Source organism: Chiloscyllium plagiosum, unplaced genomic scaffold (assembly GCF_037043375.1).
Source record: "Chiloscyllium plagiosum isolate Xiang-an unplaced genomic scaffold, Cpla_swu_hap1 HiC_scaffold_3, whole genome shotgun sequence".
Taxonomy (NCBI): domain Eukaryota; kingdom Metazoa; phylum Chordata; class Chondrichthyes; order Orectolobiformes; family Hemiscylliidae; genus Chiloscyllium; species Chiloscyllium plagiosum.
The window spans coordinates 94,106,740-94,250,918 of NW_028270141.1; the positions used below are offsets into that span (position 1 = coordinate 94,106,740).

General features: G+C 41.1%; 1 long non-coding RNA gene across 1 annotated transcript; it reads right to left on the bottom strand.

Moving 5' to 3' along the window:
• Nucleotides 1-429: 429 nt before the first annotated feature.
• Nucleotides 430-103,887, bottom strand: LOC148150624 (uncharacterized). The gene is made up of 3 exons (XR_015751868.1): nt 103,822-103,887; nt 7,877-8,028; nt 430-1,752 (listed from the first exon to the last, which is right to left on the bottom strand). It is a non-coding gene; the product is annotated as an uncharacterized LOC148150624 (long non-coding RNA).
• Nucleotides 103,888-144,179: the final 40,292 nt, after the last annotated feature.

The following is a 144,179-nucleotide window of genomic DNA, read 5'->3' on the forward strand; positions in this document are numbered from 1 at the left end:
ATGTGTTGGACTATCAAATAAAATGTTTTCAGAGACAGTTTAGTAATTCAGTAGTAATTATTTTAATCATTCCTGGCAAAGGATGGTTTCTAATGAGCTCTTGCCTGCTGTGGATTCCAGGGAGAATGAATTCTCTTTGTGTTGACAAAGAGGCCCAACACACTGGAGAAAATAAAATGGCTGGACAAATCATTCATCTATGCAAATATCAGTGGCGAATGGTCAAATGCATTTATTACTAACCTCATTATCGTAAACAAGACAAAAATCATGACTGGCTGTCATTGACATGTTGGCAAGCGTGATTTGTGTGCCCCTTACTGATATTCTAAGGATTGGAAAAGGCATTCCAACAGGGATTTGTTTATAAAAGTAAATTTCGCAGAGACAGATACTTGAGACAAATTTGATTGACAAATATTATTCATTTTTGGAAATACCATTGTATATTTAATTAAAGAACAGACTAAAATGAAAAGTAATAGTCTTTACTACTAAACAAGCATACTTATTCATAAATATTTTGTAGCAGTTCTTTATTACAACATTGAACATTCACAGATCACAATCAGCAATAAGAAATTGCAAGCATATGTCTGGATTAAATAATAGATACTGTTTTAATGAAACATTAAATTTGCTCACTGGAAGCCAAAAATATAACCCATAGATATTTTGATAATATGCTTTTGAATTTAAAAGACATTAATATAGAGGGTTGTGCAAGGGAATTTGTTTCATTTCTCAGGATCTCAATTACAATAGTTGCACACACAAACAGTGACACCACAATATTGCTCCACCAGTACACTTAGTTAATGTATTTTCTTCTTTCACCTTAGAATATTGATGTGATCTCTACAGACGTTGCATAAACTGAGTAGGATGTCACATTCCAGATTATGTGATTGTTTTTAGGCAGAAAGGGCTTGGATAAAGGCTATAGGCTCATCGATTGACCTTCACTTCATAGACAATATATATGCAGGTTCTTAACTTTCTATTGTGTTTTGATGTGACTGAATAGGCCAATTGTTGACTAGTTGGTCTTTGTTTATGTACAGCAAGATATCCCATGAATTAGTGGGATTTTAAGTGCAGGATTTGCTTCCTGTTATTTCCTCCCTTACCACTGCTCTGCCTCATCATTAATATATTTGGGATCATTGCAGGCTGATGGATAAATTATGGTCATTTTGAATGATTGGCCTCCCACTCATCAGTGTCAATGTTGTTGCACTTCAAACAAAGTCCAAAGTGTCTTTGGAACATTTTCCTTGGTGTCCCCACCTCCCCTCCCCCAACCCCTACACAGCCCTGAGAATGCAAACCATTTGAGAACGGAGAAAACAGGACCGAGCAGGGGATATGCATTTCAGCCTTACAGATACAGTTTCCTGTCTATCTTAATTGGATTTGGAGGAGTTTTGGCTGAATACTGATAGATATTGCTTTAAAAAGGTTGATAGTATTTGTTCAAAGGTCCTTCTGTTGAATCTCGAGGTTATGGAAAGGTATTGCTGGCAGAATATCTATTGTGCTCTTATTTGTCACTGATACACAGTCCGGGGTATACCAGCACTTTTGAAAAGGCCTTTATTGTCAAATACTTGCTGCCATATTTGTAGAAGGTTGAGTTGGTGCGGCTGATCCTGCCAAAGTAAGGGAAGTGCTCAGCATATTCCAAAGTTGCATCTTCAGCTTTTATGGGAGGTGGAGGATTTCACTGACCAGCTCTGGTTGATACATGACCTGGAAAAATATTAATTATTATGATTACATTTCAAAAAAACAAAGCATTGTTCCACAAGTTAGAAAAAGACACTAGTCTGAGACAGTAATTAATTAAGCTGGAAATTAGTTCGCCTGGACACTAGCTTCCTAGGTTGTAAATATTAAGCAATTTGATGGTTTGTCCTTGTATTGATAAATAATTCACTGTCATTTATGTGATATTTAATGGATGGCAGGAAGAGCCAAAAGAAACATGGCAACATGTCTGAAACTCACCAAAGCCTGGAACTTCAACAGCAAGATCTCATTAACATTTTATTTTCCTATTTCCTGCCTAGCAACCAAACAGATGCTAACATTCTTTGAAAATGGTGGCTGTTGGGTTCAGGAGCAGGGCTTTCAGAGTCAGGGCTCCATGACACTTTAGTTAAGTGAGGGAACTCTTCTGTCCCCATGGAAATTCAATGTTGCACAATCAATGAGATGCATTTTAAATGTCAGTGTTATAGTGTAAGAAATCTGAAACTGTTTCTGGAGATGGGATGGTTGGCAATACTGGAAGGTGGAGTTAAAGACAATTAAAAAGAAAGAGTCTTCTTTTCCTGTTTTTAAAATGTGTTACCTTCCTTGAGTGGGACTTTAAATTAGAAAATAATAAAACATGAAAATTGTCAAATAAAAATAACCAAGTGTAATAATAATAGCAAGAACCAAAAAGGTTTCTGATAGATAGCAACTTGTACCATGATAGCAAAGCATCTTAGAATGATATGAAAGTATGATCTTGCTATAAATTGAAGATATTAATGTTGCAAACAGTGCATCAGTTGGCATGTGGTGTAAGTGATACATTAGTTGTTGTAATGCAAGAATTCATTCTGTATTAACAGCTTTCTTTTATGTATTAATGACTTGTTTTGGGACAGAATCAAAAATAACATCTGGTAAGATTCTGTCAATCATTAGCAAGCTAATTTAACTATGAGTTACATTTGACATTGGTGTAATGGTAAACACATGGTTCATGCCAATGTTAACAGATGTTGGTTCTCGATGCTGATTCTTATATTGTGTATTAAGTCCAATGAGACACTATAACAAGGGTAAATAGCTCAACAAATTAATATTGGTAATTGCTCTGATAAAATAAGTCTGCAAAAGTTGTAACTGGTGCTAATATGCAAACCTCTAATACCTATTTCATGTTCCGATAACCCAAGTTCAGTGGTATTTGAACTTGAAGGAAAAAATTAAATGACTAAAAGTTCAGTTAACTGGCACATGAGGGAGAGAGTTACAATCTTTTTTAATGTATTATAAGTGAAAAGAAATTAGTGGCCACTACTTCTGAAAGGACTTATAGGACACAAAATGTTGATATTATTTTAAGTTTGTTAGTGATCTGAAATGGGATTGGAGTTTTTACAAAAACCTAGTTATTGTCAAAGCTATTCCTTTACCTCCTCCTTCACGTATAAAATACCATGGTGGTAATGACAGGCACTCTACATGCTCTCCTTTCTTTGTCATTTTACAGACCCATGCCTAGAGGGCTGGTAAAATATAATCTGAAGTATCCAAAGAAAATGAACTCATCCGGATGCATTATTTGACATAAAATCAGTTATTGTTGTACAAGGTTGTATGTATCTGAAAGGACTAATGCTGACGAAAGCATGAAGTACCACTTAATGTCAGAGGAACAATTTGTTTAAGATAGAACAGTGTCTCCTTGTTAGACTACCAGGTGGTTTTCTGCTACCACACTGGGCCAAAGCAGGCCCTTTTGAACCCTACAAAAAAGTAGGGGGGTGGGGGCATTATGGTGATAAATCAGATGGATTTCGCACCATGAGCTGTGATGAGGGTTCCACTTACAACTAACAGCACTTCAAATCGCATTGATCAATTAAGGAGAGCATTAAGGTTTGTTGAAGACAAGCATAATTGGAAAATATTTAATAACCTATTTTGAAGTCATGGCGTCCTACAGCATGGAGACAGGCCCTTCAGCCCAAACTGGTCCATGCTGACTAAAATGTCCATTCACGCTAACCCCATTTTCATGCACTTGGACCATATCCTTCTAATACTTCCCTATTCATGTATTTGTCCGAATGCCTTTTAACTGTTGTTAATGTACCCACCTCAACCATTTCAGCTTGCAGCTCATTCCATATGCATACCACCCTCTGTGTAAAAAGTTGCCCCTCAGGTTCCCTTTTATTCTTTCTCCTCTAATCTTAAACCTTAAACCTTTAGTCCTTGATTATCCAACCCGGGAAAACACTCTTGAGTGCATTCACTCTATCCATGTCTCTCATGGTCTTATACACCTCTATAAGATCCCCCAGTCTCCTACGCTCTAAAGAAAAAAGTCCTACCTTGTCCAACCTCTCCCTATAACTCAGACCCTTGAGTCCTGGCAACATCCTTGTAAATTTATTCTGCAGTTTCCAGTTTAATAGCATCCTTCCTATAGCAAGGTGACCAAAGCTGAACACAATATTCCAAGTGCGGCCTCATCAACATCCTGTACAACTGCAAATAACTTCCCAACTTCTAGACTCACTGCTCTGTTTGATGAAGGCCAGTGTGCCAAAAGTCTTCTTCACTGCCTTGTCTACCAGTGACTCCACTTTCAGAGAACCGAGAAGCTGAACTCCAAGGTCTCTCTGTTCCACTATACTCCTTAGGACACTACCATTCACCATGAAAGTCCGACCTTGATTTGACTTTCCAAAACTCAAAATCTCACACTTGTCTATGTTAAACTCGATTTGCCATTTCTTGGTCCACTTCCCCAGCTGATCAAGGTCCTGCTGCAATTTCTGATAACCTTCCTCACTGTCCACGATACTGCCTGTTTTAGTGTCATTTGCAAACTTACTGTCATGCCTTATACATTATTGTCCAAATTATTGATATAAATAGCAAACAGCAATAGGTCCAGCATGATCAGTGAGGTACATCACTAGTCACAGGCCTCCAGTTCGACAAGCATCGTTCCACTATTACCCTCTGTTTCCTATCATCAAGCCCATTGTGCATCCAATTTGCTATCTCCCCCCTGGAGAGACCCCCATATGGTCTAACCATCCAGAGCAGCCTACCATGTGGAACTTTATCAAAGCTCTTACTGAAATTCATATAGACTACATGCATCGGCCTGCCTTCATCAACCTTCCTGGTCACTTCATCGAAGAACTCTAACAAATTTGTGAGGCATGATCTCCCATGCACAAAGTCATGCTCACTACTCCTAATCAAACCCCGTCTTTCCAAAAGCAGGTACATCTTATCCCTCAGAATCCTTTCAAGTAACTTACCTATCCCAGATGTTACACTTACTGGTCTTTAATTCCCATGGTTTACTTTGCAGCCCTTCCTTGAATAATGGCACAACATCCGCTACTCTCCAGTCTTCTGGGACCTCACCTGTGGCTCATGATGATCCAAAAATATCAGCCAGGGCCCTCACAATTTCTTCTCTTAGCTTCTTGCAGGGTTCTTGGATATATCTGGTCAGGACCAAGAGATCTATCCACCTTCATTCATTCTAATATGTCCAACACCTCCTCTACTGTGACATGGACTGTACCCAAGACGTGACCACTGCCTTCCCCAAGATCCCAAGTCTTCATGTCTTTCTCCACAGTAAACACAGAGGAGAAATATTCATTGAGGATCTTGTCCATCTCCTGCACACGTTCCACACGCACATTCCACTTTGATCCGTGAGGGGTCCTATTTTCTGTCTAGTTATTATTTTTTCTTTAAAATACTTAAAGAACCTCTTTGGATTCACCCTAATCTTCTCAGCTAAGGGTATCCTGTGGCCCCTTTTCACCCTCCCAATTTCCTTCTTCAGTAAGCTCCTATATCCCCTACATACCTCCAGGGATTCCCTAGATCCCAGTTGCCTGTACCTGATCCATGCTTCCTTTTTTCTAGTCAAAGCATCAATATCTCTTATCATCCAGGGTTCCCTACTCCTGCCAAACTTGCCCATTACTTCATAGGAATATTTAGACCTTGAACTCTAGCTATCTGTTTTAAAGACCTCCAAATTGCCAGAGGTCCTTTTGCCTGCAAACAAACTACTCCAATCAACCCCTGCAAGCTTCTGTCTAATTCCATTAAAATTCACCTTGCCCCAAGTGAATGATATATAGAAATTGATCAATAAGATGTCTCAAAAGAGACTCATTGGAAAAGTATAGCAAAGGAAAAGTAGCAGCACAAAAATCATTAGGCGAAATGAACATTCACAGTTTGGAGCTAGATTTCAAGGATCTCTGGACCAGAATCAGAAAATTGGGACCCAATGTTTTTGGGTACAAATTAATCTTAAATCCAAAACAATTGCATAAGTCTTCATTCATAAATATTGATTACTTTAGGATATATTTGTTGTTTTTAAGAAGAAGAACAAAGAAGAAAAAATATTAAGGCCTTAACCTGACTAGTAACAGCTCCGGCATAACACTGTTATAACTTTGGCACTGTGCCCAAGAACAATCAGTGAGAGGATGAATACCTTTATTCTAGAATCATAGAATCTGAAGAGGAAAACATTCTGTTCTATTACGACCTTCATTTTATGGTACCTTGCAATTCTTCCTGAAAAAATTAAGCTCTTCACAATTCTCTGCATTATCTTTAATCTACCATTTGTCCACCCATTCCACCCACCTACCTATCTCCTTTACAAGTTCTACCATCTACCGCAATTTCCAAACAACTTCCAAACCCCAACATCTATAGCCTATAAGAAAAAGGGCAACAGATGCATGCGAAAACCACTACAGGTAGTTCTTCTATAATCCGATGGATGTGTTCTTGCACAAACACCTGGTTCAGAAAAATTGCGCTTTAGAAACAGCGGTTAAAATATTATTGATGTTGAGGGGTCCTATTTTCTCTCTAGTTATTCTTTTTCCTTTAATATATTTAAAGAACCTATTTGGATTTACCCTAACCTTCTCAGCCATTTTTTAAAAAATGCTTGCACTTTAGCGACAGGGTCCTCAATTTGTCAATCGCGTTATAGTGAGTTCACATTAACGAAACAGATGTTGTAGCAGAACGACCTGTGTCTGTAAATGCCCCTTCAAACCTCCAGCATTCTGATTTGAACTATATTGATGTTTCTTCATTTTTGCTGAGTCAAAATCCTGGAAATCCGTTCCTAACAACATAACCCCTTTCCAACAATGGGTGTCCCTAACTCTAAGGACTACAGCAGTTCAAGAAGATTATCACTACGTTGTCCAAGACAATTAGAGATGAATAACAAACACTTGCATGATTAGTAATACATTCAACCTATCCTCTTTACACTTAACAATGCTGCCAAGTTTCATACCATCTGTAAATTTTGAAATTGTGCCCTGTACACTAAAGTTAGGTCATTAATATATATAAGGAAGAGCAGGGGTCTTCATAGTGAGAAGCACACTATGAAACTTCCTCCTGCCTAAATATCATTTCCATTCATTTCTAATCGGCTTTCTGTCACTCAGAAAATTTTAAATTCATGTCGCTACTCCCATTTTTATTCTACTTTTCCTCACGAGTCTGTTGTGCAGCACTCAAATTTTTTTTCAAAGTCCATCAGTAACCATAGCATTTCCCTCATCAATTCTCTCTATTACTTCACCAAACAAATCAAGCAAGTTAGTTAAGCACAATTTGCCCTTAACAAATCCAAGCTGGCTTTCCTTAACTAACTTGCATTTTCACAAATGGCTGTTAATTTTGTCCCAAATAATTGTTTCTAAAGGGGGTTTTGAGAAGATTTGTAGCTCAGGTTGAGGCTCTGGATGTAGGTTTGTTTGCTGGACTAGTTGATGTTCATGTATCCTGGTGGCTAGTTTTCTGCCTGTTTGTCCAATGTCTTGTTTGTGACAATTCTTGCATGGTATTTTGTAAATATTAGTTTGGTTTAGTCTGGAGGTTTGAAGGGGTATTTGCACACACAGGTCATTTTGCTACAATATATGTTTCGTTAACATGAACTCATTATAATGAGATTGTAACAAACACTACATTAGACAAACAGGCAGAAAACTAGCCACCAGGATACATAAACATCAACTAGCCACAAAGCAACATGACCCTCTCTCACTAGTATACTTACATACACATAAGGAAGGACACCACTTCGACTGGGACAACACATCCATCCTAGGACAAGCCAAACAGAGACACGCACGAGAATTCCTAGAAGCATGGCATGCCAACTGAAACTCTATTGACAAACACATTGATTTGGACCGCATTTACCACCCCCTGAGAAAAAGAACAGGAAATGACATCACCATAGGAAATGACATTACCAGAGGAAATGACATCACCAACACAAAAAAGCCAAACATAAATAGAAAGTGGGACACATCAGCAGTGCTTTGTCCTAGTATGGTGACGAAATGTCTGAACATGAACCTTCCAGCTCAGTGAGCAAATCTACATCCAGAATTGTTTCTAAAATTTGCCCCACCACTCTGGTTAAAGTATTGGGTCTGTAGTTGCTTATACTCTTTTTCTGAACAAGAGTATTGAATTTGCAAATCTCCATCCTCTAGCATGAACTCTCTAAATAAGGAAGTTTGGAAATTTATGGCTGGTGTCACAGCAATTTTCACCCTTACATCCTTCAGTATCCTTGGATGGATTTCATTCAGTCCTGGTGATGGATCAATCCTAAGGACAACTGATCTATATAATACCCCATCTTTATCAATTTTTAGGCCAAGTGTCTCAACTATCAGCGGTTTCATTGGACAGCATCTTCCAAGAAAGCACTTGTAGAATCAAAGAAAAGTTACAACACACAAAGAGGCCATTCTGTCTATTATGCTTGTGCTACCTCACTGTAGGAGCATTCCTCCAGTGCCAATTCCTTGTTTTTTTTTAACCACTGCAGCCTACAATATTTTTCATTTCTGCTGATGATCAAATTCTCTTTGAAAGCCTTGACTGACCCTACCTCCACCATACCCTCAGGCAAGACATTTTTGATCCTGAACACTCAATGCATGAAAAGATTTTCCTCACTTTGCCATTTCTCCCTTTGCCAATTACCTTAAATCACTGCCCACTTGTTCTTGAATCCGTCACCAAAGGAAAGTGTTTCTCCCTATCTATTCTGCCCAAACCCAGCATGATTCGAATACTTGTATCAAATCTCCACTTTTCTCTAAAAAGAACCATACCATCTTCTCCAACCTTTCTGCATAATTGAAGTTCCCAGTTCCAGAATCAAATCTTGTGAATCTCTTTTGCCCCTTCTTTAAGCCTTCACATCCCTCATAAAGAGTAACGTCCTCAACTTGATACAAAACTCCAGTTGAGGCCAAACCAGTATTTTATACAAGTCTATCATAATATCCTGGCATTTCAACTCTATACTACTATTGATACTTACGCTACATAAGCTATTCTCTCAATTTGTCTAGCTATATTCAATGATTTATGCACATATACATCTTTGGAATATGTCCCTCTTTGGAAGTTTACTTCATATTTTTAAAGATCTCAACTCGAGGCAATATTGGACAAGTCATATTCCAAAAATTAAACTTGGCTTGGCAGATAATATATTTACTTTTTGCTGTTATTTAATGTGATAGTTAGTCACTGGAACATTCTCACAAGCCTGTAGGTGTTCTTCAATGACAGAACATAAGTTTATCAATGAAATTGAAAAAAATCCATATATATGAGAGTTAGAAAGATCTTAACACCAACAACAAAAGAAAGTTTCAACATTTTTCCCATCATTATCCTCTTATGATTGTCAATTCCAGTGAAATTTGTTCCTATCATAACTTTTAGTGGTTACTCAACTGACTCCTCAGAGGTTCTTTTCCATAGCCTGTACAGACAATTTTAATGATTCCTTTCTGAATCTGCTGGCATGAACATTTCTCAATTCTGATGGTCAAACCTTTCTCAGTTTTAAAACCCGAAAATGTTTTCTCCCTTCTGAATTGAACACCTGAACTGAGATCATATTCTATTCTGAGGTTAAAACTAAACAAATGGCATTCTAGTCTGTAATAAACTCAGCAGTACAAACATCCCATCCATTAGTGTAACAGAATTTCTTCCACTTTTCCACAGCCATGTGCTTTCTTAGAATTGATGCATTTAGATCACTGTTCCAAACAAAAAATCTTTGCAGTACTGACCCACATGTATCTTCCTCTTTTTAAAGTCCAAATTGCAAAATATAGTAAATATCATATATGTTAATTGTAATAATGTTTCTCTACGTTTTTCCTACCAACATGAACCACTTCACACTTGAATTAAATTTTATCTGCCACATGCCTGTTCACTCCACTAAGCTATCTTTATTTTTCTGCAATTCTATAATCTGATCTACATGGTACACAATATTTCCATGTTTAGCATCATCCACAGATTTTGAAATTGTGTCATATAAAGATCTAGGTCATTAATTACAGCAGTAAGAATAGGGATCCTAACACCAATCCATAGGGAACTACACTAATAAGCAAGTATTTACCACTACATCTTGTTTCCTGGCACCAAGTCAATTTCATATCAATTTTCTAGCTTTATTCCATGAGCCATATTTATTTCTACAGGACGTCGCATGGCACTTTGTCAAATGCCTTATGGGAGTCAAATACACAACATCAACAGGATTACCCTGACCGCTTTGTTACCTCATTGAAAAACTCCACCATGTGAGTTAAATATGATTTCACTCCACAAATCCATGCGGAATTTCCTTAATTAACCCACATTTTCCCAAGTGACCTTTAATTTTATCCTGAATTATCATTTCTAAGATTTCTTCACCACTAATGTTCAACTTTCGGGCTTAGTGGTTGCTGAACTTATGTTTACACCTTTTTTTGATCAAGTGAGTAATATTTTCAATAAAATAGGAAGCACTGGAAAACTCCAGCATTTGTAAGGAGAGAAATAGTTCCACTTTGAGTCAATTCTGAGTCTTCATCAGAACTGAAGAAAACAGAAAGTGGTGTTGTTACTGAACCAGACACCCAGAATAATGGTCTGGTGGCATGTTTCCAAACCCCATCATGCCATTAATAAAACTGAAATTAAAAACTAGTCGAAGAATGACCAATCAAACATTGTTGAATGTCTTAAAAATTTTCAGGTTCACGAAAGTCCTCCAGAAATAGAAAATCTGACGTCCTCACCTGGCCTGACCTTCATGCGACTCCAGGCTTATATTAACATGGCCAAATGTTAAGCCATTGTGTTTATGTGGTTAGTCTAGTTCAGTTTCTGGTCTACAATATCCACAGAATATCAATAGTGGGAGATTCAGTGATGAGAATGCCTTTGAAAGTCAAACGGCAATTGTTAGATTGTCTCTTATTGTTTGGCATGAATGTTGTTTGCACAATTGGCAGCTCAAGCCTGCATACAGTCCAGGTCTTGCTGTGTTTTGTTGTGGACTGTTTCGGTATCTGAGGAGTCACAAATGGTGCTGAACATTATGCAATCATCGATGACCATCCCCACTTCTGACCATATGATGGTGGGAAGGTAATTGAGGAAGCAGCTGAAGATGGTTGGGCGTAGACACTACCTTGAGGAAATCGTGGAGTCATGTCCTGGAACTGCGATGTCTGATTGCAACAACCACAACCATCTTCTGTTATGCCAGGGGTATGACTCCAATAGCGAAGAGCTTTCCCCCTGATTTCAATTGACACTAGTTTTGCCCCTGTATGCCTTGGTTATTTCTTCTTGTCTGTCTGACAGTCTCTCATTCAATCGAGCCCCTATACACGTTTAAGCTGCAAGCTGGTCACATCTATGAATATGCTATTTACAAAGTTCTCAACCAGTACACTGCATAGACAGCAGCTGGTTCTCAAGCTCTGGGTTACAGTTGATAACATTTCTGGATATATAATTATGCATGACATGGAAAATGTCCCAGAGTTAGCTAATAGATACTCCAGGATGTCTGTTAAAAAAAAAGTATTACTTAAAAGATGAAGACTGATGCCAAAATCTTGTAGTTACATCGTTAGCAGCCAAGGTCTCCTCAAAGTTTGTTGATTTTTACAGCGTGGTAATATAAGTATTGGTCAGTTACAATGCACCAGGTGTAATAATTGTATCAAAGTGCCAAAATGGTATACATTTATCGCGAGCAAATCTGTAACATTTCTACAATTTTTATCTGTTCTTTGCTGCTCAGCAGATGCAATAAGATTGCCTTAACTATTCAGCAACAAATTTTCATTAACTTCTTTGCACTAATTAGTACATACAGTATCTCTCGCAAACTGCAGCCACAAATATTTAACTTTAGCAGTCAGATTTTTAAGTTCCTAGCTTCTCTTGAGCAACTAGAATCCCGATCCAAATCAAAAAGGACGCAGGATGTCCAAGTGCTAGAGACGTCCTATTCATGACTAAAACCTCTGTTTGTAGAATGCCTGTAGTGAAGAATGATGTTTGTTTTATTCACATACAATAAATAAATACCATTTCAAAAACTTCAAGGCTGAAGAAGCATTTGAGGCAGTTTCATCAATAATTTTAATGGATTACAATCCATCGATTACTGTTACCGTTTTACGAGGAATACATACCCTTACAGAAAAGAAAGCCTTACCTATCAGAAATCCCTGCCCAGAATTATGTTTGAAACAGGAATATCCTGTCCATCATTATAAATGCATAGTTTGAGATACCTCACTGCTGATGAGCATCAAATTTCAGAAAAAAACAGGTGATCTTTGTTCATTGCAAGTTAAGTACAAACAGCAATTGACCTTCACTCTAAGTGACCTCTTAGCTCACCCGAGTACAATGAAGATTGAACTCTCCTTTAACATTTCACCACGCAGTCTGTCATGACTATCAAAAGAAGCAGTGTCTCTGAAATACATAAGGGTCTGTGGGAAAACTTGACTGAGTAAAAATCCAATGAATAAAACCAGTCTCCTCTAGCCGATATCACAATGAAGTTTTAGGATTTTTTTACTTCTGTGCCCATAACTACTCCCACACTGCCTTGGTCCTTGCATTCTTTATACTTATTTTTGCCAACAGCGCTTTTCGTAATCTTTGTGGGAAAAAGGTTATTCTGAGAAAGGTGTGACATTTTAGAGAAATGTACATAATATCTGCTATTAAATAAACTAAATATTCAATATGATATAAAGAGTTCAGTTTGTTGTTCATTTGAATCTTGCTTTTTCCTTCAAACCCTGATTTAGTTTTGCTCAATTGGAGTGGAATTTGCTTTAAAGGCAGTGCTCTTTAATACAGTAATATTGAGGCATCTCTTGTCAGAATACTACAGTACATCCTCAAGAACACAGGCATTTTTTTTCTTTAATTTCTCCAAATTCAAGCTCTACCTTAAAAATAATACTTTGGAAGATGAACATAATCAAATACAATGTTGCATGAATCTATGAACAATTTACTTAATCAAGCATTCTGCACTATTACCTTGTATCCCCAGTCCATTCATTAATACAGATACTTCACACACATCAGTAAAATTACTTGTCTTCCAAATTAGTCCCAGTGAGTCATGGCATGACTAGTTTACTGTCCTGTAATATTTACAAGGTCAGTAAATAGAAGATTGTCAAGAAAGGATATGATAACTCCTCCCTCTTCTCATGAATCTTCTTAGATGCTCATTTACATATAAATGCTGATGAACTATTTTACTTACTGGCAATTTGGTTTGTTTTTAAAATATGGTTGTCCTTTGTTTTTTGGTTTTCGCTGAAAAGAGAGATATACTGTTGAAACTTCTTCCCTTGCAATCATCAGAACAAAAACAAGAATGCCAAAGTTCAAACAATTCACAACTTATGCTACAAGAGAAAAAGGTGTTCATTAGCTGGCAAGTCAACTCTGATTGGTCAAGGCAAAGCCATAGAAAAAGCAAAATGGGAAAGAAATACAATTATGACAGAATTCCAGAGCACTGAGATATGCCCTTTAGCCAGCCACAGCCACCAAATGTGCATGCCTCCAATCTGCCTCCAGGGCTGGTTGACTGTATTTCACTCCTACCTCTCTGAAGAGAAAACGTGTGTATACAGGGCACCTTGCCTGTCCATCATTTAGGACTTTAGCATAATTTTGGCCCAGTCAGTTAGTAAAAGGATGGAAAACTGCAGTAGTAGCTAATTGAATGTTCTCCATCTTAGCAATGGAAGAGTTAGAGTTTTTCCCATCTAATGCTGGATGTGAGGGTATAAGAGACAGTGAAGAGTGGTTTAAGAAGATGATTTGTCGTAGATAAATGAAGCCACACATTATGTTGCATTCCAGGATGATGCTAGAACCACGTACATTTTTCCGAGATAAGAACAAAACCTGATTGTATTTTTTTTCTTATGATCCAAAAAGATCTGACATTGAATGGTTAAACCAAGAGTCCAACATAAGCTTTCAAGTTTGAATTCCTAACACTTAAAAAAGTACATTTGAGTGATTCACTGTGTGAATGACCAGGGTGAGAGTAATGGTTTTACTGGGATTAGGACATCAAAGGTACAGGTGAAGGTGCTGTTGAGCCAATCAGGCACTGCTGAATTGTTTGAAGAAAGGATTAGAAGTGTGATAGTTGGAGTTTTGAAAGTGCAGTTGGAATTTGAATTGGAAAGTTGTGTTTTTTAGCATTGGATATCAAAGGAGCTACAGTTAGGACACAGAATGTAGAACAATACAGCAGAGGAATGGGCCCTTTGGCCCATGATATTGTGCTGAACATAATACCAAAGTAAGTTACTCTTCTGCCTGTCCATGGTCCATCTCCCTCCACTCCTTGTATTTTCATGTGCTTACCCAAAAGTCCCTTAAATGCCCCCTACATATCTGCCTCCAACTCCAGCACATTCCAGACTCCTACAACTTTGTATGTAAAAATCTTATCCGTCCATTTCCTTTGAACTTTCCCCCTTTCACCTTAAATGCATGCTCTCTCATATTAGACATTTCATCTCTGGGAAAAACATTCTGACTGTCAACCCTGTCTATGCACCTCATAATTTTATAGACTTCCATTAAGTGTCCCCGAGCCTCCACCACTCCACAGATATCAACTCGAGTTTGACTAGTGTCTCTTTATAGGCCATACCCTCTAATCCAAGCAGCATCCTGGTAAACCTCTTCTGCACACTCTCCAAAGTCTCCATATCCTTCCTGTAATATGGAGACCACAATTGAATGCAATACTGTAGGTGTGGTCTAACCAAAGTCTTATAAAGCTGCAACATGACATCCTGACTCTTGTATTAAATTCCCCAACCAATAAAGACAAGCATGCCATATGCTTTCTTTACCACCACCCTATCTAATTGGTGTGGCCACTTTCAGGGAGCCAAGGACTTGAACCCAAGATCTCTGTGTACATCAATGCTGTTCAAGATCCTGCCATTAACACTTGATCTCCCAAAGTGCAGCACCTCACAATTACAGGGGGATGGAAAAGAGATACTGAGGGGAAGTGATAGGTAGTGTTCAACTACCAATGTTTACCCTTCCACTTCTTGACACTCCTACTCTGCATGCTCTGCAGTTTTAGCACATCTACATGGCACAAATTCTGCAGTTTTAGCGGATCTGGACACGAGCTGCTCCGATTGCTCACATGCTTTTGGCTAGTTGGCTCTGGGTTTTGGAACTTATGAAGGTCCCACCTAAGATTCCTCTCCTGCACCTACACTTGATGTGAGACAGCAATGGTGAGAAGTAGAAGCACTTTGAACTGAGTCTCCTTATCCAAATCACCTTTCACCATTATCCCTCTCATGGCCCATCCCGGTCATCTTATTAATAATGAGCTGGAGCTGCAGATCAGTTGGATGATGAAGGGATTTCGTGCAACCTATTTAAGCTTCATTTACAGCACACCTGACATTGGTAAAGGCCTGTTTGAATTCACCTTTGATGCTTCTTGCAGGTGACCACTCTTTTTATGGATAAAGACATTACTGCAGAGGCCTGTGACAACATGTTGCTGTGCTTCAGATAGATTTCTCCAAGCTCTGTAAATGTGCAAAATACAGCTGGAAAGTCTGTTAGTGCGTCACATGCTCTTTGCTACCATTCCAGAACATCCTCCATTGATGGCCCCTAAGGGACAGCATCTGTGAGTAACTGGGCAGTCTTGAAATGTCCTACAATTGTGATGTCTGAGTCACCAAATAAAAAGCCAACCAAAGGATGAGGATTTGAGGTGGTGCATAGTCTGTATGAGTTGAACAGCATCCCCTGTGTGAGTCACTTCCTTTGATGAGTCACTACCATCCTCTCCTACCACTCTTCTAAAGAAATGAAGATGTGAATTAGAATTGTTAAGGTAAGAATTTTTTAAATAATCAATGTGCAGGTGATAATATTTTTATCTGATGCTTAAGTCAGGTTGACATGAGTGAGTTTGACGATTTGACAGTCTGATCTTTAATTTTGACATCAGGTTGCTGAGAGATCCTCATCTCGATGGCCAAACATGACAGGACTCAATTAATAATCACCACCTCCTCCCCCTGCAGCTTGTCAGTTGCAAGATTGCCGAAGAGTCATCTCAAGGAGAGAAAGAAGACACCTATAAGTGATAATAATGGCATGTGTTGATTGATGAGTTTCAAACATTGCTTGAGATGACTAAGATGGAGAAGATGTGAATTAGAATTGTTAAGGTAAGAAGTTTGAAGACAAAAGCGAGTACCAATGCTGCATGGACATGTGAAAATGTGAGAAAATAAATACAGTACAACCTCAATTATCTGAACACCAATTATCCGAAGAAGATCTCAAGATCCCATAAAAATGGCATTAGGCAACTCAGCATTCAGTTATCAGTTAAATGGCATTATGGCGTGCATTGCCGGACCACCAAGGCATGTTCAATAACCAGCAAACAAATTACCATTTGTTTACGATAAGATCAGTTATCCGAATGATTAGTTATCCGAACAAAATACTCCCTGCCTGTCTCGATCGGATAATCAAGGTTGTACTATAAACAGGGAGGGAGGTGTATGGCTGACTCAGCCATCAGGATGAGTGATAGGATTGAAAAAGTGGAGCGAGAGACTTGGTGTGATAATGTACTCACCTTTCCTGCTTAAGTCACTAAAACAATTTCAACATTGGAAGTAGGAACTTGACAGTTCTGTTGCTGATCTCCTCTGTTACCTCCAGCTATGCCTCCCTAGTTTTACTGACAGGCCTTTTCTTCCAATCAGTAAGGAACAGTATCCCTGTGAGCTCTTATAACCCCAGGAGGAATGTGCTGAACCAGATACAGCTCTTGAGTGTGTGCATTCCAGTCTATTTGCATCTCCATGTTTCAATTCTAAGCTTTGGCAGACAGAGTGAGTCTAGAATGGCTGGATAGTCAGATCATTCTAATGACCCAAGTGTAAGCACTTTGTAAACTAGATACTGGTAGTAAAGATTTCCTGAATCTTAATCGTCCAGTTTTAAGGCAAGGCAGAGCATACATAGAAGAAGCAATTGCAGTATTTCACTGTTGTTATTTTGTACAGGCTTTTATTGTGATCTATGTTAGGTTTCTATAGAATGCATTTCAAATCACCTACAATTTGTAAAAACCGAAAAGAACTGCAGATGCTGTAAATCAGAAACAAAAACAGAAGTTGCTGGTAAGCTTAGCAAGTCTGGTGGCATCTGTGAAGAGAAATCAACATTAACATTTCAGAGGAAGGGTCTCCGGACCTGAAACATTAACTTTGATTTTTCTTTACAGATGCTGCCAGACCGGCTAAGCTTTTCCAGCAACTTGTGTTTTTGTTCCTACAATTTGTGTTTGGTTAACTAAACAAACCAGAAACCAGTATGCTTGGCTACTTTTTGATTTCATTTTGGATCCTGCATTGAGCTTTATTCAGAGAACCCAGACTCAAAGTCTCTAGAGAAAATGCTGTAGTCATATAGAGCATTTCAAGTCACTCACATTATCAGTTTTGATAATGGAAGTCAACATTTCAAATAGCCTGTCAATTTTATATTGTCTCATACGTACAGCATCTAATGAAGTTGGAATTAAAACAAAATATACATATTCAATGCAGTTTGTTAATGCCATCTAGAAAATTTTTCATAAACTTACCATATACTACATTGCATAAGTTTAATAGTTCCCTGCAAATAAATATATGCAAGTGTTTATTGTTCATGTTACACTCATTAAATGACCTAACCAGATGTAATATCAACACATTTTTAAGTGATGGTCAGACATGACCTGCCTTTAAATTTGGTAAGTGGAAATGTTTGTGCGAAGAGGTTCTCGTCCAGGTTACCTACAACCTACATTTGATTATTCCTCACTTTTCCATGCTGTATGGAAATGAGTGGTGTGTAAAATCAGCTGGGCCATGAAACAGTAAACTGGTTGAATGTGACTTCATTGGGATAGGTTGAAATTATATCCAACATCTCTGCTAATCCACAACCCAAAATACATTTCACATACAAGTAGAGCACAAAGTGAGCATAATCATTTCCTGCCTTTTTTTTCTCTGGGGCATCAGCCTTGCATCAGTGGGAGCATTCTTCTCTTTAAGTCAGAAGGTTATGGATTCAAAGCATATTCCTGAGCTTTAGGAAAATGATTTAGATTAACAATATGGTACAACACTGTTGGAATTGCCTCATTTTGGATGAGACATTAAACTGACACTCCACCTTCTCGGTCAATACAGAATATTGTCATGTCGTGCTATTGCCCTTATATGGAGGTATTATAGGATTGTAGACTCAAAGACTCATAGACATTTCCAGCATAGATGAAGACCATCATGTTTGTATCAGCTCATAAAGATCTGATTACTCTAATACAATTTCCAGCTTTTGGCTCATAGCCCAGGAGGTTATGGCAACACGAGTAACTATCCAAATACTGGATAAAGGTTTTTGGTTCAACCACGTTTTAAGGCAATGAGTTCCAGACTCCCACCACCCTCTGGGTGAAAGAAAATTAACCTCAAGACTCTTGTTAACCTTCTACCACTTACCTTAAATTATGCTACTTGGTTATTGGCACCTCTACTAATGGAAGAAGTGCCTCTATATCCATCCTATTTATGTCCCTCAAAATCTTATTCACCTCTGTCAGGTGCCCACTCGGCCTACGGGTCCAAGGAAAATAATCCTGCTATCCAACATTTCCTTTCAGTTCAGATCCTACAGTCCAGACTGCAACCTGGTAAATCTCCTGAGCACCCTCACTAGGGCAATCACATACTTTCCATAATGCAGTGTCCAGAACTGCATTCAGTATTCCAACTGTGGTATAATAAGCTTCTTGTACAGATTCCAGTGTAATGTCCTTGCCTTTATTAGGTGTCAGAGTACAACAGAAAGATTGCCACATATCTTATTAACTACCTTAGCTACTTGCCCTAGTAGCTTCAGGGATCTGTGGATATGTACACCAAGGTCCCTCTGATATTCAGTGCTTTCCAGGGCCTAACCATTCATTGTGAGATCCCATGCCTTGTGGGCCATCTCCAAGTGCCACACCCAGGAGCATGTTAGAATACTCCTCATCCACAAACATTCATTCCCTCCACCACCAATGATTAGTAGCAGCAGTATCTACCATCTAAAAGATGAATTGCAGAAATTCACTAAAGTTCCTCAGATAGCATCTTCCAAACCCACAGTCACTACTTTCAAGAAGGACAAGGGCTGCAGATACATGGAAACACCACCATCAGCATGTTCCCCTCCAAGCCACTTACCATCCTGGTAAATATATAATTGTTCCTTTGGAATTCTGGTCTCCTTCCTATCGGAAGGATGTTGTGAAACTTGAAAGTGTTCAGAAAAGTTTAAAAGGATGTTACCAGGGTTGGAGGATTTGAGCTGTAGGGAGAGGCTGAATAGGCTGGGGCTGTTTTCTCTGGGGCATCGGAGGCTGAGGGGGTGACCTTATAGAGGTTTATAAAATCATGAGGGGCATGGATAGGGTAAATAGACAAAGTCTTTTCCCTGGGGTGGGGGAGTCCAGAACTGGAAGACATAGGTTTAGGCTGAGAAGGGAAAGATATAAAAGAGACCTAAGGGGCAATTTTTTCATGGAGAGGGTGGTGCGTATATGGCGTGAGCGTATATGGTGGAGGCTGGTACAATTGCAACATTTAAAAGGCATCTGGATGGGTTTAGAGGGATATGGACCAAGTGCTGGCAAATGTGACTAGATTAGGTTGGGATATCTCGTCCGCATGGACGAGTTGGGCCAAAGGGTCTGATACTGTGCTGTATATCTCTATGACTCTATGAGTCTACTATTGGGTCAAAATTATGGAACTTCCAATCTAATGTATTGTGGGTCCACCTTTAGCACATGGACTGTAGTAGTTCAAGAAGGCAGTTCAGTACCACCTTTCAAGCGTAACTAGGGATGGGAAATAAATGCTGGCCCAACCAGCAATGACCACACTCCATACTCCATGAAAAAAACTTACACTTTTCCAGGTTGAATTTTAATGTGCAACTTTGCCTTGGATTCCATGGGCTCTCACTTTCTTCGCTAGTCTGCCATATTGAATCTTATTAAAAGACTTGTTAAAATCTATATAGACCACTGCATTACCATTATTAACACTCCTGCTTAACTTTCCAAAGAAATTGTCAAATACAACTTTCCATTAACAAATCCATGCTAACTATTAATCCATATCTCTCCAAGTGGAGGTATGTTCTCTTCTTCAGAGCTCTTTCTAATAACATCTCCACCACTGAGGTTTGACTTACTTGTCTATAATTTCCATCCTACTGTTTTTATCAATAGGACAACATTAGAAATCCTTCAGTTGTCTGGCAGCTCGCCTGTGAGGAGAAAGGATTTAAAATTTACTGCCAGAGCCCTGATATCTCTTCCTTTGCCTTCCTCAATCGTCTGGGATAATTCTCATTCAGGCCTGTGGGCTTATCTACCTTTAAGGCTGCTAAACCTATCTCTTCTCTTTCTTTGTTAATTGTTTCTGATATTTCACAGGCCTTGATCTGTCATCATTTTCCATTATGAAGACCAATGTGAAGTGTTCGTTGAGGACTGTGCTCACATCTTCCATGTACCACATTATCTCTATGGTCCTTAATTGGTCCTACTCTTTCCATAATTATTCTCTTCTTCTTTATAAATTTTAAAAACACCTTTGGGTTTTCCTTTATTCTACTTGCCAAAGCTTTCTCATGCATTGTTTTTTGCTTTCTAATTTCATTTTTAAACTACCCCAAGCACTTGTGATATTCGTTTAGAGTCTGTATCATATTGAGCCCTTGGTATCTGCCATAAGATTTTTTTTTTAAGTTAATCCTAACATTTATATCCTTTGAGAACTTGGACCGACATGCATATATCCTTTACCTTAAGTACAAGTTCAAAGGCTGCATTGAACCTTCTTATTAATACCTTTTATTCAATAAAGTCATTGAATTAATGGAACTTAACCTGGCTGTAAGTTTGCTCGATGAACTGGAAGGTTTCCTGAGCTCAAAGCTGAAAACGAGCCTTCCAGCTCAGTGAGCAAACTTACATCCAGAACCTCAACCTGAGCTACAAACCTTCTCAAAACCTAACCTCTTAATGTGCAGTGTATGAGATTAGGCATCAGCTTTAATATTGGAAACTGGCTCTCCAATGGCAGCTACCAATATACCTGTGGTATCAGCCAGGTCTGAGGTAACGAGGGTCCAACTGCATTGTTTTATCAGTTGTCGAAGTCATGAGTTACCAACACCACTAGATCCTTTGCTACCCAGGAATGAGCACAGGCCTGCTATCTGGCTGTCCTCCCAAAGCCAGCAGGCTTGGCATTTCTTCCATGGCCAACTGAGGAGATGTGACAGCAGTGTGCTCACCAACAAGTGCTCCCAACTTGAATGTAACTAATGTGCCAACCGCGGTGCAAGTGGCTGAGCTGGTGGGCATTCAGAAGGCTTCTTCGAAGGCACCTGCAAAGTTGCTTCCTTTCAGCTTTCTATCTGGTGGAAGAAGGCATCTTTCATAGGGTGGTCCTCTTGACCACAGCCACTGTGACCGTCCCTCATATTCAGACAACATACAAAAGAGTATATACATGTCCAAGGAGTAGAAGTTGTGACATGTTGAGGTTAAATGCACAGTGAGTGCAATGACTGACTAGCACAGCAATGAATAATACAACTCAACTGGGTTGTCAAGATATAAATATTTCCATAAGACCAGATCCAGTCTTTGCTAGCAAGGGCCAAGATGCTGTCTTCATAGGGGTGAGAAGTCATATATTCCACTATAGGATCAAAAGGGTCAGGATGGGTAAAGGGCCATTTTCACCTGGAATGAGAGAAAGGAAGGGATGGAGTGAGATGAAAGTGGGTGGCACTGTCATGAGTCCTGATGTAAATGCGCAAAGTCAAGTCACACAACACCAGGTTATAGTCAAACAGGTTTATTTAAAATCACAAGCTTCCAGAGCACTGTTCCTTCGTCAGGTGAGTCCTCACTTGATGAAGGAGCAGTACTCCAAAAGCTTGTATTTTAAATAAATCTGTTGGACTATAATGTGGTGTTGTGTGACTCCTGACTTTGTCCACCCCAGTCCAACACTAGCACCTCCACATCACATTGTAAATGGGTTAAGTAGTAAATGTGTCAAATGAGGGAGTGTGCAGGGTCAGCAGTGTAGGGTTTTGGGGCAAGTAGGAGTGAATAAAGGAAGATGGTGCATGCAATAGTGAGAGTGGTAGACCACTAGCCTTGGTGGGAAGTAGGTATACTGGCGGAGAGAGAGTCAGTGTGAGGTAACAGAGAGAAGATGGTGGCAGTAACCTTAGCAGAGCAGAGAAACTCATTCATCTTCTTCTGGCACTGCTGAGCATTACTCTAGTCTATGAGCACTACACTGACCAGTCGGACCAGGCTGGCAGGGTCCAGTGGTGTCATCTTCACGAGCAGTGCTATGGAAAGGTGGCTGGCCTCTTCAATGCCATTCTATCCACCAGGATCTCCAGATATCTGTCCACAAAGTGAGGTGCACATTTAGAATTGCCATGTTCAGAAAGGATGTGTAGATCTGCTCAGAGCAGCTCTGGGATATGAACGGATAATGGGGCTCACATCAGCATTTTATGAAGGGCACCACCAACAAGGAAGCCAGATATTTGTTGGAATATCCCAGCAGTACTTCTAGCTCGGCCGATTGGGAAAATGTGTCCAACATCAGACAAAAGGGCCCCATGGGAGCAACAGATAATTAATAAAATGTGTTTGGGATGATTGTGCAAAAAGATCCCACAAGGCCTCATGCAAAGAAACCCTCTATGAAACTCAACAAAAATGACACCTTGCCAAAATATCAAGAGATTCATTCCCCTGCTCCAACTGGTTACATATGGGGAATTTCCAAATGGTTTCATAGCTATTTAGTAGTGGTCCCTTCATTCATGAGAATCTTGCTCATTTCAGATCCTGATACTGAGTTGATTTTGAAAATTTAGTTCCATGCTTTACGAGGAATTGAAGCTTTGTGCCTGGTTTAACAGAGTTGCATAAACGTCCTCTGGATCTAACCTGCATTAGATTGTGGCCCTTAGTTTTATTCAAATTAGGGAATCACCTCCATATAGTTGCTGCACGTAAAATGTTTTACCCCATTTCAGCAATGTTCATCAGTCTTTTTATTTCCAGTTGATGTTTCAGTTCAGCCAGGTCTCTGCTATTTCAATTGTTTTTACCTTCCATGCATTCATATAGCTGATTTCCCCATTAGACATCCCTCTCCAGGGGTTTGAGTTTGCAGTGCTGTATTTTCCATACATCAGTTTAAATGGATGGCATATCATGTACAACAGTTCCTGGTTTCTCAAACAGTACTCCTTTTCAGTACCTTTTCTCATTACACCTAGTCAGGATGTTTCAAATTCCACAGGCTGGTCTTCTAGAATTGTAACATTCAATCTTTGCTTCTATGAGTGATGATACAAGTCAATTGATTCTTCCCACTGTTTTACCTCCAACAGACCACACTCTGGCTTATTCCTGCAACAATATCCCTTTTAACTCAGCAAGCCATGAACCCAAATAACAACCTCCACCCCAGGAGAACTAGCTGGATGTGAGGCACTTTGGGTGTGGCTGTTACCACACCAAGCACATTTGGACATGATTATCTCATTTAGTGTTACATCAATATTCAAAGTTAAAAATCACAGAACACCAGGTTATAGTCCAACAGGTTTAATTGGAAGCACACTAGCTTTCGGAGCGACGCTCCTTCATCAGGTGATTGTGGAGGGCTCGATCGTAACATAGCAAAAATTTGCAGTGTGATGTAACTGAAATTATACATTGAAAAATTGATTGTCTGTTAAGCCTTTCATCTGTTAGAATACAGTGATAGTTTCACTTCTTTCATGTGTAAATCACAAAACACTTTTTTTAAAAAGTTGCATTCTCGGGTTAGCTGTTAACAATGGTGATAGCTAGACAATATATTAAAGGTGTTAGCCCCCTGTGTTCTCTGTCTATGACCCGATGTTTAGATTGATTCTAATCTAAAAAGTGAGATAACCGAGTTTTACATAAATTCATGCAGTTTTTGAGCTCAGAGTTCTACATGAATGTATGCAGTTTTTGAGCAAAGTGCAATGTAACTCTGCAAGTACAAATTCACCACACAAAATATATGTGTGCATATGGGTCTTTGTCTGTCTGTGTGTGTGTGTGTCTGTCTGGGGTGGGGGTTGTGAGTGTGAGAAAGTGTGTGTGTATGTGTGTAGTGAGTGCAGAGTGTCTTAAGTCTGTGAGGGGGTGCATGTGTGGGAGTGTGTGTGTCTGTCAGGGTGTGTGTGGGTGTCTGTGTGCGCGTCTGTGTGTACCTGTGTCCATGTGTATGTGAGAGTGTGTAGGAATATCCGTGTGTGTGTGTGTATGTGTGTAGTGCAATGGTGATCACCTGTAATGTGACATGAACCCAAGGTCCCGGTTGAGGCCCTCCCTATGGGTACCGAACTTAACTATCAGCCTCTGCTCGGCCATTTTTCTCTGCTGCCTGTCCCGAAGTCCACCTTGGAGGATGGTCACCTGAAGGTCCGAGGCTGAATACACACACGGATATTCCTACACCCACACACTCTCACATACACACGGACACAGGTACACACAGACGCGCACACAGACACCCACACACACCCTTATAGACACACACACTCCTACACATGCACCCCCTCACAGACTTAAGGCACTCTGCACTCACTACACACACACACACACACACACACACACACACACACACACACACACACACACACACACACACACTTTCTCATACGGACAGACACACACACACAGACAAAGACCCACATGCACACATATATTTTGTGTGGTGAATTTGTACTTGCAGAGTTACATTGCACTTTGCTCAAAAACTGCATACATTCATGTTGAACTCTGAGCTCAAAAACTGCATGAATTTATGTAAAACTCGGTTATCTCACTTTTTAGATTAGAATCAATCTAAACATCAGGTCATAGACAGAGAACACAGGGGCCTAATACCTTCAACATATTGTCTAGCTATCACCATTGTTAACAGCTAACCTGAGAATGCAACTTTAAAAAAAGGGTTTTGTGATTTACACATGAAAGAAGTGAAACTATCACTGTATTCTAACAGATGAAAGGCTTAACAGACAATCAATTTTTCAATGTATAATTTCAGTTACATCACACTGCAAATTTTTGCTATAAATTCTGTGTTACGATCGAGCCCTCCACAATCACCTGATGAAGGAGCGTCGCTCCGAAAGCTAGTGTGCTTCCAATTAAACCTGTTGGACTATAACCTGGTGTTCTGTGATTTTTAACTTTGTACACCCCAGTCCAACACCGGCATCTCCAAATCATCAATATTTAAAACTTGCTTCCCAGGGTTTTGATTATAACAGTAACATATAGTTTTTTTTCGCTTTTGCTTTATTTTTTTTGTCTCTTTGTTTTTCACAATGCATTCATTTGTGAAGATTTCTGCTTATATGACAGATTTTCCTTACTGCAGTGTTAATGGTCCCTTCCATTTATGATAGACTTACCCAGACAAATATCCAGGAGGGAAACCTCAAAGAAATCTCTGGTATTACTGATGATTGACTGACAAATTGTTCCTATGCACGCATTCAGTTCGGATTATGAACTTCTCCTATATCAGCATCATTATGTCTGTTGCCATCCCCATCCCACTTCTGTTGCTGTCAGTCTTCCTCAACTTACAAATCCAGCTGTTTCATGCCTTTGTCCAGAGAAATATCCAATACATAAAACATATGACTCTAATGCAGGACATTCTTCTCAACTAGTGCTTAGAAATGCAACAAGATCTGGATAATATCCAGGCTTGGGCTGACAAATGGCAAGTAACATTCACGTCACACAAATGCCAGGCTATGATCATCACCAATAAGAGATATCTAACCACCACCACCCCTTGTCATTCAATGGTGTTACATCACAGAATTCCCCACTGTCAAAATCCTGGGGTTCATCATTGACCAGAGGTTCAACTGGACTCACCAGATAAACACAGTAGCTGCAGGAAACCTCAAAGGCTAGGAATGCTGCAGTGAGTAACTCACCTCTGACTCCCCAAAGCCTGTCCATTACCTACAATGTCAGGAGTGAGATAGAATACTCCCCACTTGCCTGATTGAGTGCAACTCCAACAACTTAGGTGGCACGGTGGCTCAGTGGTTAGCCTCACAGAAACAGGGACCCGGATTTGATTCCCGCTTCGGGCGATTCTCTGTGTGGAGTTTGCACATTCTCCCTGTATCTACGTGGGTTTCCTCCAGGTGCTCTGGTTTCCTCCCACAATTCAAAGATGTGCAGGTCAGGCGAACTGGTCATGCCAAATTGCCCACAGTGTTAGGTGCATTACTTAGCGGTAAATATTGGGTAGGGGAATGGGTCTGGATGGGTTTCTCTTTGGAGCGTCGGTGTGGATTTGTTCTGCTAAAAGGCCTGTTTCCACACTGAAGGAAATCTAATCTAATCTAAACTTGCTTGACACCATCCAGGATAAAGCAGGCCTTCTTGATTGGCACTATATCCACAAGTATCCATTCCCTCCACCGCCAATGTTCAGTAGCAGCAGTGTGTACCAACTGCAAGATGCACTGCAGAAATTCATTAAAGATCCTCGGACAGCACCTTCCAAATCCATGACCACTTCCATCTGGAAGAACAGCTACATGGGAGCACCACCACCTTCAAGTTCCCCTCCAAGTCACTTGGCATTTTGACTTGAAAATATATTGCCGTTCCTTCACTGTCAATGGGTCAAAATCCTGAAATTTCCTCCCTAATGGCATTGTGGGTCAACCAACAGCAGGCGGACTGCAGCAGTTCAAGAAGGCAACACACCACCACCTTCTCAAGGGCAACTCGGGATGGGCAATAAATGCTGGCACAGCCAACATGCCCACATCCCACAAATGAATACATTTTAAAAAAAAGAATTAGAATTCATTTTGGTCTTGGTTTCCTCAGCTCTTGACCTTGGTATACACAACAGTGAGAATACAAAAATGGATAACCTTTGTGCGGTAGTGATGACAAATTCTTGAACGGAATCAGAAAAATGAAGATAATTACATGAGAATTAAGCATCATGGCAGCTTCCAAGGGGATTAAAATTTGAATGAAGAATTAATGCTTTGGAATTCACTAATCAAATGTGTTAAGATATGTAATTTCATCCGTGAATTGGATGCCCAGAGTTTGGAGAATTCCCTGTTTGCAAGCCTAGCTTTTAAAAATGTCTCATAGAATGTCAAAGTTTTGGTACATATGTCATGGGTGGGGTGGCCCAGAGTTGGTGAGCAGGATACCAGGTGCATTCCAGAGGGGTTGGGCTCTGGCACTGTGTCCAAACATTGTTTTAAAAAACGATTAAAATATAAAGCCTCACCACTCACCTCTCCACACGCTCCATCCATGACAACCAATGCCAGCTCATGCTCTTTAATCACTGCTTAAACCTTTATGACCTTCAAGCCAACCTATGGCCTCCTTAGACCCTATGTCAAATTAGTGCCAACCCATGTCAAAGAATTCCCCTCCCAAACCATCACCTTTACCATTCCAACTCATCCAGTATTCACTGTGGGTAAATTTCAGCACCTACACAGAGATGAGATAAAAATAAAGTTCTAAGTAGGTATCACAGAATTTACTATAATGAGAAACATTCTCATTCATAAAAGCCTAATTACTACATTCAACAATGCCTTAATTATGTAATGCATTTCCTCAAGAAACATTTCATTGAAGTTCATAATTCTTCTAACAGAAGCATTCGAATTCAGAGGCCCACTCAAAGGAATTTACAACCACTGGCAGCTGGCAATCAAACTGTAAAATGCAGGCAGCCCACTGTTATAATGGATGCGCGAGGAATCATCATGTAGCAGTAGTTCAGTAATGGAAACCCTCAGGGTTAGGTCAGCATACAGAGTGAAATAGCAAGCAATGTTTTTTTTTAACCACAGCACAGTTTTTTTCAAAGCTTTAGAAAGCAGGACATTTAAATGCCTTGACAGCTTGAGAGTTCCTTTTGACACTTTTGACAAGTCCTCTTGACAGTTTCAGCAAACTTTTTATACTTGTGAATGTAGTCACCAATAATAAAGGAAATAATTTACAATGGACGCTTTGATGATGACACGTATGTGTGGACAGATCAGGTGCACACAAGTTTAGTGCTACTGCCAATTGGATAGCCATTAGTAGAGCAATTGGCATTGAAAAGATTAGTCACAGGCTTTTCGACTCATATAATTGTTTTCCATCCTTTGGACTGAATATCAATTTCTGATACAGCTCCTTCAATAGGTAAAGATCACTTTTAAGAATGGCAGGTCTTACTTTGGACGCAATGAAAGCATCTTTCCATCATTTGAACAAACTGGTCTGTGTTTAATGCTGTTCTTCCTCTTCCGAGGCTAAGTTATTTGTTGTTGAGCAAAGACCTGAGTGCCTGGAAACTCCAAACTAGGATGTGCTAAGCAATGCTTTCCTTCTGAAATTTTCCAAAAGCTGATCAAAAACAAAAACAATTGAAGCAGCACTTACTAAGAGGTTTTCAATGCAAAGGTAGTTGTTTGAACATAGAATCAGGTATCCATGTTACACCTCGCACCCATCTTTATCAATACTGCTGCATTTAGGAAATGTCTTTTTAAAATAGGGGATTCATCAATAGAAAGTAAGAGGAAGATTGAGTAAAATGCAATGTTTGAAATCACATAGCTGCTCAATTTCTTTTCTAACTGCAAGCAAGAACATTCTATCAGTCATATGGGTCACTAATGGCACAAAATCTTACATCCTCAAGAAAGGGCAGAGACATAGTGGAACATATCTGACCTATTTCCTGCACCCTATTTATTCAAAGTACGCTGAAACACCAGTGGATAAAATGTAGCCTCTGGTTTAAAATTAAGCCTGGATTGATGAGATTAAAGTCGCATCACTCTGCTGCTCATTGTGAAATAACTGTCACAGATCCTGCTGGGACTACACCCACAATACCCATCATCCCCAATTGCAAGCTAATTAAATGGTTAAGACAAAGCAGAATGGTGATTGGTGTGGGAAATGGCAATGCATCAAGATGCTATTTTAAGATCTGGCCAAAACAAAGCGAACTCTACACTGCAGTTAGATGGGGTCTTGTGATGCAATAGTAGTATCCCTAACCCTAGGGCAAAATTTTCTGAATTTAAGACCCACCTGAATCAGAAGTTGTTGTAAAATCTCTGAACAGGTTGATGAAAAATAGTTACACTGCAGTTGGCTGCACAGTACCTGATGGTGACTCTGCATGACTGATGCAGTACAGTGAATCCCTCAGTTCACATAGACATGTTAAAGAGTATTGTGATGTTCAACTATAACAGAACATGGGTGATGGGAGGCTATCAGTAAGGAATCAGTCAGAGTAGTCATGTTTTAATAAATCAGAAACCCTGGTAATAACTAAGGAGATTATTTACACTCTGGATATGTGAAGTCTTGTCCATTGTGCGAATGGACAATTGTAAGAACCCAATATCATTAAACTAGCACAATGAAAAACAATTAAGGCAATAGATCTAATCGTGTATCACCTTTCCTGAGAAAAGTGTAATCTCTGCGCTTAATGTGCTATGGCAATGAAATTGGACACCACAGGTATTGTCACATATAAAAAAATCACAAATAACTCAATTTTAATAGATATTTGTAAAGTTAGCATTAGTACGAGCTGAAATTGTTTTTATATATTATTGCACTGTGAAAGGCAACATAAAAGGGCTGTTTAAAAAAACACTATTGTATGCAGGCTCATGTATACTGGCAGTCTTGGTATTAATATCATTCTTTTGAACATCCAGCAAGGAGAATTAATGAATTCACAACATGTGGCACATTGTTTTTGTGGCTGAATTAGTAACCTGTGTGGCCCCATTCCTGATGCAACAGATAACTTCAACTCTTTCCAGCTCAATGCAATTGCTGGAAGCCCCCTGGAGTCAATTTGGCACCTTGCTACTTCTGAATAGCCTTGTGTTAATCACCCTTCACAAAACCTGGCTATTTTATAGCTTTTCAACATCAAAAAATTTAATTGTTTTGTCTGCCAATGTGTGATGCTGACGATCCATGCCATGGAAGCAATAACGCTTTGGGTATCAAACGCAGCTGATGTAACTCTTGTTGTTTGGTTAACCTACTTCAGAGATGAGAATCTGTTATATTAAAAAGAAATCACTTGGTTCAGCCTCAGTGCAGAATGCACTCTTGATTGACTGCAAGTGAAGCTGTCAGCCTCAACAGTCATCACTGTCGAGAGCTCATGTCATCTGTCAGTGTCTGTTCCGCTTACTGTACCACCGGCACGGTGTGGGCTGTTGCTTCCCAAATGATATCTCACTGCCAAAATCATGTTACTCTCTCATCACTCATCTCACAGCTGTCAAAACTGGCAGTCATTGATTATTTCTGTTTTTTTAATGTTTCCAGTTCAGGAAGGGCAGTATCTACTTTTACTCTTTAATACCCCAGGATAGTTATATTACTTTTTGCTCTGTTGATACACATGTACATGAACTGTATGAAAGTCAAAGTCGATCCATTTTCTCACACAAAATCATATCTTCAATTTGACAGCTGCAATCGTACAGCAGTAAAGACTTCTTCTATCTGAAAATAAGTAAATCGCATAAAAGTGACGGTGCAGTGAGCTCCTACACATGTATTGTAATACATTTCTAATATGTAGTACTAAAAATTGTTGTGTAGATATGCCATAACATATGTCAGATGCACTTTATGAAAAATAAAATATGAATCGAATTGGGAGATGAGGTACATCAATTGGAATAACGAAATACATTGAAGTCTAAGAACTGAACATAGGCATAATTAGAGAAAAAAAATGAAGTACAAATGTGAGCTGAAGGCTAGGAGAATAATATCAAGTAGCCAAGTGGGCATATGGGACATAAGCAAGCAAACTGAGGAAAACACAAAATGAAATGTGAGCTAAATACAAACAGATGAAAATGAAATTCAAGTTGAACTGTAAACCAAATAGGCAAGCCGAAAATGAAGTGTACATCTAAATATGAGATTCATACAGATTCTAAATATGAGATTCATACAGGCACATAGAGAATGAAACAAGGGTCAAAATAAAAAAAAACTCGCATGCTGAGGATATAATGCTACAAAGGATGTTTTTGTCCATCTGGCAAGATCATTTCCGTCACTACAGTTCAAACAACCAGGGTTAGGAAAATACTGTCATTTTCATGCTCTGTAAGTCAAAGATGTTCCTGTGCTTGGTTGATCATTAGTGTGATTCACTTTGTCTTCAATTTTGTTTGTAATAGTTAAATAATCCTAATCGTTCATTTCCTACTCTGAAAGGTGAGATATCATAATGTGCTTTACCTGCCCACACACAAAGGCTAGTAAAGGCAAATATTATTGTAAATTTTCAAGATTTAAAAAAAAGTGGCTGGAATTTGTATTACTGCTCCTTTAATTCAGAAAATAGCTTTAATATTCAGTATTATTGCCTTAACATGTGTTTTTAAGGTGACACACTTTGATATAGTTCCTCTGATACTGTGCAGGACAATGAGCAGCAAGACTCCACCACCAACTTCTGTCCTTTGCAATTTCTTTTGGTCTAGCCCAGATGGTATCCCACTCTTGAAGATTTTCCTTACATGAATTTTATCAGATGTTCTTTGGCGAGCTCCATCTTCGATTACAATCTGGTGGTGTTATTCTATTGCCGCTCCAGTGGGGTTTAGAAGGTAAAATAAGGGTTCCTATAGTCTCAGTCGTTGTTGTCATGACATCTGAATATGTTGGAATACTCCCTACTTGCCTGGATAATTGCAGCTCCAACAATACTTGAGAAGCTTGGCACCATGCAGAACAAAAGCAGTCTGTTTGAATGGCAACACATCCATGAACTTTCATTCTCTTCCCCAATGAAGTGTGTACAATCTACAAGATGCACCGCAGAATTCATCAAAGCTCTTTAGACAGCATCATCAGGACCCATGTCCACTGCCATCTAGAAGAACAATTGTTGGATTAGTAGGGAATCTAATATTTAATAATTGACTTAATTTAGTTATCATCACTTTATCAAAATTTGTTAATTGATAAATTTAATATATTATTCTGCTTAAGTGTAACCAATGCATATTTGGTCCTGTAAAATCATGTGATTGTTTAGCTTCATGTAACAAAGAAATGTACCATGAGATTATAAACAGCAAAAAGGCAACCTAATGTTTCAACTTATAATTGCAAGGGTGACAGAGCTCTATTTAGATTAAAATCGAGGCTTCCAAGTTTGAATCAGACAGAGATAGTGTGCTCTGGGCTGGTTAGCCCTTATTAAGGAATCATAAGCACACCTTGCCCTTGTATTGGTGTGTTCAGAGGCCCGATGTGGCCTCCTCTATATTGGGGACCCGATGTGGCCTCCTCTATATTGGGGAGACAGGCCGCCTATGCGGAATGGTTCAGAGAACACCTCTGGGACACCCGGACCAACCAACCCAACCACCCCGTGGCTCAACATTTCAACTCCCCCTCCTACTCCACCAAGGACATGCAGGTCCTTGGACTCCTCCATTGCCAGACCATAGCAATACGACGGTTGGAGGAAGAGCGCCTCATCTTCCGCCTAGGAATCCTCCAACCACAAGGGATGAACTCAGATTTCTCCAGTTTCCTAATTTCCCCTCCCCCCACCTTGTCTCAGTCAAATCCCTCGAACTCAGCACCACCTTCCTAACCTGCAATCTTCTTCCTGACCTCTCCGCCCCCACCCCACTCCGGCCTATCACCCTCACCTTGACCTCATTCCACCTATCGCATTTCCACTGCCCCTCCCCCAAGTCCCTCCTCCCTACCTTTTATCTTAGCCTGCTGGACACACTTTCCTCATTCCTGAAGAAGGGCTTATGCCTGAAACGTCGATTCTCCTGTTCCTTGGATGCTGCCTGACCTGCTGCGCTTTTCCAGCAACACATTTTCAGCTCTGATCTCCAGCATCTGCAGTCCTCACTTTCTCCTTGGTGTGTTCAAAGTACAGTGTAATAATTGACTGATTTTTTTAAAGTCACTTCTGAGATGTGGGCTTCGTTGTTTGTGCCAACATTTATTGCCTGTCTCAAGTGTAACCTTTGTGCTGGAGTAAACTTATAACAATGTGTTTAGGTTTGTAATTGTGTAAACATTTAGACTTTAAAACAGCTTGTAGCAGTTAGTATTTTCTGTACAAGCCTGGAGTCCATAAAGTCATACAAAAGAGCCTGTTTCTATATTGTAAGATCATGTCTATGCTGACCAACAAACATCAAACTTCAGTAATCTTATTTATCTGCACTTGGTCCATAGCCTACAAAGCCCTGTATTAAACAAAATTGAACTCCAAGCCAAAATAGGACATTTCAGGACAGATGAGTAGAAGTTTACTCAAAGAGTTGGATCACAACGAATATCTTAACAGAGAACAGAGTCAGAAGGGTTCAGAGAGAGATTTCCAGAGTTCCCTGGCTGAAGTGGTTGAAGACACAGCTACCAATGGATGAACAACAAAGATCATACAAGGCCAGTGCTGTAAGAAGCCAGAAAACTTGTAGACCTGTAGAAGGTGACAGAGACCATGAAAATATTTGAAAACAAGAATTTTTATTTAGAAACAACTTTAAGATTTATCTGCAAGTACAACGGGTGACTACTAATACTAGTTAAAAAAATTTCATCAGATGAAGGAGAATAAAAGTTGGTATTAATCACGAAAGTTAATAGAAAAAGAAGACACCTCAATTTTCTTAATTTTCAGTATCAACCTCCATCCTTCTATGGGTACTGGCTATTCATTGCTATTGTAAGGGAACAATGAACAGAATATGTGACTGAGAGGAAAAATAAAATTTCGATTGGAGTATCTATATGTAAAACAAAAGAGTGATCTCGGAATTCAAGGTTCAAGTTGAGGCAGCTCATTCTCGGAGAACAAAAGTTTCTATTTTTGATTACTTTTAAGCTCAGTAGAATACAAGCAAAGCATATTATGATTAGATGCAAAGTAGAGTTCCTTCTGCACCATCTCAAGCAGCCCCAGTTTGGCAATGAAACACTCTTAAACCTTGGAGTCAGAAAAGTAACCCGAGAGCATATCTACATGCTGCTGCACTATCCATCCTTATTGCAAGACAAATAAAACAACTGTAAATTTCTATTATTGGTATGACCCCCTAAGTGAGTTTTGTTGGCAACAGCATATTAGAGTTCTTTTGTTGATTTTATTCTTACAATTGGGAAGGAACTGGTCAAAGCAATGACTTATTTGGATGTCAAAAAAATCAGCTGTCATTTTACCAATGTGAGTTGCATTCAAACTTAGTCCTGTGTACCTGTCAGCCTGAAAGAGAGAGAGAGAGAGATCTCCAAAAATAATAAGGCTTGTCGAAATGTTTAAACATTATAAGCTTGGTATACTAAACTGATCAAGACAAGTTTGGATTAGAGTGGAGCAGGTCAGGCAGCATCCAAGGAGTAAGAAAATCAACATTTCAGGCAAAAGCCCTTCATCAGGACTGAAGGCAGGGAGCCTCCAGGATGGAGAGATAAATGGGATGGGGGTGGGGCTGGGGAGAAGATAGCAAAGAGTACAAAGGGGATGGGGGTGGGAATGAAAGTGATAGGTCAGACAGGAGGGTGGGGGAAGGTAGCAAAGAGTACAATGGGTGGATGGAGGTAGGGATGGAGGTGATAGGTCAGAGAGGAGGGTGGAGCAGATAGGTAGGAAGGAAGCTTGGCAGGTAGGACAGGTCATGAGGATGGTGCTGAGCTGGGAGGTTGGAACTGGGGTAAGGTGGTGAGGGGAAATGAAGTCAGTACATGGTTGAAGAGCTTCAGGGCAGAGGAGATGACCTGGGGGTTGCAGTGAGAGAGAGGCTCACTGAGATTCTTGTGGAGAGAGGAGGAGAACTTCTTCAAGGTAGGCATCCTTGCAAGAGGAATCACAGTAAGGTTAACATCAACTAGGCAAAGGTGAGGACTGCAGATGCTGGAAATCAGCGTCTGGATTAGAGTGGTGCTGGAAAAGCACAGCAGGTCAGGCAGCATCCGAGAAGTAGGAAAATCGACGTTTCAGGCAAAAGCCGATCAGACCCTGATCAAGACAAATTACAGTACACTTAACATTTCACTGAAATCAGCAGTAAGGTGATAAAATACAAGAGCACATGTAGTCCACTCAGCCAATTAAGTCCGTACCACCATTCAATGAGGTCACGGCTGATCTGGATGCTCAACTGCACAGTCATGTCTTATCCCCAAAACCCTAGATTCCCTTACTAAATCAAAATAGGTCTATCTCAGTCTTGAATATTTTTTATGTCTCTGCCTCACCCTGCGGTAAAGAATTCCAAAGATTCATCCTCATCTTTGTCTTATGGATCATTATTATGGATTATGTCCTCTGGTCCCACATGAGAAAACAGCCTTTCAGTATCTACCCTATCAAACCCAGTAAGAATTTCATATGTTTCAATAAGTTTGACTCCTATCTTCCCACATTCAGTGCATAAGGTCAACCTACTTAACCTCTCTTCAATGAGAATGCCTCCCAGAAGCAGCATAGTGAACCTTTTCTGGACTGCCTCCAATGCAAGTATATCTTTCTTAGATAAGGGGAACATAATATTCCATGTATATTCTGACTAGTCTCTTGTGAAGCTTTAGAAAGATGTTCCTATGTTTATATGCCAACCCCTTTGAAATAAAGGCTAATAGTCCATTTGCCTTCCCTATTACCAGTGATCTTGAATGCTAGATTCTTGAAATTCATGTACAAGGACCCATAAATGCTTGTGCTGCAGCTGTCTATAGATTTTCCTCACTTAAATCTTCAATTCCTCTATTTTCCTACAAAAGTGCATAACCTCACATTTTCCCACATCCTATTCCATCTTCCAAGATTTTGTTCACTCACTTAACCTTCCTCTATCCCTTATGTCCCTCCATCCTCATGACTTGTCTTCCCATCTATTTTTATAATTTACAAACTTGGTGATAGTATCTTCACTTCCCTCATCTAAATCATTAATATCAATATTGTATAAATAATTGTGGTCCCAGCAGTGATCCCTGTGACACTCTACTGGTTACAGATTGCCATCCTGAAAATACTCCTTTATTCACCACTGTCAATCATCTATCAGTTAGCTAATTTTCAATCCAAGCTAATACACTACTGTCCCAACACCTGGATGTTGCCAAGGTTGGAGGATTTAAGATATAGGGAGAGGCTGAATAGGCTACGGCTGTTTTCCCTGAAGCATCAGAGGCTGAGGGGTGACATTATAGAGGTTTATAAAATCATGAAGAACATGGATAGGGTAAATAGACAAGGTATTTTCCCTGGGGTGGGAAAGTCAAGAACTGAGGGCATAGATTTAGCATGATGGGGGAAAGATTTCAAAGGGACCTAAGGGGCAACCTTTTCACCCAGAGGGTGGTGCATGTATGGAAAGAGCTGCCAGAGGAACTGGTGGAGGCTGGTACAAATACATCATTTAAAAGGCACCTAGCAGGGGATATGAATAGGAAGGGTTTAGAGAGTTATGGACCAGGTGCTAGCAAATGGGACTAAACTAACTTAGGTATCTGGTCGGCATGGATGATTTAGACTGAAGAGTTTGGTTCCATGCTGTTCATCTGTATGAATCTATTAAGTAACCTTTTCTGTAGTACCTTATTAAACGCCTTCTGGAAATCCAAATATATTGTATCTGCTGGTTCTCCTCTATCTATCTTGAGTGTATCTCTTCAAAACACTCTAATAAACTGAACAGACATGACTTCCCCTCATGAAGCCATGCTGAGTCTGCCTGATTACATTTTACATTTCTAAATGCTCTGCTATTACATCCTTTATAATAGTCTAGCATTTTCCAATGAAAGATGTTAAGCAAACTGGCCTAAAATCGCCAGTCATTTTTTTTATCTCCCTACCTTTTGGAATATGGGTGTGAAATTGGCAATTTCCCAATCCACTGGAACTTTCCAAAAATCTAAGAATTCTTGGAAGTCTACTATCTACTACCTCAGCAACTACTCCCTTTAAAATTGTAGAATGCAACCCATTTGGTACAGGGGACTTAGCGGTCATAACCCCACTTGTTTCCCTAGTACTTTTTTTTCAGATGACAGCTATTACTTTTATCTCTTCCCCCTTGAACTCCTTGCTATTAGCTTTACCTTTAAGATGTCAAAGATAACAAACTGTATTCAAGGAAAAACAAACAGTTTGGAAGGATCTGATTTAATGAAACTTAGCTAATTAAGCAAAAATTGAGACATGAGCTCAAAGATATCAATATTTTAAACCTGAGTACATGAGCTTCCTTCTTTCTTTAACAAAGAGGCAAAGAATATTTCAAACTCCTCCTATCTTAGTAAAACACATAAAATGACTGTAATAAACTTAATGATGAGGATGGACTCATGGATAATTGGAAATTTAAGGAACTAGTCAGGGCATAGCAGGAGGTGCCATCAGTCAACGTTCATTGTACTAAGAATCAATTAGAGATTAATCATACTTCCATTAAACAAATTAACAATAAGTCCTCCGCCAATCAGAATGTAAATGTGTAATTAAACACATTGTGTGTTGTGGCTTGGAAAATGTTAATAGGCAGCAGCTTTCAGTGACCAAAAGACTCAAGAAGTTTGAAGTTATCCTGCTTCTAGTTGGTAGTAGAAGGCCCACAAGGTATTGGGGAGTGTCAGGAGTCAAGTGTTGATTTGCACCCTCAGCTGAATGAGAAATTAACAGCCATAGTATTCCATGCTTTAATAAAGATTATTTCTAATTTAGGTAAAGTTTTCTGAATGACTGTCTCTTGTTGCCTTATTGATTAAAGTCTCAAATTAACAAATGAATGATGGGATTTGAGTTTAAATTATAAAACCGCTAAAATCCACACAGGGCAGCAGATCCATGTGAATATCACCACCTGGGAAGTTTCCCTTCAAGTCACCCACCATCCTGACTTGAAAATATATTGTATTGTCATTCCTTCAGTATTGCCGGGTTAAGATACTAAATTCCTTCTCTAACTGCATTACAAGTCTGTCTACACCAAATTACCCTCAGTGTTTCAAGAAAGCACCTCATCAACCAGTCAAGTAGGCAACTAGGGATGGGAATAAATGCTGGCCCATGTGTGAATAAAGGCTACAGGGGTCTTTCAGTAGTCCACATAGCACTTCTTTTTTAGTAAAGGAATCTGCAGTTTAATGACAACAATTGAATTCTTATTGAATGAGAGAGTGGTGGAGGAGACTGCAGTGGTGATATGGCATACTCATGCTTCAATCTCATTCTTATTTAATACGGAAAGACTACTTGCTTCAGAGATGATGTATTGAACTAAAACATTACCCTGATATGAGGTTAACAAACACAGGGACAGCTATGTGATTGAATACCAAAACTACTCAGAGTCCAAGTTACTGTAGCAATATGCACTTATATATGCATGTTTAATATGGAGTTATGGCTAGTGGTGGTAAATAGAACATAGAACATAGAACATAGAAGAATACAGCGCAGTACAGGCCCTTGGGCCCTCGATGTTGCGCCGATCCAAGCCCACCTAAACTACACTAACCCACTATCCTCCATATACCTATCCAATGCCCTCTTAAATGCCCATAAAGAGGGAGAGTCCACCACTGTTACTGGCAGGGCATTCCATGAACTAACGACTCGCTGAGTGAAGAACCTACCCCTAACATCAGTCCTATATCTACCCCCAACTTGCTTTCTACCACATGGATGGCCATGAATTTCTCTTGCATTTACTGCCTGACATTAGCATAAGTTGCAAGGATTTGCAGAATGATAATTAACCTATTTGAAAGGTTATGTTGGAATATCTAAATTCAGATGCCTGTCCCTTGTTCCCATCCAGAAAATGCCCCTTTATCCCATCTTTGTTTTCTGTCCATACAAATACATTAACTGCAATGGCCTGTAATGCCATCTTATTAAATAGCCTAATCAAATGTCTTTTGAAATCTAAATATATTGCATCTACTGCTTTTGCTTTACTTATTCTACTTGCTACCTCCTCAAAGAACTCTAGTAAGTTTGATAGGCATGGTTTCCCCTTCATAAGCCCATGTTAACTCTACTTGACCATAATATTGCTAGTATTTCTAAATACTCTGCTATTATAGCCTTTATAATAGACTCTGGCATTTCCCAATAACATTAAAATTTCTTGGATCCTTCCTTGCTATCACAAGGCTCATAGGCACTATGAGTCAATCCACAATGCATCTGCTGATGCGAGATTCCAGCATCCGCAGTAATTTGCTTTTATACATCTGCTGATGTATATTTAGCAGTTTCTTGTAGGGAAAGCAACTACAAAATAGTGAGTAAGCCTGTTCCTTTATGTTCCAGGATCCCCCATAGTCCAGGGAATTGATGGCAAGCATGTGGACTCCTTGTCATAATGCCATGGTCATCTTTGACCAATGTTCAGTAAGATTAGGGAGGGTGGTAAAAAAAGGAGGGGGGGTGGCATTGCTAATTAGAAATGGTATAACGGCTGCAGAAAGGCAGTTCGAGGGGGATCTGCCTTTGGAGGTAGTATGGGCTGAAATCAGAAATAAAAAAGGAGCAGTCACCTTGTTGGGTGTTTACTATAGGACCCCCAATAGCAGCAGAGATATGGAGAAACAGATTGGGAAACAGATTTTGGAAAGGTGCAGAAGCCACATGGTAGTAGTCATGGGCGACTTCAACTTCCCAAATATTGATTGGAAGCTCTTTAGATCAAGCAGATTGGATGGGGCGGTGTTTGTGCAGTGTGTCCAGGAAGCTTTTCTAACTCAGTATGTAGATTGTCCGACCAGAGGGGAGGCCATATTGGATTTGGTACTTGGTAACGAACCGGGTCAAGTGATGGGCTTGTTATTGGGTGAGCATTTTGGTGATGATGACCACAATTCTGTGACTTTCACCTTGGTTATGGAGAGAGATAGGTGCATGCAACAGGGTAGGTTTTACAATTGGGGGAAGGGTAAATACAATGCTGCAGGACAGGATCTGAGGAACATAATTTGGGAGCATAGGCTGTCAGGGAAGGATGTCGTTGAAATGTGGAACTTTTTCAAGGAACAGATACGACGTGTCCTTGATATGTATGTACCTGTCAGGCAGGAAAGAGATGGTCATGTGAGGGAACCTTGGTTGACGAGGGAGGTTGAATGTCTGGTAAAGAGGAAGAAGGAGGCTTACATAAGGTTGAGGAAACAAGGTTCAGACAGAGCGTTGGAGGGATACAGGATAGCCAGGAGGGAGCTGAAGAAAGGGATTAGGAGAGCTAAGAGAGGGCATGAAAAATCTTTGGCGGGAAGGATCAAGGATAACCCCAAAGCCTTTTATGGTATGTGAAAAACATGAGAATGACGAGAACGAGGGTAGGTCCGATCAAGGACAGTAGTGGGAGACTGTGTATTGAGTCGGAAGAGATAGGAGAGGTCTTGAATGAGTACTTTTCTTCAGTATTTACAAATGAGAGGGACCGTATTGTTGAAGAGGAGAGTATGAAACGGACTGGTAAGCTAGAGGAGATACTTGTTAGGAAGGAAGATGTGTTGGGCATTTTGAAAAACTTGAGGATAGACAAGTCCCCCAGGCCTGACGGGATATATCCTAGGATTATGTGGGAAGCAAGAGAGGAAATTGCAGAGCCGTTGGCAATGACCTTTTCGTCTTCACTGTCAACGGGGGTGGTACCAGGGGACTGGAGAGTGGCGAATGTTGTGCCCCTGTTCAAAAAAGGGAAGAGGGATAACCCCGGGAATTACAGGCCAGTTAGTCTTACTTCGGTGGTAGGCAAAGTAATGGAAAGGGTACTGAGGGATAGGATTTATGAGTATCTGGAAAGACACTGCTTGATTAGGGACAGCCAGCATGGATTTGTGAGGGGTAGGTCTTGCCTTACAAGTCTTATTGAATTCTTTGAGGAGGTGACCAAGCATGTGGATGAGGGTAGAGCAGTGGATGTAGTGTACATGGATTTTAGTAAGGCATTTGATAAGATTCCCCATGGTAGGCTTATGTGGAAAGTCAGGAGGCATGGGATAGTGGGAAATTTGGCCAGTTGGGCAGAGAACTGGCTAACCGGTCGAAGTCAGAGAGTGGTGGTAGATGGTAAATATTCAGCCTGGAGCCCAGTTACAAGTGGAGTTCCGCAGGGATCAGTTCTGGGTCCTCTGCTGTTTGTAATTTTTATTAATGACTTGGAAGAGGGAGTCGAAGGGTGGGCCAGTAAATTTGCAGACGATACGAAGATTGGTGGAGTTGTGGATAGTGAGGAGGGCTGTTGTCGGCTGCAAAGGGACTTAGATATGATGCAGAGCTGGGCTGAGGAGTGGCAGATGGAGTTCAACCCTGTCAAGTGTGAGATTGTCCATTTTGGAAGGACAAATAAGAATGCGGAATACAGGGTTAACAGTAGGGTTCTTAGTAAGTAGGAGGAGCAGAGGGATCTTGGGGTCTATGTTCATAGCTCTTTGAAAGTTGCCACTCAGGTGGATAGAGCTTGTAAGAAGGCCTATGCTGTATTAGCGTTCATTAGCAGAGGGATTGAATTCAAGAGTTGTGAGGTGATGTTGCAGCTGTATAGGACCTTGGTAAGGTCACATTTGGAGTACTGTGTGCAGTTCTGTCGCCTCATTTTAGGAAAGATGTGGAAGCTTTGGAGAGGGTGCAGAGGAGATTTACCAGGATGTTGCCTGGAATGGAGAATAGGTCATACCAGGATAGGTTGAGAGTGCTAGGCCTTTTCTCATTGGAACGGCGAAGGATGAGGGGTGACTTGATACAGGTTTATAAGATGATTAGGGAAATAGATAGAGTAGACAGTCAGAGACTTTTTCCCCGGTACAACAGAGTGTTACAAGGGGACATAAATTTAAGGTGAAGGGTGGAAGGTATAGGGGGGGATGTCAGGGGTAGGTTCTTTACCCAGAGAGTGGTGGGGGCATGGAATGCGCTGCCTGTGGGAGTGGTAGAGTCAGAATCATTGGTGACCTTTAAGGGGCAATTGGACAGGTACATGGATAGGTGCTTAAGCTAGGACAAATGTTCGGCACAACATCGTGGTCGAAGGGCCTGTTCTGTGCTGTATTGTTCTATGTTCTATATTTCAGGCAGTCCAGTGACAGCATATTAACAGCTTAGTATTCCCTGGCTTCATTCTCCAATGGGCCAAAGGGTGTGCGGAGATCACTCTGTTGGTTTTCATTGACAATTAGAATTTTTTAATGGATTGTTCAAAACAGAATTGGACAAAAGCCAGAGTTCAGTTCCAACCTCAATATTTTATGAAAACTACAGGATAAATTCCAGTGAGGCAATGGGTAAAATAGTATTTGTGCTTAGGTAGCACTTTTCATAATCGCACAATGTTGCCAAGTTCTTTATAACCAATTTTTTTTTTGAAGTGTAGACATTATTGTAATGTCAACTAGGAGGAAATGAGGACTGCAGATGATGAAGATCAGAGTCGAGAGTGTGGAGCTGGAAAAGCACAGAAAGTCAGGCAGCATCTGAGGAGCAGGAGAATCAACATTTCTGGCAAGAGCCCTTCATCAGGAATGAGGCTTGTGAGCCGAGGGGGTGGAGGGATAAATGAGAGGGTGGGGTGGGGCTGGGGGGAAGGTAGCTGAGAGTGCGATAGGTAGATAGAGGTGGAGGTAATGGTGATAGGTTAGAGAGGAGGGTGGAGCGAATAGGTGGGAAGGAAGATGGACAGGTAGGACAGGTCATGAGGGCGATTCAGAGTTGGAAGGTTGGAACTGGGATAAGGTGGGTGGAGGGGAAATGAGGAAATTGGTGAAATCCACATTTATGCTGTGTGTTTGGAGGGTCCCAAGGCAGAAAGTGAAGTGTTCTTCCTCCAGGTGTCGGGTGTTTAGGGTGTGATGATGGAGAAGGCCCAGGACCTGCATATCCTTGCCAGAGTTGGCGGGGTCGGGTGGGGAGGGGGAGTTGGGCCTCCTCCATTGCCACACCCTAACAACTCGATGCCCTGGACGAAGAACGCCACATCGTCTGCCTTGGGACCCTCCAACCACACGGCATGTATGTGGCTTTTGCCAGTTTCTTCATTTCCCTTCCTCCCACCTTATCCCGGTTCCAACCTTCCAACTCGGCACTGCCCTCATGACCTGTCCTACCTGTCTATCTTCCTTCCCACCTATCCACTCCACCCTCCTCTCTGACCTATCACAATTACCCCCACCGCCATCTACCTATCGCACTCTCGGCTACCTGCCTCCCCAGCCCCACTCCCTCTCATTTATCTCTCCACCCCCTTGGCTCACAAGTCTCATTCCTAAGGAAAGGCTGTTGCCTGAAACGTCTATCCTCCTGCTCCTCGGATGCTGCCTGACCTGCTGTGCTTTTCCAGCAACACACTCTCGACTATTGTAATGTCAGTAATGTAGCATAACTTTGCAAAAAGCACGGTGCTGCAAACACTGAGGGATAAATATTGGCATAAACTCCCAGCTCTTCTTCAAAATAATGCCATACGATTCTTTATATCTCAGTGAGAAATCAAACGGAGACACCATCGGACATCTCCTCTGAGTGACTGCAATGCTGACAATGAAGCACTTCGTCTGTATTGTACAAGAGGGCAGAAGCTTCTACACTTTCAAAATTTTGTGGTGTTGGACCATTTGTTGATCCCGACCCATAAGATTTCACTACTGAGCATAATTAAGGGCTCACTAACCTTTTATTTGTCAAGATTGTCTCGCGCTGTAGATAGGCTAAAGCTGCAGCCATAGGGACCTTTCTCTCTGTGAAATAAAAGTCAGTGAGTGGACCCAGTCTGCCTCAATCCAATCTTTACATGCTTCCACTGAACTACTCCCAAAGCTACCTTCATACAATCAAGAAAATTACACCCAAAGTATCATCCTGAATTGTTTGCATTCCAATCTTTGGACTTGAAGCCATAACCTTCTGAGTCAAAGGCAAGAAGAAACCAGGAAATGAAGGTAATGATCTGAAATCATCTTGTCTACCTTAATATGGAACTCCAGCTCATCAGCACCAAATTTGCCAAGTTTTGCTGTAATTTACTGATTATTTTTCCTCACTGCTGAAAACAACTTCAAAGACAGTTCAATTATTAGTTGAATACAGAAGTGCTTGTGGCTTTGTTACTCTTGATCACTGTCCTCTCCACCAGGACCAGAAGCTTCTAAAAATGTTGCTAACTCCTCTCTCATGTATCTCCCACTGCCTTTACTGCACCATTGGCAGCCACAGTGATGTGCCTGTATTGTTCGCAAGACAAAGCTTTTCACTGTACCTTGGTTTCCATTTCCATTCCATTCTATTCCCCTCCATTCCATTCCCCTCCCCTCCCCACCCCAGGTCAATGCTACGATCTTATAGTCTCTGAAATTCCCTCTTTATTCATTGTTCCCTCTCTGACAGATTTTAGGACCTTTTCTAATCTTTATTCTTTTGACTAAGTTTTCAGTTGCCCCTTTTAGTGATGTTATCAATTTTTGTTCTCAGCCAGTCCTTGTCATAAGCCAAAGGACTGCAAGAATGTAATTGTTTCAGTATGGTCTGTGGGTGGTATTACAGTCATAAAATGACTGAATGTTGGCCAAATCCATTTACTACACTTTAAATATCTATGGCTGATTTACAACTGTAAGCAATGACCACAGATAAGATAAAATGGTTGAAGTTTTTTCAGTTCTTAATACTGTATAAAAAAAGGCTGATGCAGTATTCATGCCGTGAGATGCAAGTTTTATAGTTATGAAATCAATCTTTTACTTCAAGAATATGCTGAAGATATACATATGCACCTGTATATGATCTCTCGATCTTCATATCTCCACAATTAACCTTGTCCCACCATTGCACACTTACAAGTATTATCCCCTGCTACCCAAACTCAGGGTGATGAATCAAACTCCCTTACATTGAGGATATGTCAGTCACCATGTGATAAGCCCTGAAAATGTGTTGCTGGAACAGCGCAGCAGGTCAGTCAGCATCCAAGGAACAGGAGAATCGACGTGTCAGGCATAAGCCCTTCTTCAGGAATGAGGAAAGTGTGTCCAGCAGGCTAAGATAAAAGGTAGGGAGGAGGGACTTGGGGGAGGGGCGTTGGAAATGCGATAGGTGGAATGAGGTCAAGGTGAGGGTGATAGGTCAGACTGGGGTGGGGACGGAGAGGTCAGGAAGAAGATTGCAGGTTAGGAAGGCGGTGCTGAGTTCGATGGATTTGACTGAGACAAGGTGGGGGGAGGGGAAATGAGGAAACTGGTGAAATCCGAGTTCATCCCTTGTGGTTGGAGGGTTCCTAGGCGGAAGATGAGGCGCTCTTCCTCCAACCGTCGTGTTGTTGTGGTCTGGTGATGGAGGAATCCAAAGACCTGCATATCCTTGGTGGAGTGGGAGGGGGAGTTGAAGTGTTGAGCCACAGGGTGGTTGGGTTGGTTGGTCCGGGTGTCCCAGAGGTGTTCTCTGAAACGCACCGCAAGTAGGCGGCTTGTCTCCCCAATATAGAGGAGGCCACATCGGGTGCAGAGGATGCAATAGATGATGTGTGTGGAGGTGCAGGTGAATTTGTGGCGGATATGGAAGTTTCCTTTGGGGCCTTGGAGGGAGGTGAGGGGGGAGGTGTGGACGCAAGTCTTGCACCTCCTGCGGTTGCAGGGAAAGGTGCCGGGAGTGGAGGTTGGGTTGGTGGGGGGGGGTGGATCTGACGAGGGAGTCACGGAGGGAGTGGTCTTTACGGAATGCTGATAGGGGAGGGGAGGGAAATATATCCTTGGTGGTGGGGTCTGTTTTGAGGTGGCGGAAATGACGGCGGATGATACGCTGTACATGGAGATTGGTGGGGTGGTAGGTGAGGACCAGTGGGGTTCTGTCCTGGTGGCGGTTGGAGGGGCGTGGCTCAAGGGCGGAGGAACGGGAAGTGGAAGAGATGCGGTGGAGGGCATCGTCGACCACGTCGGGGGGGAAATTGCGGTCCTTGAAGAAGGAGGCCATCTGGGTTGTACGTTTTTGGAACTGGTCCTCCTGGGAGCAGATGTGGCGGAGACGAACGAATTGGGAGAATGGGATGGCGTTTTTACAGGGGGCAGGGTGGGAGGAGGTGTAGTCCAGGTAGCTGTGGGAGTCGGTCGGTTTGTAGTAGATGTCCGTGTTGATTCGATCGCTTGAGATAGAAATAGAAAGGTCGAGGAAGGGGAGGGAGGAATCTGAGACTGTCCAGGTGAATTTGAGGTCAGGGTGGAAGGTGTTGGTGAAGTGGATGAACTGTTCAACCTCCTCGTGGGAGCACGAGGCGGCGCCGATACAGTCATCGATGTAGCGGAGGAAAAGGTGGGGGGGGGTGGGGCCAGTGTAATTGCGGAAGATGGACTGTTCCACATATCCTATGAAGATGCAGGCATAGCTGGGGCCCATGCAGGTGCCCATGGCTACTCCTTTCGTTTGGAGAAAGTGGGAGGATTGGAAAGAGACATTGTTCAGGGTGAGGACCAGTTCAGTCAGTCGAAGGAGGGTGTCAGTGGAAGGGTACTGGTTGGTACAGCAGGAAAGGAAGAAGCGGAGGGCTTTGAGTCCTTCGTGATGGGGGATGGAGGTGTACAGGAACTGGATGTCCATGGTGAAGATAAGGCGTTGGGGACCGGGGAAGCGAAAATCATGGAGGAGGTGGAGGGCATGGGTGGTGTCCCGAACATAGGTGGGGAGTTCTTGGACTAAGGGGGACAGGACCGTGTCGAGGTATGCAGAGATGAGTTCGGTGGGGCAGGAGCAGGCTGAGACAATGGGTCGGCCAGGGCAGTCAGGTTTGTGGATTTTGGGCAGGAGGTAGAAGCGGGCGGTGTGGGGTTGTGGGACTTTGAGGTTGGAGGCAGTGGATGGGAGATCCCCCGAGGTGATGAGGTTATGGATGGTCTGGGAGATGATGGTTTGGTGGTGGGGGGTGGGGTCATGGTCAAGGGGGCAGTAGGAGGAGGTATCTGCGAGCTGGCGTTTGGCCTCAGCAGTGTAAAGGTTGGTGCGCCAAACTAGTACCGCGCCTCCCTTGTCTGCTGGTTTGATAGTGAGGTTGGGGTTGCAACGGAGGGAGTGGAGGGCTGCGCGTTCCGAGGGTGAGAGGTTGGAGTGGGTGAGAGGGGTGGGGGAGTTCAGGTGGCGGATAATATCGCGGCGGCAGTTGGCTATGAAGAGGTTGAGGGCAGGTAGGAGGCCAGCACGGGGTGTCCAGGTGGATGGGGTATGTTGGAGGCGTGAGATAACCATGTGATAACCCAAGCTTGACGATTCAACTCTCGCATCATACTTCCAGGCCAGAATTTTGCTATTCCTCACTTGTGGATATTTCTGCTTTCATGCATTGGGACTTTCAATGGTTGCAATTCATTATGGATTCTCTACACCAGATCACCAACCAGGATTTCAACAGAAGACAATCAAGTAACCTCTACATTAGGAAATGATAAATTTGTTAAAGATTTAATTTTAGTCGATGTGAATAGGGTTTTGAATTAAATATGTTAGGAAAAACTAGGAGTACAAAACATAAGAGCATAGGATGAAATAAAGACTTGCAGGGAGGCAATGGCCTTGTGGTATCATCACTAGACTATTAATCCAGAGACCCTGGTAATATCCTGAATACTTGGGTTCAAATCCTGCTATGGCAGACGGTGGATACTAAATTTAGTAAAATCTGGAACCAATAGTCTAATGATGAATAGATGCTCTTTTCACAAAAGCATCGCATGTTTAGACCAGCCATAGAAGCAGATGTAAACAATTCAACCAATCAAGTTTGCTTCATGATTCAATGAGATCATTGCTGATCTGATAATCCTCTACACCATTTCCTACCTTTTCCCCCAACCCTTGATTACCTTAAAGATTAAGAATCTATCTACTTTAGTCTTAAATATACTTAACTACCCAACCTCTACAACCTTCCACAGTAAATAAATCCACAGATTTACTGCCCTCTAAGACAAGAATTTCAACCTGATCTCAATGGCAACTGGGTGATCCCTTATTCTGAGATTATACCGTATGCCCTAGACTCTTCTACCAGGGAAAACAACCTCTCAGCATCTACCCTGTCAAGTCCCCCAGGAATATTAAGTTTCATTAAGGTCTCCTCTCACTCTTATATAACCCATTGAGCATAGGCCCAACCTGCTCATAAGTAAACCCCTTTCTCTCTGGAATCAGTCTCATGAACCTTCTCTGGTTTTTCGCCAATGCCAATACATCTCTCCTTAGATAAAATGCCCCAAACTGTTACAGTGTTCTAGCTGTGGTATGTTTAATGCCTTATATAGTTTTAGCACGATCTCCCTATTTTTATTCCCTTAGAAATAAAGGAAAATGCTCCATTCACTTTCCCTACTACCTGCTGAACTCGGATGTAAATCTTTTTGACTCATGAATGGGAACTCCAGTCCATTTGTCCTGTAGCTTGCTACACTATTTCTCCCTTAACATAATATTCAGCTCCTCTCCTTTTCCTGCCAAAATTCATAACATCACATTTTTCCACAATATGTTTTATCTGCCAAGAATTTTATTCATGCATGTAACCTGTCTCCTTCCGCAGTTTAGATCAAAGTAGTGCTGGAAAAGCACAGCAAGTCAAGCAGCATCCAAGGAGCAGGAAAATTGATGTTTCGGGCAACAGCCCTTCATCCTGCTGAAGGGCTTTTGCCCGAAACACCAATTTTCCTGCTCCTCAGATGCTGCCTGACCTACTGTGCTTTTCCAGCACTACTCTGATCTAAACTCTGGTTTCCAGCATCGGCAGTCCTCACTTTTGCCTAGCTCCTTCCGCAGACTATTTGTGACACTCTCACCACTTGCCTTCCAACCTTTCTGGTTCTCATCCACAACCTTTGCAATAGATAGACAGCATGACACTTCTATCATTCAAGTCATTAATGTAGATGAAAATAATTGTGGGTCTAGCACTGACCATTGCAGAACTCCAGTAATTAAAGTTTTCCATTCTGAAAATGACCCCCTTATTCCAAACTGTCTGTTTTCTATTACTTAGCCATTCCTCTATGCATGTTAATATAATGCCCAAACACCATGCTTCTTATTAAATAGCATTACATAGTCTTTTGGAAATCCAATTATATAATCATCTACCTAGCTTGCTCGGTACCTCCTCAAAGAATTCTAATAAATTTGTCAGGCATGATTTCCCCTTCATGGAGCCATGCTGATTCTGCTTCACTTTATTATGCTTTGCTAATGCGTTCCTTGTAATAATCTGTAATATCTTCCTAATGACAGATATTAAGCCAACTGGCCTACAGTTAACTTTGTTTGTCTCCCCTCCTTTTTGAAAAGGAACGATAAGTTGCTGTTTTACCAATCCTTTGGAACTTTTCCAGATTCTGAGAATCCTTGCAAGTCATGTTGGTGGATAGACTTTGAGGAGTAAGGTCAGTACTAACTGCAGGATTCCTAGCCACTGATACACTCTTCTAGCCACATTATTTATATAGCTAGTCCAATTCTGTTTCTAGTCAACAGTAACTCCTATGATGTTGATAGTGAGGTCTTCAGTGATGGTAATGTCATTGAATGTCATGGGGCAATAGTTAGATTCTCTCTTGTAGATTGTCTTTGCCTGGCATTGTGTAGAGCAAATATTAATTACGACTTGCAGGGAGGCAATTGCCTCATGGTATCATCACTAGACTATTAATCCAGAGACTCTGGTAATGTTCTGGGTACTTAGGTTCAAATCTTTTTATGATAGATGGTGGGTATTAAATTCAGTAATGTCTGGAATCAAGAGTCTAATAACGACCCTTATTAAGTGTTGGAAAACCCAACTGGTTCACTAATGTCCTTTAGGGATTATCTCGTCTGGCGTACCTGTGATTGCAGACTGTGATTGACTTTTAACTGCCTTCTGGGCAATTAAGGATGGGCAATAAATGCTGATCCAGCCAGTGACGCCTACATCCTGTAAATGAATTTTTTAACAAAAGTCTATCATTCTGAGCTTGTGTGTTGTTTAATTCTTGTTGTATTTGGACACATATTCCTTCAGAAGGCATTGGTGCTGAATATTGTGTAATCATCAGCATCCCCATTTTTGATCTTAAAGGACTACAGTTTTCCATTGGCTTTTTTTAGATTTAGATTACTTACAGTGTGGAAATGGACCCTTCGGCCCAACAAGTCCACACCGACCCTCCGAAGAGCAACCCACCCAGACCCATTTCCCTACGTTTTTACCCCTGCACCTAACACTACAGGCAATTTATCATGGCCAATTCACCTAACCTGCACATTTTTGGACTTGGGAGAAAACCGGAGCACCCGGAGGAAACCCACGCAGACACGGGGAGAATGTGCAAACTCCATACAGACGGTTGCCTGAGGTTGAACCCAGGTCTCTGGCGCTGTGAGGCAGCAGTGCTAACCACTGTGCCACCATGCCGCCCATAATTAATGAAACTACCCAGACTCATTTCCCTCTGACTAATGCACCTAACACTTAGCAATTTAGTATGGCCAATTCACCTGACCTGCACATCTTTGGATTATGGGCAGGGTTTGGCAGGGGGGCAGACATGGGAAGAATGTGCAAACTCCACATCACCTTGGACAGGCAAAATCCGAGGACAGGCAAAATCGACGTTTCGGGCAAAAGCCCTTCATCAGGAATAAAGGCAGAGAGCCTGAAGCGTGGAGAGATAAGCTAGAGGAGGGTGGGGGTGGGGAGAGACTAGCATAGAGTACAATAGGTCAGTGGGGGAGGAGATGAAGGTGATAGGTCAGGGAGGAGAGGGTGGAGGGGATAGGTGGAAAAGGAGCTGGGCAGGTCGGACAAGTCCGGACAAGACAAGGGGACAGTGTTGAGCTGCAGGTTAGAAACTAGGATGAGGTGGGGGAAGGGGAAATGAGGAAGCTGTTGAAGTCCACATTGATGCCCAGGGGTTGAAGTGTTCCGAGGCGGAAGATGAGGCGTTCTTCCTCCAGGCGTCTGGTGGTGAGGGAGCGGCGGTGGAGGAGGCCAGCACCTCCATATCCTCAGCAGAGTGGGAGGGTGAGTTGAAATGTTGGGCCACGGGGCGGTTTGGTTGATTGGTGCGGGTGTCTCGGAGATGTTCCCTAAAGCGCTCTGCTAGGAGGCGCCCAGTCTCCCCGATGTAGAGGAGACCGCATCGGGAGCAACGGATACAATAAATGATATTAGTGGATGTGCAGGTAAAACTTTGATGGATGTGGAAGGCTCCTTTAGGGCCTTGGATGGAGGTGAGGGAGGAGGTGTGGGCACAGGTTTTACAGTTCCTGCGATGGCAGAGGAAAGTGCCAGGATGGAAGGGTGGATCGTAGGGGGGCGTGGACCTGACCAGGTAGTCACGGAGGGAACGGTCTTTGCGGAAGGCGGAGAGGGGTGGGGAGGGAAATATATCCCCAGTGATGGGGTCTGTTTGGAGGTGGAGGAAATGTCGGCGGATGATTTGGTTTATGCGAAGGTTGGTAGGGTGGAAGGTGAGCACCAGGGGCGTTCTGTCCTTGTTGCGGTTGGAGGGGTTGGGTCTGAGGGCGGAGATGCGGGATGTGGACGAGATGCGTTGGAGGGCATCTTTAACCACGTGGGAAGGGAAATTGCGATCTCTAAAGAAGGAGGCCATCTGGTGTGTTCTATGGTGGAACTGGTCCTCCTGGGAGCAGATACGGCAGAGGCGGAGGAATTGGGAATACGGGATGGCATTTTTGCAAGAGATAGGGTGAGAAGAGGTGTAATCCAGGTAGCTGTGGGAGTCGGTGGGTTTGTAGAAAATGTCAGTGTCAAGTCGAGCGTCACTGATGGAGATGGAGAGGTCCAGGAAGGGGAGGGAGGTGTCAGAGATGGTCCAGGCAAACTTAAGGTCAGGGTGGAATGTGTTGGTGAAGTTGATGAATTGCTCAACCTCCTCGCGGGAGCACGAGGTGGCGCCAATGCAGTCATCAGTGTAGCGGAGGAAGAGGTGGGGAGTGGTGCCGGTGTAATTACGGAAGATGGACTGTTCTACGTAGCCAACAAAGAGATAGGCATAGCTGGGGCCCATACGTGTGCCCATGGCTACCCCTTTGGTCTGGAGGAAGTGGGAGGATTCAAAGGAGAAATTGTTAAGGGTGAGGACCAGTTCGGCCAAACGAATGAGAGTGTCAGTGGAAAGATACTGTTGGGAACGTCTGGAGAGGAAAAAACGGAGGTCTTGGAGGCCCTGGTCATGGCGGATAGAGGTGTAGAGCGATTGGATATCCATGGTGAAGATGAGGCGTTGGGGGCCGGGGAAATGGAAGTCTTGGAGGAGGTGGAGGGCGTGGGTGGTGTCTCGAACGTATGTGGGGAGTTTCAGAACTAGGGGGGATAGGACAGTGTCGAGGTAGGTAGGGATGAGTTCAGTGGGGCAGGAGCATGCTGAGACAATGGGTCGGCCAGGGTGGTCAGGCTTGTGGATCTTGGGAAGGAGGTAGAACTGGGCAGTGCGGGGTTCCCGGACTATGAGGTTGGAAGCTGTGGATGGGAGATCTCCTGAGGTGACGAGGTTCTGTATGGTCTGGGAGATGATGGTTTGGTGATGGGGGGTGGGGTCATGGTCAAGGGGGCAGTAGGAAGAGGTGTCCTCGAGTTGGCGTTTGGCTTCAGCGATGTAGAGGTCAGTGCGCCAGACTACCACTGCGCCCCCTTTATCCGCTGGCTTGATGGTGAGGTCGGGATTGGAGCAGAGGGATTGGAGGGCTGCGCGTTGTGAGGGTGAGAGGTTGGAGTGGGGGAATGTGAGGTGGCAAAGGTAGGAAGGGGTCTTGGATGTGTATTATAGGAAAGATGAGGAGATTTGGGGAAGCATGGGACAAAGTGTGGGATCATGTGATGACATAGACAGTGCATGGGGTGTAATGATTGGTGTGGTCGAAGGAGCATTTAAATAATGTTGTGAATTGGACTATTGTCTTTGAGGAATGAGGTGGTATTTCTGACTGGTTCACCTCCATGCCCATATTTCCCAAATCTAAGCTTGCAAAATGTATTGCGAACCTGACATGTCTGCGATAAGGCAATAATGCTTGTGAAGTTGCACAGAGGTCAGGTATGCACTTTATGTGTCGCAAAAATGCACAGATTGGAAATTCCCTACTCCAGATGAAAATTCAGGTAGTTTCCGATATTTGATATTCTTTTGTTCTTGTTCAAATGTGCCATTTTTATTCACCAAACCAACCGTCTTCGTATATTTTCCAAGCAACATTTGATATTTAGTGTGATAAGTATTGATATTTAATGACAAATTCTGAGCATGAGATTAAGAATGGGCAAACATATTAGACAGAACAAATGAAGAGAAAAAGGTTTTGTCCAATTTTCTGTGTTTCGTCCTTGCCCAATATCTGAAGTTTAAAAAAAACACTTTATTCCAATCCAATATTAAATAATCTTGACATCTGGCTTCTCTGGTTAAAAATAGATTTAACAGCATGATACCACAATGTGGAAATCGACCACTGATATGAAGTGTCTGAATACAAGATATTGCCTTGCTTGATATGCTTGGTTGTGATTAAATAGCAGAATAAGCATAATGGTATATTACATAATTATCTTCTGCTCAAAACCTTACCCTTGATTTCTGTTTTGCAAGTTCCATCCGATCATTAACTTTGCTTTTCTCCCCATAGTGCTTAAAAATATTTTCCCAGCTGAGATCTTTGCTAATCCCTCCTGTTTGAATCACGCCAATCAGATTTCAACATTCTATCCAAAGCTTTGCTATACATCCTATCACACTTTCCCATCAACCCTCTCCTGAAGCTGAAATGCAATGGTCACTTGATGCCTCACCATTAAAATCTCACCCTTCTCAGTAAATCACTCTATGCCTATCCTATCATTTTCTCTTTATTCTTTCATGGGAAGTGGGTCGTGTGACAAAGTCTGCACTTATTGTCCAGCCCCAATTGTCTCTGAACTGAATCACATTATGTATATCTGTAATATTCTCCAGAAGATGATTGCAGCTCAGACTCCCAAGTTCTTGTTAACATTCTCCTCTCCCCACTATTAATGTCTATGATTTGAGCTACTTCGATATATAATCTGCAATTATCTCCTTAAGCTTCTTTGTCTCTTCCCCTTTAACATTATCTACTTCACAAAAGGGTTTACTGATCCTTTCTGCCATTTTCTCCTTTGAATCAGCATTTATTTTTCTTTACATCAATGCAAAATGTTTATATATAAATGCAAGTCTGTATTATTTCTTCATAGAAACTTTAAAAATATTACCATTTGTGTTATGCATTTTCTAGTCTGAAATTACATATTTTTTACTATTATTCTTTCCTTGACTCCCCTGCAACATACCATATTCAGCTTTTCCCCTCCCGAATATCCCAGCATGCGCCTACCAAGGAGAATTGCTGAAAGTAGCCAAAAATGAAAAGGATTTCTGAAATGTTTTTCATGCTGGAGTTCAAATATGTTTCACTTCTTTCTTCATTGCCAGTGGCAGTCACATTCTCCGCACCACAGGACATAATGAAGCATATCTTCTGTTTGATAACTTCCATGAAGGTGCCATGCTTTGCAGTCATCTGTTTATCTCTCTTCTGAAATTTCTCATGGACAGCAAGTTCACTTCAGTGAGCCTTTCTAGACCCTTGGCAAAATGTCTGGGAATAAATGCTCAAAGCTTCTCTTCATTGTGTTTGTTTTTTTTTTAATCATTGCATCTATTGAATAATTTGAGTAAGTGTGAAGTCCAGTTCAAAATGTAGCAAAAATTTTAAATGATTCTTTAACCCTTGGATTCCTGACATTTATTTTTAACTTATGGCATATCCATTTGCTTCTCATTCATCCCTTTAAATATATTTCGGTATTGCAGCACTCACCCATCAAGTATCTGTAAGGTTTTTCATTAATGTGCAACTTAGGGGCAAGGTTCCAGCAAGACTGAAAAATAGAACATTTAGTCACTTCAGTAGGACGTGGAATTGTACAGCACAGGAACAGACCTTTCTGCCCATCACGTCTGTGCCAACCATGATGCCATTCTGAACTAACTCCATCTGCCCGTACATGTCCATTTCCATCTGTTCTCTGTTTCTTCATGTGTCTAAACCAATTCAGAGGAAACCTTTGTGATTATCAGTTTTGGCAAGGGTATCCTGTGTTCTGCTTTAATTATTGCCTTGAAGCTGGAACAGTGATGCCTGATGGCTTGATTTCACAAAAACTTGGTGACATGGTATTCTCTTAGCTCATAGCCATCAGCTTCAATTGCTTTAACAGCAATCTGAACTTGCCCTTTTTCATTCATTTATTTGTATGGATAAAAACAGAGGTATGTATTCAGCTGAGTGACAGGAAACAAAGAGCAGTGGTGAATGAATGCATTCCATACTGGAGAAATGATTGTAATGGAGATTTGCACAGCTCAGCTTTAGGATCCCGACTCTGCCTGACATATTTTTTAAAGACTTAGACCTTGTTGGACAGAGCCCAATTTCAAAATTTGACGATGTACAACACTTGACCATATTGTGAATCATGAGGAGAATGTGAAGAATATCAAGCTTAAAAAGAGCACAGTCAGTGGCTGGGATGGGTTGACAAGTAGCAAATCAAATTTAATAATGTGAAGTCATTCAGTTTGGTGGGAAGAATGCAGAGAGATGTTATAAAATGAAGGGCCCAATTCTAAAGGGGTTGGAGGAGTAGAGGGACTTGGCTGCTTTTGTGCAAAACTGATTGAAGATGGCAGCATAGGTTGTGAGAGTGATCACCAAAGCTATGGCAGCTTGTACTTTAGTAGCACTGAGTACAAAATAACAGTAAAATTATGTTAGTCCTCTATAAAACACTGGTTCATCATCAACTGGATCCAGCTGCATCCAGGTTGGGGCATCACACTTTAGAAAGGATGCAAAAGCATTTGACAGGAATGGGGGAGAAAATGGCAGAGTTGCATGGTCACTGGACTTATAATACAGAGTTCCAAGCAAATCATCTGGGAACATGAGCTCAAATTCCACCATGTCAGAGGGTGAAATTTGAATTTAATAAAAAATCTGGTTTAAAATCCTCGTCTAATAGTGACCCTGTAACAATTGTTGCTTATCATAAAAACCCACCTACTTCATTAATGGATGGAAATCTACCCTTTACCCCTTACTCGGTTTAGCCCACTTGTGACTGCAGAATCACAGCAATGTGGTTGACTCTTAGCAAGTTGAAGACGAGGTGTCAACAGAGTGATGCCACCAAACGGGACTACTTACATGCCAAACAGCATAAGCAGAAAGTGATAGACAGTGGTAAGAGATTCCATAACCATTGGATCAGACCTAAGCTCTGCAATCCTGTCACATCCAGAGGTGACTGGTGGTGGACAATTAAACAACTCACAGAGGAGGACGCTCCACAAATATCCACATCTTCAATGGTGAAAGAGCCCATCACATTAGTGCAAAGGATAAAACTGAAGCTTTCACAGCAATCTTCAGCCAGAAATGTTGAATGATCCATCTCAGACTCCTCCAGTAATCCCCAAAATTACAGATACCAATCTTCAGCTAATTCAATCCCTTTCACATGATTTCTTGAAACATTTGGAGGCTCTGGATACTGCAAAGGCTACAGGCCCTGACAACCTTCTGGCAACAGTACTGAAGATTTATGTTCTAGAAGATGCCACTCCCCTCGCCAAGCTATTCCAGTACGTTTAAAACACTAGCATTTACCTGACAATGTGGAAAATTGTCCAAGTATGTCCTGTACATAAAAAGCAGGACAAATCCAACTTGATCAATTGTCTTCACAATAGGGTCTGCTCTAGATTGTCAGTAAAGTGATGGAAAGTGTCTTCAACAGTGCTATAAAGCAGCACCTGCTCAGCAATAACCTACTCAGTGACGCACAGTTTAGGTTCCACCAGGACCATTCAGCTCCTGATCTCATTACAGCCTTGGTTCAAACATGGACAAAACAGCTGAATTCCAGAGCTGAGGTGAGAGTGATAGCCCTTGACATCAAGGCTGAATTCGACTGAGTGTGGCATCTAGGAGCCCTAGCAAAACTGGAATTAATAGGTATCAGGGGGCAAACTCAGGAGTCATATCTGGCACATAGGAAGATGGTCGTGGCTGTTGGAGGTCAGTTATCTCAGCTGTAGAACATCTCTGCAGGAGTTCCTCAGGATAGTGTCCTCGGCCCAACCATCTTCAGCAGCTTCATTAATGACCTTCCCTCCATCATAAGGTCAGAGATGGGGATGTTTGCTGATGATTGCACAATGTTCAGCATCATTTGTGACTCCTCTTACACTGAAGCAATTCATGTCCAAGTGCAACAAGATCTATACAATATCCAGGCTTGGGCTGACAAGTAGCAAGTAACATTCATGCCACACAAATGCCAGGCTATCACCATCACCAACAAGAGACAATGTAACCACCACCCATTGACATTCAATAGTGTTACCATCACTGAATCCCTCACAATCAACATTCTGATCATCACTGATCAGAAACTCAACTGGACTCACCACATAAAGACAGTGGCTATAAGAGCAAGTGATAGGCTAGGAATACTGCAGCAAGTAGCTCAGCTCCTCACTCCCCAAAGCCTGTCCATTTACAAAGCACAAGTCAGGATTGTGATGAATACTCCCCACTTCCCTGGAAAAGGGCAGCCCCAACACCACTCAAGAAGCTTGATTTCATCCAGAACAAAGCAGCCCGCTTGATTAGCACTATATCCCCAAGTATCCACTCCCTACATCACCAACACTCAGTAGCAGAAGTGTGTAATATCTACGAGATGCACTGCAGAAATTCACCAAAGATCCTCAGACAGTACCTTCCAGACTCACAAATACTTCCATCTGGAAGAGCAAGTGTAACAGATAAACAAGAATACCACCAGCTTCAAGTTCCCCTCCAAGCCACTCATCATCCTGATATGGAAATATATCCCCGTTCCTTCACTGTCACTAGGTCAAACTCCTAGAATTCCCTTCCTAATGACATTCTGCGTCAACCCACAGTAGGTGGACTGTAGTGGTTTCAGAAGGCAACTCACCACCACCTTGTCAAGGGCAACTAAAGGATGGGCGATAAACACTGGCCAGCCAGCAATGCCCACATCCGACAAAAATGAATCAATACAAGTAGTTATGCAGTTGTATCAAATCGTTATAAAATCTAAACAAAAGAATGAAACCAGAAGAACCACCACGATTGACCTGCATACTGTAAATGACAGTGCAAATTCAGTCCATCTAGTTCAGTGAGGTCCTCCTTAACAATGTCTCGGGACATGTGCCAAAATTAGAAGAGCTGTCCCACAGACTAGTCAAGCACCAGATTCACATTATCACACTTATAGAATCATATCTTACAGATTATGTGTCAGGCACCACCATCACGATCCCTAGGTTTGTTCCAAATCACCAGGAGTACAAATCATCAGATGTTGGCAAAGTGACTACAGCACAATCATTGTAGAAATGAAGTTCCAAACTCACATTAAGTTCATCCTCCATCATGCTATGTGGCACTACCACTGTGCTAAATGGAACAAACTTTGAACAGATGTAGCAACTCAAAACAGGTCTGTGAAATGCTATCAGCCATTACCAGCAGGATAACATTCAACCATAAACCACAATATCCTGGCCTGGTATATCCCCCACTGTAGCATTACCATCAAACTGGGAGATTAACCATGGTTCAATAAAGTGTGCACAAGAGCATGCCAGGAGCATACATACCTAAAAATGAGGAGTCAATGTGGTGAATCTTCAACATAGGACTATTTGCATGCCAAACATTTTAAGCAGCATGAGGCAGGGTTAAACACGCCCCATAAACAAGGGATCAAGTGTAAGCTCTGCAGTTCAGCCACATCTGACTGAGAGTGGTGGTGGACTATTAACTCACTGGAACATGAGGTTCCACAAATATCCTCAGCCTCACTGGAGGCCAGCACATCAGAACAATAGTCAAGAATGAAACATTGCTTTCATCTTCAGCCAGAAAGGTCAAGTAGATGATCTATCTTGTCATCTTTGTGAGGTTCACAAATTACAAATTACAGTCTTCACCAAATTCGACTCACTCCACATGATACTAAGAAACAGCTGATGGCACTGGATACTGCAACGGCTATTGCCCCTGAAAATATTCTTACAATAGTACTGAAGATTTGTTCTCAGGAAGGTGTTGAGCCTATAACCAAACTATTCCAATACAGCTACAATGCTGGCAGTGGTACAGCAATGCAGAAAATGCAAGGGTATTTCTGGTCAACAAAAAGCAGGACAAATTGAACCTGGCTAATTATCATCCCATTAATCAACTTTCAATTATTAGCAATGCGGTACAATCTCACTATAACTTTGGTTCAACTAGATCTGAACTCCAGAGGTGAAGTAAGAGTTACAATGTTAGACATCAGGGCAGCACTCAGCCCAAGTATAGTAATAAGAATCCTCACCTAAACTTGAGTCAATGGGAAATAGGGATTGAGGAGGAGCAAGGGTTTGAGACTCTCCACTGTTCAACTTCAGGCTGAGTACAAAGAAAGAGAGTTGTGGTTGTTGGAGGTCAATCAGCTCAACTCTGCTGGAGATTCTCAGGGTCATGTCTTAAGTTCTTCAGTTGCTTCGTCAGTGACTGTTCCCTCCATCATAAGATTTAAAGTGGAGAAGTTTCTTGATGATTCCACGATGTTCAGTTCATTTGTGACAACTCAGATGCTGAAACAGTTATGTCCACATGGAACACCATCCATCCTCAACTTCATAAGTGATAAATGACATTTGTGCCACCTAAGTACAATGACTATCTTCAACAAACATCTAAGCATCACCCCTTCTCATTCAAAGGTGTTTCCATCACTGAGTCCTCCAAAACCATTGACCAGGAACTGCACTGGACTTGCTGTTTCTCCATTGTCGCTGGGTCAAAATCATAGAACTCTGCTCAGAACAGCAGTGTAGGAGTCCCAACATGCTAAGAGCTTTAGCAATTCAAGAAGGCAACTCAATTAGAACAATTAGGGATTGGCAATAAATACTGGCCTAACCAATGACACCTATATTTAATTAATAGTATATTTGATATATTAAGGAAAATATGAGTGGTTCCAATTATGAGGAGCTTCAATTACACAGAAAGGTTGGAGACTTCGCACCTTAGAGAAGGGAAGGTTGTGGGACGAGGTATTGAGAGAGGTGTTGTAGTATGGCATGATAGCTCACTAAAAGCTGTGAGCTGACACTCTTGAGGAAACTGGCTGCCACCATCTTCTCTAAGTGTAGGAAATGACAGCGCCTGCTTGGTCCAGTGGGGTTGAGGAAAATTTCTTCCTGGTCTAACTCCTAGAGGCTTTTGTAGCTGACAAAATATAGTTAATTACATTTAGCAAATTGGTTACATGTTACATCGATATAATAGATGTTACAATGACTGAGGAGAACCAGACATTATATCTCACTCTTCTGAGATTCTTCACTGTTCTGCACGCAAGTCAACATTGCAATGTCATCATGTGTGGTGCTTAGGATGCCCTAGTATTAACCCTTTTAGATCCATATACTGTATAACAGTGTTCAAAATAATGAAGGACCTGTTCAGAGTGGATAAGGATAAATGTTACCATTGATGAAAAGATCAAGAACCAAAGGGTTCAGATACAAAAGAATTCCAAAAAGAACAAAAGCACTGCCTCAGAAAGTGATGCATTGTAGTTTTCGAATGGAAATTGGATCATTAGTTGAAAGGAAAAATTTGCAGAGCTGGATGAAAAGGCAGGGTGTGGTATTAGGTGAATTGCTCCTTCAGAGAGTCAGAATAGACACAATAGGCCAAATAGTCTCTTCTGCACTGTAACCATTCTACGATTCAATGTCATTCATGTGCAATCACACATAAGTGAACCTTGATGCTTTCACACTGAATAAACAAGGAAATGAAGCACAAGTTGACACACATCTTTATGCTATCATGAAGCATTTGTTGAAGTCTCTCATAGCTGTATGAACCGAAGAAAGGAGCAATTTGGTTACCTTTAGCAAGTCAACCTATACCTTATTTAATGGACTGATATCCATGAATTAACAAAAAAAGATTCAGAGATATATGAGGGCTTCAGTTTCCATCTTTCCCTTCCTAACCCTGTCCCCATCTAGAAGTTAACTCGTCACTGGAGAATTCTTATTTACATATACCAAATAACTTAATTAAGAAAAAAAAAACAAAACACTTCTCATCAAAGACATAATAACATTAACCAAATAACAAACACCAAAAGGAAAGGGAAACAATACATCCCAGGCTCCCAATTTCCACCTGTGATAGTTGGGAATGCTAACCCATACCCTAACTCTGACCCTAACCCTAATCCAATCCACACCCTACTCCTAAACCTAAACTGAAGCCATCCTGAGAAACCTCAAGGCTCCCTCTCCAAGGACCTCTGGGCATAGGCACAATTGCAAAATAGAGGCAGCTAGTCAGGAATTCAATCCCTTCCATGGCCCTCTACCCAGAGCTATTGCTAGACATTATCACCAGGCCGAGAAGCAGGCTCCCATGGGGGACCACTGACCTGCCCAACCTACCCTGTACTGGGTGCCCAAATTTCAGGAACATGGGCCTGAACCAAAATAGAACTCAACTATTTTAAAAAAAAACTCAATCATCAAATAACAAGTATTACCCACCGTGGGCAGTGTAACAAGATCCCAAAACCAGAAGCTAAAAACCGAGCAGGGGAAAACAAGGAGCATTAAATCACGTTGGTGTTGGTGTACCCAACTAGCCACGAAACGACACGACCAGCTATCCTTAGTAGCCACACTCGCGGATGACAAGCAACATGAGTTCGACTGGGACAACACTACTATTATAGGACAAGCCAAACAGAGAACAGCCAGGGAATTCCTAGAGACATGGCACTCATCCACAGATTCTATCAACAAACACATCGACCTAGACCCAATATACCAGCCACTGCAGTGGACAGCTGGAACTGAGAACCGGAAGCTGCAGAGACAAACCACTATAAATGCCAGAGGAAACATCACAGAGGCGCTTCACAGGAGGGTCCCAAGCACAGAGGATGTCACCTAGACAGGGGACGAAACGTCTGCAACACAAATTCCCAGCTCGGCGAACAGAACCACAACAACGAGCACCCGAGCTACAAATCTTCTCACAAACTTTTAATATTCTTTTGTTTCTGGGGCTTTTCATTTGCTAACATTCTTGAATTACTCTTGAATTACCTGCCACCATCACAATTCCAGGCAATGAATTCCATTCTCTAACTATTCACTGAGTGACAAGGCCTTATTTTTTCAACCTATATTTGCTTATTTTGTGAAATACATTAAAACTGCCCTCCAGTTCTTGACCATTTATAAATGGAACAGTTTCTCTCAATCCATTCTTTGCAGACACCTCATGATTTTGAAAACTTCTATCCAATCTCTGCTTAGAAATCCCCTCTCCAAGGAAAACATTCCCAACTTTTCCGATTTTTCCTCATAATTAAAGGATCTCAATCCTGGGGCCATTCTTGTAAACTTCTTCTGGACTCTTGCCAATGCATTTGAATCACTCCTATTGTGTGATACGTTGAACTGCACACAGTATTGTATCTGAGATCTATCCAATCTCTTCTATAAATTCATTATACCCTCACTGCTCTTGAACTCTATGGCTCTACTCATGAAGTTTAGAATACTGCATTCTTTATTAGTAGCTCTCTACCTTTGAAGATTCATATACATATACACACAGGTCTCCCTGCTCCTGTACACCCTTTAGAATATTATCTTTAATTTTATACTGTCCATGTTTTTACACCAAAGTGCATGACCTCATACTCCTTCACTTTGAACTTCTTCTGATACCTATCCGCCAAAAACAGTTTACAAATCTACCAAGCTTTGTATCATCTGCAGACTTTGAAGTTGCTCTCTGCACAACAAGATTGAGGTTATTTTTATTGATATGCCAGGAAAAGCAAGGGTCTCATTGCTAACTCCGGGGGAACTAAAGCTACTGTCCTGTCCCTTTAATTCCATTTTCCATAATCTTCCTCACAAGTCTGTTGTCTGACACCAACAGACCACTTTTTGAAGACCACTTATACCACATCAACAGCCTTGCCCTCATGAATCCTCTCTTATCTCTTCAAAAAATTCCACCAAGTGAATTACACATGATCTCTCCTTAACAAATCCATGCTGACTCTTCCAAATCAGTCCACATTTTTCTATTTGACTTTTAATTCTATCCCGAATTATTCTTTCTGGCTTATCCACCACCAAAACTAAATTTACTGCCCTAAAATCCTTGGGGCACTCTTTATAACCTTTTTTGAACAAGGGGAGAATGTTTGAAATTCTCTAATTCTACGCCACCATCCCAAAATCCAGGGGAGATTGAAAGACAGTTTTCAGTTATGCTGCAGTTTCCACTTTCCCTTGCATCAGTGTCCTTGGCTACATCTCATCCAGTTCCATGCCTCATCAGCTTGAAGTACTGACAGCTTATTCAGTACTACCTCACCATCAATGTGAACCCTTTTCAGTGATTGAGCTTCCTCCTTTGTCACCATGATCTGAGCAACATTTGAACAGGCAGGTTCTGACAAGACAGATGCAAAGTATTCAAGTAACACCTCAACTATGCTTCTTGCTTATAAAAGTGAATCTCCTTTCTTCTTCCAAAACCATCATACTGCTCATTTACAATAAGTAAGATGTGGGTTAGTTAGCTTAGTTGGCTGGATGGCTGGTTTGCAATGCCAATAGCTGAGGTTATCATGAAGGACTCTCCTTCTCAATCACTTTCCTTCACCTGAGGTGTGGTGACCCTCAAATTAGAAATCCACCAGGCATCCCTCATGAAAGAGCTGCCTTATGGTCTAGTAGGATTTTGGTGACTTTCCTTTTACTACTGATATGCTTATAGCAGACTTTAGGATTTCCTTTTATTTAATTTGCCAATCTTTTTTCATAACTTTTCTTGGCTTCTGGTATTTGCTTTCTCATCTACCTTCTCAACCTTCTGCATTCAGCTTCATTTTCAAGTATTTACTATCATAAGAAAACTTTTTAAACTTAGTTTACATTTCCTTTATTATCCAGGGAGCTCTGCATTTAGAGTCATAGAGATGTACAGCACAGAAGCAGACCCTTCTGTCCAACTCATCCATGCTGACCAGATATCCCAACCTAATCTAGTCCCACTTGCCAGCACCTGGCCCATATCCCTCCAAAATCTTCCTGTTCATATACCCATCCAGATGCCTTTTAAATGTTGCAAATGTACCAGCCTCCACTGCTTCCTCTGGCAGCCCATTCCATACATGTACCACCCTCTGTGTGAAAAAGTTGCCCCTTAGGTCTTTTTTATATCTTTCCCCTCTCACCCTAAACCTATGCCTTCTAGCTAGTGCAACATCTTAAACAGGACCTACTATCAAAGAATTACGGCGATTTCAAATGAAAGCTCAAGGAATCACTGATATAGTGTTCGCAGTGAGACAGCTCCCAAAGTGCCAAGAAGAGAACATGGATTTCTATGCTATGGCTGGGGTTGGTAGTGCAGGGACGGTGATGTCATTGGAATAGAAAGCCCAAGCTAATGTTCTCAGGATATAGGTTCACAAAAAAAAGCACTTTCTTTGAAGATTCATTCAAAATAATTTGAATGTTTGACCCAATGAGTAATGTCTTTGGATAGGAGGATTTATTTGTCTTTCTTTCCCCTTTGAGGGTACCTAACATGATTCTGGTCAAACCACTTGTTCTTTGAAGGTAGGCCATTATTCAGCTACTGGTTCTGCTGCCAACCTTTAGTTCCAGTCTATCCAATCTGCTCTGCACTTCTGTCATTGAAGTCCGCTCCCTGCTGGTTGATTATTCCTACTCTAGGATTGCTTGACGTAATTTTCTCCAATCATCCTCAACAATAATCCCCTGACTGCCTAATCTACTGTCACCTAATCTACTTGGCCCACCTCATACTGAAGAAACAAGTATATTGGTGACCTCTTTTCTTGGGGGACTGGACACAGACAGGAAATTCATATGACCACAATGTAGGAACACATTTTGCTTGCTATTCCTAAAGGCATTGAAGAGGATATCGTTTCTATTGAAATCATTATCCAATGTGCAGAATTACAGGGAAAAGGCAGGAGATTGGCATTAAATTAAAATGCTCAGAGAATCAGTGCAGGCACAATGGGTCAGAAAGCCTCCTTCTGTCCATTAATAATTATTCAGTTCTGTTCAGACATGATACAACACACTTCTAGGGCAGTTGGAATTTGAATTTGGACTTTCCAGGCCACTACTACTGCACCACTTGACCTCTGCTAACATAAAGTAGGCTGCATTTCAATCAATCAAATTCAACCATTAATCTGCATCCCATGATTTTAAAATGAAAACTCTCCATTCCCGTTTCTTCTTAAAACTTTGATGCCTTGTGTGCAACAGTAGATGAGGTCAAATAGTTTCATGCTTAAAACTGTTTAGAATGGAAGAAGAGTCGGCCACTCAGCCCATCAAACTTGATCTACCATTCGTTAAGATCCTTGCTGGTATGTATCTTAATTCCATCTACCCACCTTGGTTCTCCAATCCTTTAACCCTTGTCTAAAAATTTTAAGAATCACTGTTTTGAAATATTGTGAATACTTATGACTCAGTGCAAAACATCATGTGCATTATTTCCTAGTTAAGAAGGAATCAACTAAAAAACTATTCAGTGCATCTCAGAAGCATATATGAACAAAAATCAGTTTTCCTTGAATTATTCTATTTTCCCATTTTAACAAACTTACATTTGATAACCTGCAGTACTAAGCGTACTCTATACTCAATTATCTCTTTACCCGTAGAGCAGGATATTGATTAATTATTATTGAATATCACTATTGTACATGGAATCCTTACTTTACAATGACCTTCTACACGTAATGCCAGTTGTCATTCCTTTTTTCAGATCTTTTTCTAAGTATGTGAATATCTCTGACATAACGGAAATAATTACTTAATGTTATGTTATTCTTAGAAAAAGAAAAATCATAGAAGCTTGCAACAGAAGCAATAGGATACATATGCTAGAGTGTACAGATCATTTGAAATAACCATTAAAATAATAACCATACTTCTGTTTTTGACTATTTGTCATTGTATTGTACTAATCACTCTTCCCTTAGGCTATAACTAATATTACACTGATTTTCTTCCAAGTTACTTCATGTCAGTTCTTGATCTGCAACTTGAAAATCACCAGATATGTAAAAAAAAACTTTCCTCTCATTATGTGTAGCAAGTTATTTATTTAAATGGATACTAGAACACTCATATGAACTCATGTAGGGTGAAATGTAGTTCAACTGTCACCATATGAGAACATAGACACTCCTGAATGGGGAAAGATCAAGACCTGTTTAATTGGTCTTCTACTATCTTTGTAGCTGTACAAAGATAATGAAGTTGTCCATTGAACAAGGTAATGATTCTCTTTAATTATCCCCCTATAAATTAGAATTTAGGTTGTGACAATTTTTGTAATCGAAAGACAAAAATCACATGCTCTTCCCAAGCATTTTAGTTTTTGCATGCAGCATTTCTTAAATTACTCAGTGCATTCCAAACTATTATTTTTTCAAAAATAATTGTAACTGATGATTCAATATTTTCTGTCAGCTTTCATCATCTCCCTGTGCAGCCCATTTTATAAATGTATCACTTGCCAACTAATCAAGTTCAAGCTATTTCAGGGTGCAATGCATGAGGATAGGAACAGAAATAGGCCATTCGGCCTTTTGAACTGTTCTGCCATTCAATGACACCATGGCTAATATGTATCTTCACTTGATTTACCCCGCCTAGAGTCTGGACTACATATCACTTAATATACTTGACTTCAAGTCATGTTCATTTACTACCCTTTGAATGAGGAAGTGTTTTCTATCCTTACTCATGAACGGCTTGGCTCTGGATTTAAGGATATGTATCCATATTCTAGATTTCCCAGTAATGGAAAAATTTCTTGTTATCCTGTTAGTACCTTTCAAAATTATAAAAGTCTTTGGAAAGGAATTTCTCAACCCTCTATGGTTCAGTAAACCTAGTTTATTTAATCCTTGAATATGACCTAATTAGAACTTTGGATAGCTGTGGCATAACTTCTTCCCCATTATATTTCAAAAATCGAATAACATTCCATAATCTCTGTGAATATTTTTTGTACCTGGCCACTCAATTTTAGTGATCGATGACATGAAGCTTTAAATTTCTTTGGACTACCTCAACTGCTCATAATACTCTGCTCAATTTATGTTTGATCCAAAATAGATGCTGCTCTGAAGTCCATTTGCTGTGTTGTTACCTGTTCAGAAAATCTATCAATGTCTCTGTCCTTATATGTCTACAGTGCTTTGTATTGATATGTGCAATGCCACCTTTTTTTTGTAATCAGCAAGTAACTTTAATTGGACTATTTTATCTAGTTCCTTTAAGATTCAAGAACTAGAATCATATCACCTCTGAACCCCTTTTCATGTAAAGTCATGATAAATCTACTTAAATCCTCTTCATAATCTAACCTCTCCATTCTCTCAATCATTCTGGTTACTGTCTCAATAGCTGCATTTTTTTAAGCTGTGGCAACCGGAACGGTATAGTACATTTTAAATTATTTATGAAGTGGCAGAAACAGCCCATTATTTCAGTTCAGTGTTGACCTTTATTATAAATTTTAACATTTACTTGCTCATTGAGTTCCGCTGAGCATTGTTGTGATAGCTTAAATTTATTGGCAATCAGGATTCACAAATCTCTTTTTGTTCCATACAACATTATTTTCTATCCTTTTAAGCAGGAAGTCTTTTCTGGATTATTTGTTTCATGTAAAACACTTTGCCTTTTGCAATATTGAATTTCATTCGCCACTTGTCTGCTCAATTTCCAAGTATATGCAAATCCATCTCTTACTTATGTCAAGACGACATAAAATACTGACGATTAAGCTTTATAGACAATAGACAATAGGTGCAGGAGTAGGCCATTCAGCCCTTCGAGCCTGCACCGCCATTCAATATAATCATGGCTGATCATTCCTAATCAGTATCCTGTTCCTGCCTTATCTCCATAACCCTTGATTCCACTATCTTTGAGAGCTCTATCCAACTCCTTCTTAAATGAATCCAGAGAGTGGGCCTCCACTGCCCCCTGTGGCAGAGCATTCCACACAGCCACCACTCTCTGGGTGAAGAAGTTTCTCCTGAGCTCTGTCCTAAATGGTCTACCCTGTATTTTTAAGCTGTGTCCTCTGGTTCGGCACTCACCCATCAGTGGAAATATGTTTCCTACTGCCAGAGTGTCAAATCCTTTCATAATCTTATACGTCTCAATCAGATCCCCTCTCAATCTTCGAAACTCAAGGGTATACAAGCCCATTATATTGACTAATTTTGACTACCCTTAAAGCTTTGGACTTTAATTAGGGAGGAAATAATTTTTTTAAAATGAGCTGGAACATTTTAGACTGGCTGCCAAAGTCACTTGACTTTAAAGTAGCCAAGCTCGTAGGACTTTACAATAGAGTGTGAAAGTAACATTGATGAACATTTCTGCCACACCCTGAAGTGACTAAGAGTTAAAACTTGAACTTTACAATCCAAAGGTGTTGGGTATTTGGTTCCGTGGGACTGGGACGTGTGGAGGAGCGTGTCACTAAAGTAAGGCAGAAACTGGGCAGGTGGGAGCAATGGTCGCGGGTAAAAACCTGGTCATCAGGTGTGACGTGCTCTCAGTATTGTTATATGTGGCACAGGTATGGCCTAATCCCTGAACCTGTGCCAGCATCTTCCATTTCATGTGGAGATCAAGGATGGACCAGGTCTGAAGGGGAACAATTATAAAGATCTGGGCAAAAGGGGAAAAAACACACCCAATGCTACCCTCACGCTGATGGCCTCTTTTGTGTGTGGCTGCATTAAGCTGTGCGTGGATCCCCAGTATGCAAACACCAAGTGTCACTACGTACGAGGTACTACCTGCAAAGGATTGGCCTGGCCTTGCTGCCGCGGAACGCTCCAAGTAATTGAACTGTTCTATATCACCTATCCTTTGTGGAGAAATTTATGCAGAGAAACACCTTTGACCACTGGTCCATCAGGAAGTGGTCAGTACGTAGTGTCCTCGAGACCCTTCGGGAAAAGGAGAGGCCAGATCCTGTTGAGCAGTTCCCTGGACAGACTGTCAAAGTCATTTGGCAGAATGCTTCATTGCCAGAACTTTCCAACAAGCATCAAGACATGGCTTGGCTGGTGGTGAGAAGGGCTCTGCCTGTGAGATCCTTTATCCATGGCCGGACTCTCTGCCCCACCTCATGCTGCCTTCGAAGCAGCCGTGGAGCGGACAAGACTGTCACACACCTCCTTCTGGAACGTGCCTATGCAAAGGAAGTCTGGAGAGGAATGCAGTGGTGTTTGTCAAGGTTCCTCCAGAGCAGCTCAGTGACGCGAGACTCCGTGCTCTATGGTCTGTTCCCCGGGACGCACACCAACTGTGCCTGGAGGATGATCAACTCAGTGAAAGATGCTCTTTGGTCTGCCCAAAGCCTTTGGTCTTCCAGCTGAAGGAGTTGACTCCAACTGAGTGTTGCAGACTGGCACATTCCAAAGTCCAGGACTATGTGCTGAAGCTTGGGCAGCTGCCGCCAAGGCACGGTGGGGAAAGACCACCGTATAAGGTCCTTCTGCCAAAAAATAATGGGGTCTTACTCAGTAATTGGGCTCCACTGATGCCTCAGCTAAATACCAAGAGGCTGGATGGTTAACATACAGAATTGTAAATACCAATAACTCAGTCTGTTCTCTGTATGTAAGTAAAGTATACATCTGAATGGCATCACCAACTGTACAGATACCAAAAAATTTTCTATGAATAACGTATATTGTTGAAACAAAAAAAACTGAACTTTATGATTGATTATCTGGATTGTATAGTTCACTGCCACACTATACTGGCGTAAGACGGTAGAAATCAAGCCCCAGACTTGTTACAAAAGTTAAAGTGTGCAGAATTCCCCAATTTTCCACAGATGTTGTCAGATCTTCTGCATTTTTCCAGCCCCTTCTGTTTTTATTTAAAATTTCCAGCATTCACAGTATTTTTCTTTCATTTCAGTTTGATGTTTGTTTACTGCTAATCAGTTGCTGTCTGCTAGAGATCAGTCTCAGCTGTGATGTCCTCATGGTCAAATAATCACCTGGCACTCATTGAAAAATAACAATTTTCAGGAGATATAGTGGGTTTTTGTGATGCAGCGGTAGTATCCTTACCTGTGAGCCAAGAGGCCCAGGTTTAAGTCCCATTTAGTCCAGAGATGTGTCATAACATGTCTGGACAGGTTTATTTGAAATTATTTTTACATGAGGTATAATGAGCTTGCCAAGGAAGGCATTCAGGGTGAAAGTAAAGGGAATTGGCAGGAAGGAAAATGAAATATTGTTTAAGTAAAATTGCAGGAAATTTACAATTCCAGTTGCCCTGCTCTAGGAAGAATATTATTAAATTGGAAAGGATGCAGAAAAGATTTACAAGGATGTTATTAAACTGGTCGGTTTGAGTGATAAGGAGAGGTTGGATAGGCTGGGACCTTCTTCCCCTGGAGCATAGGAGGCTAAGAAGTGACCTTATGGAAGTTTATAAAGTCATGAGGGACATAGATAAGGTGAATAGCAAAGGACTGTTCCATGGCATAGGGGAGTTCAAAACTAGGTGAGAGGGGAAAGATTTAAAGGGAATCTGAGGGGTAACCTTTTCACATAGAGGGTGTTTGAACAGGGGTATATGGAATGAACTGCTAGAGGAAGTAGTAGATGCAACTACAGTTTAAAAATTTAGAAGATATTTGGCAGGTACAGGAATAGGCAAGGTTGACAGGGATGTGGGCCAAACGCAGGCAAATGGGATTAGTTTAGTTTGGAAATCCTGGTTGACATGGATAAGTTGGACCGAAGGGTCTGTTTCCATGATCTTACGACTCTATGACTCGATAATTACTACATATGAAGGCCAACGTGGTTTACATCAAAATGCTAAGAAACCAAAAAAAATTGTTTTTATTCATTCATGAGGCATCAGCGACTAGGCCAGCATTTACTGCCAACCCCAATTACCCAGAAGGCAATTAAGACTCAACTTTGTTGCTGTGGATCTGGAGTCACATGTTGGCCAGACTAGGGAAGGATGGCAGTTTCCTTCCCTAAAGGACATTCGTGAACTGGATGGGTTTAACATCAATGATATGGCCTAAATATTTGATGAAAGATTTTAAAAACTCATATTTGTCTTTCCTGATTTTTAGGCCATAATCTTCAATTGTCTGTAGAGTAGCATCTAAATTGTGGAGAACATAGAACAATACAGCGCAGAACAGGCCCTTTGGCCCTCGAAGTTGTGCCAACCTTTGAATTAATCTAAGCTCATCCCCCTACACTATCCCATTATCATCCATGTGCTTATCCAAAGATTGTTTAAATCTCCCATAGTACTTTCCCATGCAATCACAGAAGGTGTAACACTTGCCCATTCAACTATTTCTCTTTTCTGCCTATGACTAAAAAGGTAACACTGGACTCCTTCCAACCACTTAAAATCTGATCCAGGTACAGATTCTGAACTGAAGTCTCTCGTACGCCAATATTTGTGACGATGAAGATTTAACAAATAATAAGGGAGCAGATATTTATTAATCAAAGAAGTAGCTCAAGTCTGTCCTCCACTGTCATGTTCTGGGATTGGTGCAGTCAGTCACGGCTTTCAAAAGGAAACAGAAACAGATAAATAAAGACTCATATAAAAGTAAAATACCATGGATGCCTGAAGTCTGAAACAAACATAGAGAATGCTGGGGAAACTTAGCAAGTCTGGCAGCAACTGTGGGGAAAAACAGAGTTAACAGTTTGAGTTTGGTATGATTTTCCTTCAGAACAGAAATTGTTGGGAAATAGGTTCTTTTTTGTACTTTTGACAGAGACAGAGGAGCAGCAGGAAAGCAGATAGTATAAAACGCCTGTGTAAAGACAAAGAGGTAGTTAATTATGAAGAAAGAAAATGTAAAACTCTGGTATATTAAGGAGTGAATGGGAAAGAATTGATCGTTTTTACCAAGTGCAAAATAAATGAAATACAAATACAACACGGCTATTGGGGGGGGGGGGGGGGGGGGGGGAGTGAGAAACTGTGAGAAAAAAAATGAAGAACACACATAATGCAGCCAATTTCTCAAGTCATTGAATTCAATATTGAGACTTTGAGGCTATAAAACATCTAAGCAGAAAATGAGGTGTTGTTTTTTGAGCTTTGTTGAAACATTGCGACAAGCAATGTTAGCATGACAGCAGTCTTTTTTTGGAAATTCCAATTACGAGGTCAAGGTCATTCCTCCGGACAGAGTGCAAGTGTTCTGCTATGTGGCTATCCAGTCTGCATTTCATCTGACCGATGTAAAGTAGACCATATTGTGAATAGCAAATGCAGTTAACTAGATTGCTTCACCTGGAAGATGTGTTTGGGACCTTGAATAGTGAAAAGGGATGAGCTGAATGGGCAATTGTTACACCTTCTGTGAATGCATGGGAAGGTAGCATGGGGGAGTGAGGAAGGGTTAGAAGAGATGAAGGGGTGGACTGGGATGTCATGGAAGGGACACTCCTTGAGGAATGCTGACAGTGGAGGGAAGGGGACAATATGTATGGTTGTGACATCCCACTGGAGGTCGTAGAAATGGCAGAGGATGATTTTTTGAATATGGAGACTAATAGGTTAGGAAGTAAGGCCAAATAGAGGCCTATCATTGTTCTGGGAAGGAGGGAAAGGAGTGAAGACAGATGTAGAGGAGATGCATCGGCCATGGGATTCCACTGTTCAGGAAAAAGGAGGACATGTCGGAGGCAACCTTGTGGTAGTTGGCATCATTAGAACAGATGGGACAGAGATGGAGAAACTAAGAGAATGGAATGGAATCCTTGCAGGAAGCAGAGTGTGAGGAGGTGTTGTCAAGGTAACTATGGAGTCGTGGGCTTGTGATGGATATTGGTGAATATCTTAACCTCTAAAATGAAAACAGTGAAGTCACAGGAAGGGCAAAGGGAGTGACAATCTGGGATGGCCCAGGTGAAGGTGAGAGAAGGAAATCGGAAACAAAACTGAATTTTTCCAATTTTGAACAAGAGGAAGCAGCGCTGAAGCCATCATTAATGTATCGGAGAAAGGGAGTGGCTGGGGACCTGAGTAGGACTGAAAGAAGAAAAGTTCCATTTATCCCACAAAGAGGCTTGCATAACACAGATCCGTAGCCACACCTTTTACAAAGGGTCAAAGAGTCATAGAGATGTACAGCATGGAAACAGACCCTTTGATTCAACTCACCCATGTCGACCAAATTAATCTAGTCCCATTTGCCAGCATTTGGCCCATATCCCTCTAATCCCTTCCTATTCATATACCCATCCAGATGCCTTTTAAATGTTGTGATTGTACCAGCCTCCACCGCTTCTTTTGGCAGCTCATTCCATACATGTATCACCCCCTGCATGAAATAATTGCCCCTTAGGTGCCTTGTAAATCTTTCTGCTCTCACCTTAAACCTATGCCCCTAGCTTTGGACTCCCCCACTCCAGGGAAAAGGCCTGGCCTATGTACCTTTTCATGATTTTATAGAAGGTCACCCCTCAGCCTCTGACACTCCAGGGAAAATAGCCCCAGCCTATTCAGTCCCTGTCTGTAGCTCAAACTCTCGAACTCTGGCAACATCCTTGTAAATCTCTTCTGAAGCTTTTCAAGTTTCACAACATCCTTCCAATAGGAGGGAGACCAGAATTGCATGAAATACTCAAAAAGTGGCCAAACTTATGTCCTGTACAGCCACAACATGACCTCCCAACTCCTATACTGAATGCACTGACTAATAAAAGCAAGCACACCAAATGCCTTCTTCACTATCCTAACTACTTGTGACTCCACTTTCAATGAACTGTGAACTTGTAGTCCAAGATCTCTTTGTTCAGCAACACTCTCCAGTACCTTACCATTAAGTGTGTAAGTCATGCCCTAATTTGCCTTTCCAAAATGCAACACCTCACATTTATCTAAATTAAACTCCATCTGCTACTCCTCAGCTCATTGGCCCATCTGATCAAGATCCATTTTATTCTGAGGTAAGGTTCTTCACTGTCTACTACACCTCCAATTTTGGTCTCATCTGCAAACTTATGAACTATACCTCTTATGTTCTCATCCAAAACATTTATATAAATGACATTAAGCAGTGGATCCAGCACTGATCCTTGATGCACAGCACTCATCACAAGCCTCCAGTCTGAAAAGCAACCTCCACCACCACCTCCTGTCTTCTACCTTCAAGCCAGTTCTGTATTCAAATAATTAGTTCTCCCTGTATTCTTTGTGATCCATCCTTGCTAACTAATGTCCCATGAGGAATCTTGTTCAATGCCTTACTGAAGTCCATATAGATCACTTCCACTGCTCTGCCCTCATCAAACCTCTTTTTTACTTGTTCAAAAATCTTAATCAAGTTACTGAGACATAATTTCCTTTCACAAAGTCATGTTGTCTATCCCTAATCAGTCATTGCCTATCCAAATCCATGTAAATCCTGTACCTCAGGATTCTCTCCAACGACATGCCCACCGCCGATGCCAGGCTCACCGCTCTATAGTTCCCTGGCTTTTCCTTACCACCTTTCTTAATTAGTGGCATAACATTAGCCAATCTCCAGTCTTCAGTCACCTCACCTGTAGATATTGATTAAACAAATATCTCAACAAAGAGTCCAGCAATCTCTTCCCTCACTTCCTACAAAGTTCTAGGTACACCTATCAGGTCCCAAAGATTTATCCACCTTTATGCATTTTAAGACATCCAGCACCATCTCCTCTGTAATATCTCCACTGTAATCAGTTTTCAAGATGTTGCTATTTATTTCCCCAGGTTCTGTATCCTCCATATCCTTCTCCACAGTATACATTGACACAAAATACTCTTTTAGTATCTCCACCATCTCCTGTGGTTCCACACATAGGTGGTCTTGCTGATTGTTAAGGGGCCCTTCTCTCCCTAGTTACTTTTTGTCCTTAATGTATTTGTAGAATCCCTTTGGATTCTCCTTAACTGTCTTTGCCTAAGATGTTTCATGTCCCCTTTTTGCCCTCCTGATTTCCCTCTTAAGTATACTCCTTTATAGTCTTCTAAGGATTCAATTGATCTCTGCTGAATATACCTGACATATGCTTCCTTCTTTTTTTTGACCTTAACCTCAATTTCTCTAGCCATCCAGCATTCCCTACACCTACCAACCTTGCCTTTCACCCTAACAGGAACACAGTGTCTCTGGACTCTCATTATCTCATTTTTGAAGGCTTCCCATTTTCCAGCCATCCCTTTACCTGCGAACATCCGGCCCCAATCAACTTTTGAAAGTTCTTGCATAATACCATAAAAATTGCCATTCCTCCAGTTTAGAACTTTAACTTTTAGATCCAATCTATCCTTTTCCATCATTCATTTAAAACTAATAGAATTATGGTCCTTGGCCCTAAAGTGCTGGACACCTTAGTCACCTGCCCTGCCTTATTTTCCAAGTGTAGGTCAGGCTTTGCACTTTCTCTAGTAGGTACGTCCACCGACTGAATCAGAATTTTTTCTTGTGTACACTTATCGAATTCCTCTCCATCCAAGCCTTTAGCACTATGGCAGTCCCAGTCTGTTTGGAAAATTAAAATCTCCTACCATAACCACCCTATTATTGTCACCAATAACTGAGATAGCTATACAAATTTGTTTCTCAATTTCCTGCTGACTATTTGGGGTCTATAGTATAATCCCAATAAGATGATCTTCCTTATCTTATTTCTCACTTCCACCCAAATAACATCCCTGGATGTATTCCCAGGAATATCCTCCCTAAGTACCTTGGAGAAAATGGAATGAGTTGAAGGAGAAGTTGTTCAAACAGAGAACAAGCTCAGTCAGGTGAAGGAAGGTATTGGCGAAAGAAGGAACAGAGTGTCCTGATGATGGATGGAAATATATAAGGGTCATAGGCATCCACTGTGAAGAGGGAGTGACTAGATCCAGAAAACTGGAGATTGTGGATCAGATGCATAGCGTCAAAAGAATCATGGATATAAGTGGGAAGAGACTGATCAAGAGAAGAAAAGATAGATTCAGGATAGGAAGACATATGTTCAGGGGGTCTGGAACAGTCTGAAACAATGGGCTTGCCACAGCAGTCCAGTTTGTGGACTTTCGGAAGGGGGTAGGAGTGAGTTTGCAGACTACCTGTGATAGTTCTGTGTTGGAAACAACGACTTAATGTTCATGATCCAGTGTGAGATAGGAGAAGTTATCTAAGCGTTAGAGCTCAGCCTCTGCCAGGTAAAGGTCTCCAGATGACAACCACACCACCCTCCTCGGCAGGTTTGATAAAAATGTCAGGGTTGGAACAGAGTGCAGCAAGGCGGTGGGTGAAGGGAGCCGATTCCCCTGCTCCTCTGACGCTGCCTGACCTGCTCTGCTTTTCCAGCACCACACCCTCTATTGAGAAATTAATTCAATGTCACATTAGCAGTTCTCAATGCAGAGATTCAAGTGCTGGCGAAAGGCCAGATGAAGGCGTTCAGGCGGTGGGGAGGTTTTGGGGATGAGTGAATGGATCTGTGTGGTGGGGAAAGGACTCCTGTCAAAAGAAGTAGGTGCAGAAGTAATGAAAATGGGAGAAAAACTATGTGCGGCAGAGAGAGGACTCCTGGCAGATAGGGCAATAGTAAATTCAGTAAAATCTTAGTTACATAAGCTAGCCCAATGGCAACCAACTGAGAAGTAAGAACAATTGTAAGAACTACTAAGATGAGCACTTGAAATGAGCATATAAGGCCATGGGCCAAGTGCTGGAAAATTGGATTAGATAGATAGTTGCTTGATGATCAGTGTAAACATGATGGGCTGAAAAACCTCTTTCTGTGCTGTAAAATCTCTATGATTCTATGTAACCACATTTAACTGTTGTGAAATGCTATCTAGTTCACTACTGACCTTTTGGAAAGGGAATCTGCCATCCTTATTTATCTGGCTTGGATGTAACTCTGGACCTACAGCAATGTGATTGACTCTTAACTGCCCTCTTGAATGAACTAGCAAATTGTTCAGTTGGGTCAACCTCTGACAAAGTCTGTGGAGAGAAATGAAACTGGACAGACCACCTGACATTTACCTAGGCACCAGAAATGACAATGACATACACAGTCCTGTCATCTATGCAAAGTTCTTCTAACTAACATTAATTAGATTAATTAGATAATTGGTAGAGATATTTTGCAGTCTAATTGAGCATCAGCCTGATATTGTCTGTGAGGTATGATTCCATGAGAATGACTATTTTCCAGACACCATCATTTCCATTCCTGGATGTGTCCTGTGCCATCAGTAGAGAAAAACCCACCACAGATGGTTAAACAGAGCTATACAGTCAGGAAAGATCGTTCCAGGCATCCTCAACATTGACTCTGGATCCCATGAAATCTTGTTGTATCAAGTCAAACATGGTCAAGGAAACCTCCTGCTGATTATCTCCTGACACACCCACTCACCGATGAATCAGTACTCCTTCCATGTTGATCACCACTTGGAGGAAGCAATGAAGATGACAAGGATACTGAATCTATTCTAGATGGGGGACTTCAAAGTTTATCATAAAATGCAGCTCAGTAGGATCACAACTGACAATGCTGGTCAGGTCCCAAAGGACATGGCAGCCAGACTGGGTCTGCAGTAAATGGTCAAAGACCAACCAGAGAGAAAATTAATTACACCTCTTCCTCACCATCTGTTGTAGTTTTGTCTAACCCAGGCAGGAATGATCATCTACATTGCTTTTGGAGATTAAGTTCGATCTTCACATTAAGGATACTTTACATTGCATTATGTGGAATTACAACCATACTAAATGGGATAGACTTCAATGGATCCAGCATCTCAAAGCTGGCATCTGTGAGATGCCATAGGCCATCAGCAGAGAATTACATTCAATCACAATCTTTAATGTTATGTCCTGGCATTATTCTGACTCGACCACAATCATCAAACATTGGTTCAGCGTAGAGTGTAGGAGGGCATGCCAGGAGCTGCACTAGGCATCGATAAAAATGAGGTGTCAACCTGGTGGAGCCATAAGACAGGACTATAGGTGCGTTAAACAATATAAACAGCAAGTTAAACTCAGGATTCAATGCTCCCACAATCAGATCAGACCTAAGCTCTGCAATCCTGTCAAATGTAATTGTGAATGGTGATGGTCAATTTAGAAAATATCTGGAGGTGAAGGCTCTACATATATCCCCATGTTCAACAGGGTGGGGGACAGCACATCAGTGCAAAATGCAAATAAGTATTTACATCCACCTTCAACCAGAAGTAACAAGTGCATTAACACTCAACCTTTGGGGTTCCCAGTATCACAGATACCAGTCTTCAGTCAATTCAATTCACTCCATGTGCTATCAAGAAATTGCTGAAGTCTTTGGATATGGACAAGGCTATTGGCCTAACAACATTCTGGCATTAGTACTAAAACCTGCCACTCCCAGGCACTTCCACAAAGCTACAACAGTGGCCTCTAAATGACAATGTGGAAAATTGCCCAGGTATATCCAGTATGTTAAAATCAGGTCAAATCCAACCTGCCTATCATTCTACTCTCGATCATGAGGAGAGTGATGGAAGAGGTATGAGGATTGAAGGGGAGAGGGATTTGTTTGGATGGAACATTAACTGTATGGGGAAGATTAGGGAGGATACAATGGATGGATGTTAAAAGGTCATGGAAGTGAGCTGGAGGCAGGAATTAGACTGCCTGTCTCCACTCACAACTTCACCACAAGCAATGCTACCCAAGCACATGCTGAAGTGTACATACCCACAAAAACACCAGGGTGGTACCTGCAGGCAGCGGACATCTCATGGGACACAGTCACCCATTTTATTTATTGTGTCTCCCTAGCTGTTACTCAGTGCGTTTGAAGCTGTTGAATGCAGCCTTCCTCGGTCTTCCCACTTTGTGACAGTGGGTCATTGCTCACAGACATAACACTGCAATCTCATGTTTCTGTCTCTGTGATGATTGTTCCACTTAGCAGTGGCATTGACCATAACACAACCAAATGTATATTAACCATGATCAGCTCAATCATAAATAGGATGGTTTGTTTTTTTTTGAATACCTGTTTATTAACACAGCCTTCGCAACAGGCTAAGAGCTATATGAAAAGAAAATGAATAATTTTTATTGAATTACAAGCAGACTTTAGCTTGCTCTTATTATCTGTAAAGGAGATAAGTAAGTGAAATGTGTATATGAGATGAAAGATACAGATTGTCATTTAGAGTTTCCAACCTCTCTGCTCCATTTTACAAATCTTCCTGCTTCCCAGCCTATACCCAGAAGGCTTGTAAAATTCTGAAATTGAAGATCCTATATGTTTTGCAAACTATTTTCTCAGTATGTCCTGTCACCTTCAGAGATCTGTGCACACAAACTTCTAGCTCCCTCTGTTTCTATACAATGTTTAAAACTGTGCTTTAAGATGACAGTATCTCACATAATCCCTTCTGCCAAACACAACATTTTACTCTTCTCCGTCTTAAATTCCACCTGCCACTTGTCTGCTAACCTATCTATATTGTGTTGTAATCAATTGATGTTTTGGTGTAATTGGCAACATTTGATGATTTACTCTCCAGTATCCATGTCTTTTATACGTATAAATAAAGCAATAATTTTCACACTGTCCCTTGGGAAAAATTACTGTCTTCTATCTCCAGTCTGTCAAACAATTGTTTACTACCACGTGCTGTTTTCTATCCTTACAGTGTATTTAAGTCAAAGGTGATGCTGACCTTCCTATTCCACAAGTCTCAATTATGTTCACCACCAATGTGGAATTTTGTCAAACACTTTATTAAAATGCATATAAATTATAACCATTTCGTCAACCTGCTTTTTTCCATTAATTGGACAGGTTTCTGAAGCTGGAGATCCAACTGCAGGATCTATAGCCAAGTCAAGCAAGCAGCCCCACAAAGTCTGAAGTAGTAAAATGTCAAGCAATTATTCTAAATGAGAACCTTGTTTTTCTGTCTCCAACTCCATTTTCATTTAGTCCTCTCACTCACTAGGTTTCCTTCTCTCTTGTTTTTGTTGCACTGCACCAGTGGGCTCTGCTTGTATTTTTTAAAATCAGAAACACAGGTAATTTTTGGTGATAAAATACTTCCAGAGGTATGTATTGCTATCTCTGGATAAATGGGAAAGGAATAAAGTTCATTCAATAAACCCTTGGCTGTGGCCAGGGTCCTAAACCACACTGTGACAAAAATGCCTGTTCACCATTTATTTGGTAGCTTCTTTATTTCTGCTTCACAGAGCAGCTTCAACAATATCCTAAAGCTATGGCTAGACCAGAAAAGTTTAACTTGTTCCGCAAGCTGGAAGATTAAGTGGAAATTTGATAGAGTTATTCAAAGTTAGGCAGGGTTTTGGTGGAATGAATAGATAAAAAGTGTTTCCTGTGAAGACATTGGCAACCAAAAGATAAACTCATAGATTCATAGAGGTCAGCAGCACAAAAAAGGCCCTTCAGCCCACCAAGTCTCTGCTGGACAAACACAAACTCCAAACTATTCTAATCCCATTTTCCGGTACAAGGCCCATTGCCTTGTATCCCCTTGCATTGCAAGTGGGCATTTAAATACTTATAGAGTCATAGTCATAGAGATGTACAGCACGGAGGCAGACCCTTCGGTCCAACTCATCCATGCTGACCAGATATCCCAACCCAATCTAGTCCCACCTGCAGCACCCGGCCCATATCCCTCCAAATCCTTCCTGTTCATATACCCATCCAAATGCCTTTTAAATGCTGCAATTGTACCAGCCTGCACCACTTCCTCTGGCAGCTCATTCCATACACGTACCACCCTCTGTGTGAAAAGGTTGCCCCTTAGGTCTCTTTTATATCTTTCCCCTCTCACCCTAAACCTATGCCCTCTAATTCTGGACTCCCCGATCCCAGGGAAAAGACTTCGACTATTTACCCTATCCATGCCCCTCAATTTTATAAACCTCTATAAGGTCATCCCTCAGCCTCCGATGCTCCAGGGAAAACAGCCCCAGCCTGTTCAGCCTCTCCCTATAGCTCAAATCCTCCAACCCTGGCAACATCCTTGTAAATCTTTTCTGAACCCTTTCAAGTTTCACAACATCTTTCCGATAGGAAGAAGACCAGAATTGCATGCAATATTCCATAAGTGGCCTAACCAATGTCCTGTACAGCTGCAACATGACCTCCCAACTCCTGTACTCAATACTCTGACCAATAAAGGAAAGCATACCAAACGCCTTCTTCACTAACCTATCTACCTGCACTCCAAGGTCTCTTTATTCAGCAACACTCCTTAGGACCTTACCATTAAGTGTATACGTCCTGCTAAGATTTGCTTTCCCAAAATGCAGCACCTCGCATTTATTTGAATTAAACTCCATCTGCCACTTCTCAGCCTATTGGTCCATCTGATCAAGATCCTGTTGTAATCTGAGGTAATCCTCTTCGCTGTCCACTACACCTCCAATTTTGGTGTCATCTGCAAACTTATTAACTGTACCTCTTATGCTCGCATCCAAATCATTTATGTAAATGCCAAAAAGTAGAGGACCCACTTCTTCAATGTTATGATGGTTTTCTGCCTCCACCACCCTTACAGGCAGTGAGTTCCAGATTCCCCCCCACACTCTGGGTGAAAAACATGTCTCACATCTCCTCTAAACCTTCTGCCTCTTACCTCGGTCATTTATCCTTCCATCATGGGGAAGAGTTTCTTCCTGTCCAGCCTATCTATGTTCCTCTTTATTTCATACATCTTAATCATGTCCCATCTCAAACTCCTATGCTCTAAGGAAAGCATTTCAGTCTGCCTAATTTGTCTTCAAAACAGAAACTCCCAGTCCAGGCAACACCCTGGTAAGTTTCCTGTGCAAGCTCGCCAGTGTTATTGCATCCCTCTTACAATGTAGTTTCCAGAACTGCACTCAATATTCTATATTTTATCTAACCAATGTCTATACAGTTCCAGTATAATCTCTTAAACCCCATACGCCTGTACCTGGCTAATAAAGACAGGTCTCCCATAAGCCTTCCTAACCATGACTTTAATGGACCAGTGTCATGTACATCAAGGCCTCTCTGATATTCGGTGCTTCCCAGAATCCTACTGTTCATCATGTATTCTGCTGATATCGGTTTAAAATCATTCGAGTAAAGAATCGGTCTTGGTGAAAGAAAATTTGTTTTAGGTTGAGGTTTATTATAATCTGGAAGGTACTGCCTGAAAAAAGCAATAGAAGCAAACTTAACAGCAACTTACAAAGGGGAACTGGATAAATACTTAAAAGTGACTAGTTTTCTTGACTATGGCAAAGATCAGGGGAACGGGGCGAATTGGAAAGAACTTTTAGAGAGCTGGCACAAGCATAGTTGTTGGAATGGTTTCCTTCCATGCTGGATTTTCAGCTATACAACACAGTATTAGACATGAGGATTTAATTGAATTGAAACTTAAGCTGTCTGCTTATAGTGTGTCTACCTCATGGTAGTGAATACATGACTATGGAAGACTAGGACAGATATTCGTACATGACTGCATGTCAATCCAAACATCCATCTTTTGATACAAAGATGCAATGGATTAATGTATATTTTTAGGTAAACATACTATCACTGTATACACTACTGTATTCATCTCTTAACTGTTCATTATTTCTATCATCCTCTGTGTATGCATTGCACACGTCATCCTTAAATGGGGCTACGGGGAGAATGCGGGTAAGTGGAGTTGAAATGCTCATCAGCCATGACTGAATGGCGGAGTGGACTCGATGGGCCGAATGGCCTTACTTCCGCTCCTATGTCTTATGGTCTTATGGTCTTAAATCATGCTTGGCCCTTAATAATACACATTCATGTTGATGAAATTGACTTTATGTGGGTGATGTTGTTTCAACAGAGGGTGTAATTCCCATTTAATTTCTTGGTGCTTATGGTAGCATTTGTTGTTCTATTTCCATTGTTAAGTTGCTGTGGATCTCTGGGTCTGATGATTGTTGCATGGTCTGTGTAGATGATGTGTCCACCTCTTCCTGATCAGCTGCCTGCAGTTGAGCATCAGTTTCTGTGGTTGGGCAGATGTGCCTACAGCTGATACAGTGCATCTGGTATTTCACTTCTACTGCGTACAATCAAGGTGACAGCTGCTCCACACAGGTATGAAGTTGCAATTCGTTGAGATTATTGAATGTTTGTACCATGACTGATTTTCCAGTGCTCAAATCTGGCAATAGTTCAGCAGTTTTGCAGAAATCAAACTTGGCTTCCTGCATTTTACCTTGTTTTTTTTTCATGTTATTACTTCTGGTTTCAGTAGTCTTTCTTTGTTTTTGGAAGAGTAGCTTGTGTGTGCCATGACATTAATTTCTGTACTGGACTATTTTCCTTTCCTCCATTAAGTCTGTTTCTCGCTCGATGATTGGCTTGTATACCATCTGTGTGAGATTTGCTTGATTTCTTTTGGATTCCTTTGGCAATTTTCACTAGTTCCTCAGCCTTTCAATTTGACTGGGGATAGCATGGAGATGATGTATGGTTCTGAATTTGCCACTCATAACAATGCTGGGAATGCCATAATGGATTGGACTGTGCTTTTCAACAATTGCAGCAGTTGCCATTGATGTCAACTGGTCTGTTGCCCATGAGTCAGGATAGCAGAACACTTTGAAAAGATATCAGTTGCTGGGGTTGTGAAGTGATCTACTCCCCAGCTTCATTCATAGTCCATCTGGATTGCTTAGCTTGGTACTTATTACAACCACTGCACTGGCTGAAATGCTCCTTGATTGCATTGCTCTTGTTTAGTTGGTAGAGCACATCTATTGCCTTCCACAGACTTGTTTCAATTTTTTTGGTGGCTTGCATGGATGTGCTGTAGCATCTCTCCAAAACTTCCTTTGTGATAATGATTTTCTTTGCATAATATACTATCAATTCATCCCCTTATGACAATTATGCCTTACGACCTGGAGGGAGCCAGTTTAGCTCAGTTGGTTGGACAATTGGTTTGCAGTGCAGAATGACACCAACAGCATGTGTCCAATTCCCACAGTGGCTGAGGTTACCATGAAGGATTCTCCTTCTCAACCTTTCCCCTCACCTGCAGCTTGGTGACCCTCACGTTAAACCACCCCCAGTTACCTAATGAAATGAAAGACCATCCCAATGGTTGGTAAGACAATGGCAACTTAATTTTTTACATAGGTACATTCTTGACACTCTCTGACCTTCCTTTTATCACTCTTTCTTGCAGCATTTGGAGATTTGTGTCTCATGAGATAGTTTGCTTGATTTGAGTAGTCTGTTAAATTCAGAGACCCTGCTGGGTTGATGAAAAGCTGCTGCTTCACTTTGAATCTGGATGACTTCACACAGTTATAATATCATCCACTTTGCAAAATGCATCTGCTTCCCTTACCTGCATGTCACATCCAGGTGATATCTCTGTAACTGGAGTAACATTCTTTGCTGATGTTTTGGTACAGATAGTATCAGCTTGAGGAAAATACCTTGAAGCAGCTTGTGGTCAGACCTGACTGTCACATTGTGTGTAGGTGTTGATGACAATGGTTAGGCATTCTCCCTCAGTATTGGCATTATGTATTTAGCGCTCTTGTTGTGAACTGATTGTTCTTGCTGCTCTCAAGGTTGCTCCCGGTCCTGTCTCACTGGTGTCACAATACAGTGTGACTTTATCATATACATAGCAGTAATTCAGCCCTGGCCTTGCCTTCACTAGTTGCTTGATTGTAGTGAATTCTCTTTCTTGTTCTGCACCCAATGTCAAACTGGACAAAATTCCCACAAATCTTTGCAATCCTTTTATACATCTGCTCATCATTTCGACAGCTCTCACCTTTTCAGGATCCAACAAAAAAATATTTTGCGATCAGTACATGGCCTATGTATTTGGTTTCAGGTATCTTTTATTGTAAGTCAACTCTTGTTTAGTTTCAGCTTCACTTGGCAAGCTCTGTCGAGCAATCACACTAGATTTTGATCATGGTCATGAATGACTTATCTGATTGTGACTCGACATCCATAAACTAACATGGAATCCACTATAGCTTCCCATTCAGGAAGATCACTAACTATATCATGTTATCTGCATTGAGATTCTTCTTGTATCAAATGGCATGCACAATCATCTGTACTGACCAAACTGCCCAGAAATTAGTTAGAAAGCCATTGCTTTCTAGATTAGATTAGATTAGATTACCTAGTGTGGAAACAGGCCCTTCTGCCCAACAAGTCCACACCAACCCGCCGAAGCGCACCCACCCAGACCCATTCCCCTACATTTACCCTTGCACCTAACTCTATGGGCAATTTAGCATAGCCAATTCACCTGACCTGCACGTTTTTGGACTGTGGGAGGAAACCGGAGGAAACCCACGCACCCAGAGGAAACCCACGCAGACACAGGGAGAACGTGCAAACTCCTCACAGACAGTCGCCTGAGGCGGGAATTGAACCCAGGTCTCTGGCACTGTGAGGCAGCAGTGCTAACCACTGAGCCACCGTGTTGCCCAAATCTTTGCAAAGCTAGCTTTCATCTAGCTTCACTTGCCGGTAACCATCCTTTGCATCTCGGATGGTGAAGATTATTACCTTTGCAAATTCTGGCAAATTTCCTTCAGTGGTTGGCATGTGATAGTGATATATCTTTCGGGCCTTATTTAAATTCTTTATGGCAATGCTTACTCTCAGATTTCATACTATGCTGCTAATCCATTCAGTCTGAGTTGTCACTTTCTTAATTATTCCCATCTTTTCCTACCTTGTTTTTCAGGTTGGCTTCGTGGGCAGCTGGAATTTTCCTATTTAGATCATGAATTGGCTATGCATTCCTATTACTAGAAAATGATATTTTCCCAGGAGACATTCTAAGCCTGTGAACACATAGTAGAATGTGGTCCATAGTCAATGGTTCAGTGTGTTGTGATTCTTTGCAAATCTGGTTTGGCACACTAAGAATGTTCAGTCCAGGCTTTAGATTTGCTCCAGTGAGTGCTATTTACATTCCATCTGGTTCATGAAGTTGCAATGGACTTGCAAAGTAATCTGTCCTCAAAGTCTGAGTATAGTGGGGTCTTCGATTTACTTTTGAGGGCTTCATTTTTGGTTTGCCATTTTAAGCCACTTTGCACAAGTTTGTGAAGTTCATGATGCCTCAATGTCTGACTCTTTATGTTGATCTGATGGGTCTCTTTCAGCAACCCTTATTATAACAGTCACAAACTATGTTTCACCTATCAACTTGAATGAACCAGCTTGTAGTGTGGTGAATTGTGATTTATCAGAACCTTCCGACAGTATCTCTTCAGTGACTGTCTGTATTGTTTGTTGTGCTTCTTTTGAGCTTCACACTTGTGTACAAAATGATTCAGCTTTTTGTAGTGAAAACACTGGTTTCCTTATGCTATACATCTGTTTGATTCTACATGGTGCCTTCCACAGTATTTGCATCCTCCTCTTTGTTTTAAGCCTTGTATGCCTGAAGTATCTGTCAGCAAAGAGCAAAACCTGGCCTACTCTGCCAGGAATATACTGTTGATTCACAATGTGGCTCTTATGCACAGGCCAATTGCTGTTCTGTCAGGGTGCTCTCACTTTTGGATCCGTATTCCTAATACAGTCTTGTATGTAATTAGTATATTCTTTAATTGCACAAGTTCACAGGTAGCTGCAAGTTGAGTTATTAATATTACACATTGATTAATGAACTGAATTTTACTTTATTCCCTCATACTGAATATATATCATTCATTTAGGGCTAAAAGCATGCCTTCAAAGCTTTAAAAATTTCTGTCATGTGTTTACCTGCTGTTCAGAGAGATTTTGAATGGAGTACTTTTTAAAAGTGTCTTTCCAATGGTGATAAAACTGCAGTGACCTGTATCTGTTCTGGTTGCTCAAAATATCTGAGACCATTGTATAATTCTGCCATTGTTCATGGAGGAATTCACAGTTCAGTCCCATATTCCCAATGATTTGAACAGAAGCTATTTGGGGAAAAGGTGCAACCATTTTCTTAAGCTGTGTTTTAACAGTGATCTTTGTACTTTTTCTCAGTGGCAGCCTCACAGCTGTGCAGCAGTTTATCTCAGCTCAGTGTCTCAATCTCCAGATACCTTGTTTCCACTGTACAACACAGCAATACATTCATTGAGGACTTCATTGAAATGAAGATTAAGATGTTTGCCTATAGGGTGGTGAAGTGCCTCATGGTCAAGACTACATGACTACTGCAAACACGCACTTCTACAATATTGTATTCCATTTCAAACACAATACAGCTGTAGAATTCTAACTAGTACATACTTCATTAATATGTGGTGAGTTCCTGAACTCCAACAACTACAGAAAGTCTTATCTGTGTACACTTTTTCTTCCCTGTACATTACAGAAATAACACAGACCTGTACTTTGCCCTCAGCAGTGAAGGAACATCTTTCATTGTTCACCTCACTGGCAGCTGCCCACTGATCTTCCAGCAGCCCTGTCACTGAACTGGGTGAAGGCTTTGTCATATCAACAAAAATTGAGTACAAACTGCAGTTGTGCTCTGGCAGTTCTTCTGGAGCTGATGTGCAGCAAGCACCAAGTCCCATTTCTATCATGACCTTTTGTGACTGAGATTGACTCTTGGCAGAAGATCCTGTTTTAAATGCGGTGCTAAGTCATTTTGAATTTTTGTAAGTTTTTTTTTCCCCAGAAACACATACCTGGTTGATTCCACAAAAGTTGTCACTGCTGCAACAATCTTCCTTCCTTGTGTAATAATGAGAAACTAAAGCATCTTTGAATTCTGAGAAATGGCTTCCTGGTTTCACACAATCTGTAAGAGATTGGTGAGTTTGTACAAGAGGTTTGTGTCTTCAGTCTTGTATTTTTCATCTGGTATTGCATCTGACCCAGCTGTTTTACTGCTCAATAGGAAACTGATTGTTTTCATGATTTCAGCTTTGTTGTGGTTCTTTGGAGCAAGTAACTTGACTGCCAATTGGAGTAAGTGGAGAATTGTATCAACATTGATTGTTCAGTGTCAATTCTAAACATTGATGACAATATGTCACTGGCATATTTTCTATCGTACAACAAAAAAATGATCAAGCTAATTTGAAACCTGTTGGGAAGTTAATTGAATACAAAGATGGAATGAGATGACAGATTACAAAGGTTGTATATGGGGATAAGAGAAGAGACGAGGGAAGTTTTTGTGGAAGAGGAAAAGGTGTGGAAACAAGGGCCAGAAAGGAGATGGGACTAGCAAAATGGATAAAGAAGAGAAAGGGCTAGTGGAAGAGGACAAGTGAGTAGAGGGAGAAATTGAGAATAAGGGAATATGTGGGAGAGTTAAAGATCAGTGACCTGAAATTTCATTGAGTTAGGAAGACTCAGGAGCCCTTTACAAATGACAAGTGTGTTCAGATTTTGGGATTCCCTATCCCATTCTAAAGGTTTTCCATTTTCACGAAGAACCTAAAGGTGCAGTCTGGTTCTGGCTTCGAGTCTGCATCTGGCACTCTTGACCTTGCAGGAACCATTGCAGAGATGGACATGACCTGCCCCTCTGCAATTTTCAAAGAGTTGTGCTTCTTGGAATTCAAAGGTTTTCTGAAGTATAATCTGCATGAGGGAACCTTTTGGAAGGTTTATTCAAACATCCCCAATCATGCCCCCTTTCTCAAGCTATGATTCTTTAATACCTATTCATTCTTTATAATTGTGTATAGAGGCAATGAACTCTATAGTAAGAGTAGGAATTGTAAAAACAAGCTTTAAAAAAAAGTTAATCATTGAAAGCCTCCTGCTTTGATTTCAAAAGAGTTCCTTTCTGGGAAAATAAAAGTGTCAGTAATCTAGACATTTTAAAGTATCAATGGCTGAAACTGCAGGCACTTGAAACATCGTAACACTGCTATCAGTTTCATAATATTTACTTACACAGAGACCAAACAGCCAGAGCTGTTAGTCAAGTAGCAGCTCAGGTGCTACAACAGAATAATGGTGTTTGTGTTTTCAACCAAATTTCATTATGTTTTCTTAGCTGTGAACATAGACAGACTGTAAAACTAGGCATCCAGTACAGCATTGAAACATTGCAATAGAACAACTATAGCCCACCACCCATAGAACTAGGGGGTTACTGTGGTTCAAAATATTAGGCCACACATTTAAGACAGTTATAAGGAGCTATGTTTTCTTCACAGAGGGTGGCGAGTCTTTCGAATTCTCTTCCTCAAAAGGGGGTGGAAGCAGAGAAATGGAATGGTTTTGAGGCTAAGGGTAAATAAATTCTTGATAAGCCTAAGGGGGTGAAAGGTTGTCAAGGGTAGGCATGCCTGTGGTGTAGTCAGATCAGCCATTATCTTATAGAATTGTGAAGCAGGTTTGAGGGGCCAAGTAGCCTAATCCTGCTCTTTGTTCATCTGTACATGACTTTATTTAGGCCTGCTAAAAATTTATCTTCCAGAATTTTCCAAATTCCTCAGCAGTGGTCACAAATTCTCCAAGGAGGTGCTTTTTTTGTAAGGCTTCCAGAACCCACAAGCAGCATATGAAAATACTGAGGGAGAAATACAGTTTTCCTAGCGTCTTCACAATGGGATCCCCAGAGTGAAAATGATCTGTGTGCAATTTATAGCCAGTGCCTTCCTGACCTCCACACCAAAAACCATGTGGAGTCATTAAGACAGAGAGAATTTGTTTCTCTATGCAAAACAGAACCCATTTTGTGAACCATTCACAGCTCCATTGGAAACCAAAAATCTGATTCCTAGCTCTGACTGGTAGAGCAAGCCTAATTTGATCAAAGTCTAGAGGCTGTTCTCAGCAAAGCACATCTGTTGGGTAATGGGGGAATCAAAGTTGCTTACAATAAGTTTGCCACAGTTATGAATTTCATAATGTTACCTGCTCATGCAATGAATCCATGTTATGTTGCTGCCACTAAATCATTTTCATAGGACAGAAAGATAAATCATTTCAAAACATTCACATGATTTTGTATAGTGAAATTAGTAAGATGGCATGTGGACTTTTTCTGGTGCCAGGGCAGTCATATTTACCTCAAAAATAAATTGACCTCAGTTACAGACTGTCTATGTTATACAATAGGCAGCATCATCTTGATTGGAAGAGTCTATTTGAGCTTAACAATGCATAAATAACTCATTTGTAGCATCACCATGTTGACTGCCAAGAAAAGTGTTTGCCACAGGCAGTATAATCTCTAGTTCATCATCAGATTTTGTGAGGCAATTTTGCATTTTGTCTTTTAGTTCCAAGATAATTATTATTTAGCGATTAAAAATTTGGCAGCAGAGGTAATCAATCTAATGAAGTACATTACCCAATAGCAGCTTCTCTGCAAAATCAGTTTTGGGATAAGAGTTCAGTCTTATACAGTTGTTAACTGCCGGCATTAGGTTTAAATTAGCACAGCTTTTAAATAAAGATGCAGATGTTAGTTCACACAATTTTGTCAATTGTCATGAGATATATTAACTCTTTCTACAAAATTGTTGAACAATAATGGACTGAATTTTTTTTTCAGAAATATTTTTACACCAGCATAGATTGAGTGTGAAGCATAAATGTAAAATAAAAGCTCAAGGCTAAACTAGTTTCATATCTGCCCTACTCCAAGCTCAATGGAAGCAAACAGCTTGCTTTAAATAAGTGGGTCACTCATTAAATGAGACTGCACGCCCCAGATTTATTTTCTCTGTTCTAACTTTAACACTAGCTGGTCGGGTTTTCCAAGCCTCAGGGAAGCAACAACTTCTGCAAATCAATAAGTGCATAGTTTTCCATCACAGCTTCTTTCTTTAATCCTTTCATGGCATTTAGGTGTCATTCGTTAGGCGAGCCTTCATTGCCCATCTCCAGATGCCCCTTGAACTGAACGGCTTGCAAGACCATTTCAGGGGAAAGTTAAAGGTCAACCACATTTCAGTATGTCTGACCTCCTTGTGACTCCAGACAAGTTAAGGACATTAGTGAACTATATGTGTTTTACACCAATCAGTGGTAGTATTCATGGTCACCATTATGGACATTAGCTTTCATATTTCAGAATTATTAACTGAATTCAAATTCTACCAATTGTCATGATGGATTTTGAACCCATGCATTCAAGACGTCAGCCTGGACTTCTATCACTACAACACCATCTCCACCAAAGAAGAGCAGGAGTACTTTCATCTGGCGCTCAAGAAACCCTTTCTCCCTACTGATTGCTTCATGTCTTTCATTCAATATGCTGCACAACCCTTGATCTTCTCCCCACTCTTCATGATTTCCAAAGGTATCCTGAATTCTTCATTCCTCTTCCATTAATCTCTCAAAACCTGTCTCCAACCATCACCTTTGATTATTCCAGCCCTTGCTGATGACTACAAACACCCACCCCTCTCAACATCTTCCCAAACAATGATTTCTGAAATTAAATAAAACAGCAACTGCTGGCTGTATCTGTGAAGAGAGAAAGAAAGTTAATGTTTTGAGGCCAGTCAATCTTTGGAACACTGTTTTCTGCAGACTGCTACCAAAGGCCTCCCACCCAACAGCCAGTGTGCCTTTTCCAGACTGGACCCAGGCAACAAAGCTCAAAATGATAATTAGGTTGGCAGTGGTATTGAGGTATTCCTACTAGGATTTTTTGAAGTGTAAAATTCCACCACCAAAGAGATCCTCCTGAGCTCCTTGCTACTATTACAGCCATTCATTTACACGGTGTATTATTATTTCTTTCAATCAGCAATATTCTCAGTTTTCAAACAAGATACTATATATGGGTTAATAGACTACTGCACAGACCCAATGTTCAAGATTCAATAAGCAGATTGACCCATGCTTGAGCTTGCTTGGCCCTGATCCCCTCCTGCCACTCTCACACAATCCTCACACCCACCATCACCCAAATCCCACCCAAGCCTGGCAATTTGGGAACCCAGGAAACCCTTGTATATGACCCATATACCTGATAGAGTGGAACTTCTGATGACTCCATAGTTCTTCTGCAGAATGGATCTTTCATATCCAAAGTGTTCAATGCTTTAACACTTACTTTGTAAGGGTTGATGATTGCCTGATCCACTCAGCTCACGGGAAAGCAAATTTGTAAGTGGGTTTTGCATGACATTGCTGTTCCTTACTGCTGTGGGATCAGAATCCCCTTCAACGAGCCTTTATGAAACTTGAAAAAAAGGACATCAAGCCTATGGACACAGTTGCATATAAAAGCCAATAATCAGTACAAATGCTCAGGTTAAATTCAGACAGTGGCTCAGCATGAAGGATTCAACATTGCCTGATGGCTTCCATGGAAAATGGTGCAGGGAGATGCCATTACCTCCAATTGCCTGATGCAGTTAAGAGATTGATCATTTAATACAATAATATTGGAACCCGACCAATATTACTGTGATGAGTTCCCATTGAGGGGGGAAATAGATAATTCAAATCTTTGTCCATCTGAGTGTTAAGTTCTGTTGTCACACCATAGCTAAGCAGCAGCAAAGATGTTTCGACCCATTGTGGTCATGTGGCCTGGACTGTTTATTTCGTGGAAAAGAATTGCATTGCTTTGCTGATCCGAGCTGGCTGGACTGTTTGTGACATAGACCAAGGAGGATTAGATCTCAGGAGAAAGTGAGGACTGCAGATGCTGGAGATCAGAGCTTAAAAATGTGTTGCTGGAAAAGCGCAGCAGGTCAGGCAGCATCAAAGGAGCAGGAGAATCGACGTTTCGGGCATAAGTCCTTCTGGCTTATGCCCGAAATGTCGATTCTCCTGTTCCTTTGATGCTGCCTGACCTGCTGTGCTTTTCCAGCAACACATTTTTAAGCAAGGATTAGATCTCAGACATCCTGATCAACAGGAAAATATTTCACGTGATTCTGATGTGATTCGTATGAATCACTATAAAAAGAGGTGAAATTAAAGCAAGTTTTCCACATTTGGAAGTAGGGTCAGGAGTGGACATTGTGACTTAGGCCTATAATTAACACTGGACATGTTAGGGATTGCAAATGTTCCAGCCAAATCATGGTGATCTTGGTCTGGAGGGAACTGCAGTCAGAAGTAGGGTCAGGATATGTCAAATTGACTTATGAACCTACAGTTCTCATGAAAGGCACTAACTATTTTGATTTGATTTTAGTTGATTTAATTTATTGTTGTAATATGCACCAAGGTACAGAGAAAAGTATTGTTTTGAATGCTATCCAAGCAAATCATACCCTTCAAAAGTACATCAGGGTAATAGTAATAATAAAAGTACATCTGGGTGGCACTGTGGTTAGCACTATAGCCTTACAACAGCAGGAATCCAGGTTCAATTCCAGCCTAGGGCAACTGTGTGGAATTGACACATTCTTCCCATGTCTGCATGGGTTTTCTCCACACGCTGTGGTTTCCTCCTACAGTCCAAAGCGTGCAGGTTTGGTGGATTGGCCATGCTAAGTTGCCCATAGTGTCCAGGGATGTGTGGATCAGTCATGGGAAATGCAGAGTTACAGGGATAGTGCAAGGGATGGATCTGGGTGGCAGGCTCTTCTGAGGTTTGCAGCAGACTCAATAGGCCGAATGGCCTGTTTCCACACTGTAGGGATTCTATGATATTAGAACAGAGTGCAGAGTATAGTGTTACAGCGACAGAGAAAGTGCCAAGAGTCTCTTCAGGCAGGATGAAAAACAGCATCTTGATTTTGATTTCTCTTATTTATTTTCAAATCCCTCTACAGTCTTGCCCTCTCTATCTGTGTAATGTTCTTAAGCCACACTATCTTCTAAGGTGTACACTCCACTAGCATCTTGTAACTATTCCACCATTGGTTTCTGCACTTCATTTGTCTAGGACCTAGATGCAGTAATTTCGTCCCTTTATGCTCCACTTTGCTTTCCTCTTTAAAAACCCCTTTTTCTCCTTAAAACCTCTTTGACAAAAGTTTTGGTTCTCCGATATGATGTTTCCTTTGTATCTCAGCGTCAAATTTATTTTTATAATTCTCCTGTAAAGATCCATGGAATACTTTATTACATTAGCAATAACTTTTATAAATATAATGCCTTTATGTTATTGAGTGCCTTGAGATATTATATTGAACTATACCTCTGTCAAAGAAGCTGTTAAAACCACAGAATTGTTATAATTAGGAGAACCATGTCTACACTGGCTCACTGAATGACTATTTTGACTTACTGCATTCTTCTGCCTTTTTCCATATCCCTGAATATTGTTTTAATTTAAATAATCATCTAACATTATTTTAAATGCTTATTCTCAACTTGATTCCATCATCAGTGGTCTCATGAGGGCAGAAAAAATTAGATGACTAAGTGGTCGGGACATCGATTATCATTTTGAATTATTGTGCTATCAGTATCTGTAGATAAAAATAGGAATTATTTTGGATGTTGTATACCCTTTCACACTTAACAACGTAGGTATTTACTGTCATGCAATTTATAATAACTATAATCAGCAACATTACAGCATAGAATGACCATAGTGTACAGAATTACAAGGAATTAATTTACAAAATTCCATCTATTATTAAACCAAAACTAAAGTTACGTTTCTTTCAAATTGCAGACCAAGTTAGTTCTGCAAAGGGGTAACCAAAAATGAAGCTATTATTTTTTCTAATTTTCAATCCTGAAAAAGACATATTTAACTTCACACACTCACTCGGTTTCTCTCTCCACAAATGCTGCCAGACCTGCTGAGTATTTCTAGCACTTTTTCATTTATTATTTTCTTTTGTGTCTCTCTTTTTAATGCTGATTGCTTTAATAGAATTCACTTGAAACTCCTACCACGCCTATATTTATCACTCGAAAGAATATACCTCTTCTACTGCTCGCTTTCAGTAACTAATTTAACAGTGAAAAGGTCCTCAATGAAATGTATTCAAACATTTTGACATTTTGCTTCACCTCACTTGCAGTGTAGAAATTGTTTCTGACAGTCATTAAATCAGGAGCCCATTGTTTTGCTCTGTTGATCCTTGTGCTTACTCAATAAGGATGCACATAGATGTTACATTATGTTCAAAAGGTTTGTTTCTACACTGGAAAATATTCTTGTCAACAGTGATTCAAATAGCTTTGACCAACGTCCTTTCTGCTTTGCAGTGCTCCCTCTTGTGCAAGGACACACTTTTTCTAAAATAGTGAGTATACAAAACAATAAAAGCTATGTATTCAAGCAGTCTCTTAATCATCTCACATGGGAAGATGCTGATTAGAAATATTAGTTTGTTACATTAAAATCATATAACATTTTCTTAGAAAATATTCCGAATAATATTCAACATGTTAAAGTGAAATAGAATATATTTAAAGGCTGTGAAGGAAGTGGATACTGCCCAAAAACCTAAGATTTTTGATCAAGATCAAACATATTGGATTGATAAGATTTTTCTGGCAATGCTACCTTTCTCTTAGATTCTCTTTAAAGGATGTAGTGAGGTGAATGGTCTGGTCTGATTGTACCCAGGCGAAGAATATGACTCCAGAAATTAATCAACTGTATAAAACATACATTGTCATATAGTCACATCAATCATAAAATAAAGAAACAAAAAGACACACACTAGATAAATGATACAGAAACAATTATCACAAACAGTACAAACATATACAATTAATGAAAACTGGAAAAGGCTTCAACACGGTGATATGGACTGTGACATGCACTTAATCCTTGACCATGGATTCTAATGGAAACGGTGTGGAAACTTTTGTGCTGTCTGTTCATTTTCAGATTGCGGCATATAGCTAAGCCTGCTGTTGAGCGGCAGTAGGAGGCTAAGAATTGAGAGAGGCTATTACAAATTTAAGTTCACCTTAACGGACAGATCAAATTACTGAACACGTGCTTAGAATGGAAATCTTTTCATTTAGAAACAACATCCACAAAGTTCTACATATCTAGCCAATAGGATCTACAATGGGAGGAAGGTCATTATATAGAGGAAGCCATGAGAACTCCTGTCTACCTCTCTCAGACCAAAGAGAATACATTCTGCTCCTCTCTGCTATCATACAAAACACCAGTGACCTCTTTTTTACAGCACTGGTTGGTAAACAATGCAATGTTGCCTGCTTCAGCCTACAATGGTTTCAATGGATTTAAGTAAGTTCATTCAATGAACACTATTGCAGCCACAATCCTCGCTGTTCTGAGGCTTTGGGTTTGGCTAAAGAAGTGACATCTACAGAAGTTTGTAAATATTTTCTGATGAAATAAAGATGTCATATGAATCTGGGCTCCCGGTGCTTCCCCTTCTGCTCTCTTCAAAATTTCCGACTGTCTTCTTCCCTAAATATTATTGAGCTCTGTAGCATACAGGAGAGTGAGACTACTGAACCCAGGACTGGAAGCGAATGGTCTAAGGAGAAGCCTTGTCACGAATAGCAAAGTTTTGTCATGTGTAACATCACTCCCTGCAGACCTTACCACCTTAAACCAGCAGCAGTAAGTGTTCCATGTGATGTATGTTTGATGGCTGCCACAGACTGCAAACAAAGGCACTAAGCAGAGATCTAAGTCATATGACTAAGCAAACTGAGGGCAGTAAGGGTATGATTGCATTTATCCTACTCACTTCATAAAATATATGCATGCACAATTTACAATTACAAATTACACATTTGTATGGCCACAAAAAAGATGTTTATCCACTGACAAATCTGTGCTAACTGTAGCCAGTGCACTTGTTAGTTTCTGCACATTTATAGCATGCACAGCTATTAAATTGCATGGGTCTCCTAATGTTACATGTGCACATTTCTGTTGACTGTTTGTCTGGTATCTGCTCACTTCTCGGGTAATGGTCCTGCACTGGGGAATGACATTCCCATGGCTAGAGCTGCTGCCATTGTACCTGTTGTTGATCCATTTCTCTATTGCTGAGGAACAAGGAACATAAGACCATAAGACCATAAGACATAGGAGCGGAAGTAAGGCCATTTGGCCCATCGAGTCCACTCTGCCATTCAATCATGGCTGATGGGCATTTCAACTCCACTTACCCGCATTCTGCCCGTAGCCCTTAATTCCTTGTGACATCAAGAATTTATCAATTTCTGTCTTGAAGACATTTAGCGTCCCAGCCTCCACTGCACTCTGTGGCAATGAATTCCACAGGCCCACCACTCTCTGGCTGAAGAAATGTCTCCGCATTTCTGTTCTGAATTTAACCCCTCTAATTCTAAGGCTGTGTCCATGGGTCCTAGTCTCCTCGCCTAACGGAAACAATTTCCTAGCGTGCACCCTCTCCAAGCCATGTATTATCTTGTAAGTTTCTATTAGATCTCCCCTTAATCTTCTAAACTCCAATGAATACAATCCCAGGATCCTCAGCCGTTCCTCATATGTTAGACCTACCATTCCAGGGATCATCCGTGTGAATCTCTGCTGGACACGCTCCAGTGCCAGTATGTCCTTCCTGAGGTGTGGGGACCAAAACTGGACACAGTACTCCAAATGGGGCCTAACCAAAGCTTTTTAAAGTCTCAGTAGCACAACAGTGCTTTTATATTCCAACCCTCTTGAGATAATTGACAACATTGCATTCGCTTTCTTAATCACGGACTCAACCTGCATGTTTACCTTTAGAGAATCCTCAACTAGCACGCCCAGATCTCTCTGTACTTTGGCTTTACAAATTTTCTCACCGTTTAGAAAGTAATCCATGTTTCTATTCTTTTTCCCAAAGTGCAAGATCTCGCATTTGCTCACATTGAATTCCATCAACCATTTCCTGGACCACTCCTCCAAACTGTCTAGATCCTTCTGCAGCCTCCCCACTTCCTCAGTACTACCTGCCTGTCCACCTAACTTTGTATCATCGGCAAACTTCGCTAGAATGCCCCCAGTCCCTTCATCCAGATCATTAATATATAATGTGAACAGCTGCGGCCCCAACACTGAACCCTGCGGGACACCGCTTGTCACCGGCTGCCATTCCGAAAAAGAACCTTTTATCCCAACTCTCTGCCTTCTGTCAGACAGCCAATTCTCAATCCATACCAGTAGCTCACTTCGAACACCATGGGCCCTCACCTTGCTCAGCAGCCTCCTGTGTGGCACCTTATCAAAGGCCTTTTGGAAGTCTAGGTAGACCACATCCACTGGGTTTCCCCGGTCTAACCTACTTGTCACCTCTTCAAAGAACTCCAACAGGTTTGTCAGGCACGACCTCCCCTTACTAAATCCATGTTGACTTGTTCTAATCCGACCCTGCTCTTCCAAGAATTTAGAAACCTCATCCTTAATGATGGATTCTAGAATTTTACCAACAACCGAGGTTAGGCTAATTGGCCTATAATTTTCCATCTTTTGTCTTGATCCTTTCTTGAACAAGGGGGTTACAACATGTGAGACTAATGGTCGATCTGAGCTGGTGGTGTGATTACATCTTCCTGATCATAAGCCTTCTCTAACTATGCGCTGATGTCTGCCATTGTAGGGATGTATCCAGTTGTCCATGTTCAACACTAACAATCAAAGTGCCAACTGCTCCACTCAGGTCCCAACTTGCCATGTGGGCTAACTTTTGATGTCAGTTGTGAACCCTTGAACACTGACCAGCTTTGCAATGCTCAATTCTGGCAATGGCTTGGCAATTTTATCAAAGTGAAATTTGACTTTCTGTCATTCCACTTCATTTTTATCAATCATACTGTTACTAGCTCTGTCTTCAGTAGTTTATTCACAATTGCAAGAGTCCTTTGGGTGAGGTATAACACTTATCTTTGCAATGGACCACTTTCAATGTCCTCAGTCGGTGTATATTTTCATTTGAGGATTAATATGTACAAGTCACTGCTGGATTTGTTTGATTTCTTTATGAATCCTTTGGAGAGTTGTATTTTGCCACATAGTTGCTTGATTTGAGTGGGACAGTTGTCTTTCAGATTCAATGTTTCTGCTGCCTTGACTTCTAGAGAATTTTGAGCTGCTATTTTGCATGGAAGCTAGAAGATTACACACTGTTTTAGCATTCTTACCTTTCCTGGCAGTGTGTGCTACTGTCCACATGTTTGTTTCACTTTTTTAATGTCATATCAGATGATACCTCTGCAAATGAAGTACATTCTTTGCAAACACTTTGTAACAGATAAAGGTGTTTTGAGGAAGAAGCTTTGAAGTGCATGTGGTCAGACATTACTTTCACTTTGGGAAAGAAATCAGGTATTGATTAAAATGCTCACAAACAAAGACAATAGTCATCATTCTTTCTCAGTGTTAAGGTCATTCAAATTGCATTAATGCTCTGAATGCAAATACAACTGGATGTCCTTGCTGCATACAGGTTGCTGCAAGTGCTGTGCTGCTTGCATCATACTTCAAATTAATTTCCTCATTGATAGTGTAGTACTTCAGCACTAGTTATTCAAATCTAGTGAAAGCTGCTTGTTGTTTTGTGACCCAATATCATTTCAAATCCTTGGAAGTGAGTTTGCATTGAGGTTCACGGTCTGATGACAATGAGGCAAGAACCTTGCTCAGTAGTTCACAGATCCAACCAATTGCTGCACTACCTTCATATCTATTGATTGTTGCATCCCTGCCCAGCAACCATCTTATTACGGTCAGAATGAAGTCATTTTGCTCTCAGTACATCACCTAGATATTTCACTTCAGGCATCTTTAATTGCATCCTTTGCTTGTTCAGCTTCAGGTTCATCTGGTGATCTCTCTCTTCCATTGTGTTTTCACATCCATGGACGAACAGGTAAATTGCAATAACTACCACATTTGGAAGACCATTGTGTATCTTATGTTTCTGAGTTGATACTCTGCTGAGGCAGTAGAAATGCTAAAGATCATAAATAACTACCTGTATCTCCAGAATGTCATTAGAAATCTTTTATTTTAATTTATCCTCATTTCAAACAAACATCGTTAGCATCAAGAGTAGTAAAAACCTTTGCCTCATCAAATTCTGACAACATTTATTCAATGGTTAACATTGTGTTGTGAGATCTTGGCAAAGCTTTATCGAGGTGTGTATATACTCAGTTTCTCATGTTTTTCATGGCTACCATGCTGTAATCCAGTCTGTGGGAATTGTCACTTTCTTAATTACACCCTTCTTTTCCAGCTCTTCTATGTTATATCCAGCTCTTCATGGTGGACTTGAGAGCAGCTGGAATTCACCTCAGTTCTCAGTTGCATTATTCTCAAACTTCCATCCAGTCCAATCTTATATTCACCAGGAAGACACCTCAGTCCTGTAAAATCATCTTTGTCATCTTCTACGATTATTTAGCAGGCAATGGCTTAGTGCACAGCAAAGTGCTGCAAATCTCTTCAGGTACAATTAGGGTTACTTGTATATATTTTAGACTTACTTCAGCTGAGACCAGTGAATTTTGCTTAAAGTCTACTATCTAGAACTCTTCCAATTGCATTGGTTTCTTAGCTTCATTTGTCCTCATATCATAAGTGACATTGCAACAGGTTGCTGCTACCTTTAAGGAATTCAGTTTTGGGTCACAATATTGAGTGACATTACACAGGTCTGTGAATTTCATGATGTTGCACTGTTATCTCACGTTACCTCATGTTATCTTAATGTTCTCCTCCTATTGTAATCATTCTAAGAGTCACAAATTATTTCCAATGATGCCAACCAGTTGTATGGTATGAAGTAATTTATCAGGAATCATTAACTGACATGTCTTCTTTGGACATCTTTGTAAGCTTGCTCTGTTTCTTCTAGCTTGTACACTAAGTAACTCAACATTGTGCCCCATGCTGGGCATGCTTTCTTTTCTTTGTGATATTCTCTGCAATTCTAATATCTTGTTCTCTTGTCTCAAGTTTTGTGCTTCATTGTTTTTCTCTTTTTTTCCAAATCTCATTTGGCCCAAATATCTCTCAGCCTAACGTAAAGGCTTGACAGTACTCCCTTTAAAATGCTCCAGCTGATGACTGACAATCTCACAGCTTCTGCACATGATAATAAATTCCTTGAGAACAAATTTCTCCTCTCTCAACAGACATGCTCTTACAGTAGGATTCCTTATGCCTAAGCCAATCCTAACTCTGATGAGTTTATTTTTTTCAGTTGTACAAATCCATTGTATTCAGCTAGATGTATCACTGTGATTACATATTGATCAATCATCTCTCTACCCTCCTCCCCACCCCCGGGCTCTGATATCGATCACATCTAAAATTAATATGGACATCAAAACCTATCTTCAAAGATTTCAAAATCTCTCCTTTCCTATTTTTCCATTCCATAGCGAAATCTTAGGGGCAATACAGTTTGTAGCAATCTTTCCCTAAGACTATAAAATGGAGGAACAGTGGTATGTATTTGGTCCACTCATTGAAATCACAGCAGATCTGATAATCTTCAACTTCATTTTCCTTCCTTTATTCATAACCTTTGAAGCTCTTGCTGTCGGCTTTGATATGACTTGTTGGTTTGTCCTCAAAGTTTATTTTCTCCATCTTCACCTTTTGTTAATGTCTAGAACATTCCTAATCCCTTGGTTTACTGCTAGTCTTGCCTTATTTGAATGTTACCCTTTTCAATTTGATGCTATCCTTAACTTCCTTGCATATGATTGGTCCAGTCCTTTCTGGAATCATGCTTCTTCACTCGTGAGTCATGAACTATTTTCTTAAATATCAACTGTGAATCATCAACTGCCTTTTGTGCTGAACTCCTTTCCCAATTCACTTAAGTTGTCTCTACCCTCATTCTCTTGTAATTATGCTGATTTAAGTTTTTGTTTTTGATCTAAGTTCCTCACTTTCAAACTGAAATCCCAAGCTAATTTGCTACACATCTTACTTTGAATTTTAAAATTTTGTTTTATAGCTTTTTCATAATTTTGCCACTTTGAGTGCAAAATATTCCAACACTGTCTTGTATCTCTTTTTATTTCTAAAGTAGGAGGGAGTCGAAAATGCACAGCCATTTGACCGACCCAGTAACTCAAAGGTGTAGACTTTTGTTTTACTTCTCTTTCAATTTTTGGCTCTCTCTTGGTCTGAAAATCCATATATTTTCAGCTGCTCTGCCCTGAGACCATGTTTCATGCGGTCTTGTTTTGTGGCTGACACAGACTGTGCACAACAATATTTACAGCAGAGATACCACCATGTGGCTTCAACAAGCCACCAAGTACACTAAGAGGACAACTGCACTTCCCTAAACAGAAAGCTCACAGCTATTCTGCAAACTCATGGCAGGCAGCAGCAATCAGCAACTAAACTGAAAATGATACATGAACATCTTTGCAGCCTTTTCGGACCCTGTCATTAGAATTTGGTTTCCGAATTAGAATTTGGTTTCCGAGCTCCTTCCTGTTGCTGCACAGATGTTAGCTGCCCGTGTTTAAGAGAGGGAACTAGCTAGATATTTTAGGTCAAACCAGTGCAGCAAATATAAAATTAATGTTACAAACTGTAATCACAACCTACCAATTCTGTATATTTGTGGTGCATGTTTCTAAGACTCAGACTATTGCCCTCAGTTAAATTGTGTTGAATGTAGCCAGCACCTCAAATATGTGTGTGCAATGCTGGCAAATGTTGCTGTTAATATAACAGCTATTGTAAAATTGTCTGCACTTAAGAAGCTAAACTGTACAGCCAAAATTTCTGCAGCAGACATCGTGGTACAATTCACCCAAACAAAATTTTCAGTGTAAATGGAAATAATAGTTTTCAAGTCACACCAAACTAAATACACAGTACTGTTAAAGAACGCCGCTTATTTAATCCCATTTCTCAGACCTATCTCTGAAGCTATCCTGCAGAGTATTCCTCCTTCAGCAAATATATTGAGTAGATTTAAAAACATTCAGGTCAGTAATTGATACATTGGAGATTTTAGACTTTTTCTTCTTGTTGTTTAGACTGTTTGATCTGATTATAAAATACCGTATAAATTGAAAATATAATAACGGAAGAGTTTATTTAATCTATTTTAAAGTCGAGAAATACTGAAATTTCAAGGTCTGAATTTCACAGGGATCTTTCAGGACTAAGTAATTACTTAACTAGGAAATATCTTCTTCAAGCAAATTGAATTATTTGTCTACCTTCAGCTGTTAGGTAAAATCCATAGTTATTGCGTAAAACTCGACTCCCTACCATCCGGACCGAAGGGTCTGCCTCCGTGCTGTACATCTCTCTGACTCTTTGGAACCTTGTACAAAAAAGCACAAAAGACTTGACTCCCCCTGTGGGCACCAGAAGAATAGCAGTATATGTTTCTTATCCAATGCTTTATTCCAGCTTGTTTTTCTATAGCTCGTAGCGCCATTGGAAGGCAAGCATGCTGAGCAACCGCTGCAGAGGCAACCATTTGTGTATAAGCTTTTCTATTGTTTGAGACATTCTGGAGGGTGGTTACAGTTTCACAAGCTCAAAGTCCAGAGCATATTTTTATACTTTCAGATGCCAGTGCCACAGCATACTCTATGTTTTGTTATTTCCACTTGAACTATCTGGGATGTCTCAGGTACATTCAGTATCACCAATCCTTCTTGTTGATATCAATCTAAATTCTTTATGTCAAATGGGAAACGCTGTCCACACAAAGTCTTGATAAACAGAATAGATTTGGTACATAGTACTTACAAGCTGACTACGTTACATGTTGAGGTACATGAAATTCCTTAATAAGGCCTCAGAGTATACTTTAAAAAGGTACACATTACTGCTACCATAATATTCTGGTATACAATTTAGAGACAGCTGAACAACTGGTTAGTTCCACCCTGGAATAGTCCTTTATATCCTGATGGTAAGAGCGTATCTTATAATTTGAACTAACCACTTCAGGAGCACACTGCCTTTTACTACACACACTCAACTCGGCAAATAGTTTATCTTAAGGATTCTTTCCAGTTCTTGCTGCACCCAACTATGATTTTAAGGAGCCTGTGTAATCTTATCATCTCTGTTTTAAATATACACAATGACCTGGCCCCCACAGCCTTCTGTGGCAATGAATTCCAGAGATTCACCACTCTCTGGCTAAAAAAGTTTCTCCTTATCTCCATCCTAAAAGGTCTTCCCTATACTTAAGTCTATGCCCTCAGGTCCTCATCTCTCCTGTCAATGGAAACATCTACCCAACACCCATTCTGTCCAACCTGTTCAGTATTCTGAAAGTTTCAATCAGATCCCGCCCTCATCTTTCTAAACGTCATCGAGTATAGTCCTAGAGTACTCAAACGTTCCTCATATGTTAAGACTTTCATTCCTGGGATAATTCTCGCTAACCTCCTCTGGACCTGCTCCAGGCCCAATACATCCTTGCAGAGGTATGGGGCCCAACATTAACATTTCAGGTCAAATATGACTTCTTCAGACTTGCTGACCTGATTTCTGGGAGTTTCTAATTAACAGTCAGTTTTTGACAATATGCTAATTTGTATTCTATATACTCAAGTGATTTCTTGAAAATTATCTCCCCCCCCCCCCACACACACTTCTGAAGTCCCTAAAGACCCATCAATAAGAGGAACCTTGCAACATCATACCAAAGCTAGTCCTATTCTCAGCTGTAGACCAGAGACTCAGTGCTGGAATTTTATTCCCTGCTCACAGTGTCAACACTCAAGAAGTTTGACACGCTCCAGGTCAGAGCATTCTGCTGGATTGAGACAATGTGCACAAACATCCACCAGCAACAAAAGCAGCAGTGTGTATCATCTGCAGAAATTCACCAAAGCTCCTTCAACAGAACTTTCCAAACTCACAACCACTTCCTTCTAGAAGGATCAGGGTAGCAGATAGATGAGAACCCTACTACCTACAGGCCCCTCTTCAAACCACTCACCATCCTAACTTAGAAATATATCACTGTCTCTTCAGTGTCATAGGGTCAAAATCCTGAACTCACTCCCTACGGCACATGGACTGAAGCAGTTCAGGAAGGCAGCACACCACTACCCTCTCAAGTGCAACTCAGGATGGGCAATAAATTATGGTTCAGCTGGCGATGCCCACATTGAGTGAGTGAATTAACAAAAGAACTTGACGGAGAGAATGGGATTTCCCTCCATCTGACCTCCAGTCTATTTACCCAGCTGCCAGGACTTTGGCAGTACTATCCACCCACTATACCATGTCAACAACTGACTCGATTAAAAGCCTATAATGGTCAGCTAGTCCATTAGTGGCAGCCTTGAGTTTAGCTACTTGGAGGTAATAAAAATAGAGCTATCTATCTCTATCATTGTGCAATTCTTGCAAATACAGCTTTCATAACTCCAGAGTGAAGATGTCTCTCCCACATGCCATCGTTCCGTACTTCTCATTTACCTTCTGTGAACATTAAAAAGTCCAAGTTTTATCCAAAAGTTCCAACAACATATTTCCCTGACATTGAATCAACTCCATGCCCCTCTTCACTAGTTTCATGATCTGGATCTTTATTCAAACCTTCTAAAATTTACCACAAGGAAGTCAAGTGATTTTAGTCATGATTGGTCTTTGATTAATCTGGGAAAATAATGGCTGTTGAAAATGTTGCGCTTATGATGAATTTACCATCATTCCTGGTAATGTGACAAATCAAAATTAACATAGTTTAAACACTGAGACAGTGTGCAAAATTTCAGATATTTCACAGCTTAACAATCCTTCCATAATACAACTGAATGTTGAATAAAACGAGGAGAAGATGACAACACATATTGTGGTGACAGGTAGCTTTCTGTTTTCAGTTCAGTGTTTCTGACCATTGCTGGCTATCAACGCCTTGAGAGAAAATCACATTGATCATGTTAATTCCTTCCCTGTTTTAAACTTTGTTCTTCACAAATTATTGTTTAGTTGAGTTATTGTTTCAGGGCCAATCATTTCCAGCCTTGCATATCAATGGCCCAGTGTGTTATTTATATTGTTATCTGAGTCAGGACTTTCAGTTCATTTTTCTATGGTTGCTTTCCATTTCCTCAATCTTTTTTTTTTAATTTCCTGTTTGTTTAATCTTTGCTTGCCTCCTTTCACAGCTTCTATTAATTTTTTTATTCCATTTTCCTATTTCCTTTCAATTTTAATACAACAGCAAGAAATGGGTGAAAGTATTTCGGACGTACTCCTCCTCAAACTGTAGCTTTAGTTTGAACCACTTTGAAAAAGGATCCCGCTTTGCAAACCACAAAGATCCAAAGTTAAATGAAGTTTGTCAATTCTCAAACCACAAACAACACCTGAAGTAAATGACTGCTGTAACATCCAGACATCGACAATTTAGCCCAGCTGACTCCAAATTCCTGCTCAGACTCTGGTTCCCTTAGGACAGCATTGCATCACCATCACTGCTCCATAGACTCTATTAAATATACTTGCCTTTAATGTTTTATCAATGAAGCAAACAACGGGCAACCTAAATCTATGAATTCTTCATTACATGAGGAGACACATTTACTGTTTGAAATCGTAGACTACAAATGTCAACTGTAGTATAGATAAAGATATTTGTGAATTAATGGAAGTGATAGAAACTTTCTTGATGCTTTTTAATTTAATTAATGAAGATGGAAGTACAGATTTGTTGGCCATATGGAGTGAGTACAGAAGTACCTGCAAAGTAAGTACATTTTCCTAATGCACGTCAAAATGGCATTTCCCAAAGCAATTAGTTTTTTTCAGTTTTCATTATTATAAGTTCATTTAAGTAAAGCCTCAGAAGCAGACCAATATGCCAAGCTTATGGAGATCTTTGAACTAAAATATTGAGCTGAATTTTACATAGGCTCACCAAACATATTTTTGACAGGAGGCATGTAAAATGAGGATGGTGCCCAGCTCATCATCTTCCCATCTACCCCCAACCTGATCCCTATAATAAAGTGAGAGTGTTCAAAGTTTGTGAGAAGATTTGTAGCTCGGGTGCTCGTTGCTGTGGTTCTGTTCGCCGAGCTGGAAGTTTTTGTTGCAAATGTTTCGTCCCCTGTCTAGGTGACATCCTCAGTGCTTGGGAGCCTCCTGTGAAGCGCTTCTGTGGTGTTTCCTCCGGCATTTATAGTGGCCTGTCCCTGCCGCTTCCGGTTGTCAGTTTCAGCTGTCTGCTGCAGTGGCCGGTATATTGGGTCCAGGTCTATGTGTTTGTTGATGGCGTTTGTGGATGAGTGCCATGCTTCTAGGAATTCCCTGGCTGTTCTTTGTTTCGCTTGCCCGATAATGGTAGTGTTGTCCCAGTCAAATTCATGTTGCTTGTCGTCTGCATGTATGGCTACTAAGGATAGCTGGTCGTGTCATTTCGTGGCTAGTTGATGTTCGTGGATGCGGATCGTTAGCTGTCTTCATGTTTGTCCTATATAGTGTTTTGTGCAGTCCTTGCATGGGATTTTGTACACTACATTAGTTTTGCTCATGCTGGGTATCGGGTCCTTCGTTTTAGTGAGTTGTTGTCTGAGAGTGGCTGTTGGTTTGTGTGCTGTTATAAGTCCTAGTGGTCGCAGTAGTCTGGCTGTCATTTCAGAGATGTCCTTGATGTATGGTAGTGTGGCTAGTCCTTTGGGTTGCGGCATGTCCTCGTTCTGCTGTCTTTCCCTTAGGCATCTGTTGATGAAATTGCGCGGGTATCCGTTTTTGGCGAATACCTTGCATAGGTGTTCCTCTTCCTCTTTTTGCAGTTCTGGTGTGCTGCAGTGTGTTGTGGCCCTTTTGAATAGTGTCTTGATGCAACTTCGTTTGTGTGTATTGGGGTGGTTGCTTTCATAGTTCAGGACTTGGTCTGTGTGTGTGGCTTTCCTGTGTACCTTAGTGGTGAATTCTCTGTTTGGTGTTCTCTGTACCCTCATGTCTAGGAATGGGAGTTGGTTGTCCTTTTCTTCCTCTCTCGTGAATCGGATTCCTGTGAGTGTGGAGTTGATGATCCGGTGTGTATTCTCTATTTCTGTGTTTTTAATGATTACAAAGGTGTCATCCACGTATCTGACCCAGAGTCTGGGTTGAATTTGTGGTAAGACTGTTTGTTCTAACCTTTGCATTACTGCTTCTGCTATGAGTCCCGAGATCGGTGAGCCCATGGGTGTTCCATTGATTTGTTCGTATATCTGGTTGTTGAATGTGAAGTGTGTTGTGAGGCACAAGTCCAGTAGTTTAAGTATGCCGTCTTTGTTGATGGGTTCAACGTCCTGTTGTCTGTTATGTCTGTTCAGCAGGTTGGCTATTGTTTCTCTGGCTAGGGCTTTGTCAATAGACATGAACAGTGCCGTTACGTCAAATGAGACCATGGTTTCTTCCTTGTCTATGTATATATTTCTGATGATGTCCAAGAATTCCTGTGTTGATTGTATAGAGTGTCTGGATCCGCTGATCAAGTGTTTCAGTTTCTGCTGTAGTTCTTTCGCCAGTTTGTGTGATGGTGTCCCTGGTAGTGATACTATGGGTCTGAGTGGGATGTCTGGTTTGTGCTCTTTAGGTAGTCCATAGAATCTGGGGGTGTTGTTGCTTTCAGGTTTCATTCTTTGTAGGTCAGACCTGTTATCTGTCCGTTTTTTTGTAGGTTCCTCAGTGTGTTGTTTATCCTATTGGTGAGCTGTGGGATGGGGTCAAACTCCCTCTTTTGGTAGGTGTTGGTATCTGCAAGTAGTTGTTGTGCTTTTTGGATGTACCCTGCTTTGTCCGGGATGACCGTCATTCTGCCTTTGTCTGCTGGTGGTATGATTATGTTCTTATCGTTTCTTAGTGATTTTAGTGCTTCCCTCTCCTTGGTGCTGAGGTTATGTGTTTGTCTTTTCCTTGTTATCAGGGGTACGATACTTTGTCTCACTGTTTGTTGTGTCTCTTCTGTCAGTCCATTGTTCCTGACTGTGCATTCTAGTGCTGCTAGGAAGTCTGCTGTCTTGGCGTCCCTGTGGTTGTCGTAGCGTCTCTCGCCTGTAGGTGTTCAAAGTTTGTGAGAAGATTTGTAACTCGGGTGCTCGTTGCTGTGGTTCTGTTTGCCGAGCTGGAAGTTTTTGTTGCAAACGTTTCGTCCCCTGTCTAGGTGACATCCTCAGTGCTTGGGAGCCTCCTGTGAAGCGCTTCTGTGGTGTTTCCTCCGGCATTTATAGTGGCCTGTCCCTGCCGCTTCCGGTTGTCAGTTTCAGCTGTCCACTGTAGTGGCCGGTATATTGGGTCCAGGTCTATGTGTTTGTTGATGGAGTTCCTAGAAGCATGGCACTCATCCACAAACTCCATCAACAAACACATAGACCTGGACCCAATATACCGGCCACTACAGCAGACAGCTGAAACTGACAACCGGAAGCGGCAGGGACAGGCCACTATAAATGCCGGAGGAAACACCACAGAAGCGCTTCACAGGAGGCTCCCAAGCACCTAGGATGTCACCTAGACAGGGGACGAAACGTTTGCAACAAAAACTTCCAGCTCGGCGAACAGAACCACAGCAAAGTGAGAGTGGGTGGGCACTGAAATTGATTAATATTGAAAAGCTCAGTTGATCCTCGTACTACCCTGCCCATGTCATTGCAGAGTTGGAATGGGTATATGAACGAGAATGGGCAGCACTTTCTCATTAACATTTGAAATGGCAGAAACAAAGGGATGTGATGCCTTCAGAGAGAGCCCTGTGCACATCATGGGCACCGTCCTAGTTGATACTATGCTCCAGTGTTTCCTGAACATTAAAATTCAATCCCATAACCAGTCCCACATCCCATCCCTTCCTATGATGTTCAAAGACTCCCCATCCTATTCCCTGGATCTTGAGTTCCAGGATCCACTGAGACCTTTATCCTGGGACTGATTATATCAGAAATGAAAGGCTTACGCTCAAAACATCGACTCACCTGCTTCCCAGGTGTTGCCTGACCGGCTGTGCTTTTCCAGCGCCACACTTTTTGACTCTGATCTCCAGCATCTGCAGTCCTCACTTTCTCCCTGCAGTTCCAGTGGTACCCACTACTGAATTCTGGCATGGTTGTCTCTGCTGTATCTGCTGGCCAATCCTGTTGGCCAGCTGTCCCAGAGGATGGACTGCCTCCTACTGAGGGCCCGAAGTTCCACTCTGTACCAAGTTATCCTGCCCCCCCTCTTTCCTTCTCTACCCATTCTCCCACAACACCGCCAGCCTATTAAATTCTACCCAACTCTATTTTTGTCTCCACAGTTGTTGCCAGACCAGCATTTTATATTTTTATTTCAGATTTCCAGTTGTAGCACTATTTTGTTTTTGGATATGCAGAAATTCTTCACTTACAGTTGTAGTTGCATTCCTGAGAATCACATCTTTAAGTAAAATAACTGCAAGCGATTCTTTTTTTTTATCTTACATTAAAACTAACGTAAAAGCTTACTGTTTGTTTGAATTGTATCTCTTTTAAAGTTCATATAAATCAAGGATCATATGATTGATGTTAATGGCATTTCAGAGAGTGATGAATATTGTGGGTTTCCCACGTACTGCAGTGATTAGGCACACTGATGCATAGGTATGACTCTTGCTTGACAATTTTTATGCTCTGTCTACATTAGAAGGCACATTGCAAAAACACATCTGTTTTACACTAATTCCAATGTGACTCTCATTCATTGACCAAATTACAAAAGAGTCATTAATATTTTCTGACAGCAGTACTCCTGCATGTCAGGTTGTGTTCAAGGGAACACACCAGCCAGTTACAACTAAATTATTGATAGGTGAAGCGACATCAGTCATAAATGAATAATGGAGTTTAAGTCATTCAAGTTAAATCTAGTTTCTAACCAGAATGATATTAATTGCTCAATAGAAATTTACTTGGAATTTCTACTTCTTGTGCTTTTTTTGACACTCGTTCTTCCTTGCCACTAATTTGGCTAATTGTGGTCAAGTTGCATGGACAGTACCCTATAATGGATAAAATGCACTTTCCAACACTTAAAACACCAAGATAACCAAAACATTGTATTTTGTTCCTGTTACAAACTCTATAACTTCAACATAAATTCTATTTTCTTTTCAGCCATTGTCTTAAACTGAATCCACTCATTTATAATAATCTCCGGGAACATCCCCAGGACCTCAGCACCACCAACCCCACCGCCCCGTGTCTGAACACTTCAACTCCTCAACCCCCTCCGCCAAGGACATGCAGGTCCTGGACCTCCTCCATTGCTACTCCTTTGCCACCCCATGCCTGGAGGAAGAACGCCTCATCTTTCACCTTGGGACAGTCCAACCCCATGGTATCAATGTGGATTTCACCAGTTTCCTCATTTCCCCATCATCTTATCCCAGTTCCAACATGCCAACTCAGCACCATCCTCATGACCTGTCCTACCTGTCCATCTTACTTCCCACCTATTCGCTCCACCCTCCCCTCTGACCTATCACCATTACCTCCACCTCCATCTATCTATCGCACTCTCAGCTACCTTTCTCCCAGCCCCACCCCCCCTCCCATTTATCTCAACACCCTCTCGTCTCACAGCCTCATTCCTGATGAAGGACTTTTGCCCAAAACATCGATACCCCTGCTCCTCGAATGCTGCCTGACCTGCTGTGCTTTTCCAGCATCACACCCTCAACTCTTGGGGTGGCACGGTGACTCAGTGGTTAGTACTGCTGTCTCACAGCACCAGGGTCCCAGGTTCAATTTCAGCCTCTGGTGACTTTCTGTGTGGAGTTTGCACATTCTCCTTGTGCCTGTGTGTGTTTCCTCCCACAGTGCAAAGATGTGTAGGTCAGGTAAATTGACCGTGCTAAATTGCCCATAGAGTTAAGTGTATTAGTCAGACGGAAATGGGTCTGGGGTGGGTTACTCTTCAGAGGGTTGGTGTGAACTTGTTGGGCCAAAGGGCCAACTCTGAGGGAATCTAATCTCCATCATCTGCAATTCTTACTTTTGCCAATTTCTATATCCATGCTACCTGTCCTCAACCACACTGAAACTTTCACTCATGCCTTTGTTACCTTCAAACTCAGCAATTCCATTACTTGCTGGACCTCCTGATAATCCACCTACCTTTGATGTTTATAAATTTGTACTCATCCAATAATATGTTGCAATAATCTACCTCTGCCTGTTGTTGAAATCTTCTCTTTAAATCCCAAAATGAACTCACTTGTACTTATCTCTGTAACCACCTAAATGCCTTCTTCTCTCCCCTTCCCCTCAATCTCCCTGATCTTCTGGTTCCTCTGAATCTGGAATGTTAGCATTTCCACATGCCTCCATCACCAGCCCTGATTCCCACCCTCCATTCTATCCTTTTGGTGTAACCAAACCCCGGTTAAATATGCTTCTCAAGGTATCATTATGTGACCTCCAACTTTAAGCTGTCTGATCTCCCACACTTTTGCCACTGGTTACGCAGGGCACCCTTCATGAAAGCACATCAACTTTCATGTCGATTGCAATTTAAATTGAATCTTTGTTATCAGGTTGAATGACAATCGAGTGTCGATCAAACAGCTTTTTTGTCTGGAATTTTTTATAATTGATAAACAAAAACAGTTAAAGAACATTTGAAATAATGCACACAGTTCTTTTGTCCCTTTTTTTTCCTATTGCACATAGCAGTGAGCTTTACATTAATTTATAATTCCTATAAATCCTCAACCCCTCCCTTTAACTCACCATCGATGGTGAAAGTGAGGTCTGCAGATGCTGGGGAGTCAAAGTTGAAAATGGTAGCACTGGAAAAGCACAGCAGGTCAGGCAGCATCTGATGAGCAAGAGAGTCGACCTTTCAGGCATAAACCCTTCATCGGGAATGTGGCGGGGAGCAGGGGGCTGAGAGATAAATCGGAAGATGTGTGTGAGGCTGAGGGGAAGGTAGCTGGGAAGGCAATAGTTAAATGCAGGTGGGGGGTGTTTGTGATAGGTCTGTGAGGAGGGTGGAGTGAATAGGTTGGAAGAAGGTGGACAGGGCAAGAGGGTGGTGCTAAGTTGGAGGGTTGGATCCGGGATGAGGTGGGGAGAGGGGAGATTTGGAAACTAGTAAAGTTGGTGTCCAAAAAGTCATCTCTCCTGCTCCTTGGATGTTGCCTGACCTGTTGAGCTTTTCCAGCACCACACCGTTGATGGCTATGCCTTCAGTAGTTCCATTCTCTCCCTACTGTCCTTGGTCTATTGTGGGGCGGGGCTTCTGATGTCCCTTCAATATCTCTTTAAAGTTCTTTGTTAATCAAGATATTGCTTAATTCTCCTTCTGATATTATCATTCTTAGATTGTTCTCTCTGTGACATGCTTTGAGAGGATCTGCATGTTAAAACTGCTCTGAAAATGCAAGTTGTTGCTTTTGTCTCAACCTTTTTGCCACTTTGACTGGCTTGAAGAATGCAATATTACCATATTCTGTACATTTGTGTGTCCATTTGGGTATCTGTGTGAACTGGGACGAGTACAGATAATGTTAGCACTGCTGCCTCACAGCACCAGGGTCGTGGGTTCGATTCCCGCCTGTCTGCGTGGAGTTTGCACATTCTCCCTGTGTCTGCGTGGGTTTCCTCTGGGTGCTCCGATTTCCTCCCACAATCCAAAGATGTGCAGGTCAGGTGAATTGGCCATGCTAAATTGCCCACAGTGTTGGGTGCGTTAGTCAGGGGTAAATATAGTGTAGGGAAATGGGTTTGAGTGGGTTTCTCTTCGGAGGGGTGGTGTGGACTTGTTGGGCTGAAGGGCCTGTTTCCACACTGTAGAAAATCTAATGTAAATCTAATAACACCTCTAAGGCCATTTCATAACACTTTTCAAATTACTTCTGTCTCATTTCATTTTTTGTTTAACCTGCTAAATAAAGAAACAAATTGGTAATAGTTGAGGCAACCAGGAAGTGGCATTAAAACTGATGCAAAACTAATAGATGGAAGCAGGAAGAAATAGTAGTGAAAAGAGACAAAAATCTAAAAGAAGAACAATTAAAAATGAAGTAGGTCATTTTTGATTTGGAAGAAAAATAGCAAGTAGGGTATAAAGCAAGGCAAAGCAAAGCTTTGGAGGTTCAGAATGTGGAAATGGTAGCAAATCACAAAAAAAAGCTAAACATTAGGAAAAGAGAGATATCTGACAACTTCTAACATATCAAAAGCAAACAGTTAAGATGGGAAGAAGAGGGATGAGCTCAAAGGATCAATAGCATCAAAGATCAATAACATCAGATCAATGGAAATCTAATTCTAGAAACCTCGGGAGAAAAATCGAAAGTCCTGGAATAGGTCTGAAGACTAAAAAATGGCAAAAGTCAACATCTTCCGGGAAACAAATGAGGAAAGAGAAATAGATACACAGTTGGAAGATAGATGGTCGTGTAACAACCTGTAAGGTGATTGGGATATATGCTCTGAAGCCTAATATTAGAGGTATTTTTGATAATAAACAGTCTTGCCATTGTTGCACTCCCTCTATGGCAATGTCTCTCCTGAGATAAAGAGAACAAAACTGCAATTAGTACTCCAGGTAAAGTCTGATCAAGCTTCTATATGACTGACGCAAAATCTCACTACTCTCGTTACTTACATCCTCTCACTACAAAAGCTAACATTCCATTAGTCCTCCTAAAAGCTTGCTGTAGCCTGCATGTTAACCTTCAGTGACTTATCGACAAGGACACCAAGGTACCTTTGTACATCCACACTTTCCAACCTCTTACCATTTGAGAAATATTCTACACAACTGTCCCTCCAACCAAAGTAGATAACCTCACATGTTTCCATATTATAATCTGTCTGCTATGTTCCTGCTCATTAGTAAGCCTATCTGTATCCTCCTGAAGTCACTTTACACTTTGCTCACAACCAACATTCCCACTGAGCTTTGTATCATCTGCGAATTTGAAAATATTGTATTAAGTCTCCAACTTCAGTTTTTATATTCAATCTGTTCAGATATATGTCTGGAGGAGTGGGACCCAAACCCAGACCTTCTAGCTCTGAGGTAGGAATTCCACCACAGCAGTACAACAGCCCACTAGACCCAAACTTCAGATATTTTCTAATGTACTTATTCAGAAATGTTATGACACACCTCTGGAGCAAATTGCACCTGAACCCTGACCTCCTGGCTCATCCCCAATTTCAAGTCATTGATATATATTGTGAACAAATGAGGTCCAAGTATTTCCCTTTATGATACCCCACAAACCCCAGTCTTCCAATGTGAAAATGACCTATTTATTCCAATCTCTCATATTTGTCTGTTTGCTAATCATTAATTCATGCCATTACATGACCTTCTGCATCATGTGCTTTACTTTGTCTAACCAGCCTCCTGTGGGATCTTTATCAAAAATCTTCTGAAAATTTAACTATACTAAAACAGTCAGCTGTCTTTCATCAATTTTATCAGTAACATATACGATGAACTCCAACAAGTACATGGAGTATAATTCAGATATCCATGCTGACAATGCTCAATCAGATCATTATCAACTGAGTGTCTATTTATTCCATCCTTTATAACAGATTTGAGCATTTTCCTTACAACTGATGGAAGGTTAATAGGTCTGTAGTTCTCTGTCTTATCTCTAATTCCCTTCTTAAAGCATAGGGTGACATTTGCTACCTTCCATTTGCAAGAATCATTCCAGAGTTATAGAATTTTGGAATATAACCAATGCATCAATTATCCCTATATTTCAATATTCTGACTATCAAGTCCTGGGGTTTTCAGCCCCACTAATTTCTCCAGTACTGTTTGCTCACTAATGCTACAATGCTTCAACTCCTCATTCCCCCTCCGGACTTGGAAGTTTGGAGAGATTTCTTATATCTTCCTCAGCATAAACAGACAAAAGGTAATCACTTAGCTTCTCAGCCATTTTTCTATTCCCTGTTTTAGATTCTCCTGACTCTGCCTATAATGGACTCACTTGCATTTGAACTAAGTATTTCATTTTTTACAGACATGTAGAAGCATTTAGTATGGGTTTTTATGCTTTTTTTCCAGACTGCATTCATATTTTATCTTCCCTTTCCTTATCAGTCTCTTGATCCTTCATTTTTGTATTCTATAAACTGCTAATCCTCAGAAATACTGCTATTTCTGTCAATTTTATAAGCCTTACCTTTAAATTTTATCAACCCCAGAAATTCCTTTTGTTACCCACTGTTGACTGACCTTACATGAGTTTTGGCAACTTGAAGGAGTGCTAACAATTATATATTAGTTTTTAAAAATATTGCTATGTACTTAAATCGCCTTTTAACATATTTTCCCAATCCAGTTCAATCAATTTGTAACTCATACTTTCATAATTTACCTTACTCAAGTTTAACAACCTTGCTTCAGAAAAAACCACTAACTTTCAAACATAATGCAAAATTCTATGATATCCTGGTCACTCAAACCTAAAGATTCTTTCAAGATTGTGTTTTAGCCATTGAACATTCAATAAAACTACCAGATGTCTTTTAGTTGGCTCATCAACATACTGCTCTAGAAAACTATTCCTAATACACTCCACAAGCTCACCCACAGCTTTAATGCTTAATCATTTTTCTCAGTCTTTGTATAGATAGAAGTCAATTATATTAACTGTGTTGTCTGTGCTAAATGCTTCTCTCATCTTCAAATTAATACCATGCCCCATACTACCAGATCTATTTGTTTAGTAAATAATTCCAAATAGTGTCTGCTGCCCTTTGCAGATTCTGAGTTCCAGCAAAACAGATTCCATACATTATTCTTCTGATCTAAGATCCTCCCTTACTAATGTACTCACTCTATCCCTCAGCTCCATTTCCTTTTCCTTCTTATCTGTTCTGCCCAAACACTGAATATCTTTGAATGTTCATTCCTAGTTTTCCTCTCCACACAGGCATGTTTCTGTAATGTCAATTAGATCATACTAATTTATCTATTTCTTCTGTTAGATTTTCTACCTTGTTGCAAATGTTGTGTGCATTCAGGTAAAGTGCCTTTAATTTTATCTTTTTGACATCATTCCACCTTCGAAGCATATTGAATGCTTAGCTTAATTTCTCCTGTCTTCTAGTCTCCCTCATAGCCCTTCCACTTCCTGTTACCAGCTTGACTTCCTTTCAAATTGGTTACCCCTCAGATTCCAATTCCCCTGACTAGGTAGTTTAAACCCAACCCAACAGAACTAACAAATCTCCTGTAAGCTATCAGTGCCAGTCGCAGTAAAATATAACCCATGCAACGTACACAGGTCTCACTTATTCCATAATTGATCCCACATCCTCAGAAATCTGATGCCCTCACTCTTAACACCAACTCAGCAACAATGAGTTCAATCAATCAATCCTCCTTATGCACATTAATGCATGGAACGAGGAGTAATCCTAAGATTCTTGCTCTTGTGATTCAGGATCTCAGCCCTCTTCCTATCAATATCATTGGTACAAATGTGGACCATGATTTCTAGTTGATCCTCGCCCCACAAGGATGTTCTGCAGCTGTTCTGTGACACCCTTGATCCTGGCACTGGGGAGGCAACAAACCATCTTGACGTCATGCGTACTGCCACAGAAATGCCTGTCAAATCTTCAAACAATGGGCTCCCCAATAACTATTACTCTTCCATTGTTTTTCATCCTCTCTTGTCCAGCTGTGTCACCCATAGAGTCATTGGCTTGTCTCTGGCTGCATTCCCCTGAGGAACCATTGCTCTCACGGGTTTGCAAAGTTGAATATGGATTAGCAAGCAGGATAAACACTGAGGATTCTTGTGCTACCTGCTTAGTTTTCTTAGACCATCTGGTAGTCATCCTTTCCCTCTCTGCCTGTACTATAATGTGACCATCACTGTATAGATGCTAACATTAAAATACTCTGCCTCCCAGCTGCACAATAGTGATTGCAGATACTGCTTGAGTTTTGAAACCCGGAGCTGAAACTTGTGTAGCTGGTGGCATTTGTTAAAACTGTATTCATGTGTTCCATGATTTCACACACATCACAGAGTGTACTTAGCCCTTTCATCCTATCATCCCATAACTCTCAAACCTATTTTTACTCTCTGCAAAAGTATGGGCTCACTATGAAAGCTTAACAGACTATTTCTCAGAAGAAGAGAGAAGAATAAGACTAGAGACTTGAACACAACCACAACACAACTTCCACTTTAAAAATTAAAATTACAGGCAAATCCTACTCCCCACATTCATGACATCATGCTGCAGTTGGTTTCAGTACAGCTAGGCCTCTCAATCCATGCCTTAGTTCCTCTCTCACTTACCACTCACTCTGGAGACTTTATTTCTTGATGTAAACCTTAATTAAAGCAAAAGAGAAAATGCTGGAAAATCTCAGTAGGTCTGGCAGCAGCTGTAAGGAGAGAAAAGAGCTGACGTTTCGAGTCTAACTGATCCTTTGTCAAAGCTGAAAAGAAAATGCTGGAAAATCTCAGCAGGTCTGGCAGCATCTGTAAGGAAAGAAAAGAGCATACGTTTCGAGTCTAACTGACCCTTTTCTACATCAAATTCCCACTTTCATCAAAATTCCCCCTTTAACCCTCTTTCTGTCTCACTCCAGTGAAGTCTCCTCTCTCTGTTCATGCAGCGGACTCTGTCTGTCCAATAAGCAAACCTGAATCAGCCTTTTAATGTAATTCCTAAACTATATTAAAGTTATTCAGCACTGAGCATGGTCGTAATTTGACAGAATAAGAATCCTGATCCCTTCCCATCACTGGCTGCCTGGATGAAACCATTTCGAGTCAGAGCTATAGTTAGAATGTGCACCTTAAGCAAAACTGAGACTAATTGGGGATTGACTGGAATAAGAAATTCACTCATAGTTCTTTTACCTTTGGGATTTTATTTGACTTCATAAGAGAGTGATCTAAAATAAGTCTCAGTTATCTCAATTCAGTTCTGACAAGACTCATTCTACATTGGATAAGATTGTCTGTACTTTGACACCTGCTTGTGAGGAAAATGGACAATTTATAAAGTTGTAATACATGATGCTGTACAATAAAATTAGCAGAAGTCTTGTACTCTATAGGATCAGAGAGTACTTGATCTTTACAGTTGGGTGCTGAAGAATGAATCTCTCTTCTGGTAACTTCTTTCAATTTTATGATTACAAATTTTCATTACTTAAAAAAAAGACTATTGACCACCATAGAAAACAGAAATATATTAAAAATACAAATTATGGGAATTTTTTGATTCAGCATGTTTATTTTATAAAATGAAACATGAACATACAAAAGCTCAGCTCATACTTACAATATTGATAAATCATAATTTACACACCTTTAAACTGTCTTCAAAATTTCGACATTGATTTATTGTTAAACCAGATTGATCAGAAAAGCTCAACATCAATCCTAATCAGTTCAGTCAAGTAATGGCAGTAAAATAGGAATCAGAGCATCACAATCAAACTCAGAACAAATCTTTCTTTATTTCAGTGCAGATCATAACATTTGAGCCTTGTAAATCTTGTACAAGCATAAGGCTGCAAAGTTGCCTTACTCTCCTGAGTGGCATATGCAGTATGCCTTTCATGGTATTTTCAAAACCGGTCAGGTAAATATATGGAAAACCTGATGCATTCTGAAAGCACTACATTACATTGAAGTCACCATAGTCTTACAAGACTGTAAGATTGCTCTCCTATTAGACAGAGACAACTTGAGGGTCACCACTCCTCAGGCAAGGGGAGAGGTTGAGAAGGTGAGTCATACAACACCGAAACGCCTTTTGTCCAATCAGTCCACGCCAAACATAATCCTGAACTAAACTGGTCTCACCTGCCTGCTCCCTGTTTCATATCCCCACCAAACCTTTCCTATTCATGCCCTAATCCAAATGTCTTTTAAACATTGTAATTGTACACACATCCACCAGTTCCTCAGGAAATTCATTCCACATGCGAACCACCCTCTGTGTAAAGAATTTGCCCCTCGTCTTTTTTAAATCTGTCACCTTTCATCTTAAAAATGTATCCCTTGGTCTTGAAATCCCCCATCCGAGGGAAATGACAACTGCCATTAACTCATGATAACCTCACACGGTGGTGAAATTGAACCCATGGTGTCAGCATCATTCTGCAGTCCAGCCAGTTGGGAATGACAGTAGCTCTGTTTTGTATTCATAAAACACTAGCATCTGTGTTTGTATGAGTACACATTGCTGATCTTTCCAATATAGCTTCACACCTCCAATAAAAACAAAGCTCCCTCAGGGAACAGCTCAGTAGATTTTTTTTTCAAAATTGTCATGACATAGAGATTTTGTGGGTTCCATTTTGGTCAAATGCCAGTTAATTCTCATAATCCCTTTTGACTAGTTTTATTTTGCTTTAGACTTGTGAAGGTCCTTTGAAAGAGTGCAGGAGAGATTCATCAGGCAAATTGCAAAGATGAGGAATTTTAGTTACAAGGCTCGGTTGCAGAAACAAGAATTCTGTACTGAATAATTCTATGATTCTATGAAATAGAGATTGAAGGGAGATTGGATGGGGATGTAAAAAATTATGACAGTTAAGGAAAAGGTTGAGGAGGAAAACTATCCACATTTCCAGATAATTTGGAGCTGCCAGTGTTGGACTGGGGTGGACAAAGTTAAAAATCAGGACAACCACCTGATGAAGAGGCAGCACCTTGAAAGCTAATGCTTCCAAATAAAACCTGTTGGCTATAACCTGGCCTTATGTGATTTTTTTAACTTTGTCCACGTTTACAGAGAACAAGAATCCATCCTGGAAATCCCCTTTTAAAATAGCATCATGTGTTTGCCTATGGCTCATGGACTGCAATAGTCCAAGAAATCTCCTCATCACCACCTTCTCAAGAGCAACAAATACTGGCCTACATCTCATGAATGAATTTAGTGAACTAGGTTATATAGATCTGAGGTTTTGCGCAAGAAATGGAGAGGAATGTGTGGAATAAACCTTTCTTCCAGCAAGTGGTAACAAGCTTGAATACATATTCCATGGGGATGGTGGAAGTTGAGATAATTGATGATTTCTAAAATACATCAAACTGAAATATTAACTGATTCCTTCCATAACTGCTGCAAAATTCCAGCATTTCCCATTTTTATATCAAACAAAATTCTTTAAATCTGATGAAATTTGTTTATCAAATCCTGTCTAGAATAGAAGCTAGATTTTTCTTATTATTTCATTGATGTCTCATTTGTCAATAGTATTTGCTATTTCAGGCAGACGTTTCAATTCTTTGTCAGGAACCCAGCAACAAGATCAATCTCATCAGTGACATAATGCTATCATAAAATAGACATTACTCAGTCTGCCAAGAGGTGGTTTCAATGCACAAACACCTGTGACTGGAGATGGGGCATAGCGATGTGGAGTCTTTTGAAAAGGTGAGCAGCAGGCATGACTGAACCTTCCTCTTGTGGTGGCAATGGCTGCCTAATGGAAAGAATGCAGTAGGAGTGACTCTGACAGGGGTGGGAGAGCAGATTCAGGCAGCCCTTAGGTTTTCAGATATTCTCCAAAGTATCCTCATCAAGGGTGTGACTGAGAGACAGCAAATTTTCTTCCTGGGTTCGGGCCAACTGAAAGAACGCATCTGAAAATTTCAACAGTCATAGCAAAACTGAGAGGACATGAATCCAGTGTACCAAGTGTTTAAATGAATTCCTAATCTAGGACAATCATTGTTGAGCAATATCAAAATGACAGATACTTAATCCAGTACAGAGCAACAGATTTACAAATTTAGCAAATTGTGTGCATATAGTGCTAACTAAGATTGAAAAAGCCCAGTTTAATCTTTGAGAAGTCAGTCACCCTTACATGAGAAAACAATAATCACAGAACGTTAGTGAGGAGCGTAACAGCTCATGCCAATGTCTTAATGTTGAAGGAGGTCAACCTACTCATGCTTCCTTCTCTTCTCATCCTCTGTTTCAGTAATCAATTGTCTTTTGATTCTTCTTACCAAAGTGTGGGAAGTGTATGTCAGTGTGGCTAGCTACACTGGTTCACCTGCAAGGTTGTCCCAGTTTGCAGTAACGCTGTCTTCAGCTTGATTCTCTGACTGGTCCTACAGCCAGGGTAACCAAAAAAGCCAAGGGAATCATGCTCAACTACCTTAGGGGAAGGAGACTCCACAGGACCATCATTACCATGTTGCACCAATCACCACTGCAGATATATCACTTCCTTGGTGCCACAGGCTAGACTACAGCAAGGACCACTGGCCAAGCATTCAAGCACCGATTAACAGGAGAAGGAGGAGAGAGGCAGCTCCTGCAGTGGACAGTCCTCTATGGAGGAAAGAGGACACAGCTTGGACATAGTCATGCTGTACAGGGTGAAGAGCCTAGGACTCTGTTGTTTTCTGGAGCTCAAAAGGCTGATCAGTTCAGATTATCAGAGATTCCTGAGGGTTTGCAGGGGGATGGACGGTCAATGGAGGATTTCATGCGGCACATATGCTCAGTTATGGCATAAGAATTTGTGTACATTGAGAAAGTGGCTCCTTTCTTGATGAACCACGTGCATCAACACTCTGAATGAGTAAAGGAACAGCACACTAATATATAGAACATAGAACATTACAGCGCAGTACAGGCCCTTTGGCCCTCGATGTTGCGCCGACCTGTCATACCAATCTGAAGCCCATCTAACCTACACTATTCCATGTACGTTCATGTGCTTGTCCAATGATGACTTAAATGTACTTAATATGGGCCTCTTGCAGAGATATTTGTATCATTGATATTCACAGGTGAGGTGCCGGAAGACTGGAGGTTGGCAAACGTGGTGCCACTGTTTAAGAAGGACGGTAAAGACAAGCCAGGGAACTTTAGACCAGTGATGGGCAAGTTGTTGGAGGGAATTCTGAGGGACAGGATGTGCATGTATTTGGAAAGGCAAGGACTGATCAGGGATAGTTCAACATGGCTTTGTGCATGGGAAATTATATCTCACAAACTTGATTGAGTTTTTGAAGAAGTAACAAAGAAGATTGATGAGGGAAGAGCAGTAGATGTGATTCAGTAAGGCGTTTGACAAGGTTCCCCATGAGAGACTGATTAGCAAGGTTAGATCTCATGGAATACAGGGAGAACTAGCCATTTGGATACAGAACTGGCTCAAAGGTAGAAGACAGAGGGTGGTGGTGGAGGATTGCTTTTCGGACTGGAGGCCCTGTGACTAGTGGAGTGCTAGAAGGATCGGTGCTGGGTCCTGTACTTTTTGTCATTTACTCAAATGATTTGGAAGCGCGCATAAGAGGTACAGTTAGTAAGTTTGCAGATGACACCAAAATTGGAGGTGTAGTGGACAGCGAAGAGGGTTACCTCAGATTACAACAGGATCTGGACCAGATGGGCCAATGGGCAGAGAAGAGGCAGTTGGAGTTTAATTCAGATAAATGTGAGGTGCTGCATTTTGGGAAAGCAAATCTTAGCAGGACTTATACACTTAATGGTAAGGTCCTAGGGAGTATTGCTGAACAAAGAGACCTTGGAGTGCAGTTCATAGCTTCTTGAAAGTGGAGTCGCAGGTAGATAGGATAATGAAGAAGGTGTTTGGTATGCTTTCCTTTATTGGTCAGAGTATTGAGTACAGGAGTTGGGAGGTCATGTTGCAGCTGTACAGGACATTAATTAGGTCACTGTTGGAATATTGCGTGCAATTTTGGTCTCCTTCCTATCAGAAAGATGTTGTGAAACCTGAAAGGTTTCAAAAAAAATTTACAAGGATGTTGCCAGGGTTGGAGGATTTGAGCTATAGGGAGAGGCTGAACAGGCTGGGCTGTTTTCCCTGGAGGGTTGGAGGCTGAGGGGTGACCTTATAGAGGTTTACAAAATTATGAAGGGCATGGATAGGATAAATAGACAAAGTCTTTTTCCTGGGGTGGGGGAGTCCAGAACTAGAGGTTTAGAGTGAGAGGGGAAAGATATAAAAGAGACCTAAGGGGCAACCTTTTCATGCAGAGGGTGGTACATGTATGGAATGAGCTGCCAGAGGATGTGGTGGAGGCTGGTACAATTGCAACATTTAAGAGGCATTTGGATGGGTATATGAATAGGAAGGGTTTGGAGGGATATGTGCTGAGCGCTGGCAGGTGGGACTAGATTGGGTCGTGATATCTGGTCAGCATGGACAGGTTGGACCGAAGGGTCTGTTTCCATGCTGTACACCTCTCTGACTCTATGACTCTATGTGCAAGAAGAGGAAGATACTCTTGCATCAACCACATGGGCATCACTAATAGTGCAGAGAAGTGAGCAGTGGATACTGCCTGCATCCTAGTTGGTGTCCTGGTCAGCAATCAGCAGAGCCATTAAAAGGTTCTGGTAGTCCAAGACGGATGAGGACAGTCAAGAGCACCAATACCAATCCTTGGCTTCTTGGCCCCTCCAACACATGAACTGTCCCTGCCGAAAGGGTCTGTTGACCCTATAATGATGCAGCAACCTCTGGAGAAACTGTGCACATCTGTGACAAGAACATCTCAGCTGCAGGCAGATACTATGGATCCACAATCATTGACAGGGTACTGCTCAGCAGCGAGTATGTGCACAAGACACTTCACTACTGGTTGGATTAGATGGGTCACCTGGGTGACGTTTGCTCTGTTTTTGTCAATTTATGTGGTTATAAAATGTTTTTTTGATATCGCACTGACTTCATGGGTTGTGTTGGGATTGCAAGGAAGGGTAAGGCTCTATCGGAATTCTGAGGGCATGGACATGTTCCTGTTGACAGGTCTGTAAAGTGGGATTATGGTGGCACAGACAGTCCTATGTACCACATCTGTGGGTGGAAATGGGATTATCCTAGTGTGTAGATGTCTCAGTGGTTAAGATTCGAATGAGAAATATTGTCACAATGTGGAATATGCAGCAGACTGTGCCCATATAAGACCCATAGACAACATCCTAGCTAGTTTGTACTAGACAGCAACACTTATCATCAAGGCAATGACAGCATCTTTAGCATATCAATGATCTGCTCACTGCAGACTCATGTTAATAGTTTGTTCTGGTTGTGGTGCTACTCTATTGCTCTGTCTGGGTGTAGATGTCAGGAGCTGTATGGCTATAAACCTTATCCCCAGCAGCTACCTGTGTAGTCAGAATGTTAAACTTAAGAGGTGTGGCACCAGATAAGGGAGTTATGAGAGCTGCCCAGGATCAGAGGGCAACATCTGCAAAATGCATTTCCCGTGGTCACAAACCACCTGGATATTCAGTGAGTTGGAGGTGTATATGTTGTGGGAACTGGTTGATTTGAAGGTCCTGTAATGGCTACATAGGTGAAAGCAATGACCCCGAACCCAGAAAATTCCATATGATAGTTGCCCTTTGCGCCTGAATTGACCTGCCTGTGTTAAACTGGATGCAATCCCCTATTACTTGGAGTAGTATATGAGTGACCTGCTGAATTACATGATGAGCTGCCAACTGTGAGACACTATCCAAGTCTGCAGCTGACACCTGGAATGACCCGGATACATAAAAATTAAGAATGAAGCTGCAGGTAGGATATTTCCATGGAGACTGCAATGCATCAGATATCAGAGAGAATCTGCCTGGAAAAGAGTAGCCTCCTTTGGCACTGGCATTTTGTCAAAAGGAGCTGAGACTCTTCGATACCAGTGTTTCAAGTGATGTCTTCCTTTCCTTGTAACCACATCCTGAACTTTCATAGGCTGCTCCTGACTAGGAGGATGTCTCTATTAAGAATCCTGCTCATTGCACAGTGTCAGAGTCTCCTGTTCCTGTCTCCAGTTACAGAGTCACTGGTGGTTTGTACAGCATAGTTTCCTCGGTCAAACTCTGCTGCTTTGGTGAAGCTTGTAGTTTGACACGTGGGAGAGTTTCCTCATTTCCCAATCTTTTACACCCTCTCCCTCCCCCACACTCTTATCCCTTTTACTGTCTTTCCAAACCCTCCCCCCACCTAATCCTCCCACACTCTATTCACCCTTTTATGTCGACTATCTTACTCTGTCCCCATTAACTTCAAAAAACCGATCCATGGGGCTTTACATGCCAAAATATTCCACCATTACCTGACCAGCAAGCATTTCACATTGGTGTGAAAGCAGTTATAATGTATTTTTCTGGAAAGACTCAAATTCAATTTAGCAAAATGTGATTCATTTTTCAAACATGAAATGCAAGAGAAGTTACCAGGAACAACACAGCACTTATTCTATCCCCTCACTGTCACAGCCCAACATCCTCAATTCAAATTTTACTTTAAAAATTTCTAGCTGTTTTCCTGATCCTCTCAATATTGTCCCTCAGCCATCCAATTTTCGTCATCTTTCCCTCCACCCCAAGCTGGAGTCTCCCTGTAAACAAAACCTTTTTTTTATTCCACTCCCTTTGAAATTAAGGACAACATTCCATTTGCTTCCTAGATGACCTGCTGAACTTGGATGCGAGCTTTTTGTAATGCATGGATAAGGACTCCCAAGTCCCTCTGTTTTGTGGCTTTCCACTGTCTTTCTTAATTTAAATAACGTTAAGATCTTGTATTCTTCTTGTCAATGCTGATGCTGTGTCATGTTACACTGCACTGTGGGAATGCTCTTTCACTGAGCATAGGTCATTTGGATGGTCCCCAGGCTTAACAATGATCCTCAGTTCTGCTGCATTGGTGCACTACTGCATTGGTGCACTACTGCACTGGTGCACTGCTGCACTGGAACAGAAAAAGCAGTTATAACCTCCGCTCCTGCCCATGCCACTGTGGGTGCGTTTTGGAACACCTACCAGAACGAAAGGGGTGACAAAAATCTGCCAGCACAATTGCGCTTAGTGTGGGACCAATGTATTAACTGGAATAGGAAGTATGACTGGAGGTTGGGACCTACTGAACATGCAAGATAGATCCTGGTTCCATCACTGAGTTGACCCAATTGTAGGCTTCCTCGCAGTGTCTGGGTGATTCAACATTAAGGAGGCTGTGATAAAGGAAATGCAGAGGTCAGGAATTCCATCTCCTTTTGCTTGCCTTTTCTGCCATCATGAATCATGCTGGGACAGATAATGTAATCAAGCAAATAGTGTGAACTTGGATGAGCTGTCACAAAGCTAGTCCCTTTTTTTTTCTAAAAGGTGTTCCTTGGCTCAAGGAGACTTTGTCCTTGAGTTTCTTTGAGAGGGGCAATAAACCATGCTGGGCTCCGATCAGTCTAGTTTGGTACAGAGGTGAAAAAGATTTTGAGAGGCCTTTTGTTTATATGGAAACAGATGAGACTTCAGGCCAAAGTGGTCATGTTTTAGAAGTGACCTGTATAATGAAAGGGGAGTGGCCAGATCTTTAGCTGATCTGAGCTGAGCAGTTTTAGTTCAATCCTGAACTGGGAAGTTCAACAGGGAGGTGTGTGGAAACTCTCTCTCTTTTAAGCCCTTCAACTTCAACTTGTAAGCATGTGTTCGATTTATATTGGTTTTTAAAGGGAGTTTGATTATTGGGACTTCTGTGTATATTCGGAACAGCATAATTAAGTCGCGTTTGAATAGACTGAGTTCTATAAGGGATCTTTATTCTGTTCTGGTGTTTCATTGTGTAACATTGTAAATAAATTTTTATTTGTTTTAAAATCTAGTAGTCAACCTAGCTAACTTAATCTGGGTAATTTTCACTGTATACTTACTGAAACAAATTGCAAAGTTATGGTCTGGGGCGGCCTGCTTAAGAATGTTTTGAGTGGTCTGGCCTAGTCCATAACACAGCATACAGTGTCTTGACCAAGTTTATTGTATACTGCAGACAAAGATAACTTACTGTGGGAGTCATGATTTGGAGATACCGGTGTTGGACTGGGGTGTACAAAATTAAAAATCACACAACACCAGGTATTACCGGATGAAGGAGCGTTGCTCCGAAAGCTAGTGTGCTTCCAATTAAACCTGTTGGACTATAACCTGGTGTTGTGTGATTTTTAACTTACTGTGGGAGAGTGCTGCTGGGCCATAGTAAATTTGAGGCCAAATTGATCGCTCAAACTAATCCTGCTGGTGCATAACCTGAGTGGCCTTTTCAACATGAGTTGACTTTCAAAACATATATCTATACCTACCTCTCTGAAATGTCATCCAGAATCATAGAATCCTTACAGTGCAGATAGAGACCATTCAGACAACCCTATTCCTGTAACCCTCACATTTCCCATGACTAATCCACCTAACCTGCACATCCCTGGACACAATGGGCAATTTAGCATGGCCAATCTACCTGTCATCTTTGAGATGTGAGAGGAAAGCAGGGCACCTGATAGAAACCCAAGCAGCCACAGGGAGAACATGCAAACTCTACACAGACAGTCACACAAGACTGGAATAAAACCTGGGTCCCTGGATGCAGTCACTTTCATGGGAGGAAAATGTTCAGAGCTGTAACAAAAAACTTAATTTTTAAGCTTTTTTAGCCTTCACAAAGAGTATCCCACCCACACCCATTCCCCTACCCCTATTACTCTACATTTCCCCTGACTAATGCACCTCGCACAACCCTGAACATTAACATGGCCAATTCACCTAACCTGCACATCTTTGGACTGTGGGAGGAAACTGGAGGAAACCCATGCATGTTCTCCACATGTCTGCATGGATGTTCTCAGGATGCACAGTTTCCTCCTGCAATGTAAAGAGGTGCAGGTTAGGTGGATTCGGTATTCTAAATTGCTCCAGTGTCCAGGGATGTGCAGTATAGGTGGATTAGCTGTAGTAAAATGAAGGGTTACAGTGATAGGATTAGGGGCTGGGTCTGGGTGAGATCCTGTTCAAAGGGTCAGTGCAGACTTGTACACGTTAACAAATTAAATGTGTACAAGTCTGCACTGACCCTCTGAAGAGGATCTCACCCAGACTCAGCCCTTAATCCTATCCCTGTAACTCCACATTTTACTACAGCTAATCCATCTATATCACACATCCCTGGAGGAAGTGCTGGATGTCTTGAAATGTTTAAAGGTGGATAAATCCCCAGGACCTGATCAGGTATACCCTAGAACTCTGTGGGAATCTAGAGAAATGATTGCTGGGCCTCTTGCTGAGATATTTGTATCATCGATAATCACAGGTGAGGTGCCGAAAGACTGGAGGTTGGCAAACGTGGTGCCACTGTTTAAGAAGGACAGTAAAGACAAGCCAGGGAACTTTAGACCGGTGAGCCTGATCTCAGTGGTGGGTAAGTTGTTGGAGGGAATCCTGAGGGACAGGATATACATGTATTTGGAAAGGCAAGGACTGATTAGGGATAGTCAACATGGCTTTGTGCATGGAAAATCATGTCTCACAAACTTGATTGAGTTTTTTGAAAAAGTAACAAAGGGGATTGATGAGGGCAGAGCGGTAGATGTGATCTATATGGACTTCAGTAAGACGTTCGACAAGGTTCCCCATGAGAGACTGGTTAGCAAGGTTGGATCTCATGGAATATAGGGAGTACTAGCCAGTTGAATACAGAACTGGCTCAAAGGTAGAAGACAGAGGGTGGTGGTGGAGGATTGTTTGTCAGACTGGAGGCCTGTGACCAGCTGAATGTCACAAGGATCGGTGCTGGGTCCTCTACTTTTCATCATTTATATAAATGATTTGGATGCGAGCATAAGAGGTATAGTTAGCAAGTTTGCAGATGACACCAAAATTGCAGGTGTAGTGGACAGCGAAGAAGGTTACCTCAGATTACAACAGGATCTTGATCAGATGGGCCAATGGGCTGAGAACTGGCAGATGGGCTTTTATTCAGATAAATGCAAGGTGCTGCATTTTGGAAAAGCAAATCTTAGCAGGTCTTATACACTTAATGGTAAGGTCCTAGGGAGTGTTGCTGAACAAAGAGACCTGGAGTGCAGGTTCATAGCTTCTTGAAAGTGGAGTCGCAGGTAGATAGGATAGTGAAAAGATGTTTGGTATGCTTTCCTTTATTGGTCAGAGGTTTGAATATAGGAGTTGGGAAGCCATATTGCGGCTGTATAGGTCATTGGTTAGGCCACTGTTGGAATTTTGCATGCAATTCTGGTCTCCTTCTTATGGGAAAGATGTTGCGAAACTTGAAAGGGTTCAGAAAAGATTTACAAGGGTGTTGCCAGGGTTGGAGCATTTGAGCTATAGGGAGAGGCTGAACAGGCTGGGCTGTTTCCCTGGAGCGTTGGAAGCTGAGGGGTGACCTTTTCGAGGTTTACAAAATTATGAGGGGTATGGATAGGATAAATAGACAAAGTCTTTTCCCTGGGGGTCGGGGAGTCCAGAACTAGAGGGCATAGTTTTAGAGTGAGAGGGCAAAGATATAATAGAGACCTAAGGTGCAACGTTTTCACACAGAGGGTGGTACGTATATGGAATGAGCTGCCAGAGGAAGTGGTGGAGGCTGGTACAATTGCAACATTTAAAAGGCATTTGGATGGGTATATGAATAGGAAAGGCTTGGAGGGATATGGGCTGGTGCTGGCAGGTGGGGATAGATTGGGTTGGGATATCTGGTCGGCATGGACGGGCTGGACCGAAGGGTCTGTTTCCATGCTGTACATCTCTATGACTCTATGACTTGATAAGCTGAATCACCTCTTTCTGCACTGTCGGGATTCTATGATGCTAAATCATGTTCTAAAACTGTGGACCAACTAGGGATAGGCAATAAATGCTGTCCAGCCAGCAATTCCCACATCTCACAAAATGATTTTTTTTTCAAAAATGCTGCAGCTTTCTTTGACTGCTAGCATAAGGTATTTAATATTTACCTGAACAGACAGACCTGGTCTCAATGAGGTAACATAGTGTCAACTTTCCCATCACTAGATTTCTCAACTTCTGCACATTTTTGTCTCCTGATTACCCTATTATCATCTGCGATAACACAAAAAATCTGGCTGAAATACTTATGCTGGATGTAACTGGATGCCACCTTTGTTTTAAACTTCATACATGTTTGACTTTTCCTGAAAGCAACTAGTCCAGTGAAATTGTATAATTGATCTATGCGAAACGAATTACCAAAAGGTTGGGCTGGCTGAACTGGTATCGGTAAAGTTGTAACAGTAGTAATTGCTGCACCACTTAGCAGTTCATTGGACTGTACTTCGAGCAGTTTTTAGTGTATTCGGTTTTGCGCTCAGCTCTCTGTGTAATTACTGAGAGCAGACTGAATGGCTTCAATGACAGGTTTAACAAGGAGGTGTTAGCCTCAAACTTGCCAGTACTTTTCCTCCTTGCTTCCCATCATGTTGAAAGTGTGATACTGAAGAGAGCTTCTGAAAATATATTCAATTTTGCTTCTGCACTGTGTGGGAATGCCAGAACTGCATGTACAATGGAGTTACATAGCTGTTGATTTAAAACTGGATACACAGTATGGCTAACATTAATATGAGGACAGCAGGCATTCCTTCTTTAAATGAAAAACTTCAAGGGTTCTGTCCTAACTGTGGTGAATACCAGGGAGTAATCTGCATCTCAGGCAGTGCTGTGGTAGCTGCATGTTAAGAATTCTGTTCAGGAAATAAAGTTAAAAATCACACAACACCAGATTATAGTCCAACAGGTTTAATTGGAAGCACACTAGCTTTCGGAGCGACGCTCCTTCATCAGGTGATTGTGGATTCAGGAAATAGGTGGTGTTGGGATCCGACTGGTAGAAATGTGTGATATTGGATGTCAGCAGGCCACTTTATGGAATGGTTGTTCTGAAAGGCATTAGGTAAGCCCAGTTCATAGAGTTGCAAAGCTGAAGCATTCTCATGTCACTCTAGCCCATGATGTCTGAGTCTTGTGCTGAAATTGCCATTGCTTGAAAAGCTTCGACTTATGAATTCTGACAGGGTTTGCCAGTGGCCTTCTAAGGCTGGTTCAAGTGCACTGTGTGCCCATTTGAGGGACCAAGCATCAGGATAGGGTTTGGGTATTTGTAGAAGCAATTAATCTCCATCCAACTTCGGCTGGCACCCTATTCCCGCTCCTCTTACATGGCCCCAAATTATCTATTGCTGATCCTCTGAATCAGCCGCAGTGCAATACCAACAGTGACCACCAGTCCTCATGGTGCTGTGAATACCACTGATCTGCCAGCCCTTAATTGGTTGACGGTTCTTGAGGAAGGATTTTCTCCCAAATCGGTCTCCATTCAGTGGGAATCCAGGGAAGTGCCTGGAATAGACACAGGATAGCTTTGGGCCTGCCTTGGACAATCAACGCAAGGCTTTGACCAGGTGCACCACTAAATTCTGCCTCATAGCTTTACTCTTCCCAATATTTAATTGGAGGAAATTTCTCCTTATGTAGTATTGGAGAAATCAAGGGAGATGGAGGTGAGGTAGAGCAGGATGTAGTCAGCGTGTATTTGAAAACTAACACTGTACTTCTTGATGGTGTCGCTGAGAGGCAGCATGTAAAGAGGAACAAAGATAAACCCTTGAGGAAGGGAAGGAGGAACCTAATAGTAATGATGGGGAAATGAGGAGAAAAGCAGTTGCATGTGATACGCTGGCCACAAGATGGTAGATTAAAAAACAAAGAACTAAGAGAAGTCAAACCCAGCTGGAAGACAGTGGAGAGACATTGGAAAAGAATGATTTGGTCAGCCATATCAAAAGCTGCAGAAGTGCTGAGAGGAAGGAGGAAAGGTAGCTTGCATTTGCCACAATCACAAAGGATATTGAAAGAGAAGATTGTGCTGGGTTACGGGGAAAATACAAGGTGGTGGGTTTAATTGGATGACTCTTTCAAAGAACTACTAATGGCCCAATGGACTGAAATGCTTCTTCCTATGTTGTGTCCTTCCACAATTCTTGCCTTTTTGCTGCCTGATTGCTCATATATTTGGGGTTTTATGTCAAATGAACTCAAAGAGATTTGATTCCCAAACTGTATTGATCCAATTACCCTCAGCTAGGGAAAGGTCGTTGTGGTGGTAGAGCATTGGTGCTCTCATTGGTATGGTATAGGAATTTGAAGAGAGAAGATAACAATTGTTTTTCATCTCAATAGTGGAAAGTTTGGGGCAGAAATTCAATTTCTGAATACTTTGGATGGTACAGAGTGTTTTTCCTGCTCCTGAACAGTGAGGGCCTAGACACCCCACATCATACGACAGTCCTCTGTCAATTTGATGGTTACCGCAGAATGGACCTCGGGTAAATGAAAGCTGGTTGGGAAAGAAATCAAAGGTTAGGAGGGAGAAATGGAATCTGGGATTAGGGTTGTGTTTGGTGAGCAGGGATCTAATGCTGTGGTGAATGTAGGGAGGAGGATCAGGCCCCAGAGAGGCGAGGAGGAGGAATGTGCATATTTCCTGCCTTTGGTCTTGAGTAGCAGGTCAGTTAGCACAAAAACACGCATGCTACATGCTTAAATTTATAGGTCTTCTTATGTTGGTACCCTGTAAAAGATGCAATGTGCTTCCTATATGAATTATATGACATATTTTAACTGGAAGTTGTATTATTAATTAAGAGACTGAGATCAGTCATAAACCCTGTCAAATCATTGCTCAACTCTGTTTTAGTGCTCTGTTTAATAGCTTCTTTTGTAAAGAGATGTTATTTGTGTTTGTATTCCCTTTCTAGGATTTCACTGGAATTGAGGATTAAAAATGAATAAAGCAGATAGTGTGTTGGCTTCACCAACACACTAATAATGTTGTACCTCCTGCCTTGTACATCATTGAGTAATTACTGTGTTGACTTTCTTATTTATTTTCTCATTGCTTTACGTCTCAAAGTTATAAGATTGTCAGACAGTATCAGAAATAAAATAAGTTTAACGATTATAGAAAAGATCACTAGAAATCTTTATGACCAAAATTTTCATTTTCTACTTTATCAAAAATGTTAGTAAATTATCCCAGAAGTAAGAACCTTAACTTGAAGTAATCTTTGAGAATAAAACTGAAATGGTTCTTTGTATTCAAAATAAGTCTACTTATGTTCTAAAACAGTTGGTAACTATGCAATGCAACATGCTTATACACTAACATCCAACTATTCAAGCAGCTACATGATCCTTTTTTACATAGTTGACCTTATGTTTTATTGTATACATACTGCCATCTCTCTCCTAACCAGTAAAAACAAATAAAAGTTTGATACTTTTCATACTTCAAACCATGCCAGTGCCTGAATTCCTGTAATTGTTTCAGTTCAGGGTTAGGACATGCAGCACGAGGTCTGAGAGAAATAATTGGCCCAGGAAACAGACAGCCTCTGTCCGCTTATTCATGCATCCTCACTGCCATCCTTGTTATTAAACAGAGCCAGCATCTGCCAGCTGCAAATTCCCAACCCACTGTCAGGCAAGGGGGAAGAACTGCCAGTAATCAGCCATGCCTGCCCTAGCCAGCTCATTACAAAGGCCTCATTAATGTTCGGAAACCAATACATGAGGGTGCTCAGCCAACTTTCTTTCACAGGACTGTATACTGGGGCCTTAATTGACATGATTAATGAAGGCTGTGGGTGCAGTGGAATTTGTCCTCTCCTTTTGATTGGTCAGGAAAATTGCTATGATATGCAAGGCACACGTTGGTGAATTCTGCTTCAGGCTTTTGTTGACATCTTTCGATATGCCAGTCTGATACAACACAGTTTTGACACTTGTACTAAGTCTGCTGTCAAGACCATTTTCCCCCCCAATTTCTGTTTATGAAGAAAATGTTAATTTTAAAGTAAATGATATGTTTACCCTCTAGTTCTTGGTACACTACAGAATCCATCACTGCCAAATCTTGTTTAAAATGAATCTAATTCTGTTTAACATGCACAGTCACCAGACATGCAATAATTTGTACTCATTCTTTTTTACTTAATTCCAACATTTTGTTTCTCAGACATCTCTCCAAATTGATGGCTCCTATTCGAAACCCTTTGACAACAGCACTTGCCTATTTATTCTGCAACTGCAATGAATAAAAAATGTTCTGTGGTCCTTCACAGCTCTATAATTTCCTTTCATAATGTTAAGTATTATTTTTATAAAAAGCAGCTTTAAGAACATGAGAAATCACAGAACAAGTAAAGGTCATTTAACTCATCAAGCACACTGCTTCTGCAGATCATATACCAAAAGATTCTTTATTGCAATTCAGACTTGATAGAGAACATGACCTTTTTTCAATTTCAAATGACTAGGTGAAGAGACACATCCCGCAGGACACATCCCATTGCAGCAACATGAAAATAGTACGCGAGAATATGAGGTTAATCTGAAATTAGTGATCAAGCCACTTGAGGAAAGATGGGCTGATTTTGATCAAGTTTAAAGAAAAACCTATTGAAAATTCCTCTAAAGGCACAGGGCCCAGGAAAAAAATTAGTTTACTTTATCTGGAGGAAATGGGTTGTATCAGATAAGATGCTTGTTTTACATAATGTCCTACTTTAATTTCTATTACTTTCAATGGAAAGTAAACCATGCAACTCTGATAGCATCAGTTTCCCACCAACCAAATGAGGTTAGAATTACACTCACTTCCCTCACCCCCACTCCCCATTCCTCCCCCCCCCACCCCCCAGATCAGTTTTATAGTTTAGAAGTAGCAAACAGTAATCACTGAAGACAACCTGGAAACCAGGAAATCATATAATTAACTTTTGGAAGCGAATCAGTAATAACTCTCAATACAGAAATCACCAGACATAGTTACTTTTGGTGAGAGGAATTCTTACCAACAGTTGAAAAAATTATATTTGCTACTATTTTCTTTATGTTTGCATCATTTTCTCTTCCATGCAAATACTTGAATGAAAGTAGTATTTTCTTACTGAAATATTTGGCTTTGTTTTCTTTTGTTTGCCAAATATGTGTCATAATTGCATAAAGCATGCTGAGACAAATAGTTATGTTATGAAAACTCAATTGCACCCCTGCAGTCATTGTTACAATTCCAGCTTTCTCCAAACACATGAAATTGCATTAATGGCAAAAACGCAATTTCTGTAAGCAACCTGTTTCCTCTGAACTGAAATGTTAACTGTTATTCATGCCAAGAGCAGGATAACATACATGAGACTAACAATTACTTCCTTACTTTGGTTAGTGGACAGGAGTCCAATTGGAAAGCTCATCGCCTTCCCCATCTAAGGAAAAGGGTGGTAAATGCCAAGCTATCCAACCTGTATATAATATCTAAAACTGGTTACAATTAAATATCACTCAAAGAACATATACAACAATTTACCAATAATATGCATTTTTAGAAAACTGTAAACATAGAATGGGTCTATAAAGAATAATACCTTCTTCACAATGTATTTCCTTCACAGTCAGATAATTTAGAAGTTTTTAGAAACTAAAGTTTTTTTTATACTTCCTTTTGCAAAGAGTTATGTGGGTGAAGAACTCCTACATTGACTCACAAAGTGCAAGTATCAATCACAAACATTCTAATGAACTGAAAATGGAAACTGTAGGTGGAAAGAAAGTAGTTATCCTCATCGATCAATTGCATACTAGCAATCTGTGGGTTAGAAATTCAACAATATTATGCCAGTTTATTCTGACAATAATGACAAATATAACAGTGGGAAGGCCTGAGCTTGATTTGCCTGACTGCAAGAGGCCACTACTGAAATAGACAGGGCTCTTTCTCAGGCAGCAATGACATCTGTTGATGGAATAACTGAAGATTTTACATTGAAAGAGGTATATTTGGACCACAAATGCTGACATAGACCAGTTGTGGTATGTTCCTATCCCAATGACAAATTAGAGATTTTTCAAGATGTAACTAGTATGGAGATAAAGGTGGAAAGGTAAATGTATCTTGATTTCATTTGATAAGGTGCCATAGATAAAGTTAATTGTCAAGTAATAACTTATGATGTTGAGGGTTACTTAATAGCACGGGTAGGGGATTGGTTAACATAGGGCAAAACATCGGCTTTAAAGGGGCATTTTCAATTCACAGGCTACCACAAGGATCAGACTCAGCTATTTACGATTTGTATTATACAGTATCTGCTGACACCAGCGTTGCTTACAATTGAGCGCATGCACAATCCCAGAAGTTCTATGCCAGTCCACAAAGATCCAGTGATGTTTTATGTAAAGGAACTGCATTTATAAATTTAAACAGTGTGTGTGGCATCAATAGACATGGCCTTTATATAAATGTTATTGATGAAAAGACAGAGATTAATGTATCTAGGTTTGCTGACAATACAAAGATAGGTGGGAATGGAGGCTGTGAGTAGATCAAAAGAGACTACGAAGAAATATAGGAGAATAGCAAACTATATTACATCTTAAGTGAGATAAAACTGAGAGCAAGAGGTCAAAAGCAGTTTTTAAGAGTGGAAATGAAAGCTAGTGAACTGTAAGTTTCAGTTCAGAGTGACTTCTGTTCTGTATATTTGAATAAGAAGTAATAGTGAAACTTGTAATTGTTCCAATCAATGGTCATCTTCTTTAAATCTGTTATCTTCAGCCCTCTCCTAATAATAACACTTGACCCTATCAATCTTGCAAACTACCATTCCATCTTCAATGTGCCCTTCTTTTCCAGTCCGTGAACATGTTGTCATCTTTCAAATCCTTTGTCATCTTTCCTGTAACTCCATGTTTGAATCCTTATAATTGGGATTCTGCCCCAGTACAAAATCTAAACAACTCTTAGCAAAATCACAAATCAAATCAAATCAGATGTGACTATAGGAGAGGTAAACTTTCCCACTCACCCTTCTTATTCTGCCTCCAACTTTTGATACTCTTAACCACACCATCCTGCTTCAGTGCATCTGTACTTTGCCAAGCTGGGTGGGACTGCTCTCACTTAGTTCCCTTCTTACATATCTAACCATAGCCAAAGAATCACTTTGAATGGTGAAAACAGAATACTGCAAATGCTGGAAGTCTGACACAAGAGTAATTCATACCAAATCTGGCAGCAGCTGTGGCAAAAGAGGGGAAGAGGAATAATATTTCAGGTTGTGACCTATTCACCGGAACCAGCTGAGAATCCCCAATGTTAATCATTTGCCAGACTTTCAATTGCTATTTTTAAGTTGCTCAGACATTATTCTCTAGAGATTTCATTCTTGCACCCTCCTTCTATGTAATTTCTTCCATTAAGACAGTCCTTAAAACGTACCTCTCTAACAAAGAATTTGCTGTTATCACCTAACATCTTCTAAGGTGGCTCAGCGCCAAAAATTATAATGTGTTTGAGAAGTGCATTAGAATGTTTTACTACATTAAAAAGCACTACAATAAATATAAGTTCTTCTTGTAGTTGTTGGTGATGATGGTAAATGAATAGGAAGTACGGTTAATTCTTTAGAAAATCAAAGAAAACTGCAAAGAAATATTGCCAAGATGAAGGGAAAGAGTAAAAGGTGGCAGATGGATGTTAAGGTTAATAGCCGTGAGTTGATGCATTAATGGCTGTAATTATAATTTGATTGAAAATAAGCTCAGAGCTATAAAAGAGCACGGGGACTTCAAGGAACAGGTTCATAGCACAGCATCTCAGACTGATGGTATTAGAATCTGCGTTTCTGGTAGAAGATTCATGACAATGTTTTTTTTTAGATTAGATTAGATTACATACAGTGTGGAAACAGGCCCTTCGGCCCAACAAGTCCACACCGCCCCGCCGAAGCGCAACCCACCCATACCCCTACATTTACCCCTTACCTAACACTACGGGCAATTTAGCATGGCCAATTCACCTGACCTGCACATCTTTGGACTGTGGGAGGAAACCAGAGCACCTGGAGGAAACCCACGCAGACACGGGGAGAACGTGCAAACTCCACACAGTCAGTCGCCTGAGGCGGGAATTGAACCCGGGTCTCTGGCGCTGTGAGGCAGCAGTGCTAACCACTGTGCCATCGTGCCGCCCACTATGTTGTCTTGTACAAAATGAGACAAATAAAGGAGTTGAACAACTAAGGTTTCCATTACAATAGCATATGTTAAGGAGGTAGCAGATATTTCTTCGTAAAGACATCTCGAAGAAGGAACTATAGATTCAAGAATTAAATGCAAAAAAAAAGAGCAAACTTATCATCTTTATAGAGGGTTCCTAGCTATGGAATTCACTTACATTACTGGGAATCTTATGCTTTTGGCCACAACCCCTCTGTATTGATGGAACAGGTGAGAACCCACATATTCAATCCAGCCCTAAACCTCCCTGGTGTCTACATTACTGTAATTCTGGCATCATGCCCATCCATGATTTTCATTGGAAACCATTGGTGATGATGTCTTCGGCTGCTTATCTCTGAAATCCCCTCCTCAAACTTCTCCACCTTCTACCCTTTTCTTCTTTTGACATGCTTCTTAAAGTCTACTCATGTGTTCTAATAGAGCTGATATGGCTTTGTCAGATTTGTCAAACCTTGTGCAGTGTTTTCAGACATTTCCCAATAATAAAAGCATTATATTATATTTTATTGTTATTGCATGCAGGTTCTCCACTAATTTCTCAGCCTTAGCTTTCTTCTTGGCTGTTCCACTGCCGTCTTGCTGTGGGAGTAAACCAGAGAGGTTTGCACAAATTCTGACCACCCCTTAAATTTGTGAACCCTTTCTGAACACAATTTTAAAAGCATTTGGGCAGCACGGTGGCACAGTGGCACAGTGGTTAGCACTGCTGCCTCACAGCGCCAGAGACCCGGGCAACTGACTGTGTGGAGTTTGCACATTCTCCCTGTGTCTGTGTGGGTTTCCTTTGGGTGCTCTGGTTTCCTCCCACAGTCCAAAAATGTACAGGTCAGGTGAATTGGCCATGCTAAATTGCCTGTAGTGTTATGCGAAGGAGTAAATGTAGGGGAATGGGTCTGGGTGGGTTGTGGGTCAGTGTGGGCTTGTTGGGCCGAAGGGTCTGTTTCCACACTGTAAGTAATCTAATCATAAAAAGCAAAAACATACCTACTCACGTTTGTCTAGAGAATAGAATGATTCAAAGCACTTAGTTAACCTAATATCCTACAATCCTCTGTGGCTTAGGTATTTCTTCAAATTGTTTTTTTTTTCCTCTTTTGCGCAATGTCTCCATGTGTGATACATCTTGTCCAACTGAAAAGATCTAAACAAGCACGTTCTCTCTTAGGTATTAATACTATGGGTTGAATCTTACAGGAGTCTGGGCAACATGGGCTGTGGTGAGATATGGAACAGAATCAGGTGACAAGTCCACTGAGACCCATCTTGATGTAGAGATCATCTCATTCTATCTTTTATGTTTTTCAGAAGCAGCATGCTGAGATTCTTGTGAGCCAGCAGCAAGTTGACAGAAATTATTGCTCATCAAATACCTGGTTAACAGCCCTCATTAATATTCAGTTTCTCATCTTAGCAAACTCTCCAAAAAAGCTCAATTTCAGGAAAATTAAAGAATTGTGAATGCTTAAGTCTGTAAGTTCTGAGGAAGGGTCTCTTGACCTGAAACATTAACTCTAATTTCCCTCCATAGATGCTGTCAGACTTGCTGAGGTTTTCTACCAACTTCTATTTTTGTTTAAATTTTGGGAAAACTTGGCAAGGAATTAAAGTGAGTACTTGGTGGATTCAGCTCACATCTTGCTCCAAACTACTTCCATTTTGGAAACCAGACAGCATTTCAGGTAGGCTCCATGGGCACTGGTAGCATGCATCCTATGTCCAGGCACTTTGGCATCCAACATATGTCAACCTCTATGAATTCTCTTGGCACATCTTCAATCCTCTTGCATGTGACATCTGCACTTGGTGTACCTCAGGGTGCATTGGCTGCTATTGTTATAATGCTGCAGAAAGGACGCTGCATTCAGCAACACTCATCAAACTCAATGACTGGACCAGGCTCCATCTTCACTTGCTCCCATAGCACTCAGTCAGTCTGAACTCACCTGGAAATTCATAGTTTATTTGCTTTGCCTTGCCTTGCCTTGTTGCACTTTGCTCCCTCAGTCAGAGATACCAGATTCATGTTACTCTTTCCTGAAGAAGGGCTTATGCCCGAAACGTCGATTCTCCTGTTCCCTGGATGCTGCCTGACCTGCTGCGCTTTTCCAGCAACACATTTTCAGCTCTGATCTCCAGCATCTGCAGACCTCACTTTCTCCTCATGTTACTCATACCCTGCTGTGGCATTTAGTGCAGTTGCAAAACCAGGAAGCTTGTCATAGTTGTCAACAGACCTCAGTCAAATCTAAAGAGATAGCCTTTGCTCCGAGGTTACCTCCACAATAAATCTAGGGCAGCATCTGATATTAGTCCAGGCCCTGCTTGGGGCAGGCAGTCAGGATCCTGTCTGCATGAAGAGCCAAATGTCAGGTAGCCTGCCATCCACCTTGACTCTTTCTACCCTATTGTGGACTGTTTTCCTCATGGAATGATCAAGGGACAGGTATTGCAGAAGTTGGAAGTGGGAAACACAGCTTTATTGTTGATGCAATTTGAGAGGTTTTACGAGTGAGTGAGTAGATAGCGTAGAGGACTTGTGTCGTTAGTAGTGCCATGGAGGTTGATGGTTGAGAGCATGTGGAGATGATGTTGCAGGTAACAGTGAGAGTGGGAGTCTCAATCGGAGGTAGATAGAGTGGCAGAGATAGAGTAATATGAAGTAGCAGAGAGAAGATGGTGGAACTTATGCTGGTGGAGTGGAGAAGGATGTTGGCCTTCTTCCTGGAATTCCTGAGAATGGTTGAGAATGTTTTAACTCTGGTGGCAGCCTCAGGCCAGGCTGGCATGGACTGGCATCATGACCTCCATACCTGGGGATAGAGGAAGTCCTACCTCTACACCATCCTGTCCAGCTGGAGTATCATGACCTAGCCTGAAAAACTGGTTTTCCCCCATTTTCCCCTGTTGTTCAGGGCAAATGTAAGGAGCCATACAGGGAGATCTGACTGACAGTGCACATTCTGGCCTACAGCTAGCTTGTAAATGAGCTTGCAGGAGGTGCCGGTGAATTCCAGTATATTTGCTAAATTGTTTTAATGTTGTTTAATGCAACATTGCTTGCATTAAAAGATATTCCATTTGACCTTCTAAACTCGTTTCTTATTTAACCTGTGTTTCCACATCCTTCAGGCTCTCTTCTCCGCCCTTTAGTTTTGAACTCAATTTTAGCTCCTCTCTCCTCTGAACTACTTCTCAGGATCTCATCCCCCTGTCAGTCTGGTTTAAATCTACCCCTACAGCATCAGAAAACCTCCCTGCAAGGATGTTGGTCCCATTTCTGTTCAGATATAACCCAGAAAACTTGTACAGGTTCCACCTCTCCCAGGAACAGTCCCAATGTTTCAAGAATCTAAAATCCTGTCTCCTGGACCATCTCTCCATCCTCACAAACACTATCTCTGCCCTTTTTCTGTATTCACAACTGTGAGGCTGCAAGATTTTCCAAGGATTAATATCTTTGAAGTTCTGCCTTTCAATTTCCTACCAACCCACCCCAAGGTTTGCTTGGAAGACCAAGTTTTTCTTTCTTGCTCCGTCCTTGGTCCTAACATGGACAATGACTTCCAGCTGTCACCCTCCGCCTTCAGAATGCCCTATAGCCATTCCGTGACATTCTTGATCCTGGCATCCAGGAGGCAACATATTATCCTGGAGCCACGTTTGTGGTTGGAAAAGTATCTGTCTGCTCCTCTTCTTAATGAATCCCTTATTGTTGTTGCCTTTCCACTACTACTTCTGCACCCACAAGCAGTTGAATCACCCACAGCACCATGGCCTTGGCTAAGGCTGGCCTCCACAAATAAACCATCATTCTCACGATTTTCAAATGCCTAAGAGTGTTTATAATCGAGATGCAGGGATTCTCTCCCTATCTCTTTGCTCCCCTTCTTAGACCATAAAACTATAAGAAATAGGAACAGAATTGGCCATTCAGCCCCTTGAGCTTACTCCACCATTCATTAGGATCATGGCTGATCTGACATTCCTCTCATCCAATTTCCAGCCCTTTTCCTGTAACCCTTGATTCCTGTGCTGATCAAGAATCTATCTATCCTTGCCTTAAATATACACAAGGGCTCTGTCCCCACAGGCCTCTGTAGCAAGGAGTTCCAATGAATCACATCAATCTGCGAGAAGAAATTCCTCCATATGTCAGTCTTAAATCGGTGCCCCTTTATTCTCAGACTATGTCCACTGGAGCTAGACTCCCCCATGAGGGGAAACATCTTCTCAGCACATACCTTTGTCAAGTCCCGTAAGAATCCTATAGGTTTCAATGAGATCACGTCTCATATTTCTAAACTCCATTGAATAAAGTCCCAACCTGTTCATCTTTCCTCCGAAGACAATCTCTTCATACCAGGGATCATCCTAGTGAACCTTCTCTGAACTGCCTCCAATGGTATCTTTGCTAAAATAAGGGGACCAAGATTGCTCACGACGTACTCCAGATGTAGTCTCATCAGCATCTTGTAGAGTTGAGGCAAGACTTCCTTACTCTTGTACTCCAATCCCCATGAAATAAGAGCCAACATTCCATTAACCTTCCTGATTACCTGCTGCATCTATGGTCTAGTTTTCTGTATTTCATGTTCAAGAACCCCCAAGTCATTTTGTGTTGCAGCTCTCTACAGTTTCTCTCTATTTAAACAATATTGTATTCTTTTATTCTTCCTTCCAAAATGACCATCTTCACATTT